This window comes from Lytechinus variegatus, chromosome 3 (genome assembly GCF_018143015.1).
Source record: "Lytechinus variegatus isolate NC3 chromosome 3, Lvar_3.0, whole genome shotgun sequence".
In the NCBI taxonomy this organism is placed as follows: domain Eukaryota; kingdom Metazoa; phylum Echinodermata; class Echinoidea; order Temnopleuroida; family Toxopneustidae; genus Lytechinus; species Lytechinus variegatus.
Window position 1 is genome coordinate 44,902,955 of NC_054742.1, and position 143,962 is coordinate 45,046,916.

At 36.9% G+C, this 143,962-nt stretch overlaps 3 protein-coding genes and 1 non-coding gene across 5 annotated transcripts; 2 read left to right on the plus strand and 2 right to left on the minus strand.

Annotated features, from left to right (window-relative positions):
- Nucleotides 1–879: 879 nt before the first annotated feature.
- LOC121411136 (histone-lysine N-methyltransferase 2C-like) lies at nt 880–83,230 on the minus strand. Its single transcript, XM_041603668.1, is given in 53 exon segments — nt 880–1,549; nt 1,927–2,229; nt 3,039–3,207; nt 3,778–3,908; nt 4,657–4,793; nt 5,260–5,422; nt 5,782–5,902; nt 6,588–6,700; nt 7,093–7,336; nt 7,831–7,940; nt 8,245–8,346; nt 8,813–9,495; nt 10,859–11,062; nt 11,771–11,944; nt 15,260–15,448; nt 27,879–32,015; nt 32,655–35,465; nt 36,655–36,880; nt 38,838–38,888; nt 41,260–41,333; nt 42,061–42,275; nt 44,052–44,229; nt 45,144–45,245; nt 45,577–45,723; nt 46,020–46,143; nt 46,810–47,010; nt 47,572–47,684; nt 48,289–48,417; nt 49,447–49,590; nt 50,094–50,315; nt 50,752–50,930; nt 51,448–51,612; nt 52,276–52,457; nt 53,159–53,263; nt 53,942–54,076; nt 54,930–55,052; nt 55,425–55,574; nt 56,066–56,241; nt 56,759–56,779; nt 56,782–56,918; nt 57,309–57,502; nt 58,096–58,210; nt 58,786–58,966; nt 59,559–59,616; nt 60,304–60,408; nt 60,877–60,986; nt 61,194–61,324; nt 61,835–62,068; nt 62,286–62,657; nt 63,902–63,996; nt 66,403–66,440; nt 70,250–70,396; nt 83,086–83,230. Coding segments are annotated over 52 exon segments (14,823 nt in total). The 5' UTR covers nt 70,257–70,396; nt 83,086–83,230; the 3' UTR covers nt 880–1,456.
- A 13,192-nt stretch (nt 83,231–96,422) lies between these two features.
- On the plus strand, nt 96,423–96,495 carry TRNAK-CUU. Its single transcript has one exon. It is a non-coding gene; the product is annotated as a tRNA-Lys (tRNA).
- Nucleotides 96,496–100,015: 3,520 nt separating this feature from the next.
- Nucleotides 100,016–124,238, minus strand: LOC121411137 (ras-related protein Rab-11B-like). The gene is made up of 5 exons (XM_041603669.1): nt 123,880–124,238; nt 120,606–120,801; nt 107,670–107,863; nt 103,561–103,641; nt 100,016–102,120 (listed from the first exon to the last, which is right to left on the minus strand). Exons 1-5 carry the CDS (start codon nt 123,917–123,919, stop codon nt 101,978–101,980), a joined length of 654 nt encoding a protein of 217 aa, XP_041459603.1. The 5' UTR covers nt 123,920–124,238; the 3' UTR covers nt 100,016–101,977.
- Nucleotides 124,239–132,773: 8,535 nt separating this feature from the next.
- Nucleotides 132,774–141,441, plus strand: LOC121411138 (ras-related protein Rab5-like). 2 transcript variants are annotated; one of them, XM_041603670.1, is made up of 7 exons: nt 132,774–133,050; nt 134,306–134,715; nt 135,390–135,486; nt 136,722–136,885; nt 137,557–137,586; nt 139,855–139,980; nt 140,940–141,441. In XM_041603670.1, exons 2-7 carry the CDS (start codon nt 134,673–134,675, stop codon nt 141,182–141,184), a joined length of 705 nt encoding a protein of 234 aa, XP_041459604.1. In that variant the 5' UTR covers nt 132,774–133,050; nt 134,306–134,672; the 3' UTR covers nt 141,185–141,441. The 2 variants fall into 2 exon arrangements, with proteins under 2 accessions (XP_041459604.1, XP_041459605.1); XM_041603671.1 differs by having other exon boundaries at nt 132,774–134,715.
- The last annotated feature ends 2,521 nt before the right edge of the window (nt 141,442–143,962 follow it).

Genomic DNA, 143,962 nt, shown 5'->3' on the forward strand with positions numbered 1-143,962 from the left:
ATTTTTTTTCCCAAATATAGATGTATCTATCACCCATGATTTCTATCACAATTACAAGAACAAAAACATGATTACCTCAGTCCATTTGAGCATTTAGTTCCAGAGGTCTGAACGACACTTTGAATCAATCTCAAAGCCAGAAAAACACTCAGCATGATTCATCATGTAAACCACATTAAGGATTGGATGGCATGATTACAAATAGTCAATTCTTTGTTTGCATTCTAGTATGGATACAATCTGTCTTAGCTTCGAAATGTTAAGGGATATTGTCATCGAGTTAAAAACTGAAGATGGATTTTTTTTTATCATGATTTCCTTGTATGCATGATACAAAAGGGTGCCAATTCCAAGAAGTCTAACTTAGCTTGGTCAGTAATGCAATTAAAGTCCTGGTGATTTTATCATTCATAAATTCAAAACAAGAATTGGCGAGTGCCAATGAAGGCTGCCAATAAAATCTCCAAATTAGTCATTTCAAATGAATGATGTAATTCCCTAGTTTTACATTTCATTAATCAACATTATTATTTTCCTTATAAAATTATCAGTAGTGTAGTAGGTTTCACGGTACACCATGTATCTTTCTTGTGGCAAGTGTTGGCCCAAGAAAGATACATGGTGTACTACACTATTCTTCTTCGCCATGGAAACCTTCAGAAGTTACAAAATTATCAATATAACTTGTACTTGTAGTTTGAATTAATGTCTAATGAGTTGCATGATTACAGGCTTTATGACAATCACATGATAACTGACTAAATAAATCATTTTATAGACAATGTTTATTAATTTAATCTGTTGTATGTCCATGATTCAATGTTGAACAATATCTTGATGGCAATGAAACCACTCGCAGCTTTATTCTAGCTCATATGATCATGATTTTAGATATTGGAAGAAATAGTCTAAAAGTGACTCACATGTACTGCATACAAAAAGCATGGATAGGATATACACAAATTCTTGGCGGGGCCATTTCAGCCGTTATTCTACCAAACTGTGGATATGAGAGGTTTTGAAGGGGAATCGTTCAGAATATTTTTTAACATCTTAATACAAGAACAATATGATAGCTCACAATGATCATTTCCATCTTTTCCACAATTCTTTTCAATTTACTATCATGTGAGATGTGACAATGTTAGGGTCTTCTCAATATCACATCATAGAGAATGGTTTGTTTTACATCTTGTGTTTGATTACTCATTACTTATATGTCGTCATGCAGATATTATCATCACCTATACCTTTTCTTTATTCATTCAGATTGTTTTTGGCTGACTAAAAACAGATATTTCTTGCCCTCAAACTGTATCTTGCATCAGCATTACAGGAACTGAATGCTTGGTTGAGATCTAGAGCCAGGACTTCTTCCTCTTCAGCAACAGAGAGTCTATGGTTAGGGAAGTCCTTGGGTGTGTCCTTCGGCATGTCCAGTAATTAGTGTGTCAGTTCAGTTCATCCACTTACGGCAGTTGGGTGCCTTGCACAGGCAAGGAATCTTGTTCTGGTCATTCTCAATCTCAAACTTGTAGTCATAGGTCAGCTAAGAAGAAAAAAAAATCAAGGTTTTAGGATGCTACTATTACAACTTAAATGTAGGATAATAAATTTCTGATATGGATGAACTCCTAAAACTAGTGCAAAAACAAGAGGAAATAATTGTAACTCATACATACTTAGGTTGGAGTGAAATGTCCTTTTAAAAAGGGGACAATTATTAAATCATTTAAATGACTACAAGGTCAATCATTCTAAAATGTGACATTACCACATGACAAAAAATATTTTGGACGTCTGCTAGGGATTTCAGAAGACCTGAAATAAGAGCCAATGAATGTCATCCTGAAAATCAATGTTAGCTACACATAAGTTTCACATATCTAACAACTTCTTTCCCTTAAGTTTGCGAGATAAACCTACCTCTTCACCCTTCTGCAGTCTTCGGCTAGAGATGATGATGATCTTCTTCTGGTCTTTGTCAAAGTTCACCACCTCTGCCACACAGTTGGGGTTGCAGGAGTGGTTGATGTAGCGGGCGGGGTTACCGCTCCTTGTGGCATCCACTACAGTGTAGTCATCGATTCGGAACATGTAGACACCACGGTTGGCAGCTTCATAGTCGCGTTCCCACTTGTTGGCGACCTCGTTACGGATGAGAGTGCCGATGTACTCGATGACCATGGTGTGCTTCTCGATGTCATGGGCAGCATACAACCCCAAGCCCTATTATAACAAGAGAGATGAGCAAAGGAGGATGATAATACAAAGTGTGATACAATGATTACTAAAAAAGTTCTTCAACATGTTCCTCATCCTCAGCCATCCCCTTCAAAAGAAAAGAGGGAAAAAGGTTACATAATAGCATTCACTGGAGACGGTACCATTGGACATTTCAGGAACAATTTCCATGGCTTTTATTATACATGTTTATAAGCAGGATCTTTAACTCATACTGCAATGCCAATATAGCCATGGGCGAGTCACGCTAAAGACATGTCATGTCATGATATGTCATGCTAATGAAAACTTACTTCCATAACTCTCAACAGAAATCTGATTTTCTGTGATTTACAAGACTGTCATTTCTCATAATATGACTGAGGTAGTTTGATCTAATATCAAAGTGCCATTGGCATACTGCAAGGTTCCCACTACCAATCAGTCTGTATCAAGCAATTTCAGGGCTAGGTCCGTCTACCTCAAGGCAAGGTTATCAGGTTCAGTCTCCCATGATCTGCAGCAGTCTACCTTAATTGACATTGTTTTCTATACCAACACAAATACTTTGGACATGCCCAAAACAATTGTATAGACACCCTGATCATGTAGGATCAACCCAGATATCCTTCCCAAACGAGACTGCCCATGGCCAAATTTGGCTACTTTGGGTCTGATCATGTCATTTCAGTTGACAAACTGGCAGAGGGCATCTCGGACAAGCATCACTATTAGTACTACTAAAGTATTTGGAATACCAAAACAGACACTGAGGACTCCTACCATTGGATACTTCATTGATATATTCTTCTCACCTGGATCTGTGATCTTGCAAGGTATACATTGGTCTTCCACTCTGTCTTCAACCTCTTGTACTGCGATGACTTGGAGTGTACAAACTGCTTGTTGTATGGAGATGCCACTTCTCCGGCTAGAGTGGTGTGGAAGCCTCGGGATGTCTTGTTGCTTGTTAGTGTATGCGGTCTAAAGACAAACAGATGGGAAGATAAAGAAAGTGATGTTCAGGATCTAGGTGATAATTATTTCACATTTGCAGAATGTTCACACACATGAATGTAACTGGGTATAAAAAATGGGTATTGAACCATGATACTGATCAAAGAAACTATATTCAAATAACAAATCAATTCATTAGGTGTAAATACCCCCCCCCCAAGCATCATTGTGTTTGATATTCTATGAAGTAGGCAATTCAATCTACCTACTACACTAACTAAATTTATAACATACTTTTTATACCATCATAAAAATCAGATTGGTCAAATATCAAAAACTAGGCCAAGTTGATCTCTGAACTATCTGGATTTTCATTGTAGCATTTTTGTCCTTTGTTTTTCAACATTATCCATGAGGCACGATGGGGTTAATTTGTAGGTATACCTTGTGTTTCATTCAAATAGCATTGTTCAGAGCTGTAAAATTTTGAATATCATAGATTCTGGATCCAAAAAGCGGTCATCACAAGTATCATGATGGATATTGGGTTATCAAGTCTGCTGGGTTACATAATGAAAGGTGCCTAATGCCACTTACCTCTTGAGATGTGTTTGTCTTCTTGGTTCAGCCCTGGCACATCCAGTTGGATTAACAGCCAGGGGTAGGTCAATCAGAGGTGATCGTCCAAATCGGAAAGTATAGTGCTGGATGAGGTCGACTCCAGGAAGCTGTATGAAGAATGGAAAATAAAAGGCTGAGTCTAAATTTCTAGAAATATTTTTGTCATTTTACTCTTTAAAATAGAGGCAATTTTCAGACAGTCAGAAGGGTAAGTATGTGATGGATATGTCATAAGTGTTCAAAGTTCCTTACTACTTCATTACGTAACAATAATTACAATCTTGTTCCATTAGGAGTTGAAAAAGTTACAGATTTGTCTATGAGCCAACAGAAAAGCAAGATTTCACAACATAATGCAAACAAGAGGATATATAACAACTGCAAAAGATTTAATGGGGAAACCTGGTAACTTTTCATTAATCCTTTAACTTCATCCCTTATCAAATCTGTAACAAAGGAAGATTATGTTGCTTATAACCATGTAAGAGATATATACTCTTGTAACTCAGCTTTATGCATTGGTGCTCCCATTACTTTAAGAGTTGACAATTTAGTCAAACAATTTTACAAATTACCATGCCCGAGCAAAATACTAAAAATTCAGGAGTTGTCACAAAATAACTAATTATAAAACTGTGATAAAATACTATTGTCATGGACTAATATGACCTTCACATTGGATCAAACATAATCTTAAGTTGTGTGGAAGTGGTTATGAAAAATTTGAAGAAAAAATGGAGAATGTACATGACCTGAAGATACATCTGGCTGTAGGAATACCACAAAGAAGCATTTATAAGCCAGTAACTCTCTCCCCATAAAAGATTTCAATAGAACATTGTATAGAATACTTACCGATTCAGTGATCCTCTGGATTGCTGCTTCAGTAAGGCCAAAAAGATCTTCACCAGTCAGGAAGGTTGGAAAGACTTTGAGCATGTCTGCATCTCGTCTTAGCTTGGCAATCGGCTCTAACACCTTGTACCATACATCTGATAGTGAAATTTGAAAATCACATATATTTAATCACTCTTTACAGGTTACAGCACATTGATAAAAGCAGAACACTGGAACTGACAATCTGCTCGGGGTACCGTCTTACAGAGTTGTGATTGATCCAATCAACCTCAACTTCACAGAAAACACCCCTGAAGATAAAGTCTTCAAACCGCTGAGAAATGTAACTATTTATCAATATACTTTGCTTGTTTATGATAAGTTCCATGTATTCCTGTTTCAATCCTGAATAGTTTACATTAACATTTGTTTGTTACAAGCTACTAAAATCCTTGCATTTGATTGGCTATGGGAGTTATTTCTTTCTACTCACTCCTTGGATTATCAGCCCTGAAGATGAGGTATTCAAACCACTGACTGGTTTACACTGATACTTGTTTGTTATAAGCTACTAAAATCCCTGCATTTGATTGGCAAGTGGACTTATTGTTTTCTACTCACTCCTTGGAGTATCTGCCCTGAAGATGATGTCCTCATGACCTTGCTCCATAATGCGGATGCTGAACTCTGGCCTCCCACCCTGATCCTGGATGGTGCAGGAGTAACTGCATCGCTTGTTGGTGTAACGCATGCTCCAGTACAGACGGATGGATTCATAACCAACCTATAAAAATGGTTCCAGAAAAGAAGAATTGCAATAAGTTCAACATTGTTTTAAAGTTATGCAGTAGTATTTTCTTAAAAGCCATCAAGAGAGAGCAATAAATAAAATGTACGTCTGAGGTGCAGATAGACATTTGAGGATGCAAGCACCTACAAAGTGCTGATAATATTGCAGCAGTAATGTTTTAAAAGTCTTCAGGAGGGAGCAATTTTGAACCACTATGAATCAATGAAAAATATACGAGGTGCAAATGGACATTTGAGGATGCAAACAGCTACAAAATGCTGCTAATATTGCAGCGGGGGTGCAAAATGTCGACCTTATTCTTGGTGTCTATTGGTTGATGATTAGTTACTTACAGGATAGATGGAAGTGAGGGAATGGAACAGGTGCATCTGATGAGGTAGAAGTTGTCCCAGAGACTTGAAGATAAGACTACCAACTCGTACTGTGAACCTGCGATCTGTCATCGTCATGATGCTAAATAGTAGAAAGTGAAGCAGGAGAAAGTTAATAGCGGCTGAATCATAGAGAGTGAATTGGTCTACCTCAATCCCATAAGTAGCAAAATAGCAAAATTAACCCTTTTGAATTTCAAAGTAATATTAGAAAGTGAAACGGGTTGTATTTCATTTCACAAGCCCTGTCAATTTCTTCTCGGTACTGATTTTCATTCTATTAAACGAAATGCATATATAATACTTTACGGTTCCCTTAAATGCGGTAAACACTTAACCACTCCAAAAGTACTGGATGACTTTGTGGGATGGGTGAATCCAAGTCAATAGCATATTGAAGTTTTTCTTGCTCCTCAAGTTTATAAGGACTACTTAACTTCTTGAAGTATCTATAAGTTAAAAAAACAAAATAATGTAATGGAGGGGGATACTACTAAGCTCTGTGCATGAGTCACAGGTACACAAATCTGGCCTGGAAGCTTTGAGTGAGGGGAACATGAATATTAATGCTTGACAATCAAAAACAGTTTTTCAAGGAAATAATTGTATGACATTCAGTATTGTTTATATTTAAGCTTTCTCAAAACATTGACTTTTAAATTTAAATCAATGAAATTCAATTACGGAAGTGGGAATGCCATGTTGTATTTCCTTTAAAAGGTAATGTTAAACCAAGCAAACAATGACAATGTGTGATATGGACTTACTTTGCTACTTGTTTATGTTCATCTCTATTGATGTAAACCCTTCTGAAAACAACATGTGATTGCAGGGTGCTCTCAGTAGGTCTAGATGGAGCATGGAGTGGACACATCATTGTCTGAAAGAAAAAAATAACAACAGTTTGATTATTAACAGTGCATCCTCGAAAAGGGAAATCTGTTTTGATTTCAAACATGACACTGCTATAAATATTCATCTCTTCTTGAATACAATAAAAATGCTAAATAAACTGTTCAGGCATGGCAGATTGCAACAGGAAATAATCGAAGCCTGTCAAATATGCCAAGCCCTGCACAAAATTGTGAGGGGTCTGGGTAAGCAAAGAAGTAGTTAAATTCATTAATATAACACTTATTCAATTATCTTTGGCTTTTTTTTTCAAAATATATATATATAGATTATTTCATCTAGATTATGAGGTGGGCCAAAGAAGTCACAATAAGTCTCGATGAAAAAAAAATTTAAAAAAGGAAAGAGAGGAAAACCTACCTTATCCTTGAAAAACATACAGTGGTCCTGCATGGCACAGGAAAAGTGGTAGACATTGCAGCAACGTTGCTTGTTGCAGGAGATGGTGGCTCCAAGCTTGCTGCAATAGCAGCAGGTGCAGGTGCGCCCTCGTTTGATGGCCGTCTCAACATTCATCAGTGAGCCGTTGAGGGTCTCATACACCTCATCGGACCACAGAGCACAGTTGAGATGAATCCATGAATCTACATTCAGGTTCAGCAACCTAGTAAGAATTAGGGTAGGAGAGGGTATAGCAAATATCAAAATATTACTGTCTACTCTCAAGGTCTTTAACTTGTGTTACTTATCCAACATGGATGGTGTGTCATCAATCCATTCTTTAGATGCTGATGACTTTATGCACGAATGGCGACACTTAATTATGCTAACAAAGGTTCTTAATAATTTTGTGATTCTGTTAGAGAGTTGACATCCTATCTTTTAAGCAAAAATTTCTTTCTATAGTGGTCATAAAACAAAATCCTGTTCGTTCTACATATATGCAAAATAATGAACAAATCTGACAGTGAAGTACACAATTTCCTTATTTTTTTCTTACATAATTTTGCAGATTCTGAAATTAAAAATTAGCAATCTGTGTAAGAATGGTACAACGATGGTGTGAATGTGGAACAGAAATACAGAAAGATCTCTCTTGAGTGCCAGGATAGCACAGTTTTTAAGTTCGAGATATATCAACAAGCAAGACACACTCACCTAGCAGGGCCATTGGTCTCTCCATCTCCTAATCCATTACAGAGCACACAACACCTGGCATCTCGCAGTGATTCACTTGGTCTCAGTGAAGTACCTAATTTCTTGATTAACTGTAAAGAACAATGATTCACAATTTTTAGTACTTTTTTTTGGTGTGTAAAGACTATCAAAAGCAGATCTAAAAGGAATACTAGAGTCAGGGCCTAGTAATTCCTATCCCCTTCCCCATTATACACATTTCATAAATGTGACCTATTTATATTGTGCCCTCCACCAGCCCCACCTCCCCTCCCCTGATATCAAAATACAAACATTTTTCATAAAACTGGAGTGTTATACCCAACTGCCAATGCTATTGTAGGAGGATAATGTAGTTATTGGGACAGGCAGTAAGGAAAGGAAACCATTTCTTACCTGGCCTATATCCTGATCACTAGGTGGTCTGTATTTCTTGCCACCAGAAAATGAACCATGCCAGCGACGCCACTTGATGTTCTTCCATTTCTTTATCAAAGGCTGCACAAAGAAAGAAAAGGAATAAATGTCATTTTCATAATGTTCAATCAAAATGGCTGTGTACAACATCACAAAATACAAAGGGAACTTTACGAATTTATGAACTATGGTCAAGCCATAGCAAAGTCCTTGATGTATATAGGCTATATATGAACTATATACAAAATTCACGCCATGTAAAAATAAACTGGAATAATGATTAACACTTGTGGGAGAATTACTAAAACTTATTAGATAAGAGAGGTGTTACAGCTGGACTTTCCTTTTTTTTGGGGGGGGGTTGTAAGTTTCCACTAATAATAATTCCTCCCATTTTAAATGCGATTATGGTAACTACCATAGAAAAACTTTTATTGAGAGAGAGAAAGAGGCTCCTGAGCCCTGATACCATGGTAGTTACCAAGAAAATAATGATACTTAAATATACTGCATAAAACTTGAACATGTAAAACAATGCAATAATTACCATTTCATCTCCAATTGCAGGTCTCCTCCTTGTTCCAGTCTTGAGAGTGAGTCTCAATTCCTCCCTGCCACCCTCACTAATCTTTGACTCGCTAATAGTAACTTTCAATTCATCTGCATCAGTTATCATCTTCTCTTCCCTGGCTGGTGAAACCTCTTGATTAGATGATGGAGTTGCAGTTGTTCCCTCTGAGGAGGTGTGCGCAGGTTGAGCAGCCACAGGCGAGGAGACTACAGGCTGTGCAGGCTGAGAACGAGGCGAGATCGGCGTTGACTTGGACTGAGGTGGTGTCTTTGGAATGGTACAGGGGGACGTTGGCAAGGAAATGCTGGCTTTGGGTGACAAGACATCCATCGGACTGGCCTGAGGGTCGGAGCTCCGGTGATTGACTACCCGTCCTGCATTGACTTCGGTGCGTGCAACCTGTGACCGCAAAGAGATAGTATGCTGGAGATAGCATGCACCGCTGCAGAAGACTACATTCTTGTCAGTAGGTGTTGCAGATTTACGAACACCCTCTCCTACGACCAGGACATCACAGTGCCTGCAGAAGTGTAGCTTCGGGTCGTCCAATGAGCCACTAAGCACAGATGACTTGGAGGTAATCTTGATGGGCTTCACTGAAGGTGGGAGAGGGGAAGGCGAGACAGAAGATTTCTCTGGAGATATCTTCAATGCTACATCTGGGAAGATACAAATCAGAGACAACAGAAATGAGAGATGATTTGTAATTGTAAACTTATAAAATCACTTGATACAAAAAAAACAAATATCATAAAGATAGCCATAAAAGAACTACTCTTTTAGGGACAGGTATGGTGCAATGCTTTACATGAAAATAGGTACTGGAGTAACAAAGTTTGTTGAAAATGATCTTGGACTTCATTTAAGGGCAAGTCCAAGAAAAGGTCACCCTGAAAGGCAAAATTTCATTTTTAATTTAAGAAGTTATCTTTGGTGGGGTAAGAAAGCCCAAATGTTGAATTTTAAAATTTCATTAAGAAAAATTTGATAATATGCATATTCATGCTACTTTGGGGCACCTAATTTGCATAATCAGTAAAATGGGCGTTACGTATGGGACAATTAGAAAAACTCATAGAAAATGAAAACAAAACTTCTGAGTTTTAGTCATAGGTGGGACATGGACCCCCTTACATCTTATTACTTTTGGCAGAAAAAAGTGGTGTCATCTAATTAATTATGCAAATTAGGTCTTGTCCAAGGATGGAATGTCCCATACGTAACATTTTGAGGATGTTTTTTAAAGTTATTTCTCATAATACAATACTTGTATTGTTGCATCTCTGGGAAGTTCTAATTTATTAAGTATGAAAATGTTATACCACAAAAAGTTTCAAAAATGGAGTTTACTTTTTAATTAAAAGTTAATTAAAAAATTGTTACGTATGGGACAACATGTTACGTATGGGACATTTACACACAATGTCAATGGGGAGATTTGTGTACGTTCTCTATGGGGACAAAATGTCCCATACGTAACTGTCCCATACGTAACATGTCATTAATTTGTTTAATTAGAGTCTGTAATTAGAGGGATTTGGCTTATGACATGAAACTTGCCATAAATATACTATAGTATTGAGACTTCTATCACACTAAGTTTCAAGTTGTCAAGTGAAATACTTTCAGAGAATTCTCAACTTGAAACAAATGTATTAAAAATTGTCTTTTCTCTGCGTCCCATACGTAACGGCGCATCTTTTCGCTCTAAAAGGTCAAGATCAAGGTCATATGTCACAATTTTTTGCATGATTATTCTTCTCCTAGATGTTTACCATCATGAGGGTATTCAATCTAATCAAAGTCATTTAACACTATTTTTCAGGTCATTAAAGCCTCTGAAATGTCCCATACGTAACGCGCGCGAATTCTTGGACTTGCCCTTAACTATTAAATGTCCTGGACTGTGGAACATCTTTAAATGCTACAGAGGGCTAGCAAAATAGGCATGCATACTCTAAAAGGGAGTATTGTCCATGTGGAAAAGCCTGCATGCAACTCATTTACTGCAAAACAATTTACCTGCAATAGGACTTGTACTTTGTGACCACTTCCCTCTCCTCTCTTTCTGCCCTGCCTCATTGACTACTTCAAAGTTAGATGGTTCCTTGATCCCTAGGAGCTTGGAGAAGGCAGCAAGGACTCCCTCCACATTGTGTGTTACTTCCGGCATCAGCTTCAAGGTTACCTGTACAGTGTTGCCTTTCCCCAAAGACCCTGCTTCAGCTGCAAGTAACAATTAGAATGGTTAATATTATAAGATTTTCAAGCATGCCTTTTACATTGGTTGCCCATTCAGGTGTGAAAGGATACAAAAAAGGAACATGGAATGTAAATTTTTGATGTATGATAAAACGAAACTGTTGTCAAACCAAAACTAGATGATTCTATGAACTTTGCATTTTGTGAAATGGAAGGAATGGTATTCCGGAGGACAGGAGCAATCCAAGGTGATTTGGTAAATTCATTTCACAAGAAACTCTGATATTAATCTACAACATATTCCAGTGTAATTGGCAGAAATTAAATCCATGAAATACTAAAGGCTCATCCAGGATAATAATTAAAACAAGTTACATGTAGGTTCTGACTTCTGACAATAGCCTCTACCACAACAAATTGACATTTTGTTCTTTGGCTCAATAGTTTTTCATTCAAAGTCCAACATACATTAAAAATTCAAATGAGCCTGCCTTCAAATGTATTGTATCAGTAGGACCCTAAATTATTTTTCATTGAACTTAAATGTTGAATTCCTTAAATTTGCATGCAATGGAAACTTAAAATGGTATTTACAATGCCTAACGTACAAAGACATTCTATATTCATTTTTTATAAAGAAAAATATGATACAACAAAAGTACCAATGTTCCCATCAAAAGGCTGATCAAATACAGGCTATATATGACCTATTGTTTAGAAGTTCGGCCATACCTTTCCTTGGAGTTGGCTTGATGATGGGAATGGTAGGTGATCCCGACCGCTTCTGACTGGCCAGGACCTGTTCTACATCCTGGGTAAAGAGACGTAGTCCTTTCATCTTACTTGGCTCCTGAGCTTCACTCTCCTCGCATTCCGGTGATGATGATATCACTATATCCCCTGCTACTGAGAGAAACAAGTCAAATTCAATGAAGCATATATCGAATATGAGTACATGTAATCACTGTAACAGCTCATGTCAGCCAGTAATTTGATACCATGAGTGTTTCAGAAAGCTCTTTTTCCATTACCCGTGACTTTTTGTTCAAACAAAATTAAACAGTTGGTATGTGATTATTTCCATCATGTCTACAGGTGGGTAATGAGTACACTACTTTAACTTTATCGTAAAATGTTTAACTTTTGAGCTAAAATTGACAAATGCACAGATGATGCTATTATAGTGCAAACATAATTTCTTAATGATTGTAAAATTTTCACAATTCAATTTAGAGTAGAGATCCAGTCGAATATGATCAGGAAACACCTCCGAGTATCTAAAATTGGTGGGCTAAATTTGAAAGGGGTCCAAATAATTCCCACCTATCGCAAAGTGCTATTCACACTCCTTGCAATGGTTTGAGCATTATTCTTAGTTCCTAGTTTTTAATTAGTCCATTATTTATGTACATTAATTTTACATACATAGTGCACATTCTTTCGAAAATTATGAAGCAGGTGTCAATTTCAGTGCAGTGGTATAAACAATTGAGAATCCATTCTTTTTGTTCTTTTTGTGTGACTCAAAAATATCTGACATGACACACCCCCTAACTTGGAAATAAACAAGATCACATACAAACTGCTTTGGTGCACAATACTCTGTCTCTTTAAATCTCAGAGAGGGAATAGCAAGCTGTGATGAAATGTAAAGAAATGATACTTGTTTGTTGGGCACACAGCTAGTTTTTAGGCAGAAGTTGTCTTTCCACAGCAAATTCAGAAGAATGGAATTAGGCTTCATTATGCAAAATAAGTTTTTAAGATATCTTGATGCTTGTTTTACTTGGGTGATATAATTAATCATTAAGAGTAAATCAAATGAATATACCGTACATGTAATAAAGAACAACTTTAAAGCCATTCTGGCACTTCCATTCTTTAAGGATCCCTGACATGTTGTTTTTAATTATCATTTTATTAACATAATTCAAAATCTTCATAAACCTTAACCCTTATTTTAATTTGTCATGTTAGTGACAATTTTAAGCCTTGATAAGTGTGAGGTATTACAATCAAAAGCATGCCACATGATCTAACATCTACTCAATAGTACAAACAATTATACTGAGAACTGGCTTAAACTTGGTTATTTACTTTTTAAAAAGTATGTTGTTTCATGATGACATCAAAGCTATGCATATCATGCAAAGACAATTGTGTTATAACTATTGGTACATTGAGAGCATATAAGGAAAATATAGTACAACCATTACTCAGTCATGGAAAAAAAGGTAAAATCAACTGTCCATGATTTTTCTTCTCAATCATATTATTCCAACTATAATGCCTCCATAAACCACTTATTTACAAACATGAATCAGATTTGGCTGGCAATGTTACAGCTTCTTCTGAAATACTGCAACATTGTTTAAAGGCTACCTCCTTATCTTGTAAATCCTTTGTAAATATTGAAATTTTTATGATTTATGTGTACTTTGATAAAAACTTAGATAAAAATAATTTGTAGATTACCAAATTCATCTTTCTTTTTTGTTGTTGCTAATCTATGCTAATATCAACATACTGTAGTAAATATCCACAATTTCCATGTGGTGTTACTGTATTGATTAAAATAGCATTATTATAGCATGGTTTAATATACTGGCATGCAGAATTGCAGATGATTAACATGATGCAGATTGTGATTGAATACATACAAAAAATAAATGCTAAAAAAATGCTCTGATGCAGGAACAACGTACAGTGGAGATGAAGGTCTGGATTGTAATGTTCACTAGATGCATTTTTCTTTCATATCAATTTGGAAAGTAATAGCCATTTCCCATTTGTTTTCAATTCGTTTCTGTTTCAGTATATATTACTGTACTTTTAAACATGTTATCCTACAAAAATGTCCTGAATACAAGCTAATGTTTCTCAATACATGTATCTGTGATACAATCAGAAGTGAGATAAGTGATTATCAAAATAAAAGAAAAGTCCAAGTTGCAACTAATACACTTAGAACATGCATATATATTTACATCTATTCATTCTGCATGCTTATCCCTTTATTTACACAATATTCACCAGGAGTATAGAAAAGTAGTGAAAAGTCACAATATTCCATCAATATTCACAAACAGAAAAACAACTGTCAAACTAAAATGTCAAATAACCAATTGAATACTGAGCACAAAGTAGCAGCTGCAATCAAAAGACGCCTTGCCATGTATCTTCAATTGAAATTCCTGAATGATTTTTTTTTATTACGATTACATGGGTCACAAATGCAATCAAGATGAATCAAGCAGTATTCAAGAGATTATGTAAAGAGGTATATGGTAAGGAAGGATTACTTGGCAAGTGATATGTGAAAGTTTACACAAGAAGAGGAAGAGGCATGAATTTCAGTAGATATGATGTTGTTGTAGAAAGTAGAAGAGACAGTATGAAGTAGTAAGTACTGGTAGGTAAAAGTAGTAAGTAGTAGTGGTGGTAGTAGTAGCAGCAGTAGTAGGAGCGTTGTGGCCCGAATTAGTCTCTGGACTTTGAAACAGAGGGTCGTGGGTTCAAATCCCAGCCATGGCGTAGTTTCCTTCAGCAAGAAATTAATCCACATTGTGCTGCACTAAACCCAGGTGAGGTGAATGGGTACCGGGCAGGAAATTATTACTTGAAATGCCGAGCGCATGAAAGCTGCTTGAGCTACAGCCAGGGTAATAATATCCAAGTCCTTTGGAAGTGCATTGAGACGTTATTCGTATGTTATTCGCTATACTTTCAAGTGTTATACTATTATTATTATCATAGTAGTAGTAGTAATGGTAGTAGCAGCCGCAGTAGTAGTAGTAGTAGCAGCAGCCGCAGAAGTTGTAGTAGTATAGTAGTAGTAGTAATAGTAGTAGCAGTAGTAGTATAGTAGTAGTACTAATAGTAGTAGTAGTAGTAGTAGTAGTAGTAGTAGTATCAGTATGAGTACTACTGTTCGAGTAGTAGTTGTGATTACCATTGGCATGGTTGTAGCTCATAGTAGTAGTAGTAGCCATAGTGGTCACAGTAATTGTAGTCATCATGGTAGAACAACCAAATAAGTAGTAGTAGTAGCAATAGTGATGGCAACGGTACAGCAAGGAATGAAGATATATATTTATATATGAAGATTGATAGCATACAACCAAACACAACAACTTGACTATAGGACACTAGGCTGAATTCTGGTTTAAGAGCACAAGCGGGCACAACTTTTTTTTCTCAATCTTTTGACTGCAGCCTCACCTTGTGAGAGAGAGGGTGACGGGGCGACCAGTTGGGTGGGTGCCCCTCCCCCGCTGAACGCATGATTCATGGTGCGGGTTATTGTGCGCTGATGTGACTGCATCTCTCGCATGACTTCGTCACCTGTCAGGACAGTGACCTCTGAACTTTGAACTGTGTTGGTGATGGTGGTGGTGGTGGTGGTATTGGCTGAGGAAAGGGGGTTCAAGAGGAGGCATGCACCACTCAGAGCACATCACTATTTTTTTTTTACTTTATCTTTTGTAAGTCAATGCTTTGAAGCTAAAGCAGTTGTGCATACTTAACAACTTCAATATTGCAGATGATAACCCTATGTGTACATCAAAAGCTAGTGTCCATTTAAAAAGTGAAGCTACTTAAAAATATCTTTGCACCTAAATTATGCCATGATCATTACTAGAGCCAGGTTTATTGAACATCAATACAGGTCGACAGGCCAAGCAAAATTATATCTCTATGCAAATTTACAATAAACCTGTAGTTCCTGTATAACGTATTACTACCTTTATTTAATCTAGCTCCCTGTAACTGACTACTTTTCCTTCTACTTTTTGCTGAATATATCTTTAAACTACAGATAACATAGATGATAATAAATAAATCACTATCTTGAGAGCATGAAAGAATAGCATTGGTAGCCCCCACAGAAAGAAGTGGTATAGTATTTATTGTAAAATTTGCTTCCTTTTTTCGCGTAGCCTATTATTAGTCAGTGATAACGGTTCAGCAAATAAGTGTTCTGATAAATCAATTTAGTATATGGAGAAATAATTTTGTGCATGTGGAGCAGTCAATCACAAAGTAAACATGTCTCATGAATAATTTGATTCCCTTACGAAAAAAAATGAATAAATAAAATGAACAAAAATCAACAATAAACCAGTAATTGATACAGAACATTACTGCTAATACCACCTCAAAATACTCTTATTCTTGTCAGCAGGCTTTTTCAAATCAATGAAAAGCTCAATATTTGCAATCCTGATTAAGCAGTATTGAGTGGTCACTTTTCCCAGCGATCCTAAATGAATCCCATTTTAGTGGAATTTTTTTTTTAATTTAATAGACAATAATTATCTTCCAAGCTCAGATTGGATTTTACAAATTAGATGATCAGACTGCAGTTAACATCAATCAATCAGAGGTGCATGAGTAGTCCCTCCACAAGTCAATCAGGTTCACTGATCTGTATTGAAATCATCTAACTATGTACTGAACAATGATTATGGTCCGCCTCTACAGAAGGGAGATTACAGGAATGTCCTCTGTTGTGAAGTGTGCAAAACAATGGTGACATCTGCAGAGAAAAGACTTTGCACTCACCAAACTTGGACAAGGAAATAAAGAATACAACATGCTCATCCCATTCCCAATTTCCAGTTTCTTTGATCTAGGACATGGAAATCAATGTCCAATTTGTCTATCACACAGAAAGAGTTTGAACTTTGAATCTTTACCTTCATTATTAGTTCCCCCCCCCCCTATCTTGAACTGTTCCTAGCCCTGTGTGTCTGAATATCAGCCTGAACTAGTGAATCCTTCAACCAACGTGGTATGAGTATGCGATTGTTAGCTTAGTTGAATCAAATACCTGGCTCCGATGCCCAAGCCTAGTATACACTCTTGCAAAATTTTAAGTATTAAGTTCTTTATGAAATGAAACACACAAGTAACATCAACAAAATTGTATGAAATTCATTTACACATGAAGAGATATGGTCGTTTTAGACAATATAATTTTCATACCTTTCTTTGATCAATCAGGAACCGTTTGTAAACATCTAATAATCATGACTTGACCATTCAAATCTTCTTTACATACAATATGATATCCTTTCATTCATATTACAACTGATTGAATTCATTTTGACAGGGATTGAAAGTGAATGAAAATGAATCTTCTGGACAACCTGTGAAAACTGCAATGGAGGTAATTTCACTTGAATTTTAATTGCCAAATCAAGTTAAAAAATTAGTAATAACAATTACAATGCTAGCACGAAAAATTGTATGTCAAATTTAGGCATGGCCTCAATCAAAACCTAAACGAACAAGCCGGGATCATCAGAGAATTACAGGTTATGCCTTAGTGATCACAGGCATGTATGAAAATGACATAAATTTGCTTTATCTGCAATATCCTTTTTTCCTTTTTTTCCCCTTTAATCCCAAAAGGACTGGGAATACCGGCCATAATGCCCCCTCGACGCTTTGCATGACTTTTCTGTAATACACAATGATAGCACCGCAAACTTTTGACTAATTTTTTAAGTGTCCTGCAATATTTGAGACTAAATTAGTGATGTACAGGGATAGCATCGCAATGCCAGAGGTTGTTGTCTTGAATTTGGTAGTAATTGAGTTGATGTTACACATGTGTTTTATACAGAGCCTTTAAAGTGCCATCGACTTAACGAGATACTTCATCTTGCCATGTCGACATAACAAGGCAAAAGCAATTTTGTGTCTCGCCCACTTATGAAAATAACAAGAAATATCGTGACTTGCGAGGGCATGCAAGAGAATGATATTGAAAGTTCATTGTGAAATGACTGGGATGGAATAACACTTGTCATAAGAGCCTTGCACGTAAACTTTAATGTTGACCTGAAAATGACCTCTGACCTTACCATGTGACCTCAGACTGCAGCATTACATGCAGGTCCCCCAAGTCCATCTACCATCAAAGTTTGGTTGAAAAGTGACTTATGGTTGCGGAGATGGGTGTCATAAGAGTGTCTAGCATGTAAACTTTAACGTTGACCTGAAATAACCTTTAACCTTACCATATGACCTAAGACTGCATCATAATACTAGTATGCAGGTCCCCCACATCCATCTACCATCCAAGTTTGGTTGAAAAGCGACTTAAGGTTGTGGAGTTAGGTGTCATAAGAGAGTCTTGCATGTAAACTTTCACGTTGACCTGAAAATGACCTTTGACCTCACCATGTGACCTCAGACTGCAGCATAACATGCAGTTCCCCCAAGTCCATCTACATGTACCATCCAAGTTTGGTTGAAAAACGACTTACGGTTGTGGAGTTGTGTCATTACAGGTTTGTGACGGGCGGATGACATTTGGATCCCTAAGTCTCGCCTTCACCTCTGGTGGGCGAGACAATAACATTATGTCAACATGGCAAGATGAATTACTTGCCAAGTTGACTTATAAAAAGTTATATGTCAACATGGCGAGATGTTTTATCTTGACAAGTTGACTTATAAAAAGTTATATGTCAACTCGGCGAGATATTTGGACTCTCGCTGGGCCTCGGACACTACATATCTCGCCATGTCGGCATATAACTTTTTACATGTCGACTTGGCAAGATAAGATACCTCACCATGTTGGCATTTAACGTTTTTTAAGTCAACTTGGCAAGAAATGTATCTCTCCATGTCGACATGGCAAGATAAAGTATTTCGTCAAGTCAATAGTACTTTCAAGGCTCCATAGTTCTATGCAATAAAGAACTATAATTTTAAACGTTGCAATAACACATACTTACTCAAGAGGGTTAAAGGACAAGTCCACCCCAACAAAAACTTGATTTGAATAAAAAGAGCAAAATTCAACAAGCATAACACTGAAAATTTCATCAAAATCGGATGTAAAATAAGTTATGGCATTTTAATGTTTCGCTTCATTTCACAAAACAGTTATATGCACATCTCGGTCGGTATGCAAATGAGAAACTGATGACATCACTCACTATTTCTTTTGTATTTTATTATATGAAATATTTTCTCGTCATTGTCATGTGAAATGAAGTTTCATTCCTCCCTGAACACGTGGAATTCCATTATTTTAACATTTTGTGCTTCAGGCAAGGAGGTCCTAATCGTCAAATTCGTAAAAAATTGAATATTGCTTAATTCAAACAATAAAAAGCAAAAGAAATAGTGAGTGAGTGACATCATCAACTCTCTCATTTGGACGTAACTGGCTCGTTCATATTACTATTTTGTTAAAAATAAGCGAAACTTTGAAATGTCATAACTTTCTTATTTACAGTTATTTACAGTTGACGTCGTAGGTGGCGCTCTGTGTGTTTATATACACACAGAGCGCCACCTACGACGTCAACCCGCCGTGACCGCCGGCCTAGAGCTTTCCCCCACGTCCGCACGCACGCCATAAGTACCGCCGCACGCCGAGCGAACACTCACTCCTGAAGACGGACAGTCAACCTGTCCGAAACGTCGAGTCTCTCTACTACTCATCATCTCTACTCGCCGACGCAAGCCAGCATCTCCTCATCAGCTCTACTACTCAAGCTGTTCTCACTCAACATTCCTTCTGGTTTACAGTCCTTTTCAGGACTATTCTCAAGAAAGAATACTCTATTCTCAAATCTCCACTTTCTCGCCTATCCACTTCCTCTCTTCTTCTATCCACTGCTTCTATAACACTCCACATGGTGTACCGTAAACCACATCAGCAATTGTACATGCCACCATGCAAACCTTCAAACAACATCTGACTCAGCTCTACGGGGAGCCTACTCAACGCACCGCCAGGCAACTTCAGCGCGACTTAGTCAAATCAGCCAAGCTTACCAACCACCTCACCTTCCTCAAACGCTGCCGCGACTCCGACATCATACCGCCAGGACTCCAACTCAAATCTTCCGTCGACACCCCGAAAGCCAAACGCATCCTGCACCAAGCCAGCTTAGACCTCACTCGCGAACGCATCGCACGCACCCGACACCAACTCCACGATCTAAACTCAAGCATCACTTCTACCCAAACTCAACTTAGCCGACGACTCAAACCAGACGATCTAGATAAAGTTCAGGCATTCAACGACTACACATCTCGCAAAACCTTCCAGTCCACCAAGCTCAAGCAAATCACCAAGTTCGACCGACTCTACTCCCGCAAGCCTACCCAAGCCAACCAACAACCTTCGACCGAAGCAACCAAAGATACCGTAATCAACCTTAGCCGACACCAACTTACCCAAGCCGAACACAAAGTACTCTCTCTCGGACTCAACTTCGCCGTAGCTCCTAAGAAGATCCCTTTCTCCGACATCGTACAGCAAGTCGAACCCAAGCTCCGCTTTCTCTCCAAAGAGGCCACCAACGCAATTAGACTCAAGGTAACCAATGCCCTCTCCGACGCCAAGCCACCTAAACAGAACCTATCCAAAGACGAACGCTCTGCTATCCAGGACCTCCGACGTAACCAAGCCATTCACATCCTTCAGGCTGACAAGGGCAACGCCACCATTATCATGGACCAAGACGCATACGATGACAAGATCGAAGAGATTCTCCAAGACAAGGACACCTACTCCAAACTCAACAGAGACCCAACTCAGGCCAACGAAAGGAAAATCAACCAACAACTGCTGACCCTACACCGATCCAATGCACTACCCAAGGCACTCTACTTCCAACTCAGATCGTCTTCAGCCAAGTCACCTATCTTATTCGGACAACCCAAGATACACAAGCCTAACACTCCTCTCCGCCCTATCATCTCCACTCGTGGGTCACCCTGCTACAACACAGCACGCTATCTGGCCAACATCCTCCAACCACTCGTAGGCCAGACCCAGCACCATGTCACCAACTCCAAGCACTTCATAGACGTTGTCTCCAAAACCAAGATCCGGCCCTCCGACACACTCGTCAGCTTTGATGTCGTCTCCCTCTTCACCAGCGTACCTGTAGACCAAGCATGTGACATCATCAAGCAACGCCTGATCACCGACTCAGACCTAGCATCCAGAACCAATCTCACACCAGACCAGATCCACGACCTCCTCCTCACCTGTCTCAACTCCAACTCCTTCAAATGGCGCAACAACTACTACAAACAACTACAAGGAGCAGCCATGGGGTCACCTCTCTCACCAATCATCGCTAACATCTTCATGGAACACTTTGAGCACCAAGCACTCAAGACTGCGGACAAACCTCCTTCACTCTGGCTCCGCTACGTCGACGACACCTTTGTCATCTGGCCGCACAGCACACCCAACCTTCACCAGTTCCTCAACCACCTCAACAACCAGCACCCCAGCATCAAGTTCACCATGGAGACCCAACGCGACAACTCAATTCCATTTCTAGACGTTCTCATCACTAAGACACCGTCTGGATTCCCATCTCACCAGGTGTACCGGAAACCTACCCACACAGACCGCTACCTCAACTTCCGCTCACACCACCACCCGTCCATCCACCAATCAGTCGCCAACACTCTCATCAGACGAGCCCACCAACTCAGCGACAAGGCACACTTACATCAAGAACTCAAGCACGTGACCAATGCACTCACCACCATCAACCACTACCCCAGAAGAAGGATCAAGACTCAACCACCCAACCATCAACCCAGCACCGACAGCACCGAAAACCCATCCGAAACCAAGCCCGTCGCCACCATAGTACTACCCTACATCGGCAAGACCTCACACCGACTACAACGCATCCTTCACTCTGCCAACATCCTCGTCAGACACCAATCCTCTCGAAAACTACACTCCATCCTTCACTCTCATAAGGACAAGCACCCATCCAACAAACAACCAGGCGTCTACAAGATCCCCTGCGACTGCGGTAAAGTCTACATTGGGGAAACCGGCCGAGACTTCGACACCAGACTCAAGGAACACAAGACCCACCACCGACGCAGCGACTGGGACCGATCCGCCATCGTCAAGCACGCACAACAAGAGAATCACCGCATAGAATGGGAAAGGAGCCACCTAATCACCAACATCCGGCACTGGAATACCAGAAGGGTCAGGGAAGCCATTGAGATACATCAACACAACACTGTGCCTCAAGACCCTGGCCTCCACATCAACAGCATCTGGCACCCAATCCTACGTCACCACCAAACTTCTAACCAATCCACAAACAACCAGCCGTCCACCGTCACTCCACCGAGCCCTCCTACCCAACACAGCAGTCTGATTGCATCACCTACTCAACCAGGGACTCCGCCGACACACACACCACCGCCACCGACACCTCGCTACAACCTCCGCCGACGACCCAACACCTCATCCGTACACCAGGCCACCCACTCACTCCCGCCGAAGCTCACCCGACGAGTCCGCCGACCAACACGCACAGAACGCCACCATTGATGTACACACCGCCGACACACACACACGCCGCCGTAACTCACGCCGCCGTCTACTCACCACGTCCGCATACGACGCCCACTCGTTTCCCGCCAAAACCGCCGACCCACACACAGAGCGCCACCTACGACGTCAACCCGCCGTGACCGCCGGCCTAGAGCTTTCCCCCACGTCCGCACGCACGCCATAAGTACCGCCGCACGCCGAGCGAACACTCACTCCTGAAGACGGACAGTCAACCTGTCCGAAACGTCGAGTCTCTCTACTACTCATCATCTCTACTCGCCGACGCAAGCCAGCATCTCCTCATCAGCTCTACTACTCAAGCTGTTCTCACTCAACATTCCTTCTGGTTTACAGTCCTTTTCAGGACTATTCTCAAGAAAGAATACTCTATTCTCAAATCTCCACTTTCTCGCCTATCCACTTCCTCTCTTCTTCTATCCACTGCTTCTATAACACTCCACATGGTGTACCGTAAACCACATCAGCAATTGTACATGCCACCATGCAAACCTTCAAACAACATCTGACTCAGCTCTACGGGGAGCCTACTCAACGCACCGCCAGGCAACTTCAGCGCGACTTAGTCAAATCAGCCAAGCTTACCAACCACCTCACCTTCCTCAAACGCTGCCGCGACTCCGACATCATACCGCCAGGACTCCAACTCAAATCTTCCGTCGACACCCCGAAAGCCAAACGCATCCTGCACCAAGCCAGCTTAGACCTCACTCGCGAACGCATCGCACGCACCCGACACCAACTCCACGATCTAAACTCAAGCATCACTTCTACCCAAACTCAACTTAGCCGACGACTCAAACCAGACGATCTAGATAAAGTTCAGGCATTCAACGACTACACATCTCGCAAAACCTTCCAGTCCACCAAGCTCAAGCAAATCACCAAGTTCGACCGACTCTACTCCCGCAAGCCTACGCAAGCCAACCAACAACCTTCGACCAAAGCAACCAAAGATACCGTAATCAACCTTAGCCGACACCAACTTACCCAAGCCGAACACAAAGTACTCTCTCTCGGACTCAACTTCGCCGTAGCTCCTAAGAAGATCCCTTTCTCCGACATCGTACAGCAAGTCGAACCCAAGCTCCGCTTTCTCTCCAAAGAGGCCACCAACGCAATTAGACTCAAGGTAACCAATGCCCTCTCCGACGCCAAGCCACCTAAACAGAACCTATCCAAAGACGAACGCTCTGCTATCCAGGACCTCCGACGTAACCAAGCCATTCACATCCTTCAGGCTGACAAGGGCAACGCCACCATTATCATGGACCAAGACGCATACGATGACAAGATCGAAGAGATTCTCCAAGACAAGGACACCTACTCCAAACTCAACAGAGACCCAACTCAGGCCAACGAAAGGAAAATCAACCAACAACTGCTGACCCTACACCGATCCAATGCACTACCCAAGGCACTCTACTTCCAACTCAGATCGTCTTCAGCCAAGTCACCTATCTTATTCGGACAACCCAAGATACACAAGCCTAACACTCCTCTCCGCCCTATCATCTCCACTCGTGGGTCACCCTGCTACAACACAGCACGCTATCTGGCCAACATCCTCCAACCACTCGTAGGCCAGACCCAGCACCATGTCACCAACTCCAAGCACTTCATAGACGTTGTCTCCAAAACCAAGATCCGGCCCTCCGACACACTCGTCAGCTTTGATGTCGTCTCCCTCTTCACCAGCGTACCTGTAGACCAAGCATGTGACATCATCAAGCAACGCCTGATCACCGACTCAGACCTAGCATCCAGAACCAATCTCACACCAGACCAGATCCACGACCTCCTCCTCACCTGTCTCAACTCCAACTCCTTCAAATGGCGCAACAACTACTACAAACAACTACAAGGAGCAGCCATGGGGTCACCTCTCTCACCAATCATCGCTAACATCTTCATGGAACACTTTGAGCACCAAGCACTCAAGACTGCGGACAAACCTCCTTCACTCTGGCTCCGCTACGTCGACGACACCTTTGTCATCTGGCCGCACAGCACACCCAACCTTCACCAGTTCCTCAACCACCTCAACAACCAGCACCCCAGCATCAAGTTCACCATGGAGACCCAACGCGACAACTCAATTCCATTTCTAGACGTTCTCATCACTAAGACACCGTCTGGATTCCCATCTCACCAGGTGTACCGGAAACCTACCCACACAGACCGCTACCTCAACTTCCGCTCACACCACCACCCGTCCATCCACCAATCAGTCGCCAACACTCTCATCAGACGAGCCCACCAACTCAGCGACAAGGCACACTTACATCAAGAACTCAAGCACGTGACCAATGCACTCACCACCATCAACCACTACCCCAGAAGAAGGATCAAGACTCAACCACCCAACCATCAACCCAGCACCGACAGCACCGAAAACCCATCCGAAACCAAGCCCGTCGCCACCATAGTACTACCCTACATCGGCAAGACCTCACACCGACTACAACGCATCCTTCACTCTGCCAACATCCTCGTCAGACACCAATCCTCTCGAAAACTACACTCCATCCTTCACTCTCATAAGGACAAGCACCCATCCAACAAACAACCAGGCGTCTACAAGATCCCCTGCGACTGCGGTAAAGTCTACATTGGGGAAACCGGCCGAGACTTCGACACCAGACTCAAGGAACACAAGACCCACCACCGACGCAGCGACTGGGACCGATCCGCCATCGTCAAGCACGCACAACAAGAGAATCACCGCATAGAATGGGAAAGGAGCCACCTAATCACCAACATCCGGCACTGGAATACCAGAAGGGTCAGGGAAGCCATTGAGATACATCAACACAACACTGTGCCTCAAGACCCTGGCCTCCACATCAACAGCATCTGGCACCCAATCCTACGTCACCACCAAACTTCTAACCAATCCACAAACAACCAGCCGTCCACCGTCACTCCACCGAGCCCTCCTACCCAACACAGCAGTCTGATTGCATCACCTACTCAACCAGGGACTCCGCCGACACACACACCACCGCCACCTCGCTACAACCTCCGCCGACGACCCAACACCTCATCCGTACACCAGGCCACCCACTCACTCCCGCCGAAGCTCACCCGACGAGTCCGCCGACCAACACGCACAGAACGCCACCATTGATGTACACACCGCCGACACACACACACGCCGCCGTAACTCACGCCGCCGTCTACTCACCACGTCCGCATACGACGCCCACTCGTTTCCCGCCAAAACCGCCGACCCACACACAGAGCGCCACCTACGACGTCAACCCGCCGTGACCGCCGGCCTAGAGCTTTCCCCCACGTCCGCACGCACGCCATAAGTACCGCCGCACGCCGAGCGAACACTCACTCCTGAAGACGGACAGTCAACCTGTCCGAAACGTCGAGTCTCTCTACTACTCATCATCTCTACTCGCCGACGCAAGCCAGCATCTCCTCATCAGCTCTACTACTCAAGCTGTTCTCACTCAACATTCCTTCTGGTTTACAGTCCTTTTCAGGACTATTCTCAAGAAAGAATACTCTATTCTCAAATCTCCACTTTCTCGCCTATCCACTTCCTCTCTTCTTCTATCCACTGCTTCTATAACACTCCACATGGTGTACCGTAAACCACATCAGCAATTGTACATGCCACCATGCAAACCTTCAAACAACATCTTTCTTATTTTACATCCGATTTTGATGAAATTTTCAGCATTGTGCTTGTCTGATTTTTCTCTATTGATTCAAATCAACATTTTTCTGTGGTGGACTTGACCTTTAAATAATTCTGCATGTGACTGCAAAGTCAATCTTCTTTGATCCACTGACTAAGTGTGATTGTAAGCGCAGATAGTGACAAACCCTACAAAGAAGTGCTCTATTTCATGCACATTATGCTCCTCCACCTTCCCTCCGTGCAGACAAACAAAAATACTCAACAGTGGCTATTTCAAGTGAGCGGATCGGTTTCCACAAGTTTTTAGCTTTCAAGGACATGACGAAGCAAGCATGGCGATCAAAGGGTAATACAGCAATACATAACAGTTTTCCAGGGGAGGGTTATGCAACAGGCAAAGTGAGTGGGACATGCTACTTGCATCCAAAATTACTTTCTTCACATCAAATGTACCATATCTGAAATCCCTACATGGCGCCAAATGCACATTTAAATACAGTATCTTGTCTGATAAGACCTAATACCTATTGCGTTTTTTAACCGTTAGGCATTACTTTATAGTGAATCACGCACATGAACATCAGGCCAAAAGCTCATCTCTTGATGTTTATCATTATTTGTTTTCATAAAAATTTGTTTCCTATAATGCCTGTTCTCTATCTTCATCATGTTAGTTACCTTGGTTTATTTGATACCAAAAAAGTATTGGTCTTTTCCCCCACAGAATATTCTATTGCTATTTCAAATCATTAACAGAACTTGAAATGTTTGAGTCCAGACATTTTGTTGAATCACCACTTGAGAGAAAAACCTCAATATTTCATTTTTCAGTGTTTTTTTTTTTTTGGAGGGGGGGGGTGTGGGGTAAATGTTTTTATCTAATTTCAAAATTAACATAATTTTCTGAACATTTTCATTTTTAAATGTGTTGCATCCCAGCTTTTCTCCAGTTTTCTGGTGTTAAGTGCCATAAATATCATGCTTCAGCAGTTTCAAGATTACTTTTAGCCCAAACATGTGCAAAATCCTGATCGACATTGCAAGATACAGTGATGTATGGAATTCTGAAAAAATCTCCACAAAATTTCTCTGTCAGAATATTCCTACAATCATTGACCCACTTTTGCATAAATATGAAATCGACCTTTTGGGTAATGCATAAATAAGCTGCAATCATGGATAAAACTTTAAATTTTCAAGTCAAGACTATAATTTATTTTTCTGGTGAAAATCTAAAAGTTGTAGTGTTTTGCCATTCATTGCAATTTTGACAAAAATTGTTATGCTCCAAATATTTTTATTTAGGACGAACCTACTGTAAGTGTTATGCTTAGAGTATATAGGATATGGGTGTATGTGAATAGTTAAAGAGTTGATAAATTTATCAGGTTACAATAATGAAGACATTTTTAGATGCATCTTCCCTTACACCTAAGTATTGAATATTAATCCCTATTGGCTAACAAAACTTTGACATTTCAGACCTTCTAACATAACTACTACAGTAATTCACAGACCATTTCACATGATTGTACATAAGCCCTTGATACAGGGTTCAGCATTCTCAGTTTAAATGTAGAACTTTCTCTTTATATACACTACATGTATATAAATAATAATGATGTATTATGTCGGACACATTTTTCCTATTTGTTTATTTAGTTAATCATGGACAGTAAAGCTCTTCTAAAAGTGAGATAAAAACATTTTATCATCAACTGTAGATTTTTTTTTAGGGGGGGTATACATTATTCTTAAAAAATATCTCTTAAACAAAACAGCAATGATGTGGTAAGTGTACTAACCTTGTCCTTTGGTTCCAATTTCCTTGAGTGAAGTGGGACCATTCACCACTCCAAGGGGTAGCTTGAGTTTGGTGTCCGATGTAGAGCCCGACAGAAGATGATCGTAAAAGTCTGGAACCCCATCCAAGATGGCATGTCCAAAGGCACCTCGTAGCCGGGTTCCTCCGTTCACCGTTCCACTTCCAAAGAGCGGGCAGAGGGAAAAGTTAACACCAACCTCTGGTTCAGTTAACTGCAGCATAGGCATCTGCTTCAGGGCAGCCATCAGTTCCTCCACTGATGAAAACCTACTTTCCTTGTTCTTTTTGGACTTTTTCTCTTTGTGCTTTTTCTTTTCCTTGTGTTTGTGCTGTTTGACTGTGGGTTGGGGTGATGGTGGAACTACAGGGGGTGCAGGGGGCTTTTCTTTGGTCTCTTGTGGAGGGGGATAGTCAATCTTCCCTTGTCTGTGGATTTCAAGTAAAATTTGCAAATCATTTTCAGCAGGCTTTCCATCTTTCTTAACATAAGGTAATTGCTCAATTATTTCCAGTTGCTTTTGCTGCTCTGATGTCAGTTTTATCGGACCTTCTTCATCTTGCATATCCACAGCTAAATCAAATTCTTGTCGCATTTGTGTATTCTCTGAATTGCTAGTCTCTCCTGTGACTTTGTCTAACTGATTCTGTACACCAGGCTTGCTGGGTATTGATTTCACAATTCCAGATGCACAAATTGAAGGTCCTTGCAATAGCTGTTTCAGAAGTTGATTTTGATTGTTTTTCAAAAGCCCATCCTTGGCAGCTTTGGCATTGATGTCTCCAATCATCAACATTGCTTGACTCTGTTGAAGTTTGGCAAGGTCCACATTGGCATGTGGATCATTAGCCATAATGGCCTGCAAAGCTTGATGTGTAGCACTTCCAGGTGAAGTATTCTGAAGGATATTTTGTACACTCATTACCATACCTCCTTTATCTTGAGAATGACCTATCGCAGCCAAAACGGCACTCTCATCAAGGACTCCTACTGGGCTTTGAGGTACTGGAGTTGGATTTGGGCTGAAAGGATCACCTGTTTTCTTCTTTGCTCGCTTCTTCTTTGGCTTTTGTACTTTGGTCTGCATTCCTGGGTAACTTGGTGGCATTGGAAATCCTTCTGTAGTTGGTGTTGAACTTTGAGATGATATCATCCCAGGTTGTAGGGGCTCCCTCGGGAACGGTGATTGGACAGGTGACTGTAGAGGGGCTTGTGGAGATGGAAATGGAGGACGTATGCCTACAGAACTGCTATGAACTGGAGGAACTTGGCTAGGAGACACCATGCCTGGGTTAGGCATTTGATTGAATTGGCCAATACTGCCTTGCTGCTGTGCTTGGTGTGGACTAGGAAGCCTATGTGGATTGAACATATGAGAACTATGGAGTTGTTGCTGCTGTTGTTGTTGTTCATATCTCTGCATAGCTCTCACATGCTCTAGTTCCTGGGCAAGCTGCAATCTTTGTCTCTCATGCTGCTCACGTAACCGCTCCATTCTCTCCCTCTGTTGGAATGTTTCACTAAATGGATTGTTGTCTTGTCCAATATTGATCTGCATGCGCTTTTCAATTGGAGGCTGTTGTGGTAACGATTTGGTAGATATTGGCGATTGGATAGGGGATTGCATTGGTGTTCCAGCTTGCCTTTGTTGAAGCTGACTGCTAACAGAAGCACCTTGATTTGCTGATGATGCTACTGGTGACTGCTGTCCAGGATGAGTCATCATAGGTGAAGGTGGTGGCATCATAGGAGAAGGGTGACTGCTGTTTAGACCTGATGATTGACCCTGAGAAACTAGAGGAGACTGTTGATCAGCTAGAACCATGGGGGATTGTTGACCAGCTTGCTTCAATGGTGACTGACCTCCAAGGGGCATCATAGGGGATTGGGCTCCAGGGGGCACCATGGGGGATGGAACACCTGGTGTCACTGCTGGTGATTGGCGACTACCAGCGGTGATAGGTGACTGCTCGCTATTTTGAACGGCGGGAGAATTCTGTTGGCTTTGGGGGACCATCATTGGAGACTGTTGTTGCCCAGAAGAGACAACAGGTGACTGCTGTCCTGGATGAACCATGGGTGATTGGGGGACCATGGGCGACTGGGGAACCATGGGTGACTGGGGAACCATGGGTGATTGAGGAACCATAGGTGACTGAGGAACCATCGGAGAATGAGGCACCATTGGGGATTGGGGAACCATTGGTGATTGTGCTGCCATGGGAGACTGCTGCTGTGAAGAAGCACCAATGCTACCCTGATGAGATGCATGTGACATTGGCGATTGCTGGGAAGGTTGTACAGGAATCTGTTGTGAATTTGTACCCCGTTGTAAGCTAATTCCACCAGGTAACATGTTTGTTTGATTGTTCCCTGGCATACCTTGGGCCTGTGGGCTGTTAATAGGAATCATTGGAGTTGAAGGTTTGCTGCCAGGCATCATGGGTGTCTGTGGATTACTGCCAGGCATCATGGGTGTCTGTGGATTACTGCCAGGCATCATTGGTGTCTGTGGATTACTGCCAGGCATGAGAGGAGATGGTTGCCTGCTATTTGTCATCATTGGACCCTGGCTAATTTGGTTTCCACCTTGAATCATTGAACTTGAAACCATTGGACTAGTCTGTCCTGGCATGACCATCATTCCTCCATTTCCAGATTGCATGATTTGATTTCCATGCATCATTGGAGACTGCTGACCTGATCGAACAACAAATGGAGGTCTCTCCCCAGACATTGGTGATCGCATGGGATGCGGAACTTGCTGTGAAACATGGCCCATCATCTGACCTTGGGGTATCATTCCAGACTGAGGCACCTGCATCATTGAGGCAGATGGAGACTGCATTCCCTGATTGATCAGCATTTGCTGAGGTATATTTGGTGATGTCCCACCTGGAGCTATTAGAGAATGTTGTCCACCCATCATGGGACTGTGCATGCCAGGGTTAGGTCCTTGCCCTTGCATCATCATTCCTTGTGGTGACATCATTCCTGGCATCATTGGATTATGATGACCCAAGGGTGAATGATTCGATGACAGTTTCTGTTGTTGCTTCATCCGAAATTCTTGCAGGAGAATAGCATGCTGCCTTTGCTGCTTACGTACATTTTCCAAATATTTCTGCTGCTTAGAATGTCTCTGCTGCACTGCTTCGAGTTCAAGTCTGTCATTTTCAGAAAACACTTTGTTGTTTTTGCGGCAGGCTCGCTGTCTAGATGTCAGAGCCTTCTTCTTCTTTCTCTCTTTACCAACCTCATTTTCAAAGAATTTCAACCTAAGTTGTAGTTTACGATCTTTGTTAAATATCCATTCTTCATACTCAGGAGTACTGGTATCTTCAGGAGCTTTTTCTTCTGTGGTGTCATATGGATCAAAGTTCATCATTGCATGTGACATTCCATCCATGCCCACACCAAAGAATGGAGATGGCATCCGTTGCATGTTCTGAGACATGAATCTACCAGGAAATCTGAAGTTAGAAACCTGTGGGCCAGGCATTCTGTTAATAACTGGCATTCCCATTCTCTGCCCAGGCCCAGGAAGCCGTTGCATGCCATGCATCGGCACCGACATCTGATCACTTTGCATGTGCATGCCTGATCCTGGCATTGGTGGGCGTCCCCCGATTCCAGCATTCTGTACAACCATGGGACCCCGAGGCCTCATTCCAAAGTGATTCTGAGTCATTGGTGACATCGGTGAGACAGGTCCTGGACTAGGATGTGTCGGGATGTTTTCATGGGTAGAGAACCTTGGACCAGGTGGGAAATTAGGCATTTGTGGGTGGCCAGGAGAAAATGGTCCTACTTCTTGTCCATGAGCATTTACATGTGACACTCCTTGCAGTCCTTGAGGAACAGTCTGTCCTTGCTTGAACAAGTCTGTGCTGTTGCTTCTTATCGGATCCTTTACAGAATCAACACTGCTGAATTCTACACTCTGAGGGGTTCTAGGTGGTCGCAACCCTGGAGAAGCAGGGGGAATCAGTGGCACGTTGGTTCCAGATTGTTGATCTGTTAAATGGCGTTGCTGCATTTGCACCTGGTATTGGCGATTCATGGCAAGAAGAAGCTGTGCATGTGGCCCAGGTGGTTTGATGGTAAAATCTTCAGTTTCTATATAGGAAATATAAGAAAAAGAAGAAGAAATTTAATGACAGTTTCCTACAAAGTGCCTGACACCATGTGATTATAAACAAGCTATGATATGTACTCAATGCTATTCAATTCATCTTCATACACAATCACATTATATCATCCCCTATTACTAATATATTTAAATCCAAAATTGTTAAACTGTAGTACATGGACTCACTCACCCTATCCCTAAAGATAACACTCCCCTTTGTTTTTATATTTAATTTTTCATGTTTCCTATTCCTTTTTGTAATTACATTGTAATGATGTGAAAATTTGTTTACAATTTGATTATTCAATTCTTGATTTAAGATTGTAAACATATTTCTCAATGTTAATGTTTTGTTCTTGTTAAGCCATAGGAAGACCAGGATGACTGTGTCAGTTAAGCTGATTTTACGCAATCCACCGCATTTTAGAACATATATAAATGTTTCATGAACATATTTAATACAAAAAATAATAACTATATACAAATACTCCTACAAGGATCAAATTTTAACATATGACATCCAGCTATTCATTTTTAATACATCCTACAATCCATCCAGGCTCGATCGTAATTTTATTGACAAACACAAATTTGAAAAGATTTTTGTAAACTATACAGATAAATACCTTTAGCAATCATCTTTGCTTCAGCCTGTAATCTTTCAAGATCAAGATTATCCAGAAATGGATCAGAGCCTTGGGCCTTGGCTTTTGGATCTACTTTTCCAGAGACGGCTGCTTCTATATTCCCAGACTGTTGTTGCAGCTTCTGTTGCTCTTTCTTCTCTTTCTCAAGTAGATCTTGGAGAAGAAGAGGTTGTTCATGGAGCAGAGGTGGTCTTCTCTGAGGATTAGTAGAAACAAGTGAAGGTGCATTCACAACACTCGTTACAAGAGTTTGACTTGTTTGTAATTGAGTGCCATCGCTATTTGTAGGCTGGGAAGATACCACTGTCTGAGAGCCAACTGAAGCAACTGGCAGTTGAGAAGTACTGTTTGGCTGAATGCTTGACACAGGACCAGAAATGTTGGCAGCAATCTGGTCAATTGTTGGGACATCTCCTCTTGGCACACTGACAGAAGAGTTCTGTGTTTTTTGCGCTTCCCCTGATGACGAGCTTGGACAATTACCTGAAGGTCCCTGGGTATTGGACTGTTGTTTCTCTAAGACTTGAGATCCACTTGATGTGTTTATCATCTCATCAGAAATGGCAGTTGAAATTTCATTATTTTCACAGTTTGTTTGAGGATTGTCCACTGGTTCTATTTTTATTGTTGTTCCACCCAAAGAAGTTGTGGATATAGTGGGCGCCTCACTTGAACTTGAAGAGACTGGAACTACGGTACTTGTTTGTAACACAGAGGCTGATGCTGACAAAGAAACAGTAGGAACAGATTCCGAAGTACTTACACTGTCAATATGAAGACCAGTTTTCTCTTTTGAAACTGCATCAGAAGGATCACTTCCTTTTGATTGTGGCGATGGCTTGTCATTGTGACTCATCAAATCTTTAGAAGACTCTTCAGAAGTGTGACTACTTGCAGTAGCAATGTCTCTTCCAATTTCAGGTACACTGCTTGTTTCTGAGCTTTTGGTTTCTTCCACTTTAGTTTGATCCGAAGATACACCCGAGCTTTCAGACTGTTTTAGATCATTAGAAACAGACTTGTCTTCTAACACTTTATCAGTTTCTTTTTCTGAACTAGTTGGCTCCATGGAGGTAGACTGTTCATGACTTTTCTCTGTAGCAGCTGGAAGTATGCCATTTTCCACCTTCAAAGAATTTGAATCCTTAGGAGTGTTACTTGTGGAAGCTGTTTCATCAAGTGCCTCATCACTCAAACCAAAATCTTTGAAAAGTTGTTGGTTTTCAGCAGAATGTTTGTTAGTGTCCAAATCAGTTCCTGCAAAGTCAATTAGATCAAGCTCACCAGACAACAGATCTTCCAATTGCGCATCATGGTCATCTGGCTGAGGTGTGATTGTTGGATCCTGACTGGGTGGCAAATGAAGGTCACTCTGCAATGATACTGGTTGCTGAGCAGGTATTGTATTATGAATTCTGGGTTGGTGATTCTGAATTGCATTTGTGCTAGGACCTTGGAAAGGAGGAGTTGGTTGTTGGAATGGCAAATGAGGTTGTTGGGCAGGATGATCTCCCATTGGAGACATCATAGGTGACCTGCCATGAAAGTTTGGATGAGTCATTAGTTGCCGGGGTGTAGGTGTCCTATTATTGGCTTGTTGCCTCACCATATGATCATAGGGATCTAATGGGTTTGACCCCACCAGGGCAGTTCTTTGTTGCAAAGCTCTTTGATGGAGCTTCTCCTGGAGTAGGGCAATGTTTCGTGGTCTTGGTGACAATGATGGCCCCGACACTGGCATTCTTGCTCCTTGCTCTATTCTCCTCAATTCAATAAATTGTCCGGGCCCAGGCATGCGGCTTCCCCCATCACTAGCTCTTCGTTGAAGACCAGGAGTAAACTGTCCTGGCCTCCATGCTTCATCTGTCTGTTCTGGGGTTAAATTGAACTGTTCCTGGGACCTTTGAGTTACGAATGTCGGAGGAGCTTCTGGCCTTGGCGTGTTAGGTGTTCCAGGGAAGGAGTTCATTTGCTCACTATTAGTAGCAGGAGATATCTGATCTGATGAAGCATTAGCTGGATAGGGAGGTGGAGGACGCTGATGTGATTCCCCACTCCAATTCTGATTCTGCATTTGCTGCTGTTCTCGACGCATACGTCGTTTCTCCTGCTGTCTCACTAATAACTGTCTTATGTGCTGTTTTTGTGCATGTTTGTTGCCATCGTTCAAACCTACTCTATCAGCAGGGGTAGAAGCAGCTGCAGGTGACAGACTCTGGTTGCTGGCACCATCTTGAAATACTTGGTTTTTCATGAACGGAGCCTGCTGAGGTGAATGAATAGGCATATCAACTGGCATTGCGTGAGCTGGTGACCCCACTGACATTGCATGTGCTGGAGATCCCACTGACATTGCATGAGCTGGAGACATGTTTCCCATACCAGGAGGCACTTGTGATGCAGAACCATGAGGCATTCCTGGAGACTGTAACCTATCAATGATGGACTGGTTGTTTGATACAGGCAAGTGGTTGCTGGATGATGTAGGAGTAACACCTTGTCCTGCAATCAAGGATGCCAAGTGCTGCTGATGAGTGTTAACACCACCAACAACACCATGGCTTATCTCTTCTGAATGATGAGGAGATCTTCCTGCTAACACGCTGGGCGTTCCACTCCTTCCAGACTGAAGATGAATGTTAGATGGTTGTGCTACCATAGGAGATGGTGGCATGGAGTCAACATTCATGGCTCCTGGTGATTGGTTTGACAGTGGCATATGCACAGGAAGTCCAGAATGACCAGACAGGCTCTGGTTGTTTGCGTTCATTAAGTTGGAATGTGGCAATTCTGTTGAGATAAAAAAAAATTATCTAATTAATTTTGAATATAACTACAAGGTTGTTTAAATATTTTTTAAACATATGATAAAAGACGTTTCATAATAAAACAAAGAATACAATATAGATCTAAGCATGAATCATACCAATAACCCTCAATTTTTTGATACAGTCCAAAGGATATTGAAGTATATTATCTAGTTTTACACATTTTCCACCATCAACAAATTTAAGAGGATTGGTACAAGTTTGCTTTTATAACTCCCCCCCCCCTTATAATTTCTGAGTTCTATCTAATTAAACTTCCTGGAACGTAAAAGATTTAAGTGAATCTCAAGCCATTTCATAAGACTACCTACCAATGGTACATTACCAGCTACTGTTAAAAGCTACTAAAAAATGTTATTTTGATGCGCTGAGAGCAAGAACTCATCAACATTTTCGTTGATGGATTATGTGACATTAAAAAAAATGTTAAAGAAGAAAGACAGTTTTTCTTGCAATCTAATCCCCAAACTGGACTTTCGACTTCTCATAGTCAAATTATATTTATGCCACCCTATTTGCAAAATCAAGTATACATAATACACCTACATGTAAATTTTCAAATTTTTGAATCATTGACCTCTGTGACTTTGACAATGTGACCTCAAAATCTATCCAGATCATCTTCCCTCACATATGCACAATTGAGCAAAGCTTGAACTGGAAACCTCAAACAATGTTTCTGTTATCAACAGAGCAAGAATTTTTCTGGTAGATAACATCTGTGATCTTTGTCTTTCTACCTCATGAGAGCCAAAATTTAATGTCAATCCAATATACAAACAAGAGCCAAGTGGAACCCCTAAACAGTTCTTCATTTATCGCAAGAACATTTTCAGGTATTCAATGGCCTCTGTGCCCTTTGAACGTGTCACCATAAAACAACTAAGATCACTATAAGTAATATGTGGACACTTGAACAATCTTTATCATTGATCAGAAGAACTCAAATGGACAGCTAAAGAATACCACCATCGATGATCATAATGAACTCTTATCTGTGCAACATGAAGTGAATAATATGCCTTTATTACCATAAATCAAGGGATACACATTTCACCATGCCTGAAAATTGTTGCTGAGCTTTGACTCAACATATCTAAACAAAGGTCAATTGATAAAAAGTTTTAAGAAACATGTTTCAGTATTCTTACCATTGGCAGGAGACATGGGAGTTCCTGGTATAGGTGTTCCTGGCATAGGTGTACCTGGCAATGACTTTGGGCTCCGTTGCGCCTGAGGAACCATTGTCGATGGTTGCTGTCCTTGCTGCAATTGCTGCGGCTGCTGTCCTTGTTGGAGTGGTGCCCTGATGCCAGACCCATCCTGGCTCTCACCGACCATGGCGCCATCAAACTTCTGACGCTTCTGTTGATGGATCTATGAGTAGTTTTAAAGAGAAGACCAGCGGGGTGTGATATAAATGAGATACAATTTCAACTATGACTTTTTGAATATGGTTTGCCTTTTACGAACAGAATTACTATATTCAATAATCAATTGTTATTGCCCTATACACTAACAAAAGTAAACTCCTATTTAGAGTACACTCTTATTATTGTGATGACATGACACAATTCTTAAATCCACAACCAGGAAATAAATTTGTAGGCCATTTTCTTCAGATGCTACAGGCCTCATCTAGGGACTCATCAGACTTTTATTTTGAAAGAGTATGTTTTAACCAACGGTAACCATGGGAACTGCACTTCTCACCCAATCGATATCAAGGAAATTTATTAGATCCGACAATTTGTGGGATGAAAATGTTGATGAAATGCTAATGTCTGTTTCACTAGACCTGAATCGCACTGTGTCAGCATCTATAGACTAACAACTTAGGCCTCATGAAGCTACTAGTATCACAAAAGAAAACTTATTATAACTGGCTAATATTCCTAACTGTGAAAATATATTTTTAAAAATATATTTACATATCTATTCAAACTCTTTGGATACAGAGAAATACTTGATTGATTCACAAAATGGTCACAAGCCGAATTTCTTGGATTTCTAATAGAACAGAAATATGTGTTTTATAAAAATTAACACATATACTTGTCAAACCCAATTTATACTTCTGATATTCGAAAATGGGTCCAAAATGAACCAGATTCAAAACTTATGGGATTTGGAGAATCCAATATATAGCTGATCAAGTACCAACCTCCAATCAATTTCTTTTACTACTTACCAGGAAAATGTAATAAGGAATGTTGAAATAAAAATTTCTATTCCATATCTACAATGCCTTACACAAATATTGTAAATTACAAAAATATAATTGTTAAAATTTCTCAAACTAATCTTGACAGAGGATTGAAACATAAGAGAACAATAATAACACACATGCAAACAATTATAATGCAGCATACATGCTTAAATGAATCTTGCACATGAAAAAATTAGTTTCTGTTATACATTTGTTTTGAATTGGTAATCAGGGTGGATCGTTATTTCACTCTTGCCTTGTTAAGTCTTTCTATCGGTGATATTAAAAACAGATTTCAATTTTCAGCTATGAACTTAATTTTCTTTGTAAATTGAGAATATCATCCAAACATAAATTTTAAAAACCCAGACTTTAGCAAACGAGAACTCGCCATGTTCCCTTCAGTGCATTCATATAAAAGTTGGGTGTTTTTTATGAAAGCTCTCAAGAATCACTTTGGTAATCCTCCTTAATACTTGTAAATATCTCCTCAAAAGTTCATTCACTTCATCAGAGTGTCTATATGAGTTATGACAGGAAAGGGTAGAAGTAAAATAAATAGTGTGTGTTTATGATTGTGCAATGTGAAGATTCTTAATGTGATTTAAAATGCTGGAGGTTAAAAAAAATTAGGATCATGTTGGCAATTTCAAGAAGTGTTGGTAAGGCTCGTTCAGAAACAGTAGAACTAAACTCAGCAACATTCTTTTGAGTACTAAGTCAATGAGATGAATAATTAACAACAAAAAATGTCCTTTTTGTCACAAAATGAATTGAAACAAGTTACAATGATTCTTTCAAATAACTTGTCCAGAGTTATTCAGACAAACCCATGACATCTTCTTTCAACATGACTCATGACTTTTAATATTGCAATGAATAAATATGATATAACATAAGATGAGTTATGATAGCAAACTTCGTCCACACAACTTTCAATATGAGATAGGCAACTTGTCTCACATCTGAACGTTAAGGAAAATGTTGCTGGGTTTTATCTCACCATATCTGAATAAGGCTTTAACAGTGAGGGAACAATAAAAACAAATCATATGCAACATGATAGGAATGAGAAAGAGAGAAAGCAGCAGTATGGAAATGGATTTGACAGAGCTTTGAGCATACCTTCCGGGCTTCCTTAATGCGTTGTGCGGCACGATTCTCCCTCGCAAGTTGCTGCAAGAGTGGTAGGAGGAAAAAGTGGGGAGGCAAAAAGGGGCAACACATGCTGAAAACAATGGTTGCTGGTGATCATGCATGATATCATTTTTTTTTGTAATTCTTTCAAACACACAATTCAACACATGGCTTTGGATAAATATATACATGTATATATATATATAATATTGAAATGAATAAACAGTATGATTTCATCTCATCTGAAAGAACTGAGATTGATAAATGCAGAGATGGAACATATCAACTTGATTGCATGTTAATACAGAGGATAAAGCTGTTTGTAAGTTACAAACAGATACAACTGGATCAAGGAAAAACTGGCGTATTTCCTTGATCCAGATGAGAATATGAAATATCACATTTTTTTTCTCTGGTGTTCCAACAAGGCACAAGTGATTTACTATAACCCCAGTGAAATTACAAACACTGCATTCAGAGGCTTGCTTAACTATACAAATTTCAAGATGAGCAAATCGGATAAATTAAGATAGACAATCTGATTTAGAATCCAAGATGTGTAAGTTGTGCATAAAGCCATGAGAAACGTATGAATAGCTTGGTAAATCAACTTCAATGATTTGTTTTGACGGTAAAATTTCTTTTGTAAATGGTACTCAAAACAGCAAAGACCAATTTTAGAAGTTTATATATTTTGCAAGTCCTAATAAAAAATACAAACAAGTTATGGATATGCACCTGTCATCTTCTATTATTCTCTCTCATGGTAATTATCCTTTTTTTTTCTTGTAATAAATAAATGTTTAATGGGGGAAAGTCAAGATTTCTTTAAAAACAAATTTTCCTTTTTGGTGAGGGAAGGAACACATAAAAGCCTTGGTACATTTTCCAAGAATATTAAAGGGTGGTCCGGGCTGAAAATATTTATATCCTAATATACAGAGTAGAATTCACTGAGCAAAACGCTGAAAATTTCATCGAAATCGGATAACAAATAATGAAGTTATTGAAGTTTAAAGTTTAGCAATATTTTGGGAAAACAGTCGTCATGAATATTCATTAGGCGAGATGATGATGTCACATCTCCACTTTCCGTTTTCTTATGTTATTACATAAAATCATATTTTTTTCATTATTTCATACTTGTGTGAATAATATATCTCCCTTATAATGAAATAAGTTGCAGCAATAAATATCTAATGCACTAAATCAGTTGTCAATCCAATTTTTCTAGTTCTTGGAGGAAAAAATTTGAATAAACCTTATTTCATATAATAAAATACAAAAGAACAAGTGGAGATGTGACATCATCAGCCAACCTAATGAATATTCATGATGACTGTTTTACAACATACTGCCTAACTTTAAAATTTGATAACTTTGCTATTTGTTGTCCGATTTTGACGAAATTTTCGGCATTTTGCTAAGTGAATTCTACTCTATGTATTAAGTTATAAATACTTTCAGCCTGAACCACCCCTTTAATATGTGTGAAAGGATATACAACTGAAAAACAAGATACACACTGAACTGGGTATAGTCTCTCAACTACATAATTGTTTTGCTTCATGCATATGAATAATGACTTTTTCACTTCAATACAACTAACTAGGATTATCAGTATGGCTATATAGATAAAGCTACAGTATGGGTACAGTATACAATGACTTGTACAAAGTTCATAAACAATTTCTTGTCCATTAATCGGTTCTATCATATGGAGAATTTAAATAAGTATTCACTAAATTCCCCGCTATGAAAATCTGCACAATGGTGGTTTCAGCATGTAGTCCGAGGAAAATTAAAGCTGAATAGTACCAATTCATCATATAAGATGCAAAGTATGATAGAAACATAGGTATTAATCACTGTAGAAGTTTTCTTCTTTCCATGCAAGCACATGCTTTCAGTGTTAGACAGCTGCACATCAATCCAAATGAAGTGATTTTTTTACACTCATTGCATATTGCTTGCATTATTCTTTCTATTCCTATTTTCAATTCTTGTTACTTTATATGGCTTTTGAAAGGGGATTGGGACTGTTAATCAATTTGTGTCTCTTTTTTTGACATGCAGCGACATGAGGGAGTAAGTAATATATATATAGGCACTTGGAGTCTTCACTTATCTTGAAAGTTAAACCTATAATTAGTATGTAAACTAGATGCAATCAATAGTCCAGTCATGACCAAGTTCTTATTAACACCCAGACAAGGAATACAAAATCAAATAACTTGGGAAAATGGAGCAACTTAACTAGGTGACAAAAGGCATTTGAACACTCTTTGTTTTGGATGCATTTCATGATAACGGGTGATATTTTGCACTGGGGTGAAGTGAACAACATGAGGGAGGATGAAATACAGTACGTAAAGAATACAACTTGTAGAAGGGATTTCTTGTTACTCACCAGGAATGGTTTCTTGTTTCCAGAGCCTGCCTTTCTCCATAACTTGGCAATCTGTTTCGCTCTTGAAGGCCAATCTGTAAGTGATTAACATTGTATATGTATATTAACAAGTCTACAATCATGATATAAAAATCACAAAATCCAGTTATGATTTTAAATCAACAAATCTTCTGTCACAATTGTAAGCATCAGGTATATGAATGACAATTGTGACTGATGTACTCTAGAAGTTAAATCAACTTGATATTAGGGTAAAAAATAACAATTAGGGCAGAGTCAAACGGACTGGTCCACCATTGCAATTTCCTGCAGACCAGTGGTCTGATGAAATGCGTAAGAAATTCACGGAGGCAAAGACTGTAAGTAGGATTCTTCACTTCTCGGCCAAAAATGGCACTGCAACTCCAGCGATACTTGGAATAAATTTAACTAGAAAACATGCATAATAAATATGGCTGCCCCTTTAACATAATAATATCTTAACATTACAGACCAATGACTTCTAGCAAGAAAATTGAGAAATCCTGCTTCATAATCTTAATTCCATTGTTGTACTTGGTAAATCAAAGGTTTGAAATTTTATATCATGTGAAAGTTTTAATACATAGATGAGGAAATTTTGTTCTTCATCTGGTAAATTTTCAGTCCATGGTGATGCTAAATTCCTTCGATATTTCTTTATTTCACCGGTCTTTGCAGAAAAACCACTGGCAGGAACCGTTTAAAAATAACCTGTTGTAACTCAGGTTTAATAGCAATCCATTATACACTTCAGTTAATAAAGATTTCTTATTAACCAACCTGGAAAATCCTTCTTGAGATCTGGGTAGTTGATATTTGCATAGAGGACAGGTGAGATTGTTGCCTGGTGACCAAGAGGTTCATCCTTCTCCCACTTCTTGATATTGCGCTGGTTGTAAGACAGGGTTTCTCCATCAGCCTCTCCACCCCCACCTCCACCACCCCCTCCAGGCCATGGACTTGGTGGCTCAGCAAAGTCTGGGCTGAAAGCAGGGCTGTAAAGCAAGATGCAGGATATATGATTACCTCTAGGCAGCATTAACCTTGTGCTGCATTCAATCCAGATAAGAATGGATGTACAGTTGGATTAACTCCTTAAATGTATTGAGCGCTAAAACGACAGTCAGAGCTAAAGCTGGGGTGATAGTTAGAATAATGTGTGACTTGGAACAGACAGTTTCTATCAACAAGGTATATGTTGTATTTATTGACAGCACAAACTTTTCTTATTGCAGGCTATATTTAAAAAAGAAATCAGCAATAATAACAAGTGGAATGCCTCTGGCCGTCTCACCTGCATCACGCGGTTCAATATAGCAGCAGTGCTGACTTTGCATACTACTCTAACTCGCACAAGATGTTCAGTGATACATGGTTACTCTTATGTCCTCTTTTTATGAACTAGACCAATAAACTTTCAGAGATATGATGGTTATTCAACAAAAAACCCCAACATGGCCAAAGTTCATTGACCTTACATGACCTTTGACCTTGATCATGTGACCTGAAACTCGAACAGGATGTTCAGTGATACTTGATTACTCTTATGTACAAGTTTCATGAATCAGATCCATAAACCTTCAAAGTTATGATGGTAATTCAACAGATACACCCAATTCGGCTAAAGTTCATTGACCTTTGACCTTGGACATGTGACCTGAAACACGCACAGGATGTTCAGTGATACTTGATTACTCTAATGTCCAAGTTTAATGAACTAGACCAATAAACTGTCAAAGTTATGATGGTAATTCAACAGATACCCCCGATTCGGCCAAAGTTCATTGACCCTAAATGACCTTTGACCTTAATCATGAGACCTGAAACTTGCACAAAATGTTCAGTGATGCTTGATTACTATTATGTCCAAGTTTCATGAATCAGATCCATAAACTTTCAAAGTTATGATGGGAATTCAACAGATATCCCCAATTCGGCCAAAGTTCATTGACCCTAAATGACCTTTGACCTTGATCATGAGACCTGAAACTTGCACAAAATGTTCAGTGATGCTTGATTACTATTATGTCCAAGTTTCATGAATCAGATCCATAAACTTTCAAAGTTATGATGGGAATTCAACAGATATCCCCAATTCGGCCAAAGTTCATTGACCCTAAATGACCTTTGACCTTGGTCATGTGACGTGAAACTCATGCAGGATGTTCAGTGATACTTGATTAACCTTATGTCCAAGTTTCATGAACTAGGTCCATATATTTTCTAAGTTATGATGACATTTCAAAAACTTAACCTCAGGTTAAGATTTCGATGTTGATTCCTCCAACATGGTCTAAGTTCATTGACCCTAAATGACCTTTGACCTTGGTCATGTGACATGAAACTCTAGTAGGATGTTCAGTAATACTTGATTAACCTTATGGCCAAGTTTTATTAACTAGGTCCATATATTTTCTAAGTTATGATGTCATTTCAAAAACTTAACCTCAGGTTAAGATTTGATGTTGACGCCGCCGCCGCCGTCGGAAAAGCGGCGCCTATAGTCTCACTTTGCTTCGCAGGTGAGACAATAAAATTGCAATAACAGTTAAATGCTACTGAAATCCTTTAATTTGATTGGCTGTTATTATATTTTCTATAGAAATTGTGCATTTGATATTATAACAAAACTTTACGAAACAGGACCCAGGACTGTTTGTATCTGTGGAGATATTTGTAGGACTGATATACTACTATTGTATAAGATAATTAATGTACATGTAAGTCTTCATTGCATGTGCATTATTTGTACAAAATACATCTAGTGTTACCTTGCAACTGAATGTCCAATACTAGCAGCCTGTACAAGCTGCTGTGTAAGAGGAAGATGCGGTAGAGGTTGCTTCTGGAGTTGTTGTTGTTGCTGATGGTGATGATGATGTTGCTGCTGCTGTTGGGATGCTGTGCTTGCTGTCGTTGTGCTTGTTGAATGGGAATTGACATCAACTCCTGGATTCACAAGACAAAATCAAATATATAATAAACTGTAGTCACATTGAATTGACAATTATTCTACAATCATAGATCCTTAATTGAGCTCCATTTAGGGCAAACTGATTTATATCAGATGTCACCCTCTCATTCACATGGTCTATTTCACTTTTTCCATGAACCAGGTTTCCTAGAAGTACCAAATAATCTAAAATATGGAGGGAACAGCCAAAGAGGTTAGCAGACTTGCCAACATTTGAAATGCAGAAAACTGAACCAATTATTGTGAGGGAGAAGAGCAACCAAGGGGTAAGGGTGGACCCCCCCCCCACACCCAAGGTAGAGAGCTTTTGCATTTTTGGACTAACAACTGTGCAATCTGGTGCATACCTTGAGAGATAAAAACTCTTCTTATAGAGCCATACTGATAGCGGTTTCTACGTTGTGAGCGGATCCCGATATGGAATATAAAGCATATAATCACCTCTTGATTTCAAGGCAAATAATCACTTCCTCCGCAAGCTGGATGTAGCCACCTTTCCTCAGTTTCACTTCAGAAAGATGGCTACATCCAGTTCGCATTGTAATAGTTTGCCCAACACCTTCACCAACAGTGATTATTTTCTTAATATTACTGACAGAGAGTTTACTAAGTTTTTATTTTAAAACAGTTGTGTACTTGGTCTCGTGGAGGAATTTGTAATAACTCTTATTGCACGTTTCTGTAAAACTATTATTTGGTTTAGATGAACAATTGGCAAATTAAATATCTATGAGAAATTGTGTTCTAGGGTAATGTAAAATAAAGGGATGCAACTGATATTTACAACTGATTGTATTTTTCTTGTACATGTTTCGTCATAGATTTGAATAGTAAATCTTTAGCAATCTTTCATGCAAGAGGACCCAGAACACAGCCACGATAGTGTTACCTGATGTTGGTGTATTGGTGGAGCCAGCTTGATGATGACCCTCTGGACTGAGTACCCCTGAGAATAGATCCTCAACCTCTTTACTGTCTATGTGAGCCAAATCTGATGAGTACAACAAAGAATATCAAAGTAGAAAATAATGCATATCAACAAGGTATCAGCAAGAATTACCCCCCCCCATAAGGTTTCTTTGTGCCAGTTAACAAACCCAAAGCAATAGCTGAGGGTGTAAAGATTCTGTCACAGGTATCACTTGTAGGTAATTATTCTTCTGCCCAAACAAAATGATGAATCTTTCATTCATATATGTTTTGTTGCAAAAAAGTAAGTCATGGTTTTCCAAAGATTTTTTGCTGAGGGACATTTATTTCTTTCACTCATATTGCCTCCCTCTCCCCCCCCCCACCAACTGTGCAGAACTAAATATGCATACCTTCAGGAACAATGTGTAAATTATATGAAAGCAATGAATCCAGCTCATTCATGTGATCAGATGATGAACTGGCTTGAGTTGTGTGTGCGTTTGACTCTGCTGTACTAGACTGTGTAGCTTCGGCATCGATGCTGTCAATATCCAGGTCTGAAAAGCAATACAAATATTACACATATCCCTAAAGCTAGATTGTGTAAAGAAGACATTTGGTTAAATCGGAGCCCCAGAATAACAAAGTCAACAATCAATAACAAACAAGGCAATGGTCAATCTTGTTCAGTGTAGCATGTAAATTTGGTTCAAAAGATTACCAATGACCAATCAGAAGCTACAATACTCAGCTTTTAACACTGAAAATACGTCAATTTGCATATGTATATTGGTTTTTCATTGATCAATTTTCATTTGTCATTTCCGATAAATGCTTCTAAGTATTGACTCACTTTCACCATTCTTCCCGAGACCATCTCCTATCAGCATACCAAAGAGTTCATCCTGAGGCAAGAAGTTGAGGGGATCTTCACCAGAACCGAGTTCTCCCGCAGCACCGTCTACCGTTCCACCAGCCTGGTAAACAAGGGAGATTTCAAAATAAGCTCCAGTTGTGGGGGATGTTTCACAATGATTGTATTATAACTAAAAGTTACATTTAAATGTGGACCTATTTTCTGAAACATTCATCCTTAATATCAGGGGAAAAATGGAAGCTCACAACATTTTGTTCATCTTTTCACAAATAGAACATATGTTTTTTTTCAATTGTGTATTTAGTGTAAGGACAATCAAGTCAACAACAGAATCATTAACTTACTAAAAATATAATAATATAGACAAATGTTTAATACAAAATATCAGAAGATTTGAAGTAGGCAAAGTATTGTTGAACAAAATTGAAATCAATTCAGAAAGCAATCAGAAAAATCTGTATGGGGGGGGGGAGTTGAACGACATATTGAAAAAAATGAAGGGCACATTTCCAAATCTGATATGAATATAATCATGACTAAAATTGACCTTAATGTCACTATTTAATGTCTCAGTTCCAAATCTGAGTCCTCAATTCAATCAGTTTGAACATATCAATTATAGACTGTATATGGCTAATTTCCCTATAACAATATAAAAAATACAATAAATTTCAACTGATAGTCTATGGCAAACAGTGCACAAAAATTAAAATTAACCAAAAACATAAATTGCATCACATGATGCTACATGGCCTTGTTCATGTACCTCTGCTTGATTGGGTTGGGTCTGTTTAGACGAGCTTGCACTTAATGATGACTTCTGGTCTGCTGAGGGCAGTTTGATGATTTCAGTACCTTTACTTGGCTGAGATGGCTTTTTGCTCTCTTCGTCTGAGATATCCAACTTTGTGTTGAAGGTAGGCTGCTCTTTACTTGAATTAAGAAGCATCTTACCAAAGAATGCCTCCTATATGATTACCGGAAAGTGAAAGCAATGGTATTTCATTAACCCACTCTCATATTAAACTTATAGCTTCTACTTCTTAAATGCATGGAATGGGCTAAATATTTGTTAAAATCTTTTTTTTTGCAGCTCTATGATATGCGATCATCTATGTTCAAAGGGCTTTTCTAAAAGAAACATAAAAAGACTACCAAAAGGGGCAACTATATATTCAAAATGCGAAATTCAAAACTTCACAAGGAATCAATTGATGAAAAAGATTTATACTTTGTAAGATGGAAATTTCCAATTATACTCAAGTTATTGAAGTTTACTGAAGTTTTAGACCATTTTTAAGCGGCTGAACCTGTGGATTTGCTAACACAATGTTTGCTAAACACATCAACACACAGGTTTGGTTTAGATTTTCTGCAGATGTACAGAGAGTACAGTTACCTTTTACTGGACTTCAAAATTAAATCTTGCAAAGTCATATTTCCTGTGAAATTCAGTGAATTTTGTGTTCTTTGACAAAATTTTGTTTTCAATCTCAATGAAAACTGGGGATGGCTTATCAAGACATACCTGAAGATATGATGGAAACTGGTTCTCTAGCTGACTTCTCTTGTGGGCTTTTTTCCTCTTCTTTGATTTTTCATAGTAACCTTCTTCTCCTAGTGAATGAGTTCTCTGGAGAACTGATCAAATAGATATCAAAAATGCATTTCAAATAGGAGATCTGATAATCTTGTTGTTCAATAAACATCTGATGTGTAAACTAGTTCAATCTCGTTAGTAATTTGACCAGGTTATTATGTACTTTTTTTCTCTTTTTGGAATAACATGTGGATTATCAATATTGTTGAAAGGAATGTCTTTGACGTGCTGTGCAGTGCCTTTTTACAAAATAGTCATCATGCACAATTTCTTTTTTAATCATCTCTCCACTGTCACCTCACTTTGACATTGCACATGCATCTGAAGTATGCAACACACCATCCGAACTTAGATATGAAGAACTTGGTTTCTCAAGTAACTACACCCATTTCGTTACAATAAAAACTGAGTTATATATGTCACAATGTCATTCAGATAGGTACCTGTCTTCAAAAAAAAAAAAAAATTATTTCAACTGAAAGCAACAATTAGAAAATAAACTTTCTACTTTCATCTTTCCATGGACACCACTACCAATATCATCAAGATATGTATTATTCTCTGAAGAATCAGTAGTGGGCTTCTTTTTTTGACGAGGGTGTCCATGTCTGAAAAGCAGCATTTTGGAAGGAAGTTATCACTTACGTTCCGATTGATCCCGGTATGAATCCATGGTATCTGGAGCCCCTTCCGACATACTTCTACTCATAGCTGCCATCCGGTTCTCCTTGTGAGAGTGAAAGCCCCTGGGCTTGGCAATGAAACCTCCTACACCTGCAAGTCAAATGTATTTCATTAATGGTATTACTGTAGTAACTGTCTACCACACGAGCCCGCTACAATATAAACAACAATAAACAGAGAACCTTGATATACTGCTATTTTGTAAGATCAGCAAATTAAATATTATAAGCATTTGCTCACACAATACAAACAGAAGGAATGAACCAATGGCATATTTCTGCATTGCCTAATCCCCACCAAAAAAAGACATAGGTTTAATACCTTTCTTAAGATCATATTTACAACAAAGGATTTACACATTTACATGATATTAGAACCTTAGTTAACTACCAGATTTGGGGGCCATTTACTACAAAAAAAAGGCCGAGTACAATTCTAATACCTCCGAGGTTCCTTCAAGCAAAGGGACTGTATAACCCTGCTAGGTTATCATCTCTCCGTATACCAGAATGCAGCTAGGCTGGTCATAATATATCTGTAAAGCACTTTGTGCAATACAAGCTATTTGTATCAAGTGCTTGATTCTTCCAGGTGCTTTTTACAGAAAGTGTGAATAGACATCCTATTCATGAAGACACTGTGCCTCAATTTGGCTTTCAAGCTTAGTACAATACCAACTTTTCATAAACAATCAATGCTTCTACAATACTTCTAGAGGCCTTTCAAGAAAAGTAGTCATTTACATCCTGTTTGTGAAAGCTAGTGAACTTCTAGTTGGCTTGAAGCATGGTATAATACCAGCTACTTGTAAACAATCAATACTTCTAAAGTACTTTAGTGGCCTTTCAAGTAAGGTAGTCATTTACATCCTGTTCATGGAAACACTGACCTAAACTTGTTACACCAGCTTCTTGTAATAAATCAATATTTCTTTAGGGGCCATTCAAGGTAGATGGTCATTTACATCTGGTTTGTTAGTTGGCTTCAAGTTTTAGACAATACCAGCTTTTATCAGACACCAATACTTAAATTGGCCTTTCAAATGAAAAAGTAATTAATAAATGAATTAATACACTAATAAATTAATATTTTGCATAAATTATCTCACTGGATGCTTACCTGGCCTTAGTGATGATCTATGCTTTGATTTCTTCTTGTCATGATGGTGATGGTGGTGGTGGTGATGATGATGATGCTTTCCCTCGCCTCCACTGCTATCGTTCTTCTCACCATGACCTACTCCCCTCCATTTGTCTGGATCTACTTAGAACGAGAGAGAAAAAAATAAAGCATACTTAGAATTGTATATCTACATATGTATAAAGAAGTAATTCATCAATAGCCACTAATCTCATTATTCATAAATGTTATCTAAAGGTAGCAAGTCTTCATTTGTTTTCATTTGTTTTTCTTGAGGCTTGTTGCTTTTCCAATACCTTTTTTTTCAGCAAATTGATACTTTTTGGGATGTTCCAATGAAAAGGAGAGCTTATATGTGTATGAAAACCAAGCAACATTAATTGGCTGTCGAACTCAATACAATCAATGCATTTTGTGGTCAATCAATTAATTGAAGGGTTACAATTAATGGTAAGTTTTATTCAACAGTGTCATGGACTGATATTTTCAACAATCCTGGAATTGATGGCAATTTGCCTGACTGAACATATGTGCTCTATGATTATGTCTTACACTTTTTCTCACCTAACCCTTATAATAAGCAATATTACTGGAGAAAACATCGAACCACTCAATATTCTCCATACCTCTTCCAATACCTTCAGGGTCATATTCTTGATCAGCGATCTTGGAGATGTCCGAGTGTGGATCAGCCAAGCTACGGAGGATGGCCAGGCTACCCATCTTCAGACTGGATCTGACCTTCTTAGATTTCTTGTGAGTACGAGCCATTGCCATGCTACTGATCTGCTTGAAGCCTGTCTCTGTCAGTCTCACCCCTTCTACAGAGAACTCTTTATTATGAAGTTCTGCATGAAGAAATCAAACAAATGAATCATGGATGTTTGTACAATGAACATTTCGCATATTAGCTGTTTGACTTTAGGAAAGACTGGAATATGAAATGCAAAAACATGAGCTCAAATTTTTCATGACAATGAACAAATGATGACTTCATTTCAAATAAATTCACTTATATGAAGGCAAAAAACAAAATTGACTAAAAAAAGTTTAAATAGTAGAATTGTTAATCTATTTCTGCATATTCTAACCAAAGTTAATGTGATTGAGACTCACTATCCTCAGCACGAAAGTTCCCAGTTCTGATGATCAGTACATTCCAAACAGTGAGTTGTATTAATATTCAAAGTCCTTCAATTTCACATTGAACACCAAGTAATCTTAAACAGAATTTCAATAAACTGGTGTAAAAATGAATCATGGATATGTTTAAAATAAAAATACCTGGTTCTTTTATTGCTAGTTTTGGTATTCTAGGAGGTGGTTCCTCTGTACTGGGTTCTGGAAGCTGAGGTTCCGGTTCAGGAAGTAAGGGTCTGCATAGGATACAGATAAAGCCTTTATCCATGGCCCTCTCTGTTTCATCTTCAGTGTATAAGCCGTTACAAAGTGAATGCTGCCACCTGGGAGAAATAAGGGGGAAACATCATCGCATTTTAAAATTATTGTTCACTAATTTTTCGATACCTGAAAATGGTAAAGCCTAGGAGATGTGATATAAGATATATTGATCTTGATATTGAATAATGAATCACACATGAAGTATTTTTGATTAGTGATAATGTCACAAAACAATTCGGTCTTAAAATTGTAGTTTTGTAACATTTTCTTAAAATAAAGACTGTGAAAGCAGTAGTTATCACTTATGTAGAACAATCTAAATAACTCAAATTGCAATACACATGTAAGGTAGTCTTAAATTGTGAAAAACTAATATGATATTCAACAATCCATTCTCCTGCTTGTAACATATTTAATGTGTTTTATCACACTAAAATAAAATAACCCTTTTTTTTTAAAGCATTAATTTAGAACTTAATTGGGAGTGATGTGTTAATGTTTAATTTCTATTAAGTTGAGTCTAAGTCTCAACATTTCATACAATAATCTCTTTTCCTGGTAAAAAGGAAAAATATGTACCTTTGACAGTGAGAGCACAGACAGAGGAGTTCATTGTCCCTGTAGATTCTGAGGCAGTATGCACAATGTGTCATGCTGGCACAGGGGCCACACTGAGTGTAGTTATTCATCCAGTCAGAATTCACCCCAGGCGTCACTGACCCGCAGTGAGTGCAGCAGACACACCTAAAACAACAAGAAATTCAACAAGTATGTCAACTGGGCTGTTTTGATTCTAACCTGGGGCTCTCTTGACTTTTCAATTCTTGAATTGAAAATTGGGGATTAAAAAAAAGAAAGAAGAGTAAACGGACAGGCAAAAGTTAGGTAAGATTGTCATGGACAACTATGATAAATGTTCAAAGTCTAACCTCCCTCCATATTCACCCCAAATAATGCTCTTTAAAAAATAGTAGATAAGGAAGGACAACACAAATGCTACAAAATTAAAAATATGAAAGGCTTTACAAGTCAATATCAATATAAAATATATTTGTAATACTCGCACAGTAAATATACAGACATGAGAGTGTGGAAATCTATGACCTGGGGAATGTTTGTGAATAGTGCTTTCAATGTATACTGACCAATTTACCCTAAGTTGATAATTGTCATAATTTGCAATAGTTTATAACGCATGTCAGTGAAAAATCACTGAAAGCTTTTCGCAAAATGCTCCCATGGTGTACATTCACGCATTTTCAACTAAGAAACTGCTGCTTTTCAAAATCATCACCATTTTTGATGAAATGTTTTCTTTGTCACATACATATCCTAATGTGAAACATGATTTAACTCTGAAATTAAATGAAATTGATTTTAATCAAAAAGGTTACTGGAATGTCTTACCATTTGCATTTCCATCCACCTTTCGGCACAGTCTGCAGCGGTGGATCCAAGCAGTACGTGTGATAGCTGATATCACAGTCATCACACAGTAATAACCTAGCTTCATCGCTTGACTTGCCACATCCTTCACACACAGTACAGTCTAAACACCTCCAGCCCTTCGATAATACAACCTTCGTGATCTGAAACACAATCAAGGTATCATGCTAAAACACATTCATAGAGGTTCACGACCCCGCCTTACGAAGTGCTACGATAGATCTGATCAACCTCATCTGTATGGAAATCCATCGATGTCATTTTTTTCTACACAGGAAATTTTTTAGCAATGTCCTTTATTAAAAAAGAGAAGCACACTGAATTTTCAAGAAAACGATGAATGTATAAAATATGCATCGTTACCTAGAAAATATTTTGAACAATCATCCAGTTTAGATGATGATATTGCTGGCTTTCCATAGTTATGGTCAATCGGATCAATTGTAACTCTTTGTGAGACGGGGCCCTGGTGTCCGAGCCTACTACTTCTTTTAATGGACTTTCTCTTGAGTGATGCTACAATAACGTCAGCGAAACCAACTCCAGACCGACAAATGCAAGAATGTTGTAACCAATAACTGACCATTGGTATGCTTGAAGTTGGTTTTACTGGTCTGACTGTAGCATGAAGTATTGTACTCTCTTTGTTGTCATCTGGGATTTCAGTGTCACTAGTCGAGATGGACTGCAGGTTCTCTTGGCAGGTGTACCTGCTCGATATAAGTCTTGTACTCATAGAGCCGATGAAATAGGTTTCCAAATTTTATGCAAGTGTTAAAAAATGCTAATACTGTCTTACATAGTATAGATTATACAATGAATTAAGGGGAGGATAAAGATATACCTTTATGTTGACACAGTATGGATGATAACATTGGCCGCATTGTGAACATGTTATTAATCTTCCTTCAGATCCAAGGCCAAAGCTACCACAGCTCAAACACATGTCCTAGAAATCAGAAAAAGGCAATTGTTAACATGCAAAAAAGAACATGTCAAATGTAGAACATAGATTAGGATATGGAAAAAAATCCTCCAAATAGGCAGAGTATTGTAGCAATGTATTGTACACTCAAGTTAACTTATTACATATCAACAATAATTCCATTAAAAAAACTGTATTAGAACTAGACCTCCAAGTCTAAGCAATGGCTGCAAAAAATGCATTCCTTCTTTTGCCTGCATTTTACTATCCTTCTTCTCTGTATGTCTGTTCTCACCAAGAGTGGTTCAGAAATGTCAACACTTTTGCACATTTAGCAAAGCCCCATTAAGTTAAAAGCAATATCAATTGGTACCCTTAAGAAGTTGGCTTAATTAGTTGTTATTGGCTTTAATGAAACTCAAAAGCCTGGAAATTGTAGAGCATATCATATGTGACAAGCAAGCCTATGTTTGCTATGACTGCATGGTCAATGCCTGAGATGAGGAAGCCACACCCCCCCCCCCCCCCCACTTCAAACCCTCCAAAAGTACACTAAGGAAGCCCACTTCAAAATGAAATATCACCCTTCAACACCAACTAAATTTGCATTGATCTTACATCATCACACATTACTCTCATTCAGTTTTTAATATGAACAAGAATAACCAACTTTCCATAAGTGTTGTTAGCCTGGTGATTTACCTGAGTAGCAGTGAACTTGTCATCCACTGAGAAGAGGACCACTGTACTATGCATGGAGGTATCTTCATCATCCTTCTCCTTAGCTGAAGGTTTCTCTACCACCACTGGCTCCAACACTTCCAACTCACTTGATGGCTGTGAAAGCAGGACATTTTACACATGAATTCAATTGACATTAATCATTTTCCTACATTCAACCATATTGAAGCAATATCAGCATCAAAGTTTTTAATACTTTTTAAATATAATGCAAAACCCCTAAGGAAGATTATAATATAATACAAGGTAAAATTTGGCAGTGGATTTATTTTTGCTAGTTAAAAAAAATCACTAAAATTTCCTTGTGATTGTATAGCCATTTCTGCACTTGCAAAAAAAAAAAAACAATCAGTGAATATATTTACTTGTGAATACGTCATATCAGTACTAATCACAATATATTTTATGCTAAAATACCGTTTTTTACATAAATACATGTTTAATGAAATAAACAAGCTATTTAAGATAGTGTCAAAGTATCTCTCTTATCTCACTTTTTCTTGTTGCTCGCTATACTGTGATAACATGCACTGGTCTGAAAATGGGTGACCAAGATTCAAAATAAAGTTGTACTAGCAGCGTTAGGTAAACCATTTATAAAATTACATGGTTTCTACGCAGTAGGGTGATTACAAGGGGTCATTTAGGTCTTTTGAAAGGTCCTATCATTTTCTAAAAAACATTACAAACTATCATAACTTGTTAGAATTACTGATTACACATGAACATGAATCAATTATCAATTGGCGGCATTTCAAGAACGGCACAAGCAGTGATTAAATTGTCAGCTAATGACCAATTCAGTGAAATCCTTGGTATTGATTGGCTGAGAAACACCGGTCTCTGAACTGTTACTACAGTAACTGTCAGAGAATGACAACCTGTCAATGCAAATTAACTTCATGAAATGATGCCCTGTATAAACTTCACTAACATCAGTTGGACTTACCGGTGGTGATGCAGGAGGTAGGGCAGCGATCTTGATCTTGGGTTTGGGACCTCTCCTCCCACCAACGTTACTCCCTTGCCTTCTCCTCCTTCCTACAGCTGCATAGCTACTACTGCCTCTTCCCTGCAACGATAATCACAATATTTCACTTTTCAAATATGACTAGTAGTTTTGGTCGAAGGGGAAAAGATTTCAACCATGGTTTGTACTTATGTAATTGTTCTGCAAGAAATGAATAGGAAATTATGGTGCGATATCAGAAAATTTATCCACTGCAACATGCAGCTTTAGATTTACTGCTGTGACAAGATTATTTGAAAATGACTGGTGTGACTCATATGTACATAACAAGCCCTCTTACATCCCTTCATTTCTCACAACAGTTCTGGGCCAATTTACCATCCTCTAAAATCAAATGATGATTTATCATCTTAAACTGTGCATCCGGGACAGTTTTTTTTAATAATTTTTTCAAGAGTATAATGGAAAGCTTACCCTTGGCCTTCCACTAAATCTTCTTCTTCCCATCCTCTCCAGCTGACTGAGTCTATCCAGTGGTTTACCTCCTCCATGATGTCTGGTGACAGAGGCAAAAGTCATTGACAAACTCCCACTAGATCCTGATAATGATGCTGAAAACTCCTGCTACAAATTACAAAACATCAATATCAGTTATATGCTCCAATCATTCAACATGTCTATGAATGAAATACACTACATGGTGATGACAATATCTGTCCATATCTCTAAAGTGTCTTGTATTTGTATTAATCTTTCTGTTTTGGTGATAGAAATTGACACAAATATGGATAAGGAATGACAATTGAATTCACAGAGGTCTTCTGAAGCCAAGTGAGCATAAAATATGACAGGAAATTTGTCCTGTATCAAAATCCTATTAAGTGAATTCCACCTGATTTACTGATTTTACAGGATTTGACTTCTGAAGACTGGCACAGAGATACAAACATTAATATACCCCTTTTCATGCACTAAGATTGGGAAGCTCTCTATCGATTGGGCAGGGCTCAACGGCAATAATGAAGGAAAAGGGAACAGTTTAACATCTTCATATTTCAAGGAGTTTTCCTGGACAATCAGAAGGGCTTGACCATTCTGGTGAGGGCTCAACATACCTGTAACTCTGGCTTCTTATCGTCTGATGTCATGGTGTAATCTGTGTCGATACTACTTAGACTAAGACTATCCTCCTGAACACTGGATGCACTCAGTGACATGTCCTGAGAGGTGTCATCAGGAATCGGAAGATGAGGAGGTGTTCTTGAGCTAGAGGCAAAAGGACTTCTTGCCCCTGTGATGGGAGAAAGAGAGGTGGGTTAAATAATGGGTTAAAGAAATCTTCAAAACCAAAATTATATAAGTTTGAGATTGAGAATAGAGTCAATTTTCAACATTCTCCCACTGAAATTTCATGGGGAAAAGGTTCATTGGATGAAAAGCACTGGTTTGAAGGCAACATAAAAATGAGAAAAGAAACATGTTTCTCTCCACACTAAACTGAATTCTTGACAAAAAAGATGCATCAGTGAAAGACAAAAAAATCACCATTTGTTTTACATGAAGAGCTATTATTAATAGCACAAAAATTCAATCACTGAATATAAAAACCCATATAAAATATTGAGATATTAATCTCCCATGGTGTTAAAGTCCCTTCTACATTTCTCCCCATTAATTTTATCCTACAGTACTTATTTTTTTCAAGCACAGAATGTATCTCTTATAAATACTGTTAAAATGTATTTTGGAATGTTGCATCATGGCCACATATTCATCTAAGAATTTGACTTGATATTCTTATTACTCACCATCCTCAAACGGGCTTGCGATCTTCTCCTCTCTAATTCTAGTCCCCTGTTTGGTCTATGACGACAGTCTGGACACTTGTACGGTGTGGGCTGGCCTGCAGCCTTGCTCTGTTGATACTTGCTTATAACCGTCCTGTCATCGCATTCAGCATGAACATACCTAGCAGTGCACAAACATGTATATTACCTTGAAAGTAAGCATTTCTCACCATACTTGGTATTCAGCTATCGTTCACTATTTTAGACAGTTGGCTTGCTACGACAGAACTTACTACCTAGATCTTTTACGATATAATAATTCAGCTTGATTTTAACCTCCTGGGGAGGGTTTCATAAAAATTCCTGTTTGAAAAGTTGTCAGATCTGACAACTTTTCTTGATTTGGATAAGCACTACTAAGCCTATGATAACTAGAGATAAGATCAATAGAAAGTGTGTATTATAACGAATCTGAATCTTGTTAAACAGGTGAAGTTCTCCCAAAATGACTGTTCAAAGCAATGACAGTACTTCAGCTTCAAGTTTAGCCAACAACACTATCCATTCCTACCTATTGCATAGATGACATTGGACCATGACTTTGTGCGTAGTGTGATGCCTGTATGCCTTGCCACAAATGGGGCAACAGTAGCCCTTGTTGCGTTGTTGATAGCAGCTATCACAGACTGTGTAGTTATGATGCCACCTTGAGCTGGGACCGTTACCTGGTGTCCTTGAACCACAATCAGTGCATACCCTACAGGTCTGGAAATGCGAAAAAAAAAACAATAAAGATAAATTGACAAGTTCAATCAAGAAAAAGAATCAAATAGGGATATATTGTATTTTTTTATGAAAAATAAAGTTAGGATTGTTTCAATGATATACAATTTTTCTCACAATTCATGTAAAAAGCTCTCAACATAGTTCAAGGGACTACTTAAGTGTATTTCCAAGTTACTGGTTTCAAACTGTATATAAGTCTTTACTTATTACACTACTGTATACTGTATGTTCTACAAATATTACACTGGTATCAGCCCTTGAAAATGTAGGTTTATTGAACAAAGCATTACGCATGACTAAAATACCATGAGCAAAACTGATAATGTTCAGCACATTGTATTCAAAGAGTGGCAGCAAATAACATACTTTTTACAGGAAGAATATTAATTAGAAAGTCAGTCAATAACTCAGTTTTAATTCAATTCATTTCAAATCAATTTAAGCTAAATAGGGCTGATCCAGAAGCCCATTGCAGTTTCCCATGTTCCAGTCATATATTCATTAGTTCATGCATAACTTTGCGAACAGCTTTTTTTATGAAACAGCCCAGAGGCAGGGTTAAGATGACTTACCTTGCATTTCCAGCCATTCTTTGGAATGGTGATCATAGCTGGTTTCAGGCAGAATGTGTGATAGCCCTTATCACATGTATCACACACAAGCATCTTGTTATCATCCCCAGGTTGCCTGAAACAGAAATAAAGATCATTCATTGTCACCTATCTTTGATCCAGTGATTGGAAGACATCAAGCACCACAAGGGACATGTTCGACACAACCACTAAAATGGACAAAATTCAACGTTGGCAAGGGACCTCAAGTACTTTATAACTTTTTTACAGCAAAGTCCACTGGCTAACAACATACATTACAGTGAATATATTATACTGCAGTATCTTTATTAAACATCTATATTAGCTAACGCTACACACTAAAAATCTGCTCTGTTTTAATATTTGTTACAACTCTGAATTCGATTTCTCTTCAAAGTGTCCAATATACAATGATGATATGAACTTGGTAAGTGTAAGAACTACATTGATTCTATGGTCCTGCACAATGCAACATCACAATTAATACAGCAAAAGAAGATTTCTTAAATTCAGTTTGAAGCTTTTTAATGACAGGCTTGCCATATTTGAAACATAAATCTCAAAAGGAAATAATTTGTCTGAGAGCTGAATTTGCATCAATGCTGGGTTATTTGCAAAGTAAGTGTATAAACACGAATTCAGATCATCTTTCTTGTATTCTCCACTAACCTGCAGGTTTGGCATATCTTGCAGTTCGGGCATTGCCATCCTGCCCTGACTACAGGATCGATGGAGACGGGTGGGTCTAGGCAAGAGCCATGGTAGTGCTGTCCACAACTAGTGCAGAATAAAGACTCAGAGAGGTTGCCAGGCGTGTCACAGATGGCACATTCTAACTCCTCCATTTCAACTGAAAGAATAAGATGAGTAGATATAAAGTTATACAAATATTAAGACTCAATGATAAATCACAATAGCACATTCTGGTAAATCACTGAGAGAGCATTCTAACTTCTCTGTTTTAACTGAAAGAATAAGATGAAATGTAGAAATTATACACAAAAACTGCTTGGCAGATCATACATCATAACTTCTCCACTTCAAATGAAAAAATATAATGGAATGTACTAATAGACATTTAAATACAACTATTATTCACAACTCTTATATTCTATGTAACTATGGTGAATGATACAGTGTGGAATGGCACCTTGCCCCTCCTTGCAACAAAATCTCAATTTATTACTTTTGATTTTCAATGCCCTTAATAAGGATTGGACAAATCTTTTTCTAATACTGTGGCTTTCTAGTATTTCTTGAACCTTTGCTACACAAACTAATCAAGCCCAAGATAACAAATATATTACAAACACCATAGCTATTTCCAAGCAATCCGGTTTCTTTAGTATTTTTCTCTGAATGACAGCTTTTGTCTTGCCATCGATAATAATTCTCTCTTGTACTGATATGGATGTGGCACATAAATTTATCATCGAACTTACCCCTATCCTCTGCTAAATCCAGATGTTCAGGACACAGCAGAATTAGAGACTTGATACCCTAAATATTGGAAAACACAAAAACAGATAAAATTATAATTGTATAGAAATCTCAAGAAGACAACACCTTCAGTGCAATTTTAAAAAGTCTTGAAACATCTTAATTATCTCCACAATAATAGCACACAAAACAAATATGAATGTTGATAAAAAAAATTTTTGAAGAAATGCACATACAATTTCATTGATTTTGTATTCACAAATATCCAGGAATTAAAAGGAGATCATAGAAAACAAAATGTGTACTATTAAAAAATAAATCTAGACTTTAAAAACAAAACCAGAATGTATCTGCATGTAAAAGGATCTTTAAAAGCCCAAAGTAAAACTTCATCAAACCACTACTTTCAGCAAACTTTAGTTCTTGCATTAAACTTAATATGAAAAGAGCATTCCATAGCAATCGTCTTACATATACACCATAAGTTAACCAACTAATTCATAAATTCGTAATACTTAACAATTAAAAATGCTGAAAATCACTTTTGCGAGGAAATGAAACGAAAAAGATAAATCAAAATAAAGTGAACCCAGATGAATTCCATGCTACATTTATCTCTTTAATGTAAATGAAGCACAGCACTTGCGATAAGAATTTGCGTCTAGTCAGGACACGGACCCTGGGTTAAGTAACAAATGAGAATGACACCCTTTGGTCTTGTAACAAGGCAAATGGGTTGAGGATTACCTGAAAGGAACCACTGCTTGCAGCACATGGGTAGTGATACACCCTGTTACAGCCTTGCTCCACACAGAAAATAGTGGCTCCAAACCTGTGACAGTAACTGCAGCGCTGTGATGGAAAAGAAGGACATCATAATCACAATGAAGGTAATCACAATGGCCCCTATTCTGAACTTGAGTTTAAATTAAACCCTGGTTTAAAAGTTGTGGTTTAACTATGGAGTGCCAATTGGAGCACAAATCCCTTACAGTACACGTTAAATTTATTAACTCATTTGACATCCAAATTGTTCATAATTGCCTGGGAATGGTAACTGAAGTAGTTTTCTTTGTTATGAAAAGCAAAATGAAACAAAACAGTAAACATAAGCAATATACAATATAAACAGAATTTTTGGCTCCCAATAATTTTAGCACAGAGTTAAACCTGAATTCAGGATACGGGCCAATGAGTTTAATTAATTCAGATCACAACAAGACTTGTTTAAACAGAAAACACTTCTATTTACTGATATATTACCAATGTAAAATAAACTTAAGATACACAATGAAGACCTGAATTGGAATGAATACATACCTGAGTGATACCTGAGAATACAGCCTTATCTACGTTGAGGAGTTGAAAGTTCTCATTTTGGCAAACACCATCTGACCAGGCAGCACAGCAATGATGTGCTGTTGTGTGACCTTTGAGGGAAATATCATATGATAAAGAGAGAAATCATACAATTAAGGTCATATACATTAATATTATTGAAAAACTTGTTCTATTTAATCCTAGGAAATAAGACCAAGCAAGGAAAAGTACACTTTGCAATTGCTTCTGCATGATCTAAAACATTTGCCCACATTTTAAAAATTGGAAGAACTCTCCAAAACTGTTTCATTCCTCACCTGTTGATTCAAAGAGAGTATGGAGATCGGGTTCTTCAGCATGGCCTACATGACTCAATTCATCCACACCCTCTAACGCAGGGTCCTTCATTGCATCTGGATTACTCCTACGAGGTGATTTACTTCTATCCCTGGAATAAATAAAATACAGAAAGTCTTTGGTGTCATAAACATACAAGCAAACATCATTCCCCCACTTTTTGAATATTGACAATTGTAATAGTCAAATTATGGGAGAGGGTAGGCACAGGGTCCTGTTTAATTGTTAACTTCCATGAAAATACTGAATTAGTTTGACTGTTAAAAAATGTCAGTACAGAAATTTCACTGTGCTTGTTATCGAGATGGCAATTTCATGACAGTTGATTAAGTTGAAAACACTTATGAATGGTCATCAACGAACAGTTATCAAGAAAATTAGTGAAACCAAGAATTTCTTGTGACTTCCTAACTTGGTAGTGTTGAAAACCTATATGAAACAGAGATGTGCCAGTCTATGTGAATTAAGTCAATTAACCCATCATTTCTGCATAGCAGAAATGCACAAAAATATTGGATGGAGATCAAAAACCATGCAAAACACACAGTAACAACATGTGATCTAATGCTGGCAATTTATCTGAATAAAAGAAACATCTTACCCCTGTCCATGTTTATGAGTCTTGGGGGGTCCCCGAGCTCGTCTCCATGTAAGATGCTTCTGGCTCCTCTCATGGGGATTATAAGGAGCATCTTCCTCATAAGTCCGTCTTGACCTGGGTAAGGGTTTCCTAAAAGGGTTGAATCCTGGGGTGGGTTCAAACCGCAGTAGGTCACCCTGCCCTAGCAAGCTACGCTCACCACAGCAGCAGAGGGAACAGATTGGATCAGTGCTACTGGAAGGAATCAATCAAAACAAAATACAGCAATGAGCAAAACAATATTATTAAATAGATACCAGACAAACAGATAAAAATATATAAATAAAAGACAGTTTGTCACAGTATATTTCAGTTAATTTGGTGCAATGGTTAAAAAAAAAATCAATTCGAGTACCAGTGGAAATGGTTGGGACATGGTGTGTAAAGTTTGTTTCAACAATTTTGTACTTACCCATTATTACAATCCATTGCATCATCCTCATACTGGGTTTCATCCATTATACCAATCCCATAACCTCCCATATGCCCCGGACTGACCCCTCTGTGGCTCAGCTCAGGAGATGTTACACCACTGTCCGTTGCAGCACTGTAAGAATCCAAAGACTTGACCAGTGACTGGTCGCTACAAGTTCTTTCCACTAATTGCTCTGAATTGTCTATCATATGGGACATGTCACCGGGGTCATCGTCCTCTGGGTCATCCTCCAGTGATTCATTGTCCAAGGTTAGTTTGTTAGAAGGGTCTATGACCTCCAAGTTACTGAGAGTTGTATCCATAGTTATTGCAAGATCCGTGGGTTCCTCCTCACCTCCATCTTCCATTCTGCAATTTAATTATACAGAACAAAGTTTCAAAGTCAAAGCGTTATACCAATTAGCCATCTGTCTCGAGAAGCCCATTAGGCAATGTGCCGCATGGACAGGGGAAAAGAAGTTGGCAGTCAAATGGTTTATACTTGAGACAAACCTTTATTCACATGGAATAATTTTACTTCTGATATTGGATTAGCATTTCTGGTTGTTAGATAAAAGCTTTCAACTATGTTCTAAAAATGTTTTTAAATTCCTTTATGTAGCAGCTATAACAGAATGTGGAGCAAATTGCTATGCAATACCAGAAAAATTATTTTGATTCCTGTTTAAAAGAATTTAATCTGATATGAACTTCTTACCCTTGACCTTTTTCTACATGAATTTAGGCCTGTGTGCTTAGTGATAATTAGTAGGTATTTTAATATGGCAAAGCATCATGAAATAAAGTGTTTTTTTCAATACTTATGCTGAAAATAATTTTAAACTTCACAAGGGTTCTCCAGGGTGGAACGAAGTATCACTTGATAAGAGTAAAAATCACCTTTTTCTTTAAACACTGATTTTTTTTTTTACATCAAATAAGTATAAGGAATATATATTTTTTAAAGCTAGCATTATTTTGGAAAAAAATGTTGTATGCACAATGTTTTGAGCTTACAGTGGGTGATCTGATCCCTGCTTTCCCTTTCTCATTTTGTACAATCTTTCACTATTCATTTTTTCACATACATGTCTAAAAATATTTTGCTTTTAACAAATAAGTTAATAGGACAATGGAAATCTATGCAATGAATTAGTAATCAATTCTATTTTCACAATCTTTGAACAAAAAAATCTGAATGACAGTAACTTCATGTTATACAATACCAATGAAAAAACAGAAAGATGACACCTACTTACTAACTGAATATTCAATATAAAAATGCATAACATTGCTTCACTAACATACATATAATGGCATGAAGAATTATTTGGCTGATTTTTGTGAAATTTTCTGTATTTTACTTATTTCATTTGACTCCATGTAAATTAGATATTTTCCCCATGAAGTACCCTTTTCCTTTAGGTTAAGATTTATATTGAGGTCGATTGCTGCACAATGTCTAGCTTATAACATATGCAGGCACTTCTGGAGATTTGAGCAGCCAAACTGTTGTTCATGGAGGGTTTACATGTACATGTACAATGTATACATATTGAAAAGTGGGACATTGCTTATTTCCACCCAGGTACAGTATGAGTTCCTTCACATACCTGAGGCCTCTTCTCCTTTCATTGACATTGAATGTTTCACGTTTTGGCCTACCTCGCCCTCTCCTCTGCGGAATGTTTTCAACATCCATCGAGACCTACAGTATTCAATCAAAACATCAAAAATCTTTGTTCATGTAAACCAATTAGAAACCTACTTACTTCTATACACATAAATGTTGTAAGAGTAACATATTCAATCAAATCTAATAATGTCACAAAAAAAGTAAATGCTCATATCCACTCAGCAGAGTGCTCTTGAAACATGGTTGATTCATATGTTCAAGTACACATTCACTTTTTTTCACTTGAACAGAAGACTTGTTCTTGCCCTACTTTACATGTTCCTTTGATGTACATAATGGACCTATTCTTTCTCATTGACAAAATAAGTATAGATCTGAGACATTATGGCCCATATTCTGAAGTCAGGTTTAACTTAAACCATGGTCTTTACTCTCTGCTGAAATTATGGGAAGCCATAAGTGTCAAAATGTTTATGAAGTTGTATGTTTCTTATGTTTACTGTGCTCTTTCCTGATTCAACGGTGAAGAAAATCATTTATTTATACTTCCTAGACTATTATGAATGATTTGAGAGCCAAATGGGCTGAAATATGATATTTCCAACCATTAGTGATTTATGTAACAATTGGCTATCCATACTTAAACCACAACTTTCAACCTCAGTTTAAGTTAAACCCGACTTCAGAATACGGGCCTATGGGTTTTTTTAAAACTAAATGTTAAACATAAATAAATTGGCGCTTAAGTTTGACCTTTGTGCATAAGATTAAGAAAAGCAAAATTTGAAAGCAAGTGGGTTGTGTGGTCAAGTGGTTACTGTAGAGCATTGGACTCATAATCGCAAGGTTGTGAGTTCGAATCCCCACTCTGCCATTGTCTCCACTTTAATGAAAAGGCCCAAGAGTAATATCTGTTGTCTATAAAGTCAGCCACTATGACTGATTAACCAAGCATAAAATGTTTCCTAGGTAATTGGTTATATACCAGCTTGGCATTTACCAGCAAAATTGCTGTCTTGCAGAGTTTCTACGGGAGTTACCATAAACAGAAACAGAAATCATTTTTAAAAAAACCCTTAAACTGCCAAAATATTCCCAAAATCACAACTCAATGCTTTAAAGTAGATTCTTAATTTTAGACAGGGTAAACAATTAAAATGAAATCTTATTTCTGCAAATACAGCTTTCTGAATCGTTGACTATCTCAGATCGAGTTTTATTTACACAGATAAAAAATTTGATTTTTATTGTTATATTCCATCTTAAATTACAAGTTTATTGACCTTGGTCATGCGACCTGAAACTTATGCAGGATGTTCACTGATGCTTGATTACTCTTATGATTAAGTTTCATGAACAAGATCCATTTACTTTTAGAGAAGTTTATGACATTTAAAAAACTTAACCTTGGTTGAGATTTTTGTTTGAATTGTACAATTTGACGATTAGGACCTTCTTGCCTGAAGCACAAAATGTTAAAATAATGGAATTCCACGTGTTCAGGGAGGAATGAAACTTCATTTCACATGACAATGACGAGAAAATCAAAATATTTCACATTTCATATAATAAAATACAAAAGAAATAGTGAGTGATGTCATCAACTCTCTCATTTGGATGTAACTGGCTCGTTCATATAACTATTTTGTTGAAAATAAGTTAAACTTTAAAATGCCAAAACTTTCTTATTTTACATCCGATTTTGATGAAATTTACAGTGTTATGCTTGTTGAATTTTTCTCTTTTTATTCAAATCAAGTTTTTGTTGGGGTGTACTTGTCCTTTAATTTCAAGTGGTGCTATAACTTCTATTTTCTTGGAAGGATGTAGTATGTCGATAAAGCCATCAAAACCATGTGCCTTTGTCCCCTCATGCTCAAATTGGTGCATTTTGTACATGTAGATGTACTGTACATGTAGATATAAGTAGACTTGAAAAGGCAATATTCTGTCTTTTTGGAAATTAAAATGTGATAAAATGTAGTTTCGCGCTTCATTTTCTAAAAAAAATTCAAAGCTGTATATTGGTAATATGAATTTAGGGAATGTTTAGTAAATTTTGAGGTATTTTTTGTCACTTCTTGATATATAGATTATATGTTTAACAAAATTTGTAAACATTTTTTGTGTTAACAATTCCCCCGGTATTCATATGCTGGTCACCACCAAAATTTTAAAGTGCAGCACTGGTTAAAGCATTTTAACTTTTATTTGTCACTTTGAGACAAGTTCTCCAACTTCTTCCACATTTCAACCCAATGCCAAAACTACATTTCAAACATTCTTTTAATTTTATCCCCCCCCACACACACAAGTGGAGCCTGGTTTCAGTACATCAGACCACTATTGATCTTTTATAACAAAGGTAATGTATCTATATAATATTAACGTTCTTGCTAAACAGCATAAAAAATGAATGAAAACATTGAGAGGTTTCGGGGAATTTATCATGAAATGTTGTCATAGAATTCAACTCACCTCTGGTTCTGGCTTTTGGCCGAGTCTTTTCCTGCGTCCTGTATGGGGAGAAAGTGGTTTTCATTATTGTCATTTTTCTTTGAAATATATAATACAAAGTGAGAACAAAATAAAGCTGATCGTGTATAAAAATCCATGCCAAGAGAGGTTGCATTATTTATGATGATGGATTTCATGGTGTTCCATACATTTACTGAAAGAAAAGTACTGTACATTGTACAATATGTGTGCTTTCATTAAGGGCAATAGGACTTCAAAGCTGTATTTAGGGGGAAAATCACTTCCAAGGTTTGTTTCATTTGCTCATGATAAGAGCTAATTACCCAGTCAAAGTATGGATATTTTCTAAACTAATTTTTCCTTTTTTAAATTCATATTTCAGAATTTTCATGCTTGTGGACTATAGTATTATTTTCATGTATAGTGTAGTGTATACATATAATAAAATAATCATTAAATTATCACTATCATACAAGTTTTTTTATCTGAACAATTAAAACTACATGTAAAGCACAAGAAAAAAATTGCCAGATAGACCAGTAGTCACCAGCTGTACAATATGAAAACAGAGACAAATTTATCCATCACACCTCTGAAATGATTCATAAAGCATTTCTCTTTATTTTGTTTCTTCTGTCGTTTGCTCTCAATTTTTTTATTTTATATTTTCAAATATGGATACACATTTTATTTTTAGGGCTTCCTTGCTTTGGTTTGATGCACAGTGATTTTCTAGCTAACAGTACATGTACACACATTTGTAAAAATACCCAAAATAGGAAAAAAAATGGTAATAAAAAATTGCTGATATACTTTTTTTAAAGGGAATGGCATTTTCAGAGAAATGAACTTCAGTACAGGTGTACATGCACATTAAAGTACATGTAGACCTACAGTATAACATACACAGAGTAAATTCTCATTTAAGAAGACACTAAATTTGACATTTTTATGACAAGTTTGATAACATGACAATACATAAAGCAATGTCTTGTTAACAAAAATTAAATACAAATCAAGGATACTTTGGTGTAAATTAGATTCTGAACAAATTTCACTGATTCTTCTGTATATTTCATATATGTACTGTGCATGTACATGTACTTCTACATCAGTAGTAGGGCCTTTAGTATACTGTGCATATTCTTCCACTCATACATGTACATGTACAAAAGGCATTTGGTCATTATTGCAAATCTATATCATATATTGTACTTGTTCAAAATACATGGATCTTACCTAGCATACATGTACATGCATCATGTACATGTACAGTACATTGTGTCCTTGAAAATTGCAGCAAATTTAAAACAAAACTGTGTTTATGTACATATTAGAAGTAAAAAAAAAATCAGCTCATCAAACTGTTTTCGATGCATTAACAGATGGACACTGCATTTTTTCTAAGGTTTTCACTATTTACAATGTTATATCATCGAAGAACAAGGAGTTGGAATTGATTAGAAAATGGGAAACTGAGATGTAATGTACATGTACATGTAGGTTCATCAGTTCATGTTGAATTAAAAATAACAATCATTTTAATACAAACTTGGTATTACAGTTAGGATTAATGCTTACAATTTGGTACATGTACCTGAAGTGGCACATTTACTCCTGGGTGACAATATTGCCTTTATATAAGAAATTCAATGAGCAAAACACTGAAATCTTTATCAAAATCAAAATCTGATTAAAGAAAATGTAGTTATTGAATTAAGTTAGAAATATTTAATGAAAAGTCAGTTGTTCAGGAATATGCATTGGGTTTGCTGATCATATATGTATCATGTCCCCATTTTCCCTTTTCTCATTTTTATCAAATATATGAAATTATTTAAAACAGGTACAGTCCGACCTCTCTTATCCAGACACGTTGGGACCAGCACCAATCGGATAATGGATTTATCCGGATCTGGGAGACCCAATATTAAATACATGCAGCTGCACTGCCGGCTGCCTCCCCAGGTCAACGGTGGTACATTGTAGCTACACTATTGTAGAGGGCGTACAGACAGAATTCACTGCATTGTCAGTGCAAATTATAGGCAGTGTTTTTACGGAAATGAAATCTATCGATGGCCAAAAATCTTCGATAATTTACCTGCTAAACTGACTGAGGTATAAATCGAGCATACCTTGAAAGAAAGAGAATGACGCAATGAAACCAAGTTTTACAATTAGATCATCGCGGCGGGTATCACAGCTTCGCAATGTCAACCATTGTTACACTGACTGTAGGCTCAAACATGATAGATGGCGCTGTCCGTATTGAGGCCTAACATTAGCTAGCAACACATGTGTTGTTTAAAACGTGATGAAATGTTTGCGCTGCACCCTGATTTACTGGAAATTATCATGCCTAAGTTCTTTTGGTAATTTGGGTGAGATATTTTCATGAAAAATAATTCTGTTGTAGGTTGACTATATTGGGAAATATATGTAATATATAAAAGTGAGTTAACGTATAGGATTGAGTTTAGATTGAAATTTCATTTCCTCACGTACTAGATTGGATAAAAAAAAAATCTCGGCAAGTGTGCGTCCGGATAATAGAGAGATCCGGATAAGGGGAGGCCAGATAAGAGAGGTCGGACTGTACACGTATGTATTTTCATACATTTGTGTAAAACAGGTTTCCCTTGTAAAAAAAAAAAAAATCCACCAAAAAATTCACCTTACATACCGGGTATTATACACTTTGTAAATCATATCTCAAAGGATTAACTGAAAGATGCAAAATTTTGAAATGTCTATTAAGCTTTATTTTTCATCCAATTTTTATGATTTTTGCAGTGTTTCTGTTCAATTTTCAGCGTTGAATTATGTAGGTCGATATGATAATGATCTACATGTACATGTACTTGTGAAGTGGAATAATAAGTGAACAGAAAGTCAGAAAGCTGCAATCTTATGATTATCTCCCATGGAATTTTTTCCCTGCTGTTCAACAGTTTATGATTATGTCCTACATGTATTTGTCAATTTTTGTTTTCATGGTAATACACCTTAATGTAGGGCAAGGTCACATACATGTAGGGAATCGCTACAGCGATTTGAATAAGAAGTATGTTTAAATTACATGTAGGGCTAAATCAAAACGTCATTCAAAAGACCGTTAGTAGAAGCATTAATGTTTAAATATTTTGACAACCGTTTAGGGCCTAGGGGAAAAACTTCCCGAATAGTTGCTAATATTTCACATTTTACATCTTTCTATTCTTGAATGGCCATCTATTTTGCTTGAGATTGTTCTAGTTGGAAACTACTAAAAGAAGAAATTTTCACCTCTTTCTTGACTCTGAAAGATTGTTTTATATACACTCAGTAAATACCATAGTCTCACATGTAGACTTTCATGGTGTGCAGCATCATAAAACAATTTTCAGAGTCTAGAGAGGTGAATATTCTGTACTTTGTTTGATTTAGTTGGACTGAAGTTAGCGACCGTAAGCTCTTCCTGTGGCAGCTCACCAGTTAGTCTCCTGCATGTTTGCATGATTTGGGCTGCTAAGTTCAGTTCAGTCCACATCAAAATTACAGTGAAGCCAAACTAAAGCGAAGCAATGTCTCCATGAGAATTGAACGTGGTACCAAGGGTACTATGATACCCTGGGGTAATCTGTGGTGCATTATATTGTATACATGTATACAAAAATACATGTACACTAATAAATACTTCATCTTGTATAATTTCCATCAGCTCTTCAAGTTTGTGATTTTCATTCATCCTCTTATTTCTCAGCATTTATTGCAACTTTTACAGTCAAATTTGATGTGGAATATGAAAAAAATCTGAACTTGAATTCAAAGGACACAAAGTTTTGTACACACAACACAATCTCACCTGACATAATATTATCAGCTCCAGTATATGGTTAGTGGACCAGTAGAGAGAGCTTAAATATTTAGTAGAGCAGCATGGTAATGGCAGAGTAGGTGTGATGCGAGAGGGCGGTGGAAAGGGCTTGGATAGAGGCCGATGAGACAATATCTATTATTGATAATATACGAGCAGAGGAAATTGAGAATAAATCACAATGAAAAAGAGGATTTCTTTATATATAATATCAGCATATTAAGCACATTGATTTAGCATAAACATGTTTAAATTCCAAACATATGTACCAATAAGTGAGCATGTACATTTAAGAAGTTTAGAAAAGCAGAAGATACAGTACAAAATGAGATTAAGAAAGAAAGGTCAAGCAATAATAGCAATGTTAGAATATTTCTGCACCAATTTATTATATCAAACAAGTGGTAAAGTGATGATGAATTGATGATGATGATGCACAGCATTTATATATTTGTATAGCGCCATATATCTGTCAAAGACATTCAAAGGTGCATTTTTGGAGGAGCCAGCCAATCTGGGTCGCCTATGAGGGCGCGCACACAGAACTGTGACCCGCAGGTCTCTCCTCCCAATATACATTGTACATGTACATGTAACTGGTTGGGGGAATGCAGGTGGACCACTACACCGGGGTTTCCCCCTACTGCTATTCGAATAATACAGTGGGTTCTTAACGTGCAAAGGTGGTGACACTCCTCTACACAGGGCCTCCATTTAACGTCCTGTCCGAGGGATGGAGAATTTTGCACTGTAACATAGCCTGCATGTATGAAACAGGGGAGAGATGTTTGCACACAATGCACTGGCTTCAGTCATCCGTCCGGGGTGGACTCAAACCCACGATCTTAGGTTCGACGGACAAACACTTTACCGACTGAGCAACTTCGCTTTCATGATTACTGGTAATACTGTACAAATAATATTTTCGTTAAAAAATTCATTTCAGAAGATTCCCCCAACATGGTCTAAGTTCATTGACTCTAAATGGCCTTTGACCTTTGTCATGCGACCTGAAACTCATTTAAGATGTTCAGTAATACTTGATTAACCTTATGTCCAAGTTTCACGAACTAGGTCCACACACTTTTGAAGTTAAGCTACATGTATCATTTCAAAAACTTAACCTTCGGTTAAGATTTGATGTTAGCGCCTCTGTCGGAAAAGCGGCCCCTTATACATGTAGTCTCACTCTGCTACATGTACATACTGTAAGTAAGACCCTTCAGGATGATCCCAATCATGACAAACCATTAAAACAAAATCAACTGTTAGCCTACATGTACATTGTATGTGCACGTAATCAATGCAAATTTAGGGAAATCCCCCAAATTCAAAGGGAAATCCAAAATAAATAGCTGTGAGAAATTACATTAATTATACATGGGCTATGGAATGAATATTAAAGTATGGGAGCTGAATATGCATATTCTGTACATATGTTTAGTGAAGACCTGAAATCACAAGGATGTACGAAATGATTCCAAGGGGAGTTCAAATGCACTACTTTCCTATATACATGTAATATCAATGAAATTCTTAATGTCATACACTACATGTACATGTAATACTCGATTTCTTATCTTAAAAAATCAAATTTACCCTCTTCTTTTACATTTTTCTTATACAGAGTATACAAATTTCTGATATCTTATGATCAAAGTGCAACAGAAATCATAAAAAAATAAAGTAAATAGTTCAAAAGACTAATAAAACAACCAACATTTGAAAGTACTCTCTAGTAGGCCTACATGTACTACATGTAGGCATACAGTACAGTAATGTGTACCCTTATTGGTGATGTACATGTACCTACATTTACATCACTAGATATTAGTGCATGGGGCTACTAATCATTATACATGTACATGTAGGTCATGTCCATGAAAAAAATTAATAAATAAAGAAAAGTAAAATTATTTTAGAAAATCCATTTAAAAAATCAGAATGAAATGTAAAATAAGAGAGATGCAGGTATGGCATATAACTTTGCTATTTTATAGATTAGGTCCAGAAAGACAATATCGGAAATGGACAGGCAATAAACTACATAATACCAAGTCTGTTTCATAAAATATGCTTTAAAAATAGCAAATTACCCTACTCACTGGCCCAAATTCTCCAATGTCATGTTGATAGAGAACATGTATACAAATGCGATAGATATGTACATGTATAGGGGTGATATTCACTCTTGAAAAAAAAAATAGACATACTTACTTAAGCGAGGAAGCATAGCAACCAAGCCCAAGGGAGCGAAGCGACGGGGGGGGGGGGGGGGGTGTGGAAGGAGTTTATCTCCCATGGTAGGGACTTTTTGCATTTTGGGACTTTAAAGGGTGCAATTGTTGTGCATACCTAGAGTTTTAACCACATGTATTGTACATGTAAACAAGAACACTACACAATGTGAATTTTTACCTGATACCTCTACTTTCGCCTTAACCTGCTAATCATAGTTTGATGCCTGCAACTGCCCAAATTCCTCTTGAAAGAAAACTCACAAGATTACCAATCGACCATATTCGTACTGCGACCCACGAACGAACGAGAGCCCGGCCGCCGCGGCCCAGGTAGCTGGCATGCATGCAGCGAGCTCAAGGGTACGGTCTGAATTACTGGGGTGCTGAACTTACCAATTATTAGAGCTACACGGTGCAATACTGTATGTATGGTAGCACTAAAAATACCAAATCAGAAAAAAAATCGGAAAAAAGCTTGGATTTTCAAAATTGGGCAAAAATGAAGGAAAAACTTGTATGCCTTGCTGGGAAAAAAAAATTGGAAATTGGATTTAAATTGGAGGAAATTCACCCCTGTACATGTATGTAGGAAACTAGAAATGTTTCATTATTTCTTGTTTCCCAGAATACTAAAAAACAATCATTATTTCAAAATAATATTAACATCAGACAGAAACCCATAGATATGTTGACTATATTTCTGTGATTTCTTTTATTGCCCATTATTTGGCCATTGCTGCTTTATCGTGTGAAGCTGTTAGTATATAGGCCTATACATGTATGTATATGATCTGAAGTGAAACAAGCCCATACCTCAAAAAAAAAGCAAAATACCAATTACCAGTACCAATATTAAAGCACTGAAAATGCATGCAACTTGTTTTACACTTCTTTTTATAGATATTCAATTAATTATAAATGGAAAACTAGAATTTAATTCGTCATGCGGACGAATTAGGTGGTCTGTCATGATTTTTCATTCAGAGTCGGCTAATGTATAAAATGAATAATTTAGATATGATTGATAATCTTGATTCTAGACATCCTAAGAATAAATTTTGACCATTGCTCAATGTGATTATTAATGTTTCCCATAGACTTTACACGTAAGCAATTTTGAGAATTACAATTCCAATATTGCAAGTGAAAAACGGGCATGATCCCGGCATCTGATCAAAAAGTGGAGGGCACATTACCGAAAGCCCAGAATCTCAGCTATAACATATTAAAAGCTCCGGCAAAACTGACAAAAAGAAATGGAGATATGGCTCACGAAATAGAGGAATGTCGAATCTAGTTTTGAGAAAAAGTCATGTCCCATAGAGATTACACACAAAATACATGTGATATGAAAAAAACAATTATAATCTGTTTTATCTTGCTAAATTTTAACTTTCATACCTTTTAATTATCATAAAGGATCATGTAAGAGGTGGCAAAAAGAAAAAAAAATGAAAAAAAAATCATCTTTTCTACCCCAGGAATCGAACCTCCGCCCTCGAGAAAGCAAGTCAAATGCGTTATCCATTGAGCCACGATATTCCCCATAGAGATTACACGTAAGCAATTTTAAAAATTACAATTCCAATTTTGCAAGTGAAATACGGGCATGATCCCGGCATCTGATAAAAAAATGGAGGGCACACTTCCGATAGCCCAGAATCTCAGCTACAACATGTGAAAAGCTCAAGGAAAGCTGACAAGAAAAAATGGAGATATGGCTCACGAAATAGAGGAATGTCGAATCTAGTTTTGGGAAAAAGTCATGTCCCATAGAGATTACACGCAAAATGAGGAAAAATGACATGCCTCTTTTCATCGCTGTTTTACGCAATGATGCGTTTCTCAAAACGAATATTCATGTTAACTAAGGAGAAAGAGTACATTATAAACTACAACATATTGAAATCTGGGCGAAAAATGATCTATATTCGAGAAGTTACAGCCAAATTTGCATAAATTTGATGACGTACAATATAATTTAGGGACAATGGTGACATGAAATCAAATTTACAATTAATACTCTATCGATATATGAAAAAAAAATTGGGGGTCAACGGACTTTTTAAAGAGCTACAGTGAATTTACAATAGGCATGTTTTTGCCCATATATGGCCTATAGTGAGAGCTCGCGCGCACACGTGCTGCAAAGTTTAACGGGTGTTAATTTCGTTATTAATGGTTGTAGAAGGTTGATCAAGGTATCAAATTGCTCAGAATTTTATTAGCAATGCAATGATATTAAAGAAACGGTTTTTCTGCGTTGCGTTAAGGTGTAACGCGCGGAAACGCGCGCGCATATGTGCGCGCGCGCAAATTTTTGAAATGCTTAAAATGACCTGAAACGTACCCAAAAAAATTTATAGGTCATTTGGACGATTTTTTTAATTGACGCGCGCGTACGCGCGCGTCATGACCTCTACATGACCTTTGATGACATTGACCTTTGACACTTGACATGAAGTTAATGTCATGTAAATATTGTTAATTTTTGACAATTGATAATGAAGATATGATCAAATGAAGAATTTTACAAAATGGCGCGTAGATGACGTCATCATGACCATATGACCTTGAAAAGCTTATTTTGCCGTCTCTATGATAGATTCTATATATGACGAAAAAATCAGCAAAATTGATTCAGCCAATTTCGAGAAAAGTTGGCGACAAAAAATAGGTACCATGAATAAAGAAATAAATAAAGAAAGAAAATTCTGACGAAATCAATAGGTGATCTGTCGTAGACAGACCACCTAATTAGACCTACAGTACATGTACATTCAAGCTAGATCTACATGTCTTATGTACACTTTCAGGGGCATCATAATAGTTTATCATCAATTTTTTTTCTGTAGATACAATGAATATGTGACTGCCCAGTTGAAAACTTTATCACTGGTAAGTCAGCAAACATGAATTTCAACTTTTTCTGTCTTTAGAAAAAATGACAATATTCTTGTATTCTTTTAAATTTGTAACATTTTTATTTAGACCTTTAAGGTTTTAACTTGCACAGATCTACTTTTACTACATGACATGACCAAATATTGAAAAAGTTCAAGATCAACTGCTTGAATTCATTGAGAAGATGAACTTTACAAACGTTAGACCTGTATAGAATGCAATATCATTATCAATAAATTTTGGATGTACAGTGAGGTTCCCCATTTTAAGTTCACAAACTGAAAATGGTAACATTAACATTGATGGAGCGTTCATACACTCAATCTGTATTACAAACATGACGAAAAACGATCAAACTTCAAAGAAAGAACCTGACCATGTAAGCTTGTCATAAAAATTCAGTATTTTCATTTCATTTATTTTTCCATTTCCAACAATCATTTACATTTACAATAGTTTTGTTACATACATCTTGATATAATTATAATCAATAAAACAAAGAAACTTATTATGTATAATAATCAAGATAACAGGTAGGAAACGGAGGAAGCTGCTAAAAAGCGAAGCTTGTAGGATGCAGCCTCCTATAACATATTCCTATGATCAATGGTCTCCAGATTCTTGACCCAACACTCACAAGCACAGCTAATATTACGGATCAACATAGGAAAACAAAAAATATCATATTTCTAGGGACAGTGATTTTCCGTTTCTAAAAATTGCCTTTTCCGTTTCAGAAAATCTCAAATTCCGTTTCAGCATGTCTGTATAGATAAAATATAATGTATGAGTGGTGAAGAGTTAAATAAACTAACGAGTATCTTGGAGAAACTTTTTCAACTTAAATTTTAAAGAATTTAGGCTTGGGTAATCTTTGATAGTATTATTAAGAGTGCCCCAAAGTCGAGGGCCTTCGAAAGTGAAGATAGATTTGGCGAGAATTGTCAGGGGTAAAGGAAAATGAAATTCGTCGGATTGACGCGTATGGTATTTATGGATAGTTTTGTTTTTGTTAAATGAAGAATCAAAGATTAATGGTAGCATATTATTTAATTGATACATAAATTTACCCAAGTTATACTGATATAATGTTTTTACTTTTAAGATTTTATTGTCAATAAACAATTGGTCTGTGTGGGATCTCCAGGACATATTAAAAATAACGCGCAATGCCTTTTTTCTGTAAAAGTAATATTTGTTCTAGATATGATATATGTGTATTTCCCCAGACAATTATCCCGCATTTTATAGGGTAAAATTAATGTTGAATAAAGCATTTTTAGGGAAGAAGTTGGAAGAAAAAACTTGACCTTATTTATACCACCAATATTGTGTGAAATTGTACGGCATATAAAATAAATGTGTTTTCCAAGATAAATTGTTGTCTACTATCAGACCTAAAAATTTTGTTGTAGCGACCACTTCAATGTCAGCGTTGTCCAATTTAATATCGTACTGTATGGTATCATATATATGGTATCGTATTTCCCAGCATATATTACGGAAAGGTGGTAAGCTGAATGAGTAATAAATATTCATTATTTTGTTTTCATTCTTGCACCCTTTTTCACCCATCAAAAGGAAAAATCAAACAGTAATCAAGGAGAATGCACTAGCTCATGATTTTCTCCATAGACAAACCCCAACTATTACAAGCCATATGGCAGACATTAGTCTACTGACGGAGGGGATACCGCGGAAAGTCTCAGCCGAGCATACATACAGTGTATATCCCTGACAGAGAGACAGGTCTAATTTTACAACTGCAATACAACGAGACAGATATTCATTAAAAAATCTGATTCAAAATAGTGGAAATTTGAAATGCAGCCTTTCTTATTAAAATCCCTGTACAGTGAATGGGTGCGCAGACATGCATCACTTATTGTTCAATCTTGAAATGATTGGCCAAGGTTTTTTTCCAAGAAATTCATATAACCATATTTCTCTCAAATTTTCTTTTTTTACACTCACTAATAAAAATATAAGGAACACTATCAACTGAATTTTTGTGGACTAAAAAGGAAAACATGTTTAATCTGAAGTTAAAATTTTAAGTGCTCAGACATGGCCTATGGAGACCCCCTGAATTGTAGATGATTGACTCTCCAGCATACTGTATCTGCAAATTTGACCTGAAATTGAAGTACTTTAGACCTTGCCTTGTCATATATGCAGGCTTGCTAGCCCCACCAACTTTCTTGAAAAACAGGTACATGTAATATAAATATGAAGAGGGGCCCCATGTCTGCACACCTGAATTATTTAACTTATGATAATGTGAATTTTCATCATTTCATTTAAGTTGATAATGTCCCTTTATATACATGTAGGATACTTAAATGAATAAGTGTACTCTGCAAAAAATCTCATACAAACTTGAAAGAAATGAATTTTTGGAAAGAAAAACCTCTGCCAGTCATTTTCAGATTTAACAAAATATTGGTGCCCATGTCTGCGCACCCATTCACTTTACACATGATTCAGGGACTTTGATGGGAATGGCGGCAGCTGCATTTTGAGGTCGCCACATAAAATGCCAGAAATTCATTATTTTTCCACCATTTAGAGTCACATCTTTTAATGAACATCTTTCTATGTATGTAAAGTTTGTGGTCATCGTGCATCTTCTTTAGTTTACTAGAATTGCGCAGATTTAGGAGTGCCCAGACAACTGACAAGGGGCACTGTGCTTTCTTAGGGGACCTTACCATCAGGGGGCTCAATTACAAGGTAATTGATCAATTATGTAATTAATTACATTTTTTGAGTAATTGTAATTTTGTAATTGAAATTTTGAAAGGGAAAGTATTTTTTTTCTTTTTTAAAAGTAATTGACATCAATTATGGTACTTTTAATCACATTCAATTTACTTTACAATAAACTTACTTAATTTATGATCTAATTTCTTGACGTTTTTCATGTCAAGTGCTTCAGCATCAAGAGTGTTGAGATTCTACATGTAATAGGCAAAATCTGTGCTCTTTACATCATACATATATTACCTGCATCTTGTCAGTTTCTCAACTTTCTCTGTAACTTAGAATTATGTTGAAACAGGTGGTGCTAGTACTGTCTGCTAGTTCATACAGAAACCATTCTGTATATCATTTATGACTTTATAGAAAGTAATTGAAATCGTAATTGACAAAATGGTAGGCCTAACTGTAATTGGAAAAAAAGTAAATTCATTGAAAAGTAAATTGCAATTGAACATTTCTTCAATTACAATTAAGTAATTGAAGAAACCCTGCTTACCATACTACTATTTGCCCTTTTAAGTGATTTTTTATTTTGAAGGACTCCAGAGTCCTGTGAATTCATTAATTCAAGCATGTTGAAATAAAATATTAGATTTAGATCTAGAACTAGGCTAGATAGATTAGAGTCTAGATCAGCATGTGAAAAGGGTTGATCGTCATGTTCTATTAGCTGGACACGTTCTCATATTGGTCTTGTCTGTCTTGTCTTTCCGTTAATGCCCACAATCATTATATTGACTATTATGGCAGATAAACATCAAGATAGACTTGATATGAATTTTGCCAGGACCAGCAGGTGCAATACACCAGGTGAACACCTAACCCAAGGAGCTCCCTGGAGCCCAGGAGTCTACCGTGCATTTAGACAGACACGGGACTAGGGTAGATTGTGGTCTCAATAACTTGGAAAGAAAATTGTGAAAACAGATATTATGCACTTACCCAAGGCTCGACATTAGCGGTGGCCCGGTGGCCCGGGGCCACCAAAAATTCATCTCGGGCAACCATTATTGAAAAATGTTAAGTTTTGGTGGCCCGAATCGGGCAACCAATAATTTTCAAAGTAGCGCAATTTTTCTCCCGATTTTGCATGCATTTATCAACTTTCTACAGCAAATTGCAAGTCAATTCGTAATGCGCCTTTTTTGTTAATCTACACACAAATACACACACACATACATATTGCACAGTCATGACAGTATGTAGGCCTACTGTATGCTATTCGGCCGACCGTGCCGGCTGTCTGCTGGCTGAGCTTTGCATGCGTGAAACCACTGCAGCTGGCTGTGCACTAGCAGACTATTCAGACCAGACTCAGGGAGCTGCGATGCGAAATGTTACTGCTAAGAAATCTTCCCCAGAACTTTGAAAATCTACGTCAAAGTCACATTTTACACCAATGAAATGCCCTTCTACTGTCCATATTACTGAAACCTGATAATTTGCAAGCATTAAAAGGAGGAATTATGACTTCTCTTTTGACTCAAAAAGACCGATTTCCAAATGCATAAATACACATAGGTGAGTACATCACAGTCCCACATGTGCATTTGTATGTATGTTGATATTTGGTTATTTTCAAAGCTTCTTTCTTTCTTGTTTATAAATGACTTCTTAAACCACTCTTAAGGAAGTAAATACTTTGGGAAGGCATTTTATTGATATGAAATGTGAATTTTTTCCATCATTTTGTCAAATATAGGGAAGGAATATTCTCACTGTTTTTTCCAGATAACTTGCCTTTTCTTATTTTTTTTCTGTCATTTTTTTACAGTGATTAAACCATTTATACCCCTTCCCATTGAATATGCCTGATTAAAGAACATGTTTCTACTGAATAATGATAATTTTCCCCATTTTTTCTGATAATTTTGTCTTATTCATTTTTCTTACATTTTCTTTTTTTTCTCAATTTTTTTCCTGTTCTTTGTTTCTTCTTCATTTTTTTGGTCTTATTTCACTTATTCATTTTTACAATTTTTGCTTTTTTTTCAATATACTATTCTAAAAATTATTTTTGTTTATTTCCCCCTTTTATACATTGTTCTAATTCTGCAGCATATTTTCTGTGATTTTCTCCTGCTATAATATGCTGGAAAAGAGAAAATAAACTGGATTTGGGGCCTGCATTTAGGTTTTACGATCAAAAAGGAAGGAAAAATCATTGTTTTGTAAATCAATCTGAGTTTGCTATATGCACTATTTATTTACTTTACCATTATGAGTGTGTGTCTATACGGAGATTAAAAGTCCACACAACCTGGGAGCAACACAATTCTTTTATTCTCTTTCAATCATTTCATATTCACAATGATACATTGTAGAACAATTTATATATTACCACAAAATAAGCAAAGTAAAATAACAGCAAGCACGATTTATATACAAGATGTACAAAGAATAGTGGTACGTGGTAGTGACTGCAGAATATTTCAGTTTGTTTTATTCATTTTTAATTAATGTTTTTCTTTATATTTTTCGGGCCACCAAACTTTACTAATGGGCCACCAAAAAAAATTATTTGAAGGTTTTGGTGGCCCGAACGGGCCACCACCAAAAAAAGTTAATGTGGAGCCTTGACTTACCCACTCATTCAATGAACAAGGTTATAATATAACCTTGTTCTCAGTTATATCTCCATGTGTGACAAAATAAGGGTGGCAATGTTTGGCTTATTTTCTCTTTTTCTTTGGGGCAAATGCTTGATTTTTTTACACTGACAGTTTCCATTAGACCTGTTAATTCATACTGCTTGGCTCTTATTTAAATTTGATACTTTATATCATTTTTTCTTAATTAAAACTTTTCTTGCCACATTACTTTCCACCAATAGAGGGCGTACACAAAAATATGCCCAAAATTCAAGTTTTTGAGCGCTCTGGTGAATACAAAAATTATTCCCACATTACTAATGATAAATAAATTAAAACTGTATGAAAATTAGTAATTTTGGTCACAAAAGTGATATTTCAATGATTTTTTAGAGTGTGTGCTCTATACAGCATTGGCATACCATAGTCCTACCTGTAGATTCTCCACAGGCCAGATGGTAGCAGTGTAGCGTCAAGTGCACTTACCATGATTATATGGATGGTCTATTGTGTGGCAGTATCCTGACATCGAGGCACAGACAGGAACCTCAAAAAAACGAAAAGTTCTGTCGTGATACCTCTCCTAATTCTGTCGAAATTCATAACAAAATGGCTGGTCAAGACTGGGGTAGGAGAGAACTTTTCAGGTTCTTTGAGGTTCCAGTCTGTGCCTCATTGTCAGGATACTGCCACATGATAGACCTTCATCCATATAATCGTGTTAAGTGCATAATTTCTGTTTTCACAATTTTTTCCAAGTTATTGAGACCACAATCTACCCTCCCGTGTCTATGTCTAAATGCACGATGGACTCCCGGGCTCCGGCCAGCGAAAAGCGGGCTGGAGCTCCATGGGTTAGTGAACACCCTGGGTTAGTGAACTCCCTGGGTTAGTGAACACCCTACCGTATGGGCACTAGTATTCAACCAGGCATAATTCAAAGATTTTGACATATTCCCGAAAATTATCTAGAAATAGGGAATTTATCTTAATTTCATGGCTTTGTTATTTCCAGGGTAATCTGTTGCCAGTATTTTCTTTATCAATCTGTCGACTGTATGCGTGGAGGATCAAATTTATGCGGCGATGGCTTTTTGCACTGAATGGCACAAGTATTCAACCTAGTGAGGATACATAGCAAATCTCAAAAGGGTTTAGATTGCTAAATTAGATCTATGTCAGTCTCTGGCTTTGATTAATTCCGTTTGGTCTCGTCTCAAATGGTCTAGTCCATAGTCAGAAGGGACAAGGGCAGATTGAGAGACAGGGCCATCTTTCATCGCTAGATTGAATACTAGTGCCAACGGATTGACTACTAGTGCCAAAAACCATCGCCATATAATTAAATCGCCCGCGCACACAGTTGACTGGTTGAAGAAAAAAATAACGGAAAAAGAATAACCAGCATTTGCTCTTGGAAATAAGATGGGTCTAAAATTCAGGTAAATTCTATATTTGAGGAAACTCTCCAAACGGGTTGAATACTAGTGCCCTTACGGTACTCTTTGAAGAATAGTGTACTAGAGGTCTATTGGTTTTACCATGCATAGATCTTGATGAACCTAGATCTAGGTCGTGACTCTACTATACTAGCTACCCAAGACCAACATTTGCATCCTTTCCGATGAACCGTGTGTTTTCCAACAGCATTCATACCTGCACTCAATACAGTGGTGAGGCACGCTAGTATCACACAATGCTATAGTAATACCGTAGCATCAGATTTTTTGGTTAGAGGGACTAGGCCTACTCAAACCCTCGATCGATCACGCACGTTGAGATCTACAATCTATAAAACATGCACTCTCAGTCTCACCAACTGAGCTACATCATGTACTCTGCCTCCATCCACTTCAATTTCAGCTCAAATATGCATATTATTATTATCTGTAAAATCTCAGCCCAATTCTTCATTATTTTGCATTTCAAATCCAAACTAAAGCCACTGCCAAGAATGTTATTGTATTTGTATTGTAGGTTAAGTCTGTTCATTATTCCATTTCCAAATGTAATCTGGTATTTGGTAATTGCATTCTCAAGTCATGTAGGCCTAGGCCTAATATAAAATAGAATTATTTAGTATGCCTGCTTTCCGAATTCTAAATCATATCCACCCAATCCAGAATTCCAGGTTAGTGAGTTGAGGTTAAAACAATGAATGCCAAGCTGAAAAACTGTCTGCACGCTCAAACTCAAACTAAAGCCCGGCCAAGCGGACGTGTAATTTGTTAATTAAAACGATGGAATTTACCTGCATGAACATGCAAAACGAACAATATATTAAAAATATTTTCAACAAATTCTTAAACAAAATCAAAGAACTTACAGTGGTGGCACTTTTGCAGGTGGATATCAGGCGGGGTTTGATGCCCATTAATAGAAACAAAGGGTTTGAATATTTTCATCACGATTACTTGTCTACTGATGATGCCGCCATATTGAATGCCTTTTCACTCTATGTGACCTCCAAAACAGGGAGATTTAAATGATAAAATGTAGATCCCCAATCTTTATGGAAATTTTTCTACTGAATAGAAATAGGCATAAATATGCTTTTAATGAGTCATTTATTTAAAATATATACAGGAAAGGATGTATATATCATATATTTCATATCTATTAGCTCTATTTCATATTTCTGCTCTTCCGCGGATGAATCTTATGTAGTAAACGGAGCGACCCTTTCTACTATATGTTCATAATACTACATTTGGAGAAATTTTCTCAAATTGGTATAACGCCGCATCATATTCGGGAATCTTCCTTTCTATTTATCTTTTCATCGACTGTTCTGAACATGGTTTTGTCGTTATTTGAGGAAAATTTTGTCTATTTATATATCCATAGGATTGGTTTTCGGTGCATTGACAAGGGTATTTTCTGGTGAAATATACGACGAGTATTCGCTGTGTGTACTGAGGCCTAGACGTTCACAGCAGAAGCGACCACGCATGCTGTCTATACAGTACATAGGGCCCCACCCCCACATTCAAAACACGGGCGGTATCGACTATTGAGCAAGGCTAGAACTGTCATTTGTAATATATGGAGATAAAATGAAGAAAGCCTATTATATGCGAGATGGTATTACCACAGTAAGGCCAAAATGGTATGAGACCAAAGAGTTACTCCCGATTTGTGTTCAATTGCTTCTTGATATATACAGATGGAGGTTTTATGTATAGTCAGGGGGTCGAGATAGCTAGACCTGAGAACTCCGGCTGGAAGTCAACTTGGCTCAAATATTGCCATATTGTACTGGGTTTATAAAGCAGGCGCGGTTCTAGAATGGGGGCTTTGGAGACTAACCCCCCCCCCCAAAAAAAAAAAAACCGACCACAAATAAAGAAAAACTAGATAATGTTGGCTCTGAATAATGCAGAATTCCATATACATGTGGTCGAGTGCTCTAAAATCACGTTGTACAATTCAAATTCGAAAATTTTCTTGCTCCGACGCTATACACTGATCGCGTCCTCTCAAAATAATGTCTAATACACAATAGCTAATCAACTCCCCTGCAATACAGCAACCCCACCCCCTACGGCTTCATCCATCACCACGAATATCACTAAAAATTGATTCAAAATGTGTCTACTTTTTTTGAAATAAGTAACAATTTAGAATGAGCAAAATTTTCATTACCGTTAAATAAAATGCCCAAAAAGATTAGTTGCGGATATGGACACGTAATATATTTAACTATTTATTTAATAATCTATTAACAATGCCCAATCAACCTGAAATGCATGGCCCTCCCTTGGGGTAGTGCATATTAAAAAAAACAATCAAAATATATCTTATTATACACAGTAAAATTAACATGAGAAAAATATACATACATATCATGATAGAATAGTTGAAGTGAGATATAAACAAAAATATAATTAACTGCGCACATCATTAGAAAGAAGGGAGTATACAATAGACCATAATAATTGAAATTGACATCGGAGACATTTGATATTGGAGAATCAAGCTGAAATCGCACTTAAAGGTTATCTTTTAAATATTTCTTAAAAACTGAGAGGGAGTTTATTTTTTGAGGCTTAGGTTGACTATTCCGATGTTTGAATGATTCAATATTACATTTTGGGAAATGGTTTAGTTTGAGAGGAATTTATTGTGCAGTATATATTATGAATGGATTTCTTTCCTAAAAGTGGTTCACATGACGTGGCTTAGGCTTGATTTTTCGCTTTGTTTATCACTGCCAAACTGGGAAAAGTGGGAATTAGTTTTACAGGAAACATGAAATGTGGTCCCAAAACTTCGTTAAAGAATGCTGGAGGTGCCGAGTCTGAAATAAACACTCAGACATAAGTCCTCAGATCCAGCTGGCGCAAAAAAGGGTAAAGGTTGTGTGTACCTCGGCTTACAGTGTTAATTTCCATGGCAAAGTTGTTACAAAATGTTTAAATGTATCTGTTTTATTTGAATTTGCTAAAATGCAAAAGAAATGCATGAAAAATGTACTAGTGCACAGTCAGTTTGTTTTTGCTCTTTTCCCCTGACACATCTTGAAAATGAGCATTTATGCATGCGCAAATCGATTTCGGCGAGCTTTACAAAAGTGGACAGTACTCAGTCCAGGGTAATATTCAGTCAAAGATTTTACTTTCATTATTTCAATAGATTAGACCAAAACCCCAAAATATATGTGAAAAAAATTATCCCCATGTTGGATTTTTTCAATTCCCAGGACTATTCCAAAGTGTAAACTTTTTATTGATACTCACTGTAACAAACAAGATCTGTTTCTATACGTCCCAAACTTATCATGTCTTTTTTTTTCAAACTGTGTTAACATGTTTTTTGTTTGATTGATTTAGATAAACTTGAAAACTTTTCAGCCCAATGTATGAATGACGATAAATAACTTCGTTCCTTGTTATCAGATTTTGATGAAATTTTCAGCGTTTTACTCGGTAAAGTTTACTCTTTTTATTTAGATATAATAATTTTCAGCCCTAAGTACCCCGTTAATGATCTGCCGTATACGGGAGAGCCGGCAATTTTGGTTGGCTAAAACAAGAAGAAACAAAAAACGGAGATGGAGGATAGAAAGAAGACATGAGAAAGGGAAAATATTTTAAACATCTTTTTAGCAAATTCATAACATGCAGGATCTCAAAATTTGATCAAGATTTATGCTCCCATCCCACGAGATTTAGGCCCATGAGAATAGGTATTATAAGTTGGCACGAATATTCATCCCTGGGTAAAGTCATGCAAGATTTATTTTCTGAATGTGTTGGAAACTGTATTACCATAGTAATAGGACATGTATTAATCCTTTTCTGCGTCTTTATTCCGCTTTTCTTTTTCTCTTCGTATTCAACATTAAATTTGTCTGGAAATTAATTTAGTGTGTTTTGCAAGCCATACATGTATATATATCACCTATCATTATTTTTTTCCAAGAGCCATAATCCATTTTATTACGAAACAATTTATATCACTAAGGGTGTTAACAAAAAACACGCTCATTCCTCCTGCTTGATATCTGCATCGTCCGTCCATCGTTTGATTTTTTTTTTATCAACTTGGCAATTATGCGGAGTCATTGTTTGTTAATCTGTTTTTCTGGCAGTCGCCCTCTTCGTCAAATATTAGGTGAAACATTATGGGTACACGGCACTGATCTCTATAAAAAAATCTTATAGAGATCAGTGGTACACGGAAATACCCGCCTTTCAGAATTCTAATGATGAAAAATTTCAACATCATTATGTGCGGATGTGACAATTCAGATGTGAACGGACAGACCAACAATAACATATAACAATTATCCCAAGTTTATTAATTCCTCATCTAATTTCACCATGTAGATGAATTTATATCATGTATACACTGTACCAAGTGTTAGGGTATTAAAGGCCTAGCAAAGCTGAAATATTTGGTAATAGGTAATCTGTCGGTTCACATATAAAAATGTCACATCCGCACATAATTTGTCAATGTATATATACTCAACTACATCAAAGGGGAGACATTTACCACCCTAATTATGCAATGACTAGAGTCGTAATTATCATATCATTAATGTATAAAAGGCATTGATATACACATGATATAAAAATTTGCTCTGATCGTTACAGTGGAATTTCTATGTTGTATGTGTGTATTTGTGTGTGAGTTTTGTCAGACGTGTATCAATCAGATATGATTATTTACGTCTGGGACCGACCTTTAACGTCACCATCCGAAAGACGTGACCAGGGCTCAAACCTCTGCATCAATTTGTAACTTCCCCATGCACATAGCTTAGATTACAGGCGCACGCCACAACGCCCAGTATTTATTATGAAAAGAAAATTTTAATTATTAAAGAAAAGCAAAATAAAAAGACCTAAAAAAAGATCAGACAATGTGTAAAAGATGTATCATTTCCAAGTACAAACATCTTTTTTGTCAAAAATGACAAGTTATCCAAACTATTTCAAAATGTTTATCATATTGTCCGTTCACATCTAAATATGTCACATCCGCACAAGCATTCAAGCTTTTTGAAATATTTTAAAGAATAAAGAAAAACTGCAATCTTTGTATGAGTTTTATTCACAAACCAACCCCAGAGGCTGAAACATATCAAAATTCCAAGTGAATCAGCCGTAAGTTTGCAGAGATACAAACCATATATAGGCCTAATCTGTTTCTGGGAAAACGGGTGTGCGGATATGACAGGTGTGAACGGACACCACAAATCGCAACATTAAATAAAAACTTTTGAATGTCATGCGGAATGGTTTTGCATTTTATTACATCTCACATGGACTCATCAATGTATGACCAAAGAACACATGCACAATAAACAAAATGTAGCAGTCTGAAATGTCTGCGGATGTGGCAAAATTGTGAACGGACATTTCAAATTACACATTTAGATTGCAACAACTTCATCAGATGAGAATTTTGCTCAGACAAACTTTTTACACAAGTTGTGACTGACCTAAACTTTGATCAGATGAGATTTTTTTTACAACTAGCTTTGAATTTCTTTTTTTACACCCCTCAGAAACAGACCCTTAAATGTGAACGGACAATGTCACATCCGCACGACAAATTTGCATGGCTTTGAAAAAAATGTACTAACGAATAATCAGATTTTTTTCAAAGTCTTATGATTTATTTCCACTACCCATTATGTAAGAACTGCTCTATTCATTTGGCCAAATATCTAGATTAGTTAAGATATGGCAAAGTTGAGCGAAAGCCATGTTTGCTAGGTTGACATCACATAAAGAAAGTCCATATAGGTCTACCTCCCATAGCATAACAATGGAGCTATTAATGATGGCATAACGAAAGTCCAACGCTATAAAGTGTGCGTGCAAGATGTGTCCAAATTTGAGACCTAGCTGATGTCACATCAGCTAGGTCCAATTTGGACACATCTTGCACTATACTGTGCACACACACTTTAGCGTTGGACTTTCGTTATGCTGAGGTAGACCCTATATGGGTCTATCATGTACATACCAAAACATTTCATCTAGCTTCTGATATTTTGTACAGTGGACAAAAACCTGAAAAAATTGAAAAGTGGCGCTTAACCGTGAAAACCGGGACAAAAAGTTTTCAGCTACCAAAATTTTGAAATGGTAGAATAATATAAACTTTCCAAGTCTAGTATAACTTCAGATACAGCATTTTGGAATATGCGGTTAATGTTTAACCAATTGTGTTGTACCTCTGTGCCATGAATTAAATTTTAATCATATTGTAAATTATAACAGTGCAAAGATTACCAATGTGGTTTATTGAGTAAGAAATCACACTTAATAATGTTATCTTTTTTTGCTATCTCTTATGGGAGGGTGATAGAAAACTAAAATGCACAGTATCAAAATTTCATATGTTAAACCTAATGGCAAACTTTCCGATTGCCATAAATAACTATTGTACACAAAATAATAGTTTTGTTATGCTTAAATGCAATCAAATGTTTCTCATAAAAATGTATATTTTTAAACAAGTATTTGCAAAGAAAGAAATAGATTTCAAATTCTTTTCTTTTTCAAGCTTTTTAATTGTAATTAGACAAGTAATGTCATTTTTATATACAATAATCATTTTCCTTAAAAATTGAAATGGTTTATGCGTGAAACCTAACCCCTTTCACTTGACACAAATTAAAGATGTTCATTATCGGGGCTGTAGTTGTATAATCTTGTGGTGAGCCCCAGTAACTGCAAGTTCTGCATCCGAATGACATCAGTTGAGTTCCATTGCATATTGCATGTATGTAAAGAGTACTGGGGCCCGTTGCAGAAAGAGTTGTGCAAGCAATCAACCAATCAACAGCGCGCATTTGGAACTTGCGATTTATATTTTGACTTGCGTTTAAACACAACGGACCCCTGTACCTTTTTATTCAGTGCATAAATCGCAGAAAATATTTGGGGGTCACATGCCCCCCCCCCCCCGTTGGATAAGGGTTTAATAATTGGTATAGAAGATAAGCTATTAATTCTTTTCCCTATTGTTAAATGTGAAGTTTATTTTGTCTTTTTTTCTGTATGTTCCTCTTCGATTGTGAAGCTGGTTGGAATTTTTTTTTTCGTAATGTGATTTTATAATTTCTACTGAATTATGAAATTGATAAAATTATATATATAAGAAATAGAAAAAAAATATTGTTGATGTTCATTCATATTTTGATTGATGTAAGACAGAAAGTGTTCAGAGACCGTCGGAGAGACTGACAGAGAGAAAAAGAAGAGCAGTAGAATATAGGGCAATTCTTTAAGTTTTTAACTATTTGATAAAATGTAATAAGACTTTTGATTTAAGCAATAATTAAACAAAAATGAACTTCAGCCTGTTTACAAATTTATAATTGCTATTGAATTATGAAATTGAGAAAATTAAATATATAAGAAATAGAAAAAATATTGATGTTCATTCATATTTTAAAAGGACATATAATGGACGCGGGCGCGAAAGGACGCGCTTTGTAGCTCCTCCAGGAATTTCCTGTTGTGCTCAATATTTTGGAAAAATGTAACCTTTTGCACTTTGGACCATACTATATGGAATAATCCACATCAGTCTACGAATACTGCTGACTACGCTGGACCCTTTGGAGCAAGGTATGTCTATCTCATTATACTGATTTTATTGTTTCAAATTAACGTCTTCTGATCGAGAAACTCACAATGAAAAGCAAATCAGCTGCGAAGGGATACAACGAGGTTGCTGCTACAAAAGGCCCGAGCGGCCCGGGGCGAAACCATGACGCCAAGCCTGCCGGAGCTATGCAAGCCTCGCCAACGCGCAAGCATCATGAGCAAAGATCTAGTGCGCGTTCCCGATCCCCGACGAGGTCAACAAACTCTCGATTCAGTGATGACGTCGGAGGCGAAGAAGGGTCTGCTGCGTATGAGGTACCAGGCGTAGAAGGGTTGGAGGTGGCTATCAAAAAAGCTCTGCAAGTTATTCTTCTAGAAGAATCGTTCGTAAAGAACCTAGTCAGCTCCATAAAATCTGTTCTTGTGAAAGAAATTGAATCGCAGCAGTTTCTGATCATGTTGAGTCCATCTTATTCGAGAATGCAAATCTTCAGGAGGAAGTTGGTCGTCTAAAAAACAGAGTCGAGTCGCTAGAAGCTGCAGCTGATGAGGCGGAGCAGTATTCACGCCGCAATTGCCTGATTTTCAGTGGTATTGCTGAATCTGCAAACGAAGATACTGATGCCAAGATCATAGAGGTGTGCCAGAGGAATCTGGGTGTTACAGTGAAACAAGAGGACATCGATCGTTCTCACCGCCTTTCCAGCCATGCTGCGCTTGAGAACAAGCAGAAGGAGCCACGTAAGCCCCGGAATATCATCATCAAATTTTCCAACTACAGGGCAAGAGAGGCTGTATATGCATCTAGGGCTAAGCTGAAAGGCCTTTCAATTTACATCAATGAAAATCTAACACGAAAGCGATCTCAGCTGTTCTGGCAAGTGAAGAAGGGAAACCTCCCGCAAGTCCACAAAGTCTGGACTCAAGACGGAAGGATAACAGCGATAAATAAGAGTGGGAAAAGAGTTGCTCTTTCAAGTGTAAAGGACCTCGGAAAACTTGATCAATTGAAAGAATGAGACAACAATCTCAATCAAATTCACTTAACTGTAAAACTTGGTCTGCTTGAGCACACAGGCGTTCCTGTTTACCATTTGCTTTTAAATTGCACTATTAAATGTACGATTTGTTTTTAATAAGGTTATTTACTAGTACCTGATTATTATTCTATTGTATATTTGTATAAAATTACATTCATAACTTACGCGTAATACTTTTCACTTGTTTTGAAATGTGTCAATTTACATTTTATTGTTATTGTTGCTGTTGCTATTTTGCACATATTCGTTTTGCTATATATTTGATTATTAAAATGTTAAATGTATATAAATTGCTTAGAGTGGTGGAAGTAAAATATGTACCTAATTTCAACATAAGTTTTAATGATTAAATATCCATGTTCAATTTGTAATAAATCTGTAAAAATAAATCAAAAGGCTTTGTTATGCACTGTATGTTCACAGTGGGTGCATATAGTTTGTGGCGGGGTCTCAAGAGAGACCTATGATTCAGACGAACTGTTTGAAAATTGGCAGTGCCCGAAATGCATTCTGCAAAGTGTATTACCTTTTTGGAATGATCCTGATGTATCTACTGAAGTCATGTATAACTGTAATAATATTTCTGTCGACGCAAATGATGATATGTCAACCGAAACTAATGATTTTGCTCTAAAAGGTATTAAAGGTATTAAATTAGCTCATCTTAATGTCAGAAGCATTGTTAATAAAGTTGCTGATTTACAATGTTTGCTGAATAATAACCCTTATGATCTACTAGGAGTGTCAGAAACATGGTTAACAAAAGAACATTCTGATAGCTTGATTTCTGTTAAAGGTTATAAGTTTGAGAGGAGGGATAGATGTACTCATGGAGGTGGAGTGGGATGTTTTATATCAGAAAATTTATCATATATAAGAAGATTGGATCTTGAATCTGTTGCCTTAGAAATAATTTGGTTGGAGTTGCAACGTAGAAATAGTAGCTCATTATTTATTGGTATATTGTATAGAAAACCCGATAATCATTTAGATTTTTTTGACAGTCTTGAAAGTAATCTCGAGAAATTGTATACAGTTACAAACAATGTCATCCTTCTTGGTGATTTTAATTGTAATATGCAAACCGTAAATAATCTTTCTAGAAAAGTTTCCAGTCTCCTTACTACAATGCAAATGACACAGGTTATATCTGAACCCACTAGAATTTCACCACATAGCCAGTCAGTAATCGATTTGGTATGTATTTCTGATTCACTTGTTGACAATATTATTAAATCAGGAGTGCAGTCAGCTGGACTTAGTGATCACTCTGTGATTTTTACTGCAATTAAAGGGAAACATCAACCCCTTTCTCCCAAAATAACTAAATGTCGTTCTTTCAAGTACTTTGACAGTGAGAAATTTAAAGATGATGTAAGGAAAGTTGATTGGCATGAGTTTTATTCCTGTGGGACTGATGTTGAAAAATTGTGGCACTCCTTTAAAAACGCACTCCTAGACATTTGTGACTGGCATGCCCCCGTGATATCAGTGCGGCAAAAACAAAGAGGGGTACCTTGGATAAATGATGATTATTTGGTGTTAGCACGCGAAAGGGATTATTATCGAAAGCAATTTAGAAAAACAAGATTAATTCATTGGTGGAATAAATTTCAGTCTTCCCGTAACAGAGCTAATAACTTGATTAAAAATTTGAAAAAGAAGTATTATCAGGACAAATTTAAGGACTGCGGAAATGACATAAAAAAGAACTGGAACATTTTATCGAAGCTTCTACCTAAGAAAAATAAAACCACGAGTCATGATGTTAAGTTAACAATTGATGATGGTCAAATACCTAACAATGAAATAGCTCACGTTCTGAACAAAGCCTTTAATGAAGTCGGCTCAAGGTTGCAAGCCCCTTCGAATAATTTCTCGAAAGATTTATTAAACAATTTACAAACTCTTTTTATTCCAGATTGTGAATTTAAATTTTGTGCAATCAAAAAGGAGTATGTTTTGAAAGAGCTATTACATATTGATTGTTCGAAAGCGGTCGGAGTAGATGGTATTTACCCTAAGTTTCTTAAGCTGGCAGCAGAGAGTATAGCTGGACCTTTAACCCATTTATTTAATGCAACTTTGCAAACTAGTGTTATTCCAGAAGATTTTAAGACAGCAAGAATTACTCCTGTACATAAGGGAGGATCTTTTGATATTGACAATTATAGACCAATATCTGTGCTTCCAGTCCTGTCCAAAATACTAGAGAGAGCAGTACATGATCAATTGTATAAGTACTTAAATGTAAATGATCTACTTGCAAATTGTCAGTCTGGCTTCAGACCGTCTTATTCCACTGCCACTTGTCTAACTGAGATTACAGACTTTTTGTATGATAAAATGGACCGAAAGCATGTTACTGGTGGTATTTTCTTGGACCTACGCAAAGCTTTTGATGTTATTCCTCACAATTTTATACTTGCAAAACTTAAGTACTATGGTATTACTGGCAATGAATACAACTGGATGGAATCGTATTTAACAGACAGAAGGCAATTTGTAATGATTAACAATTGTCGCAGTGAATTTTTAAAGATAAAATCAGGTGTTCCACAAGGATCTATATTGGGTCCATTGATATTTTGTATTTTTATTAATGACATGTGTAATTTGAAATTGCATGTACATTCTAAAATGTCTCTTTATGCTGATGATACCGCCATTTTTAATCACGGTGAATCAATTAAGGAGGTACAAAAGTATTTGCAAGATGATTTTGATTCAATATGTAAATGGTTAGACTTAAATAATATGCATTTACACCCGCAAAAAACAAAAGCCATGGTATTTGGTCAAAAGAAAAAGTTGAGGGGTGCTCATTTGCCAGTGAAATTCAGGAACATACAATTAGAAAATGTAAAAAAGATTAAATACTTAGGTGTCATGCTCGATCCGGGCTTGACTTGGTGTGAACATATTACTAATATCGTTTGTAAAATATCTCGAGCAATAGGTTGTATAAGGCGGATTAAGCATTTACTGTCCTTTGATATCATGAAGAAGCTGTACTTTTCTATGATTTTACCTTACATTGATTACTGTAGTACATCTTGGGGAAGCAGTGCAAAAATACATTTAGATAAGATACAAAAACTTCAAAATAAATATGCCAGGATGCTTTTGAAAAAAGATTATAATACATCACAAATATCTCTGTTGCAGTCACTGAAGTGGCAATCAGTAGATCAGCGTATAAAATATCAGTATTGTGTTTTTGTATATAAAATAATGAACAATTTAGTTCCAAATTATTTAAAACCTTTAGTATGTAAACGGCCCGTGAAATACAGGACACGGTTTTCTTTGCGATGCCCCCTTCAGCTTCCCAAAGCTAGAACTGAATATAAAAGAAAATCTTTCGCATATTTCGGACCCAAATTATTTAATGCACTTCCTTCAAATTTACAAGCCTGTACGTGTACCTCCTTGTTAGTTTTTAAAAAATTATGCAAAGCCTTTCATACGAATTGATGAAGAGCGAAATAATATTCCATTGATTTACAATGCTATGTACTTGTATGTTTAGATTGTCACTTCCCACTCTTAATTGTTTTATGTTAATTGTTTCTGATGTTAAATAGTTTGTATTTTGTATTTTTGACGTTGAATGTTTTTTGATGATATATTTTATATTTATCTTGACATGTATTTTAAACTGCAGGGCGCCTTTGTAAAGCAGTTTTAAGAACTGAACAGGCCTACCCTGCAGTATAAAATAAATAAAACAAAATAAATAAATAAATAAATAAATATATATATGTAAGAAAGAAATGTTAAGAGACCGTCATTCTACTGCTCTTCTTTTTCTCTCTGTCAGTCTCTCAGGCTGAGAGACTGACAGAGAGAAAAAGAAGAGCAGTAGAATAAAGGGCAATTCTATAAATTTTTAACTATTTGATAAAATGCAATAAGACTTGTGTGATTTAAGCAATAATTAAAAAAATGAACTTCAGCCTGTGTACAAATTTATTATTGCTATTGAATTATGAAATTGAGAAAATCAAATATATAAGAAATAGAAAAAAAATTATTGGATGTTCATTCATATTTTAATTGATGTAAGACAGAAATGTTAAGAGACAGGGAGACTGACAGAGTTAGAGAAAGAGAAGAGCAGAGAGAGATGGGGGGGGGGGTGGTAAAATATAAATAAAGGGCAATTCTATAAGTTTTTAACTATTATTTTGATAAAATGTAATAAGACTTTTGATTTAAGCAATAATAAAAAATGAACTTAAACCTGTTTACAAATTATTTTCTGATGTGTCATACAAGATCTAATCAAATACAAGAAATAGGCCTATGTATAAAAGAATCAAATAAAGAAAAAATAATATAAAAAAAAGTCCACTAACAAATCCTCAACCTCCGAGCTACACAAACGGGAGAAAAGGGTGGAAGAAAAAAGGGATAAGAAGGGGAAATATTTTAATAATTGATATAGTACAACGATAATTCTGCTATCATGGCCGTGCACCAGTAGTCGAAGGCATCAATTAAAAAAATAAATTAACAATTTTTCCCCAGATTATGACCCAAATAACTCAATTTTCATTTTGAACATACAAAAATATTCACTTGCCCAGCCGGCCCCCCCCCCCCCAGAAAAAAAACTAAAATTTCTGTCCATGACATGTTCTCGACTCAGGCACGCAGAGTGGTGCAGGGGGTGTCTACGATCCCTTATTGCCAGCAGGGTCCACTAAAAAAATAATGGTTTTTTTCTAGCCTATATGCATGCAGGCCTAATAAAAAAAAAAACGGGGGGGTACCCCTAGCTGGTCCTGGTTACAGGCCTGAACTATCTAAAGGGTCCACTTTGTCCAAATTTGCACCAACCCAACTAGATATTCGGATAATTTAATTTCCGAGATTTTTTAATATAATTATTTTCTGTATTGATCATCATCCAACTAGTAGACCTACGCAAAATCCATGGGTTAGTAGGCCCTACTCACATACTCGGCCATTCATGTCCTCGAGGATATTCAGGAATCCTGTTTATTTATTTCAAAAACTAGATCTACCCCATACCCTCATCATGAATGACACACAGCTACAGGCACTGATGAGATTTTACTACTCTACCACATAGAGATATTATACATCTCTATGCTCTACCACCAGTGCACACAGACCATTCACGTTATTCAGTGAATTGCATTTATATATTGCGGTTGATATTTCGATAGAATCCTGTCGCGCTCATTGGTTAATTTGCGATATTTCGATAGAATTTGATGGCACTGATTGGCCGAGTTCTATCGAAATACATGTAAAGAAGTCCGCAGTAGCAAAACGCATGCACAAATCTCGATATAATTAATAATTATTTCGGTCAAAGCGTAACTTTACACCTTTACACCACTGATCTCTCTCTATAAGGGAGAGATTTTTTACACCAACAGCGTGCCATAGATCTCCCAAACGTGTTATCGAAAATTGACCAATCAAACGACAGAATTCTATCGAATTATAGCACAAGCCAACCAGCTGACACAGATATCGATATAAAGCATGTTGAACCCCGCAATGGCAAGCCAGCCCGGTTAGCTCAGTCGGTAGAGCATGAGACTCTTAATCTCAGGGTCGTGGGTTCGAGCCCCACATTGGGCGCACATTTTTTTTTCTCATGTTGATTTTAAATAATCTTCTGATTGGTTATGCAATTGTCACATAAAAATTCTAGATCCGTGTGTTTGATCAGTTATTGATGTCAAAATATATTTAGGCCTGCACTTGGTTTACACTGATCTTGTTCGTCGCCATTCAACCAGCATATCACAAAAAGTACTTGGCTGTATGGTCTTATTACCTTTTTGACATGTGCAGCAGGAGGGGGGGGGTGCTCGCCCCCCCCAAAAAAAACCCATTGGAAAAAAAGCCCTTTAAAAAATAAACAAGCTTTTCATCAAAATCAGATGTACATTTCAAAGGTTCAAAGGTCAAGTCCACCTCAGAGAAATGTTGATTTGAATCTATAGAGAAAAGTCAGACAAGCACAATGCTGAAAACTTCATCAAAATCGGATGTAAAATAAGAAAGTTATGACATTTCAAAGTTTCCCTTATTTTTATAACAAAACATTAATATGAACGAGCCAGTTACATCCAAATGAGAGAGTCGATGTCATCACTCACTATTTCTTTTGTTTTTTATTGTTTGAATTATACAATATTTCAATTTATACGAGTTTGACCATTAGGGCCTCCTTGCCTGAAGCACAAAATGTTAAAGTAATGGAATTCCACCGTGTTCAGGGAGGAATGAAACTTCATTTCACATGACAATGACGAGAAAATGAAAATATTTCATATTTCATATAATAGAATATAAAAGAAATAGTGATGTCATCAGTTCCTCATTTGCATACCGACTGAGATGTGCATATAACCGTTTTGTGAAATGAAGCGAAACTTAAAAATGTCATACCTTTCTTTTTTTACATCCGATTTTGATGAAATTTTCAGTGTTATGCTTATTGAATTTTTCTCTTTTTATTCAAGTCAAGTTTTTGTTGGGGTGGATTTGTCCTTTAATTTTTCTAAACAGTTGTATGCATAGCCTTATATTATGTAAAAAAAAAAAGAGATAGAGATCCATTGACGTCACCCTCTAACTGCTCTTAAAAAATGTACATTGAATGAGATATTTCAAAATTTTCCCTACTTATATTGTGAAACAATATTTGTTTCCTCCCTTAACATGTGGAATTACCATGTGTTGTAACTTCATGCAAATTAATGGTCTCCTTATCTGCAAAAATCGTAATACAGTATAATATCCCCAACATAAAAAAGTGATATCGATTCTCTCATTTGCATATTGAATATGTAATTCTTTTGAAAAACATGCAAAATCTTTTAAAAATGTCAGTTTACCGATTTTACCTGTTCTGATTCTATATTCATTCAAACCAACTTGACTTGCCCTTTAACTGCCAAAATAGGACCTGGTTCCCTACCAAGATTGTATTATCTATAAAATAGAAATATGTCCCCAATAGATTGAGGATATATTTGGGCCTAAACCCTATATTTGTTATTTTGTTTGAAATACCATGATGTATTAATCTGCTACCTATAATAATGAAATATTACAGTTTCCATGTTTAGACTTTCCTTTATTTTACTCAGATTATCAAAACCAAATTTATTCAGAAAAGAGCACTCATTAATATTTACTTGGAGTATACCTCCCCCCCCCCAATAAAAACAAACTGCGCTCAAATTAAAAATACTGCACTGAATCATAGAATAGACAGTACAATGAAAGATAACAAACCACAAAATAATTTATTTATCATTGTTTAATTTGTAACAGCCATGAAGCAATTTATTTTCAAATACTTAAAGAGCAAGGATACATTGACAAGACTTGTTTACATAAACAGGAATACAAATTTTCTCGACTATCCATCAGTTCCCTCTCCAAGGAATAACATGTGTTTAGGTGGTAACCAAAAAAGTTCAATATATATATAGCAACAATTCATTCCAATAATCATACTTGTACCAAATGCAATATATTTTCCTTTTTAAACACATGTTAACAAGAAAAGCAGATACAGACTCTATGATTAGACACACAAACCTGTTATGAAATAAAAATGATAATCTTTATGGATTGTTATGTGAAGCAATGAAAGAAACATGAACATAGAATCTTGGCACCTAAAACACATACACCTCAACATCTTCCTCTCACATCATTTATGCCAAAAAAAAACAATTGCATCTTTAAACATTTGAATCAGAATTGCTTCAATCAAAAATTTACAGTATAAATATAATATTGTAATTTCTCATACAAAAAGAAAAAATGTGGAGAGTGTAAATTACTAAAGTACAGAGGAACACCATTTTCTATTGCGGACCTTAGGGAGGAATTCTTCTCAATCTTAAAAATAGAAAATATGGGTGTTTGTTAAACTGCACAAGTCTTAACATTTTAGAGGATACTACCTTATAGGGGGGGGGGTGTCATGATTTAACATACACGCTGAAAATGAGGGTATACACAAAGTAGTTTTAACCACCCCTTCTGTGGAAACTTGCGTACACTGCACAGAGTATTTCATACATGTATTTCAAATGTACATATGATTTGCGTTGCATGCAGATCTGCATATGTAAATGAGTGCTTCTCAATTTTTACAAAAACATGTAGCTAGCATAACAATAAGTTGAAGTTTCCAGAGGAGGGGTGGGGGGGAGGGGGAGCTCAACATTCTTTGGTGGCTGATGTATTTTACAATTGTAAATAAATGTATTAAGTATTGTTAAATAAAATATGCTCATAAGTTTATCAAACAAAATAATATTTTTACAAGTTAACTCAGATGGGTTGCACACAATCTGAAATGGTCAATTAATTACCAAGAAGTCTCAAAATCTGTTGACCCAATTAGGTAGACTAGAACATGTATCAGTCTCATCCTCCCCCTGCCCTCACAAACAATTTTTGGCTCATGAAGTTAAATTAGCGAGCATCATGCATATGTTTATCCTGGACCTGGAGGCTGGAGCCACATAATAGACACAGGTGTGATGCAACCAGATATTATTGTACATTAATATGTACCATTCACATTTCACAATGTAGATGACTAGAATGGCATCTATGATCACATTTGCATTTAAAACGACACAAAATACCAAATGCAACCAAAAGGAAAAAAAGACACCAGAAATCAATCATGAGTTATCTCAATACATAGCATTCCTTTCTATGACTTTGCTACAATTGTTTTTCCAATTATTATTTCTTTTTGATTTCTTCTTTTTCTTTACAAGAAAGCTCATCATAATGCACTTTCTGAGGTATGACAAGATTGGGAAAGTATCCACACTAAATGGTTGCTCACATTTACATGTATCTTTGTTACATGAACGGCGCACAGATTCAAGCATTGCAACAATGAAAAAAATATATATAAACCACTCCTATGAAATAAGACATTACATCAATAAGTATCCCTGTAGACTTACTGCCTTTGACTTTTGAAAATAGAGGACACTTTCCTGTAATAAATGATGTGTGACCAGTATTAATTTTCTTACTAAACATTATTTTTGAAAGATATAGGATTGTATTATCAAATTCAAGGACTGCTGGAAAGTAGTTTTACACCCCCTGGGTAAAATTAGTTGTGGATCCTTTATTATCCCATATAAGAGGAACTTCATACCACAGATAGGGTTATTATGAGCTGAGTAAATTGATATCACTGAAGGTTCAGCACCAACAAACATTTCCTTGGATCATTACCTAAAAAAAATCAAAGTTTATTTCCATGAACGAGGAAACTGCTAATCTAAGACATACGTGTACCTTATCAACATAATCATGAGGTCATCACCTACAAGATGACATACATATCTAACGTACTCTGTGCATGCTAGCTCTTTTATGAAATCATTGTAATAGTTTATACATACTGTGAATAAGGCCTAATTGTAATAAAAGCATTTTGAACACTATTTTAATCATCTCATTTCCAAGAAATGATGATAATCAGATTACTCTGTACATGGCATGTACACATAGAGCAGATTTTCATCCAATCAACATAACAATTTGTAAGATTTGTACATGGCCCGGCCAAGGTACTGCATTTAAAGAAAAACAATCATGGCAGTATATACAAAGGCTCACAAACATATCAAATCATTTTTCAAATAATGAGAGCAGGAATAACATAAATAATTCTATAATCACTCTAGTATTATAAAATATCATACTCTGAAGAAAAAAAAAACATATGAGAAATAAAAGAACTTACAGCAGAAAAATATCCCATATTTTCACAAAGTATTCTTACACTAGAGCATGACCATATATGCTGTTTCAATTCAAATGGTCTGTCTAATTGAGTTTACTATGGTTGTGAATCTACATTGGTTTGATCCTGGAAGTATTTTTTTTTAAATGCATTTTATGAATTAATTTCAAGAGATTATCTAATTTATCCAAGATAATTAATTATAAAATGGCCACAAACCAGTTTCCACATATAGTCCACTGACCATGTATTAAACAATAACCTCCTCCTTCCCACCCACATAAAGCATAAAACATGCCAAATGTACAGTGCTTTTGGTATAAAGTGCTGGCTGACACATATACAGTTATGCCCTTTATCTACATTCTGAAAAATATCACTTACAACATAAACAACCCTTTCATTTCCCTTTTTTTATAGGAAATTTAACTTGTAAAATATGGGAACGTTCAATTCAACCCATCTCCCTCTTTGAAGGGAGTCTGAATTTGTAGGCTCTGGGATTTAATCTATCATACATGTAACTACTGCAGCACTAACAAATGAGCCAGGAGTTTAATAGTATTTCCTTGTACAGAGAGCAAGAGAGTGGGTATTCAATAGTGTTCATACAGACCCAGTTAAGATTTAATTAAAGACTATGGAGCCTACAGAATCCTATGGAATGCATTCACCTCTAATTAACCACACAAATCATTCATCTTTCTTTCAATTTAAAATTGCTACATTTTCTTTAATATCAAACAGGTTTTACAGCTACATTGCTCTGCAAATGACAAAGCTCTCTGGTGAGCATTTGCTCATTACCATCACAGTAATAGGAAGTTCCTAAAATGGTATATATGCATAGCACAGGAGTGTTATCATCAACATTGACTGTCTTTTCCTTTGTCATGGGGCATATTTGTATAGGAACCAGAGCAATGTAGCCACAAGTTTATCCACAGAGGCAAGACTTTCCATCATTTCTCATCTTCTGTACAATAGATTTTAATTCATTTTTTTTCTCAACCAGCAGTACTGACAGACAAGTTTTAGTTTCCCCGCCATCCTTACTGCAAAGTTTCACAGAATATCTCCGTAAATTACACACACACCAAATAGATTTGTACAAAAGATAGAGGGTCGAATCTGCCACAATATTCCTACGACTCGTACGGTATCAATCCCCAACCCATTCGGCCATAAACAGGATAACCAAGAGAGTTGGAGATAATATTACATAATATTTTCAATATCTATTTCCTTTCATTATCTTATTTTTTCTTAACATCTCCCTGTGTGCGAGCGATGAGCCAGTAAGAAGATTGGACCTTATGATTGACAGCATTTCCTCTTATTGGGTTCAGTGTAGCCATGTGTGGGTGGAATGGTTATGGGTTTCACATCTGAACTGGGCGAGTCCTCACCGTTACCACCATCTCGAATGTTCTTCTGTGACACTATCTTGTAAATTTCTGCACAAAAAAAAAAAATCTGGATTAGAACATTGGTCAATTTGATGACTAGACTCAAGAAGCTAAGGCTCAAATACGGGTAATCAACATTTGTCGTATGGTTCGCACCAATCCGAAACAATTTTAACAATAAACAAGATGGGTGTATGCAACTCTCCAGGAACTGAATCCTAAAACAAATTCTATGTGTTTATAAAGGACATGCATGTAGAATCATGGATCAGAGGACCTCACTCTTTATTGAAAACTATTACACTTTGTGAATGAGCTTGGTTTAGCAATTATCTGACACCAGAACTACATGTTAAGAATTTACCTTCAGATGTTGTAAAACAGGTCTCAAAAACCAAAGTTTATACATCCATATATACAAAATTATGTTATTTGTAGCAATATCCAACACGGTATCATTTGTGTGGGACTGCCATTTCATGTATGCCAGCTATCAGAAAAGCTACAAACTGAACAAGAATTAATATGTCTCCAGTTTTCTAATACATGTAGTTTGCTACAGAGGTATATTGAACTAAATTTGGCACAAAACAATTTGACCCATGTGGTTGAATTCAGGGTCACAATAAGGTCATAAGATCAATGTATTTGAACTATCTTTTGCCCTTTTTACACAGGATTTTCTTAACCCGGACTATCGCTAACTCCGTACTATCCTTAACCCCGTACTATTTTTTTTCCTTTTTACACATGCCAAATTGTTATTGCTAACCCCGGATAAGGAATGCTTGCTTTTCACACACGAAACTCGCTTACCCCGGACTAGTGGTTTATGTCGATCATTCGTAGTACAAGTACTTCACTCGTACACTTTTTACACACGCTACAATTTCCTTAACCCCGTACTATAGGTGGGGCCAAATAGTACGGGGTTAAGCTTAGCCCACTTTCGTTTTACACATGCGATCTTAACCCCGTACTATTGCTCTTAGCACCGCAATTGGTGGGATAACCCTGCTTTTTTGCAGGACCTAATAATCCCGTACTATAGGTGGGGTTAGCCCACTTTGCAAAAATGCTGTGTAAAAAGAAAGTGGGCTAAGCTTAACCCCGTACTATAGGTGGGGCTAAATTGCCATTTAGCCCCACCTATAGTACGGGGTTAAGGAAATTTTAGCCTGTGTAAAAAGGGTATAAAATACTCACTTTCTAATGATATCACATCAAACTTGGAACTCCCATTACCTTACAAGGGTTGACCAAAAATGCCAACAAAGGGTGTGCCATCATGCAAATTTTTTATTTTTCCGGCTTTTACAATGTCAATAATTACTAAATATATGCATTCGGCAAATTTGGAGTTGGTATGATTTAGCCCGTGGGTGAATTACATGAAGCATGGAATGACCTCCTTATTTATGAAATTCAGGATAAAAAGAAAAATAATGCTGAAAGGGGTGAAGGAAATGCAATGTATGGAAGACTCACCTGTCAAAATTTGAACAAAGGCTTGTTCTACATTTGTTGAATCCAAGGCTGAAGTTTCTATGAAGGATAGTGTATTTCTTTCTGTAAAAGAGATAAAGGGAAGAAGGAAAAGTTTTTTATATTCTATATTCCAGTATATTACAAGCGAATAAAAATGCTCAAGTTTGATTGTGTGTATACATGTACTTAAATCATAAGTTGGTACATGGCAGTGTACATGATGTATTTAAGTCAAATGTACTACATGTACATGTACATTAAAATGATTGCTACAATAAAGAGCAAAAATCTAAATACTTCTAAGTGCTTGACCAGACTGAGTACTGATTCTACTGAAACCAAAAAGTATTGTATAAACTCTTCCTGATAATACCCCAACAGTAAATTAGGAGAATTTCAATAAAAAAATATAAAAAAAGGTTGATTTGATAGAAACCTCTTTCTTTCTCAGTTTTATAGAAATGGTTGATTTTTCTTTGGAATCAGCTTACAGTGCATAAACATGAATTAAAGCACTTTTCATTGCACAATGAAAAGCATTATTTTCTGAGACACAACAGATACATGTATGGGCTCCACAATGCTTTGCATCTCAAGGGGTATACAAAAATATATACTTCTTGTATGAATTTGCATTCTTTCAATTTACTCCTCCCTCTCATGACAAAAAGACAGCAATGATGGGAATGGTGATCTATATCATTTTTTTCATTAAATATTTAGTTACCCTCAATAATTTTGCCAATACACAGTAGGTGATACATGTAAAAGGTGAGTAAAACTCCATTTATTTTAATACATCATGTCTTTTCATCACCACTTCTAGTGTATTTTGATGGTATTACAGGGTTGTCACCAGGGACTTTTTAGGACCCATACTTAATCCCTTTTAATTGCATCCGACTTAATAGTTTACATGTTTTATTTACCTGTATAATATAGTCTTCAGTCTTATACATTATCATTCATCTTTTCGATTATCACATGTATTTATATCATTGTTATTGTCTGAAGTTGTTACACGTAATTTTTTATTGATTTAAGAATAAAATGCAGAATCTCCCTGTCCTGAAGAAAAAAAAGTGATTCAGAGGGATAAACTACATGTGGTCGATTTCTTGTTTTCATAAATTTTCTATAACAGTTGAGAATTGATCCTGTGGCTCGTTGCAGAAAGAATTGTGCTTGAAATTAATATTCAACTAAATGTAAAGCAAAAAACATGGAAGTCTGAACAACAGAGACAAGTTTAAAAATGGCAACATTTATCATTATTTTATCATTCCTATGTCTACCTGCAGGGGATATTAAGGAGAACCAATATTATCGCCTTTACATAGAGCATTTTAGTCATACAGTACATTAAAAACACATTTTGGTCTGCATCAATTGCCTGTGCATTATCAGAGCAAATCCCTAAAATGACAGAAATCCAACAAATATCCCATAGGCTCCTGTAAAAAATTTACCGTTGAGTATGCGACCATATTCACCAGTCTAGTGCGCATGCGTGAAATATACAACGCGTACAACAATGAAAGCAATGCCCAGCATAGATCACAGTTACGCTCAATGACGTCATAATGAAGTACATGTACATGTAAGTCGCATGTCAATGACCAAAATTGATCCTAATGTGATAGTGATATGTCATGTTAAATCAAAAGTCTCATAGTATTCAGGATCTTGACTGTGCACAATAAAATAAAAGTATTTATCAGCCATTAAAGTTTGGAAATATTGTCACAATGAATAAAAAATAACCTGTGACGATTAACCTGGACCCAAAACTAATCTGATCATTGTCACATGCCCTACATGTACAGTGTAGATATTGTATGCATACAGCATACATGTATGTACTTGTACCAAATTTGATGTTGATTTGTCAAAAGGTTCTTCGGTAATCCAACAAAGAAATGGGATGCCGGATGGATAAACTGAATTATATTGCATGTACTATAATTGACATGATGGTCAAGTCCAACCCACGAAAATGCTTACTTGAATAAATAAGAGAAAAATCAAACTAGCATAGTGCTGAAAATTTCATCAAAATCGGGTGTAAAATAAGAAAGTTATGAAATTTTAAAGTTTCGGTTTTTTTTCAGAAAACTGTGAACTGCACAACTAGGTGAGTCAGTCGATGAAATCCATCACTCACTATTTCTTTGTTTTTTATCGTTTGAATTATACAATTCATTTTTTATAGATTTGACAAAGAGGACCAACTTGACTGAACCATGTAGTATCAAACAATGCCAATTCCACATGTTCAGGGAGGAATTAACCATTGTATCAATTGACAATGAGGAGAAAATAAGAATATTTCATGTAATAAAATAAAAAAGAAATAGTGAGTGGATGCCGTCATAGTCTCCTCATTTGCATACCAGCCAGGATATGCATATAACTGTTTTGTGAAGCGAAACTTTAAATGTCATAACTTTATTTTACATCCGATTTTGATGAAAGTTTCAGTGTTATGCTTGTTGGATTTTTCTCTTTTGATTCAAATCAACTTTTATGGGGGGGGGGTGGACTTGTCCTTTTTACATGTAATATTATGAACATGTCCAGACTCTTCAGATTATCCCAAGTCACTCATCTCGAAAGCTTGTATCTCCCTGTACTCCACTGCTTCATTCAATGTACTTGTTACAGTAAGCCTCCATTTATTGTATACATATGTACACATGTCATACTGTACATGTATAGTACAGTCTAGGGATTTCCCTGCATTGAGTAATAATGCATAGGTATTTTGAAATACAGCATGTCGCTAGACAGACGTGTTGTGTTCACTGTATTACTAATAAACCAAGTATTTTTATGAATCTTTCTCCCAAAGTGGCCAACCACATCAGGGTCACTGCCAATGAGTGAGTATGTGGTAGGGTTCATGGAGTGAGTAATCATAGTATACATATCATCGCATGCACCACAAACCATCCTCTCTGCGCACTTCAATGCGAAAGTTAGTTTTGCAGAAAATGCATTTAAAGAAAGCTTTTTGAAAACCAGCAATAAGTGCACCTACAAGGAGAGCCAATTATTTACCGGTGTCTTCGTTCAAAAGTTCAGGTTCTAAGGTTTTATCCCGTATCTTTATATTTTCTTGAAATTAATTATTTATGCCACAGTGGGCATCGGAACAGAGAGGACGGTTCGTGGAATAGATACAGTGCGCATCGCTCATCGAAGTGCGCAGAGAGGACGGTTCGTGGTGCGTGCGACAAATTATGTAGACTATAGTGAGATTATTCTCCTGGATGTGGCCAAGTGTATGTGTTGTACATTGTACATATAGTGTAATGATAGTCATGATAAAAGTTAAAACCCAAAGTTTTGCAATAGTGAAAAAAGAAACACTAATAACTTAGTCTTGGTGTTTTGTCATTTTTTTTAGGGGGGGGGGTGGGAAATACATGTAGGTTGGAGGTACATGTATCAATCATATGCTGTTTTTTTTGGTTTTTTCACATTTTTTTCAAAAATCCATGTAAACTCTGAACTTCATGATGTCCCTGTACAGGACCTACATTTGTAATGTAGAAAGACTTAAAACTGCACATTCAAAACTTGTACTCGAAGGACATCTTTGGACATAACATTTCACATTGAGGCACTGACATGTTCTCATATTACTTAAAGGTAAATGCTAGTTTTGGTAACGATATCAAAATGAGTTCGTACAGAATCCAATGAAATGACAACCAAAGTGTCTGTTTGTAATAAAACGCATGTGCCAAAGAATTCTGGAAGAAATTGTGTAATTGCTGAGAAATCAGCAAATAAGCACAGGAATCAGGTAGGGCGTCGGGCCCGACGCCCTAAGCAATAATTATACATTGTCCCACGTGCGCTTATCTGTGTTGGGGATTTTCGGTGTGAACATTTTTCAGCGTAGATTTTAAGATTTCACAAAGTTCAGTTAATGTAACTGTACCAGATCTACATCCTCGATGATATACTGACAATAAAGCCTTGTTTTACAGACTTTCTCATGAAATCAGTGTTTACTGCAACTACTGGAATTTCTCTTTAAGTTGGCAGTATACAACAAAGACTCGATATGTAACTGTACAAAAAGGAAGTTTTGATCTTACCTGCAAAGACTTTGGATTCGTCTGTTGGGACCGCCCTCAAATGCCTCAGATCACTCTTGTTGCCAACTAACATTATAACAATATTATTATCTGCATGGTCTCTAAGTTCTTTGAGCCACCGTTCTACATTTTCATACGTTAGATGCTTTGCAATGTCGTATACAAGCAACGCTCCTACTGCCCCTCTGTAATATCTGGAATGGAAATGGTGAAAATAAGAAGGATAATTCCACATATTATAATAGTTAATTTTCAGTAATAGAAGAATGTCAAAGAAAGCATGTTGGGTTATAAAGGTACATGTACGTAGGTATCGCTTCAAAAACAATCAAACAAGTATAATCTGCTTCTGTATACTTCATATAAGTTCATATATCAATTAATAATAATGTACATATCACATGGACTTTTACTGATTCATTATGATGATAATTCCTTTAAAAAATGGAGTACATGTACGCCTGTTAAAAGTGTATTTCAAGAAAGAACTCATTTTGATGACAAAATTTGAGGTTACACTGTATATTGTAGTCAAGTAGGTTTAGGTTGAGTACAGTGTACATGTAGGTGTACACATCAATAATCCCAGCTTTGACCTAAAAATTGAATGCAAAGTATTTAAAGGTCAAGTCCACCCCAGAAAAACGGTTGATTTAAATTAATAGATAAAAAAATCAAACATGAATAATGCTGAAAACTTCATCAAAATCGGATAAAAAAAAATTTTTTTAAAGTTTCGCTTATTTTTTTTTCAAAACATGCTCAAATCAGTTATTCAAGTGGGAGAGTCAATCATGTCACTCACTATTTCTTTTGTTTTTTATTGTTTAAATCATACAATATTTCAATTTTTACGAATTTGACAATAAGGACCTCCTTGCCTGAACCACAAAATGTTAAAATAATGTAATTCTACGTGTTCAGGGAGGAATGAAACTTTGTTTCACATGACAATGACAAAAAAATCAAAATATTTCATATTTCATAATAAAATACAAAAGAAATAGAGAGTGGGTGATGTCATCAATCCCTCATTTGCATACCGAACAGGATGTGCATATAAACTGTTTTGTGAATTTAAGCAAAACTTTAAAGTATTATAACTTTCTTGTTTTATATCCGATTTTGATGAAATTTTCAGTGTTATGCTAGAATTTTCTCTTTCTATTCAAATCAGCTTTTTGTTGGGGTGGCCTTGTCCTTTAAGAAATCATCATTAGAAAATGGACAAGTTTTTATTCCCTTCTTGATACAAAGAATATGTTAACGTGAATGATGTTGTATCCGGGAAGTCAGATGGATATTAGAACTGTGGACATTGGGGATAAAGGATGAGAATTATGTACATGTAGTTCATACCCTGTATGTACATGTAGTTCATACCCTGTATGTACATGTACTGTATAAAGCAAACAAAAAAGGACCATCATAAAGTGAAGAATTTACAATGCATAAATATTACACTCTATGAATCACTTTGTAAACAATAATACGGTAAGTGTTCCCTCAGACCCCACCTGTATGATGTCATCATGATCATGTAAAATATCAACCAAATACATGTACTGCCCTCTTCATACATTTGAAAAATGCTTACAGTACATGTACATACATATTGACTACAGTGTAAAGAGAAATTCAACATTTGGTCTGAAAATCACTTTGGCTTTTGACCCAACAAGTACATGTATGTGGGTTGTGGTAATATATGAAGACCACTAAAACTCCTCACTGAGAATAAAGGAAAAAGTAATAATTTCTATAAAATTTGGCTAAATTCACTCATACTGTCCCATAGAACAATTGTATGACAAAATAACCCCACAACTGTAGAAATTATTTATTCCATCAAAATACATGAACAGGTACAGGGTGTACATGTATTTCAATTACCCTCAGTGAACATGACAAAATTCTAATGAAATTCAAGCTTGCATTCATTGAATACAAATGCTTGTGTACATAAGGTAGGATGGGCATTATGCTGAGATTCAATTGTGTGCATTAGAAGAGGTATGCAATATACAATTTTCCTTAGCTCTCAGTCAGCATTGATAAATGTAAATTCACATGTTCAGTTGTGAGCACTCAAAAGTTTGTGAACCCCACAACAAAATGCACTCCTTCATCATGACTTCACAATTAAATATCTAAATGGCAAAACTTGAATACTTTAAATGTGTTAATTTTCTGGCAGGATTCACTAATTTTTTTAGCACCACTGAATACTACTTCCTTATGTTTGTAGCTCATAGTACTGGTGGATGTATGTATTGCATTATTTGCATAATGTGCAAAAATGTCTCAACATACATGTTCATGTATTTTACATACAGTACATTGTATACATGGTACAATGTAAGAATACATGTAGGACTAAGAATGAACAAAGGTTTGTTAGTGAAAAGTACATTTACAATGAAACCATACAGGTTTATAAACAACACATCACACCTTGCCAAGAAGCCAATCATATCGACAGACATTGAGACAAGGCCTACTTCTTCTGAAGACGACTATTGGTTACATCCCTGCCAGCGCACATACAGTGTACATGTACATGTATACGTATAGAGTTTCATAGTCATTTCAAGAACTGGTGTTACATGATGCACAAATATACCCTTCAGACCACTTTACAAGCACACAGAGTATTAATCAGTGACAGCATGAGAAATGGCCAGTATTCAATCATCATACCTGATGAATTGGATATGCAATTGTACATCTTTGATTGAGATTGACAGAAAATGACTGTACATAAAAATGTTTGTGGTCCTGACTGAAATCCAAGGAATTGTTAATGTTTCTTTTAACAGTGCATACTAAAAAAAAAAATTATAATAATATTTACAGGATGTAATGTAAAATGATGTGTGATTTCCTTTTCACTAGAAGAAATCAAACTGCATTTTTAAGATAACATGTACCATCGATGGTTAATCACATTATTGGGTACAGTTTAAAAAGGGTGTGTGCATAATTCCAGTTATGGGCAAGTCCAAGAAAAGGTCACCCTGGAAGGCAAAATTTCATCTTTAATTTAAGAAGTTATCTTTGGTGGGGTAAGAAAGCCCAAATGTTGAATTTTAAAATTTCATTAAGAAAAATTTGATAATATGCATATTTATGCTAATTTGGGGCACCTAATTTGCATAATCTGTAAAATGGGCGTTACGTATGGGACAATTATAAAAACTCATAGAATTTGAAAACAAAACTTCTGAGATTTAGTCATAGGTGGGACATGGACCCCCTAACATCTTATTACTTTTGGCAGAAAAAAGTGGTGTCATCTAATTAATTATGCAAATTAGGTCTTGTCCAAGGTTGGAATGTCCCATACGTAACATTTTGAGGATGTTTTTTTAAGTTATTTCTCATAATACAATACTTGTATTGTTGCATCTCTGGGAAGTTCTAATTTATTAAGTATGAAAATGTTATACCACAAAAAGTTTCAAAAATGGAGTTTACTTTTTAATTAAAAGTTAATTAAAAAATTGTTACGTATGGGACAACATGTTACGTATGGGACATTTACACACAATGTCAATGGGGAGATTTGTGTACAAAGTGAATGGAGAAAAACAAATTTCAAGAGTGCTCTAAAAAGTGATTATTTACCTTTTCTAATAGTTTTTAAAGACTGATTTGTTATGAATACTGATTAATGAATACAATCCAAGCAAAAAAAAAGGTGAAAATGGAAAAATATAAAAAAATAAAAACAATAGAAATACATAAGAAATTCATAAAACCATGAAAAACAAGGAATAAAAAGGTTGAAATGGCTAATTTCCCCTTCAGTCATATCAAATATGTCTCAGTAGAACATTTAAAAAGAAAGAAACTCTTTTGTTATTTCCATATTTTAATTTATTTCAATTTTTTGAATTATGGGGAAAATTGTGTACGTTCTCTATGGGGACAAAATGTCCCATACGTAACTGTCCCATACGTAACATGTCATTAATTTGTTTAATTAGAGTCTGTTATTAGAGGGATTTGGCTTATGACATGAAATTTGCCATGAATATACTATAGTATTGAGACTTTTATCACACTAAGTTTCAAGTTGTCAATTAAAATACTTTCAGAGAATTCTCAACTTGAAAAAAATGTATTAAAAATTGTCTTTTCTCTGCGTCCCATACGTAACGGCGCATCTTTACGCTCTAAAAGGTCAAGATCAAGGTCATAAGTCACAATTTTTTGCATGATTATTCTTCTCCTAGATGTCTACCATCATGAGGGTATTCAATCTAATCAAAGTCATTTAACACTATTTTTCAGGTCATTAAAGCCTCTGAAATGTCCCATACGTAACGCGCGCGAATTCTTGGACTTGCCCTTATGCATAATCATGCATGAAACAAGGAATAGTTTTTTTAATCCTAATAATATGCATGTAAAATGTAGAAGTAGTAGATGCTTCATACTGCAGCATACAAATGTATGCTGCAGTCAATTCTTTGACTACCTGTTTACCTATGGAACAAAAGCTGAAAATATCAAATCTTGTATCAAGTCTGAGTACCGGTACATGTAATTGAATTTTAAAGTTAAGCAATATGTTGTGATGAAATAGTTACATGTACATGTACATGTATATAGACATGTACATAGAAGGGCAGATGATGTCATGTCTCCTCTTTCCTTTTCTTAAACATCTAATTCTTAGGCCTACCCTGTATAATTTTTTTAGTTCATATACTGTATTATAATCGATATGTTTCCAACAAACTAAGTTGCAGCAATACAAGTATCAAATACAGTAATTAAATCGGCAGTCAATCATTTTTTATTCATTCTTGGAGGACAAAATTGAATTTTAGGGACAGTGATTTTCCGCGATCGCGGAAAACGGACGGAATTCACGGAATCGGCTGTTTGAAACGGAAAGTGACTTTTCAAACGGAAAATCACGGAAAACACGTTTTTTCTCAAAATGCACAAAAAAGCAACAGAAATTAATCCCAAATCCTCAACAAAATACTAATATCAACTGAAAAAACACGATCTCACTTTGCAACAACAATCATGACAATCAACACATCGTAACTACACTCGAGCCTCTCCATCACTCGATCGTATCCAAATTAGTTTACACTGACGTCCGCATACACGTAGAAGGCAGAATCCCGCCGTGTGTTGCTGCCCTCTGCGTTCGGTCATAATATAATGATCACGGTGATTCATCAAATCCAAAATGGCGGATATTCGGAAGTCGTCGACTGCTCAAAACGATGTCCGAAAAGTCCCCAAATCAGCGATAAAATCCCATTTAACAATAAAATAATGCTAATAATATGAAAGGTGAGAATATATTAATGTTGATTATGTTTCCCTAATTTCTTTTTTAGCTCGAATCTCTTCGATTAAAATGGATTTTAAAGCGATGTTAGTACATTGGAAGATGCAAATTTTGAGCAGCGCTAGCATTTTGACATCGCTACTCGTTGCGCATTGGTTTTCTACGTAAACGGAATTGTCAATTTTTCTTGTACACAAAGTCTATGGGGAAACGGAATTTCCGTTTCCAGACATGCTGAAACGGAATTTGAGATTTTCTGAAACGGAAAAGGCAATTTTTAGAAACGGAAAATCACTGTCCCTAGAATTTATAAGTAAATGTATAATTTACTTTACATAAAATACAAAAGACTATAAAGTGGGGATATAAACAGCATCAGCTTGCTCATTGCACATTCATACTATTTCACCAAAATAATACATAACTTTAAAATGTCATAATTAAATATTGCTTGTAAGATTTTGATTAAATTTAATTTTTACGTGTTTTATTTGTCTGATTTTACCGCATCTAGATAACTTTCAGCTTAGACTAGAGTACCCTTAAAAGTGCCATCTACATGTACATGATCTACTTGTCTCGATGGGGAGATACATGTATTCCATGTCGAATTACTAACTTAACATACATGTAATATGGCGAGATAAGTTAACTTGCCCAGTCAAAAGTACAGTGCTAACATGGCAAGATACCATATTTCGTCAAGTCGACTACAAGAAAGTAATATGTCAATAACGTCTGCATGTCCAGATACGTATATATAACTTGACTAACCAAGTATCACTTTCATGCTACAAAATAGTAGAAATCACATTTTCTGTTTTTATACACAAGCCTGAGTCATAATGATTATTTTGAAAACCGGTGTTCGACAGCTGTAATTCTATCGAACATCGACGCATCAAATTTTAAAGGCGGGGAAAATGAAGTCAATTTTTTTGGCTCCAGCCGTGGTACATGCACGCACTGCGGCGATGGTATGCGCTGGGAGGGTAAGCATTGTACAAGCAGGTGACAGAGCAAAAGTTATTTTCTATGATTACAAACACAAACAAGTGGAATGCCTCTGGCCGTCTCACCTGCATCACGCGGATCAATATACATGTAGCAGCAGTGCTGACTTTGAAAACTACTCTAACTCGCACAAGATGTTCAGTGATACATGGTAACTTTTATGTCCACTTTTTATGAACCAGACCAATAAACTTACAGAGATATGATGGTAATTCAACAAAAAAACCCAACATGGCCAAAGTTCATTGGCCTTTGACCTTGATCATGTGACTTGAAACTCACACAGGATGTTCAGTGATACTTGATTACTCTTACGGTGTATGTCCAAGATTCATGAATCAGATCCATAAACTTTCAAAGTTATGATGGTAATTCAACAGTTACACCCAATTCGGCCAAAGTTCATTGACCTTTGACCTTGGTCATGTGACCTAAAATGCGCACAGGATGTTCAGTGATACATTGTACTTGATTACTCTAATGTCCAAGTTTAACGAACTAGACCAATAAATTTTCAAAGTTATGATGGTAATTCAACAGATACCCCAAAATCGGGCAAAGTTCATTGACCCTTAATGACCTTTGACCTTAATCATGAGACCTGAAACTTGCACAAAATGTTCAGTGATGCTTGATTACTATTATGTCCATGTTTCATGAATCAGATCCATAAACTTTCAAAGTTATGATGGGAATTCAACAGATACCCCCAATTCGGCCAAAGTTCATTGACCCTAAATGACCTTTGACCTTGGTCATGTGACATAAAACTCACGTAGGATGTTCAGTGATAATTGATTAACCTTATGTCCAAGTTTCATGAACTAGGTCCATATATTTTCTAAGTTATGATGACATTTCAAAAACTTAACCTCAGGTTAAGATTTGATGTTGACGCCGCCGCCGTCGCAAAAGCGGCGCCTATAGTCTCACTCTGCTACGCAGGTGAGACAAAAAGGGACTAGATCAATAATATTTGCAGATGACAACAAATAAGTTTTAAATGAAACAATATTAAAGACATGAATTACGCAGAGTCGATCTGAGTTATTTTCTGTCAACTAGCATTCGCAGTCTGGACTCGCACACTGTACAGCCCCGTACACTCACTCTCCCGAATCGACAGGCATGCTTGCCGGCAAAAAAGTGCTCTACCAGTGGATAGCACGGTAACTCGCCCAAGATGTAGTTGGATCCAAAATGAGCTCCTCATTGATGGGAATAAATATCATACGTAATTTTCTCTGTATGGTCGTTTGAATTGGTATTCAATGGTGATATAACGTTCGTGAGGAAAGATTGTGGAATATGAGTTATGACGATGTCCGAGAATTACGGTAATCCTGATCCATTTTTTATTTTTGTCACAAGTGAAGAGCATGAGGGAATCAAAACTAATACAAATGTCTCGGATCGAGCTCTAAATTTATATAAATTATTATTGGATGCTAAATACATGTAATTACGATTTTATAAGATTCTACATGTACATGTATGGCCATACTAAAAATATTGACAATGTCCGCAAAGTATCTTATGTTGATATGGAAGTATAAAATTGTCATTATTTTTTACTTTTATTTCATCTCTGGAGCTCCGAGAAAAGAAGCACAATGTGCATGCACGTTCAATGATGTATGACATACTTTCCATTCATGGATTAAGAGCTCAAAGTTGGGCACAGAAGAGCTTCAAATTGATGGGAAAAAATATCAAACGTAATTTACTCTGTTTTGTCATGTAAAAAGTCATTACATATGGTGATATTACGATCGTGAAAAGACTTCATGCATATTGACAATGTTTGAGAATCAATCCTGACGTGATAATTTTTTTTCTTTAAAGACAAGTGCACTCACTCATGTCGATCATGTGATCATTAGAAATTTAAATGAAATACAAATCTTTCACATCAAGATCTAAATTCATATTAATTATCACATGCAAGTTTTTATTAAAATATTACGATTAAATGATGTTCTATGGTCATGATATCAATATTGTTCAAAGAAGTAAGGTTTATTTTTCGTTGATCGCGCCATTTTTCTGGTTTGATTAAAGCACAATCGATGGCAATGACTCAGATCAGCTCCATTCGTGAATTCATCGTGCATAAGTTATCTCAGCATGAGCAGACAAGTAAGACTCGAACTCTGATTGAAATAAACTTCAAATTAACGGTGAATAGGCATCATTTTCATTTAAGGGGAAAGTAAATCAAGTAAGTAAAAGTTCAGTGAGACATTACTGAACTATTTCGATTATTGAGTGAACCAAACGTAACAGCCGGCCGACGTTTGTTCTATTTTTTTTGGAAAAATCTGCACCGGTGCTCGATGACATCGATCGAACACCGATTTTAAAATCGATTTGACTCAAAAGCTATATTGACATTAAGAATTACTGTTCTATACAAGTATTTGTCAATATGGAAGGATTAGTGTGAACAGTGAACAATTTCAACAATTTTTCTACATGTATTTCTTTTTCAAAAATACCTTTTTTATAATACATGACAATGACATTGCCAAACTTATTTTTAGATCAATTAATAGCAAAGAAGAATGTTCTAGCTTTAATTTGATACCAAATTTGTAATTGCAAGTCGAGTTTCCACAAAATTATTAATTTTTAACCCCAAAAAGCACAAAATATTGAAAATCCCCATTGAATTTGTACAGGTACATGTAGCACCGCTTCAAGCAGCACCCCTGGTGCTCTGTCTTTAAAGATACATGTATGTCACTCAAGCTATATTTATCCTAGAGCTATGAAACTTTCTTCATAATTAGTCAATGAATTTAGACGGATACCAAGCATGATACCATAATGTACATCCCGTAAATAGGGCGTTTAAAAATTAATGTTGACTAAATTATCACCTTAAACATGTATCATACACATTGTATCTTCAAAAAATAAATGACTAACACCAGTTTGTTTTCTAAAAACCAGCACACACAATGGGATGTGATTGCACTAGGATCTGATTCGAAAAAGAATTACAATTGGGTTGAATCATTGCTCTTTACTGAACAGAAAGATAGGGTCGTGTTGTAACAGGAACCTTTTGCAGTACGAGATAACCTGCCAGGATGCCCCCAATTGCGGGTTGCGAGGAGAGCCGAATTAATTCTCTAACTCACAGACCAAAGAGCGTACATGCAGGGAGAACTTATGACACTTATAAAAACATTCAAAACACACAAATAAAAGAAGGTAAATAAATTGAGTTCAGATTACTCAGGATCATGTTTCTAACGTGGCAGATTCTTTTAGAGATGCTAATACATGTATTTCCTTTACAAGAAAGGTGCCTACCAGCACCACCACTGAAGTTATCGATTCATTTCCATCATAATATTTATTGTCAATTTGAGGAGCTTGTTCTTTCAGCACATTGTGTACAAACGTATAACACATCAATGATCACTGCTGCAATTAGTGATTTTTAAAATAACCCAGAGTTACTGCGCAATGCTTTGGAGTTTCGAGATCAGCACAAACCCTTTACAATGCCACCCCAGAACTCCAGAATACCTTGGTCACATTCGCTCTACGGCGGCCGTACGGCGAGTTGAAAACAGCCGTTTTAACATTTTTTGTACCAGCTGCATATCGGTGGTTTGAATTAAAATTAATAAAACGGCTGTTTTTTACTCGCCGTACGGCCGCCGTAGAGCAAATGTGACCAAGGTATAGTGGATTAAATTGGTGATATTAGAAGTGAACTTACTCTACATGTAAATGCACCTAGTGTCCTGATGTGAGCCTGTATAGTGTGGGGATATCAAATTATCAATCACGTCGTAATGAACACATTTGATTGAGTGAGTGCCCATGGTAGATCTAAATTATGTGATTCAAACTTGACAAGTCAGCAGGTCCCGCCTACAAATCATTGGATTATACGGGTCGGTACATAGACTGTGGGATGGTCGCTAAAATTGTGACTTTCCGTGGGGCGGCAAATACAACCACGGTTCTTGGACATGATAATTTGTAAAATATTATGAGCGAATACCTGCACAATGTTGCCATCGGTAAATTTTGCTCCTGACCTCAAAATTAAAATAATAATATGCAAAATCGTACCATTGATTCGACTGGAAATTCCGCCATTCACCCCGTGTGTTAAGGACTTCCGTGAACGGGCGCAAGCGTGCACAATGCATGTAACCTCGTTCGCGTTTTATTTTTTTTTATTCGCGCGCTGTACATGATATACGTTATAATACAGAATGTACGATGGCGGATAAGATGTCGTCGTCTTCGTCGTGTTTTGACAGCGAAAATGACGATTTATCACTAGCAAATATATGCTACATGCACGTCTTTCCCAAGGAAAGAGGGCCAGTAAATTCCTTTCAAGTAAAGAGCTAGAACAAATTTAAGCCTTTGCTGCATTCGTTGATGTAGACTACCTGGGACTTCAGAATAAAAATAGCTATTCGTGCAGCAGAGAAGTTTGCGATTGACTTGCATGCAGCCCGGCCCCGGGAGACCAGCCCGACGTCCGACCAGCTTTCAGCAAGATCCGAATGGATCAAAATAAATATAGATGTTCGATGTAGGCCTACCGCGTTTACATCTTGCCCAGAGCCAGGTCAAACATCTTTCGTATCACCAGCATTGAGCAATCAATCGATCGAAGGTATAATTTGTTTTCACTTTGTGCTCTTGCATTTCACTCTCTGCAAAAGTGAAGCGGTGCAAACTTTGATGATTTTTTTGTATAGGTCTACATCTAGATTTCTTAATTGAGTCGATGAATAATGTGACTCATGACTTACTTCGTCTTCTATTCATAGGCTTGTAAATGTGGCGGTTATTAAGTAAGTCATGACATGAGTCACATTATGTATCGATTCAATTAAGAAATCTAGACCTATACAAAAATCATCAAAGCTTGTACTGCTTCACTTTTGCACAGAATGAAATGCAAAAGCACAAAGTGAAACAATTTTGGCATGGACAAAGATCGCTATAACAAGGATCACCATCTCAAAATCATCCTCTGTATCTTTTTCACCTTCGATAGTTTGATTGCTGGAATGCTGGTGATACGAACGATGTTTGACCTGGCTCTGAGCAAGATGTAACGCGTTACATCTATAACGTTAGTTTGATCCATTCGGATCTTGCTGCAATGCTGGTCGGGCTGGGCAGGAGCGTAACGGGTCGGTGGCCATGCAGGAGGGGCAAGAGCAAAAAAATCTCCGGTCTTATCAGGGGCAGATCCATGATTTTCCAAAAGGGGGCTAATTTTTCAGAGGAAAGTTTCGACCAGCCCCCCCCAAAAAAAAAGTTTTTCAACCAATTGACAAGCAAAAAAAATGAAAAAGAAGGTTTTCACCCACAATGAAGTATATTTCGTACACGGAAAAAAGGGTCTTCAATTTCAAAAGAGGGGGCACAACTTTGTTTTAATGGCATATTTACATTACAAATTTTAGTATTTTGCTTCTCAAAGGGGGGAGGGGCAGGCAATGGCGTCATGAGGCAACATTTTGAGGGGCGATATGGTGTATCGGGAAAAAAAAAACAATGCGAGTGAGCAAAAAATTATACATTTTTATTATATACAAAAATCCAATTTCAGATTTTGACATAATGTTAAAGAAGATAACATATTTTTCACCCTTCTCTCTTTCCTTTTCCTTTTTTTTCTTGGTCTGTACGCCACGGTAAACAAGATTTTGTTTATGATTTTGCATGCATGCTTATTTAAAAAAAAATAAAATCACCTTTTCATGACAATCTATCTGTTCTTCTTTCTTTCCTTTTCCAGTTCCTCTTTTTCCCCTTTCCCTTTCATTCTCCCCCTTTTCTTTTTCCCCTTTAAGTTCCCGGTGAACTCCCCCAGGGGGATAGCTTGCCCCCCCTGCACTGTTAAGCCACTGCTCCCTGGGATGGACCGGGTTGCATGCAAGTCAATCGCAAACTTCTCTGCTGCACGAATAGCTATTTTTATTCTGAAGTCCCAGGTAGTCTACATCAATTAACAAATGCAGCAAAGGCTTAAATTTGTTCTAGCTCTTTACTTGAAAGGAATTTACTGGCCCTCTTTCCTTGGGTAAGACGTGCATGTAGCATATATTTGCTAGTGATAAATCGTCATTTTCGCTGTCAAAACACGACGAAGACGACGAAATCCATAGAGATGTATATGACGAAATCTTATCCGCCATCGTATTCTGTATCTAACGTATATCATGTACAGCGAATAAAAAAAAAAAAACGCGAACGAGGTTACATGCATTGTGCACGCTTGCGCGCGTTCACGGAAGTCCTTAACACACGGGGTGAATGGCGGAATTTCCAGTCGAGTCAATGGTACGTACGATTTTGCATATTATTATTTTAATTTTGAGGTCAGGAGCAGAATTTACCGATGGCAACATTATGCATGTATTCACTCATAATATTTTACATATTATCATGTCCAAGAACCGTGGTTGTATTTGCCGCCCCACGGAAATGAAAAACTAGAGACATTTTCCTTGTCCATCCCACAGTCTAACAGGTAAGATTTTCACTTGCGGGTTACAAGACAAAGATATATTCAAAGCCATTTTCTTCCTCTTATAATCCCTGATACTTACGCACTGGTAATTGCCCTATATCTTTCTTGACCTGCTGTGTCCCATATCTGTGCTTTTATCGTCTTGTTGTCAACTTGTATGCTTCTCGTTGCAAACTCCACACCAATTGTGCTTTTGCTTTCTAAGTTGAATTCATTCCTTGTAAATCTTGATAGCAGGTTACTCTTGCCCACACCAGAGTCTCCAATGAGAACAACTGTATAAAATGAAAAAAATATATCATTAATCTCACATTTAATGCAAAGACAATATACAAAATAAAAACATTATAGTGAACATTTCTTCAAAAGGAGAAAAACAATTATTATTGTGTAATCTACTGTACACGAATTTGCACTTTGTATCGAGCAAAGGATTCAGGAGATGAGCACATGTAAGAAAAATTCACAGCAACTGTCCCTACTAATAATTTCTCATCAATTGCCAATGTGAACGAATTGGGCAAGTGAACACATAATTTGCAATTTCATATCTACATGTATATGTATTTTAATGGCAAAAATGAAACAAGTGGAATGCCTCTGGCGGTCTCACCTGCATCATGCGATTCAATATAGCAGCAGTGCTGACTTTGAAATCTGCTATAAAATAATTATTCACAAATGTACAGGGGTATGATGGTAATTCAACAAATACCCCCAACATGGCCAAAGTTCATTGACCTTAAATGACCTTGATCATGTGACCTGAAACTTGGACGGGATGTTCAAGGATAGTTGTTTACTCGTATGCCCAAGTTACATGAATCAGATCCTTGACTTTCCAAGTTATGATGGTAATTCAGCAGATACAGTACCCCATTATGGACAAAGTTCATTGACCTTTGACGTACATGTAGGTCATGTGACCTGAAATGCGCACAGGATATTCAGTGATACTTGATTACTATTATATCCAATTTTCATGAATCAGATCCATTAACTTTCAAAGTTATGATGGTAATTCAACAGATACCCCCAATTTTGCCAAAGTTCATTGACCCTAAATGACCTTTGACCTTGGTCATGAAGTATGTCCAAGTTTCATGAACTAGGTCCACATACTTTCTAAGTTATGCTGTCAATTCAAAAATTTAATCTTCGGTTTAGATTTGGTGTTGACTGTTGACGCCGTCGCCGTCGGAAAAGCGGCGCCTATATGTATAGTCTCACTCTGCTATGCTGGTGAGACAAAAAGCACACAGAAAGGTGCATTATAAGAAAAATACTTCAAAATCGAAAATGGTTATGGTTGGATATCAAAATCAATGAGAATCCAATAGATGAACAGAAAATAGGCAACAATTATCAAAAACAATTTTACAATGAGCATGGAAGATCAGGAGGAAAAAAAAGTAAACTTGTTTAATAATTTGGATTAGTAAATTGAACAAGTAGAAATCAAGGAAATTTTCACTGATCTATATTATTGTAGGGCCAAGTCATGTCAGGAATTTTCTTTCCAGATTCCACTGGTGTCCGAAAAATGGGTGTATCAGAAACTTTGGTGAGACCAATCCTGGAATATGCCTCCCCTGAATGGGATCCCAAGGATACCAAGAAGATAAAAGCTTCAGAGAAGATTAAGAGAAAGGCAGCCGTTTCTGGAAGGGTAATGACTAATGATCCAGACCAGTAGCATCACGATCATGTTAATACAGCCTTACACTGGGACTCACTGGAAGATAGACAGAAACATATAGTTTAGTAGACTTTGCCTTTGTTCTGAATAATCAAAGATCTTATTGCCATTAAGCCTGACAACTTCATGTTCAAGAAACCAGCCAGCAAACTAGGGGAAAGTGAATCAAATTCTGATGTCAACTAGTCAAAAGGGAAGCTCATAAATACAGCTCCTTCTCTTGAACCACTAAGGATTGGAACAAACTGAACATGGATACAACTCTAATAAAGTCACTGAACTCCTTCAAAACAAAATTCACCAAAAGCCTATAACCTGCTTGCTCAGTGACATCATGTTTTCCAAGACAAGACAAGACTTTGTCATGAGGGAGTTTTTTTTTCAACTCTCTTCACACTGATAGATTTTCTAGTCTTCTCTCAGACTCTCAGCCTAATAGGATTCTGTAGTTTTTTTGAAATCTTACGAGCAATATGAACACAGCAACGCCAACGTTACCCGACGCACGCGTCTGTAACGTTGGCGAAGAACAATATGAAATAAGATGGCGGCGTAAACATCGGGCAAGTCTCTTCCGTCTTGTCATGATATTTTTCTCATTTTTTGTATGAATTCGTGTTTGAAAATAAAATCGATGGCGCAGAAATGTCAAAAATGAAGTTGCATCCCATGTACATGATTTAGGGCTAGATCTTTTAGAAGGAAAGTAGAAATCTTGAGGGCGAAAGTTTCAGGTTTTGGCGGCCTACACGCACGTCAATGGATAGGAATACCTGGCTTCATTGAGAGTAACCTTACGTCAGTAAATGATTTTTACTCTCTAGAAGCCGCCTGGCTACATGTAGGTCAAACCGATCACATGCAAAGTTTTGAAATAGGCCGTGAATAATATGTGTGAGGAAAAAGATACTGGCCCAAAATCACCAATTTTGAGGATAACCGGAGGATGGACACAGAGTGAAAAACGGGTGAAAGAAGAGTAAGAAATTATGCTATTTTACTTTCTTGTTAGGCCTGTATTTTTTTCTATAATTTTTACAATAAATAACATTTCCATCCCACCATTGTCACTCGGAATATCCGATCGAGTTCACCGTCCCGAAGTTCGGGTAGGTGGAGCGTAGTGTAGTGGTAGTGAAGTGGAGCGTGCACGAACTTCGCCCGAGCCGGCCCGAGGTAACTGAGTGATACTGTCTTTACTGAAATGATTTTTACTCTCGACTATTGTCTAAGTTACAACAAACTTCTGTTCCTCCGATAGCTAGACCTGGCTACTCATGATTGACATAATCATAAATCAGATATTTCAATCACATTCATGTTGCAGTCGTCACTTCAATGACGTGACTGCTCTCTTCTAGTCTACCGGCTTGCGGCTGATCATCGTTCACGAACGGTTCACGACTAAATTCAGCTCAGCTCAGCACAGCTGCAGCATTGCCCATTGACATCTGTACAGTGTACGTACGGACAGTACCGGTACGTTACGTTTAGTATCGTATACGGTTTATGTCGGCTAATCACTGGTGCAACAGCGTACAAAACCGGTCTTCATTACACACAATCATTTACCGTAATAATATGTACGCTAGACTTTTTGAAAGCTACAAAGTTACACTTTTAACACATACATACCATTTTACTAAAAACTCACCTTTAAATAAATAATCGTACTCATCATCTTTCGTACCCATCTTGTATCTCTTCGACTTCGTAAATTCTTTCAACCTGTTCGGTTACGCCCCTGAGAAGTGACTTCCGGATATGTCACCGGTAGGGATTCCCAAATAAACATAAAATGATGAGCAATAATCTGATCAATAAAAATCGAATCGTTTTGATTTGGTTATCAATTAGAATATCAAAATAATATTGGAGGGTAAACTTCACCGATGTCGTTAGATTTGGACGATTTCTCGAAGGTATTTGAGATAGACATTAGTCTTCGAATTCGGTGCAATGGCGGCTTCTAACGCCTACAGTAGTGTGACGTCACTTCACGATCCGAAATAATTGTAATATATAGTATGCACACATATATACGAATAGGTCTAAGAAACATTTAGGCATATTGGGGCAACTTATTTCTTCGCAATCATTGCAAAACTACGTATTGATAGAGTATAAGATATTGTGATACAATATGTATATTCCATACCATTATAAGGTCTATATAGGACACTGGCGTAAAATCCGAGCAGGGGGGGGGTGCATGATCGACGTACAGCAGCTAAAATTTTGGTGTACGGTCACCCCGACACCAAGGGCAGAGCCCTGTGAACGATTTTTTTTGACTGGAGGTTTTGATGGAAGTTATACAAGCATCACTACAAAATGAAGGTAATTTTTGTCCCAAACTATGTTTGACAAGCAAAAAAAGGGGGGGGGGCGAGGAAGACGGGTAAGATCATTTGGTTACATTTCTCCATCATTGACATAACGTGGCAGAATTCCTGACGGTACTGCCTATGGAAAATAATCCGGGAAAATAATGCACGCAGCACCCCCAAAGAAATTCTTGATCGTGAACCAGTACCCCCGCCCATGCAGGGCCGTGACCTTGCAATAAGGGCCTGTACATGTATAACTATATAGGGGTAACCGTGTACTTTATCTTCAGTGTCGATGGATATATTGGATTTGTTGTGATATCACATATGCGAGCGAGCAAATTTCAGTAGTTGGACTACAGATGGAATGGTGTCCAGAAACCTCTTTCACACGTCACGGGAAAATGTGTAAATCTTCCTGTTAAAGGCCTATCACGATAGTTTTCGATTGCTATTTTAATTGATTTGTTGGCCAAAGTAATTAGGCCTAGTTACAGTCAAACTGTACAGTTGATATCAATATGCAAGCGAGTGAGAAAATTTTCAATAATTGGAAGACAGAATTATTACAATAATCGTCTTTCAATGAGCTCGCAAGCCTTTGAAAAGTTGCTTCACTTCAGTAGTTTAAAATGATATGCATAAACAGTGGCGTACCGTGTGTCATTGCATTGGGGGGAGGGCACCAGCAAAAAACTTCGAGTCACTTAGGGAGCGCGCGAAGCGCGCTCAGTTGCTAGGTATACTGACCTAATAGAGACATTTTAAGGACATGCAGTGCCATTAAACGGATATGTAGATCACTCATTAAATAATGCGAGTGCGAAGCGCGAGCTGAAAATTTTTGATATTCAGACCTAAAAAGGGACATTATAAGCAATTTTTTTAATCATGATACGTACCTTTCTCGCTAGAGCGCGAAGCGCGAGCTGAAATTCTTGTTTATATCGACCCCAAACAGGTATATATTTTAGGAATCCATTAAGAGTATACATTTTCAGCATATTCATCTAATGCTAGTACCATCCTTTGAAGATTTTGTTAGAATTACATCTAAACACATTTAGCACTGTTTGTAGAAATGGTAATCATGATTATCATACGCATTTTACTAATCAAATATCGCGAGCGCGAAGCGCGAGCTGAAAATTTAGGAAATTTAGATCTGAAGAGGGGCATTTTATGGCTTTTTTGCAGGAATTCACTAGGATCGTATGTATTTCACTAACCAAATGATGAGAGCGCGAAGCGCGAGCTGAAAATTTTTTATATTGTGATCAGAAAAATTGACATTTTAAGGACTGATTTTAGGAATTCATTAAGAGCAGACATCTCACCAATCAACTAATGCGAACGTTAGCACGGACCGGAAATGTTTTATATAAAGACCTTAAATAGGGCAATCACTTTAAGTAGTCATGAAAAAGAAGCAAATGTCACTACATGAAATAATGATAACTCGAATTGCGAGAAAATATAATTATTTGGTGTACAGTATATTGATTTGAAAACGGGAGGTTTTAGTACAACAGGATTATCTCGTTAAACAGTCTATGCGAGCACCAGGAACAATAAAGACTTAGGCCCTCAGCAAATAATGTTTCATAAAGTTATGAAATATACTTCTTATGTAATATAAGATAATTATGATATAATATTTGAACATAATTTCGTCTTTCCCCACTACGTTTCTCTTCTTTTATCCCTCTTTTTCTCCTTTTCAGAGTTTTTTTTTGCCAGCCGATGGGGGGGGGGGGGCACGCGCCCCCATGGCCCCCCATAGTTACGCCACTGTGCATAAAAATACACGAGGATGATAAGGGTAGATTATCAATAAAGTATAGAAGAAAGGAGAAAAGAAATGTAGAGAGCAAATAATGTTGGTTGGTTTGTGTTGGGGTTAGGTTGGCGCTCTTCAATCTGGTCGATCATGATCTGCGCCAGGTCGTTTCCGACTATAATTCCCGCTTCAATGTCCTCGGCGTTAGACTATAGGGTGACCAGACGTCCCGTATTTCCCGGGATCGTCCCGTATTTTGCTCCTGTGTCCCGGGAAGGGTTTGTCGGGACAACGCGGCGTCCCAACAAACCCTTCCCGGGACACATGGACCTGGGAAGCGGGGTTGTTGGGGGTGCTGCGTGTATTATTTTCCATAAACAGCACCCCCCCTACTTTAGAATTTTCCGTCACAGTACTTGAAATAGTGTTTAAATTCTCCCTTTTTTAGATTGGAATATCAAGTATTTTCTGCTCGCGCTTCGCGCTCGCATTATTTATTTTTATTTATACAAAAATGTATTTAGAATGCCCAGATACTAGGTCTAAATCTATACACGCACATGCATGTTTATTGCATGAGATATAGATACGCAATATTCATATGAAATACATTTCATCAAAATACACAAATTTTATCAAAATCTGATATCAAATAGTTAAGTTATTTAATTTTAAAGTTTAGCAATTTTTTTGGAAAATGGTGATATGCATGTCTTCATGAATATTTAATAGGTGGGTTGATGATGTCACCTCCCCACTATCATTTTTCTTCTGTTATTACATGGAATAAAAATTGTTTCATTTTTTCATACTAGTGTGAATGATGTCTCCCTTATAATGAAATAAGTTGCAGCAATGAATATCTAATGGACTAAATCAGTGGTTAATTCCTATTTTGGTTCTTGAAGGGATATTGTTGAATAAACCTAATTTCATATAATAAAATACAAAAGATCAAGTGGGGATATGACATCATTGGTTTGCTAATTGAATATTAATGAAGGCATGCATAACACTGTTTCACCGGAATCATGCTAATCTTTAAAATGCAATAACTTTGATATTCCTTGTCTGATTTTGATCAAATCTTTATTCTTTTGTTCGTCTGACTTTTTTTATCTGGTCAAACCATATTACATTCAGTATGGAGTACCACTTCCTTTCACCCTTCTTTTATTCTAACTTTCTTTTATTCTTTTTTTTAATAATTTTTTCCCTTCATTTTCCCCTTCATTTTTTCTATCTTCTAAATTTATTTCTTTTCTTTCGTCATTTCTCTCTCTGTCATTATTTCGTTCACCCTCCCTTCCAATTCTTTATATTTTTTTCACAAGTCTATAACACTGTGTAGCTTTTTCTGAAGATAAATTGATTAATAAAAGCACACAAATATATTTGGTAAAGTCATATAGGCGTGCCGAGATCAAAGAGGTGGATAAATCAAGTCTTCTGTGGAAGAGCTTATTTCGACAGATATTTAAAAAACTTTACCATAGAGGGCGTGTAGCACCATTATTATAGGATGGGACCATGCGCTTGATTTCATAATTCATAAATTGTCGCAAAAGGAAAGCTTCTCCTACGATTAAATTTTGAGACCAAACCCATGAATGACGATCGGTTTTCTTGGTTAATGGGGGACGACTGACTGACACAAAATATTGTATTCTGTGAGGGATTTTTTAATTTTTTTTTTTTGGGGGGGGGGGCAGCCATGTCGTATAAACACTGTGCAAAAATTGTAAAAGCTGCGAGCGAGCAAGCAAAAATATTGACATTTCTAATACAAAAAATATATTTTATCCTGAATTCTTTTTTAATTCTCTTTTCTTTCTTTCCTCCTTCAGTCTGGTCATGAATTTTTTTTTCATCATCATAGTTGATTAACAGTTCTGAGCAACCATGCTTAAGTTATTGAAGATTAAATGTTAAAAATGTGGAAACTGATGAACAACTACTGTAAAGTTTGCATAGTAAACAACGTTGTATGGAATTTCATACAGCTTTTTTATGTTGTGCAAAGCTTGGGGGATATACTCCCATGTCCCAGGAAAACAGCTATAGACGTGCAGAGAATTTATAACTTAAACAAAAATGTCAGAGAGTCGCAATGCTGTATAGCGTTCTCTTTCTCCAATGGCCAAACAAAATGTCTATTCTCACCTACATCATGGACAATAAAGTTTTTATTCTAGTGTGGGAGAGGAGGGGCCCGAGATTATCAATATTTTTCTTACCATAACGACATCTTTCCTAAAAATCGATTGATTTTAGATTCGATATATTTTCAAATTTGCTTGAATATCTGATCTGTTGAATACACTTTTATGCGTGTGTGTGTGTATTTGAGTTTTGTCAGACGTGTATCAATCAGATATGATTATTTACGTCTGGGACCGACCTTTAACGTCACCATCCGAAAGACGTGACCAGGGCTCGAACCTCTGCATCAATTTGTAACTTCCCCACAGCTTGGATTACAGGCGCACGCCACAACGCCCAGTTAAAATGCATGCATGGCTATTTTCCTCTCGCCTTAAATAAGTCGTAGGTGTATATTATGGTCTGCTGGCACAAGCCCATTGGTGTGTGTCTTATACTCTACTAGAAATATAACATGTAATAATATGCCACACAAAACAGTTCAATCCAGTATAATTTGACTGCAATAATGCTTGTTCTTAATTGAAACGTACAACTTTTTTGTGCGTCTGCAGTGCACCTGAGAATTAGCGGGATAATTCGTAAGATAGCGCGCTATTTGGCAAATAAGGATTGCAATCTAGCGCGATATGTGTCTACATTACAAACAATCTCGAGAATTGTCAGAACAGGATAACTTGCCAGATAACTGAAAAAGTGCATTTTTTACACAAGAAAAATGCCCACTCACCATGCTCACGAACATGTATTGTGCCCATTTCATCGGAAGAGGACATGTTTTATGTGTTAGCAAGTGCCATATCTCGCATCAGTGCCAAATTTTACCAAAAAATTCCCCCTCACGAACGTTTTCTGTGCCTCTTTTATCTTTCATCTGAGAAGGGCCCTTTTTATGTCTGAGCAAGTGCTCCCTTGCCGTCTTGTAAGTGCCCATTCTCGAATCTGTAACCTTTTTTTACTTAAGAGAAGTGCCCCTCAAGAACATGTCCTATGCACCCTTTCACCTGAGAAGGATCCATTTTATACTGTTAGCAAGTGCCCATTTGCCATGTTATAGGTGCTCTTTCTCGGATCAGTGCCCCTGTTTTACCCAAGAAAAGTGCCCCTCAAGAACATGTCCTGTACCCCTTTCACCTGAGGAGGACCCGTTTTATGCCGTTAGCAAGTGCCAATTTTGCCTTCTTATAAGTTCCGTTTCTTGTATCAATGCCCCTTTTTACCTAGGAAAAGTGCCCTCTACGAACGTGTTCTGTCCCATTTCACATGAGCAGGACCTGTTATGTGTAAACGAGTGCCTCTTCGCTTTCTCATAGGGTGCCCGTTTCCCATATCAGATAAGTTGTCGTAAAAATAACGCTTTTCGTGCCCGATGAGCGGCCTTGTGCCCGTTGCAGAAAGAGTTGCGTTTAAACGCAAGCCCAAAAATCAATCGCAAGTCCCAAAATGCGCGCTGTTGATTGGTTGAAAATCAAGTTGCGCTTGATTTTTTTTTTAGTTGCGTTGATTGCAACTCTTTCTGCAACGGGTCCCTGGTGTCTTTATTTAGCGCCGTTCTGCTTCCTTCTGCAAGTGCGTAATGAATGAAAAAAAACTTGTAAAAATAGTCGTGCCTTAATTTTCATGAGTCATGTGAGTGGGGTAGATGAGTCATTTTTTCATATCATGACGTATGCAGCGGTGGGGGGGGGGATAGACCCCCCCCCGAAATTTTGAAACCTCACATTTTTGCTGCAGATTCTCACAAAATTTTTGCATAAAGCCATATTTAAGATAGTGTCCCTTTTCGACAGAAAATGTGCCCTTTTCCCCTGTGCCCCCGTCACTTTCAACTTCTCTCCGCCACTCCTGCTCCAATAGCTAGGCCCTCAATGATTTTTCGAATTCTGGTAATTAAAAAAAAAGACGATTTTGACAAGAGTCATGAAGATATTCGCCTTTGTTCTCTATGCTTAATATCCCGCCTTCAGAGAGAAAAAAAGAGCTTGTTATGAAATAAAGTAGAAATCACCGGATTGATTAATGCAATTTGGGATTTATGTGTAATACAGTTGTACCAAATTTAAACCCTTTTCAGCCCCCCCCCCCCCCCCGAGTAGGAAAAAACAGCTTCCACTCGACATTTTTTTACGATAAATCTGTAACGCAAAAAGATCGCACCGCGACGTTTTATCACTTTTTTCTTCAAGTCTCGTGCAACTTTTAAGACCAAATTCGCGAAGTAATGGCACGCGGTTTAGAAGTTACGTAACATTCTGTAAGTGCATGTTAGACCCAAAATTTCTTCAAAACGTGATTTTGTGTACAAATCCAATGTAAATTCTATATGTAGCCAAAATTCATAAATGTACCATTATTTTTATTTTTAAGTATTAAAGCATTTGATTTCATGTTATTTATAGCTAAAATAATGTTGCCAACGATTTCCATCAGTCGAAATAACAATGAAAAACATAATAAATTTTCAAAGCAATAAAATACATAAGAATAAATGATATTGCCATTTTGTAATGTATATTTGATAATAATCATAAGAAGAGTGTGAAAACCAAAATCTAGCATTTTTGGGCTACATTCAAAGAGCTACAGCCAAATTATTATTTTATGCATTAATTAGCATAACTAATTCATTACAAATAAATATGAATAATTTTGGTACAATAACAAGTGTGGCGATTACGTCATGAGTGACGCGCTTGCCAATTTTCGTCACGATCGCGCGATCAACGGCCGAGATCTGAGGGAAGCGGCTGTTTTTGCCCCCCCCCCCCCCTCTCCTCGGCTATGCAATTTCAAAATAGCCCGAGCCATTATGGTTAAACAAGTGCTCCAAGCTGAGAATTTTTATATCTAAATAAATATAATAAACTTCACAGAGCAAAATGCTGAAAATATCATGAAAATCTGATAACAAATAACGAAATATTATTATTGAATTTTAAAGTTTAGCAATATTTTGTGAAAACAGATATATGCACGAAGTGATGAATATTCATTAGGTGGGCTGATGATGTCACATCCCCACATTTCTTTTTCTTATGTTATTACATGAAATCAGAATTGTTTCATTTTTCATACATGTGTAAATTATGTGTCTCCATCATGATGGTATAAGCTGCAACAATGAATAACTAATGTACTTAATCATTTGTCAATCCAATTGTTTTAGTTCATGGTAGAAAAATTGTGAATAAACCTAATTTCATATAATAAAATACAAAAGAACAAGTGGGGATATGACATCATGAGCCTACATAACGAGTCCTGGGGGGGGGGGCGTTTCATGAAAGGACTTGTCGGACGTTTTATCTGACAAGTCCCATTTTATCCGACAGTTACCATAGGTACAGTGCCTCTCAGCCAATCAAAATCATGGAAAGATGTCAGATCTGACAACTTGTCGGATCAAAATATTGATGAAACGCTCCCCTGAATTCATGCCTAGAACTGTTTCACCGGAATATATTATGCAAATTTGTTAACCGATTTTGATCAAATTTTCGGCATTTTGCTTTGTAAATGTTATACTCTTTTTATTGAGTATAAATATCTTCAGCCTGGAGCATCCCTTTAAAGCGCAGGGGGGGGGGGCGTTTCATGAAAGGACTTGTCGGACGTTTTATCCGACAAGTCTCATTTTATCCGACAGTTACCATAGGAACAGTGCCTCACAGCCAATCAAATTCATGGAAAGATGTCAGATCTGACAACTTGTCGGATGAAAATATTGATGAAACGCTCCCCAGAAGTAAAAAAAAAAAAAAAAAAAACACGCGAGTTAAAATTCATTTAGTAGAATTGGTTTATCTGTCCTATGTACATATTCAAATTCTAATTTTGACCATGCAGTAAAGGTGAGTATACATGGTATAGTGAGGTCTATACCAACCTTCCAGGGCAACGCAGGTACGATGCCATACATGACGGGACAGGGTGGTTGCCTCCACGATTTCCAATTGATCAAAAAATGAAAACAAAAGGATAAAAAGGTTAGATGGGAGAAAGAATAAAAGGTATAATATAGAATATTGTGTGCTGGTTCTTGAAACTACATCTCTTTTTCTCACGGACGAAAAAAAAATTAGTCACGCAACCCCCCACCTCTATATACCTGCAATATTGCGTCTATTCTATCATCGCATTATCTACAGTAATTACAAGAGTCATCAATGTTTATTAGGTCATCGATAAAACATAGACTGACTACGACACGTTTTGTTGATCTTCTTGCGGATGAGGACTACGAAACGACGCGAGGTCGTTATTAAAATACTGACGATGATCTTGCGAGAACAAAGTCCACCATTACACTCATGAACTCTGGGATCATCGGTTTCTGTTCACTCTGATACTACTGCACTTGTTCTTAAAAAAAACGGTTCTTAACGGACTTAACTTGGAAAAATATCTCTTCTCTATCTCTTATTCAAATAATAAAACCTATATTTAGATAAAAAATTATGCTAACTAAAATAGTATGGAATTGTGATTGATGACTTGGACGAAGAAAGAAATCGGCCAATCTTTTATCTGACTATTCAGTTTAGTCCGGAGGGTAAGCAATACATTTTTTTGTTTTGATCAATTTTGATTGAGATTTGCTTAATAAACTCAGAAAATGATATTCCATTTCTCGACCTAAATCGCATGCAATTGATTATACAAGTTATGTAAGGAAAAGGGAAGTTATATCATACCTACATCAAAATTCACTGCCGGAGAGTTGTCTTTATTTCGGTGCATATACATGTATGGTAATAATATCGATAATATTCTTTTGAGTTTCCTCATAATTATAAATGTTATAAAATGTCATCACTTCCAAAAGATGACAGATTTCAGCATTCTTGGGGGGGGGGTTGGTGGGGGAAATTGTCAAATTGACTACAGTTTTTTTCTAAAGATATTTATTCTTAATATACATGCGGATGCAGGGTTTGTATAGAAAGCTTTTTATCGTTGTTTTTAGTCAAGATTTAAAATAATTATGATGAAGGTGCAAATTTTGCACCACATCTGTACGGCACCGAATATTTTATAGCTGTCTACCATAACATACTACTTTTGAAAGCTTTTAGGATATAGAGATAAACTGAAAATGTAAGACAATCTATTTATTTATACTTTCGTATATACACTCATAAAAACACTTAAATAAAAAAGAAGAAAAAATAAAGACAATAAAAGATGATGTTTTTAAGCAACATCATAGTAATGATGTTCTATTCAGAATATGCAAAGTGTTTTTTTGTGTTATACAATGTTTCTCAGCGCAGTATTACTCCTGCGCGCAAGCGGTCAACTAATCCTTCATCCTGGGTAACCCACCTGGGTGGACAGTGGCAAATGTAGATAAATGCCTAATAAGATATAACGAAACTAAGAAAAGAGAGGAATTAAAGAAAAAAGAGAAAAAACACGAGTTGCATCCATCTAATAGATAGTTTGTTTTAAGAGAGTAGGCCTATACACTATATGGTAAAATCACTAACCAGTAGATAAAACACGATTTTCTTGGAAGGTTACCCCTAAACTTGGTGTAACCAGCAAATATTGAATTAGGGGGTCCTCGACAGTGAAAAATCATTAAAATATACAGAACAAGACATAGGAGGAATAAAAATTCAAAAGAGTGGCGGTTGAGGTGGGTAACTGACGTTATAATATAAATTATTAATCATAATCGAAAGACCATAATACATGACTCGCATAAACAATTATCATTTATCTTTGAATGGTGTGAATAATCAATTAGCTTTTTTTATGAATTCTGCTTCATTATATTTAGTTTCGAATGATTCTATTTTCAGATACTCGGCTCGTTAAGTGGATAATCATGAGACTCCTCCACGAAAGCTAATACTTCTAAACACAAAACAATTTTTGCCAGGACAAACATCGGGGAATTACTTTGACAATCCAATATCATATTTCGAAATATCTGCACTTATAAAAAAGGTTCGTGTCGAAGTACAAGCAAAAATAGAACGTCAGAACCTTGTTGTGACAATAAATTCGGTATGAGGTCATTAGGCACAATCAGCTCATCAGTAGATATAGATATTCACTGTTCATGCTGTTGACTTTGGCGTCTTGTTTTGGTAATGATCAAGAACTACACGCCTTTATACCAGAAGGTTAATCCAAACATTTTGTGCTTCCAACAAAAGAGAGATCATGAAAGCTTTGGAAGCTAAAGTCGTCGTTTTGGGCAAAGAAGGTGAGTCGAAACTATCAACTGTTTGAATATGTTTGATTTCATTATCAGGATATATAAATGATGACAAAGTCCATTATAATATCAAATCAACCTGAATAGTGCTAAACCAATGCATAAGAGTGAAAAATCTCATTAAAACAGATTAGGCTGTATAAGGGCCTCTTTGGATAGTCGGGCATATTCACTAATTGCACATCTAGAAGGCGTTGTGCAATATGAGTGAGTGAACGATGTCACTCGCTCATGTTCCCATTACGTGTTTTTGTTCTCCCCCCCCCCCCACAAAAAAAATACGATTAGTGATTTCTTATTTTTCACTGTTAAACGTACTTTGATTTTAATTAAATCATCATGTTGTTTCAGTGGACTTGCACGGCCTTGATATTGTTCCATCATGATGGAAACATGACCTTTTAAAGATATTATCAAGTCTGCACTCAAATTATATTTCAACTACATGACTGTATGCAGTAAACTTTTAAGTGTAATGGTATCTGAAGATGATTTAGAAAACACATTATAATGGATCGGGAGAAAATATTGTTTCCTGCTGGCGTGGCATCACTGGACAAATTTGCACTGACACAAAGGCCTTTTTATTTTCCCCCACATACTAGTATTTCAATTATAAAAAATACCTGATAATCTTTCCCAACAATTTTGTTCCATCGTAGGTGTGGGTAAGACGAGCATTGTTGTGAGATATGTCGGGAAAATCTTCAGTTCTCAAGTTAGTCCGACCGTAGGGGCATCGTTCTTCACGTTCAAAATGTAAGCATCCACCATTGTTCAAAAATAACACAATTGTGCACCTGGCAATTTTGATGATGGGATTGGGATAGGGAAATAATAATAATGCCTCAACCTTGCACTTTATACTCTCTTTCTTTGCCATTCTTGCTCTACTCCCTTCACCTGAGTCCTTAAAAATATATTTGATTGTTTATATCCCCGTCTTAATTGCACAAATAAAAGCAGAAGTATAATCGTAAATGTCAAGTCTTTGATCATTTTGAACTGGTGAAGAGGTTTAAGGCCCTCCCATCTCCCTGCCTCCCGCGAAGGGGCCAAAGTAAAATTGTATTCTATCATTTCTGTATGTTGAATCGCTATCAAATCGAAAGATTCAAATTTGAACACCGCCAAATGGACCACGAATTTTTTTTTCTTGCTGATATAGGATGTTACGCCCATGGAGTTTTAGATGAATAAATAAATGAACGAATTAATAAGATAAATCAATTGTTTATTCATGTTAAAATCTGATTTTCAGTGCAACTGAAAACTTGAAAACGAGCTACTGCAACTTGCTCTATAATATCGGAAGTAAACAGTGAAATAATGTCAATAATTTTGACCCAGCTATCTGTTGCAATCAGATTTGCCTCTATGTTTACAGTGAAATGAAATTGCATGCATTACGTAACTGTAATATATTTTACAATATATAAAGAACAGCATCCTAAATGATAAAGAACGTGAACTAAAATCAGAGTGATAAAACTGTGAAAATCGATCTAAACCTAAATTCTAAATGATAAATCTAGACTACGTTGTATTCTACTGCCACCTATTTTGTTCTTGGACGATTAATTCTGGTTTTATGCTTTAGCAAAGGGTTCTCGATTTGAGATAATAAGTACATTTGAAAAAAGCGATAGATTAAAAGATGAATGAATTAAATGATCAATTAACATCTCAATTACTTTTCTTTATATTCCAGAAAATGAAAGTGAATGAATGATATAATGAATCGATAGAACGAAGAAAATGATGATTGATTATTGTTTGATTAATACATTAAGGATAAATGAATACATATATTTTTCTTATGAAGAAATGAATATAAATACTGGTCTGGTATATGTTTATTTATTTAGAAAATGAAAAAAAATATGAGTGTAAATGACTATGTCTATTGATGATTACATAAACACATGAATAAATATTTAGATATAGGTAAATAAACAAATAAATAAGTTTTTTCTTCTTCTTTGACTCTCAAGGAACGTCGATAACCATCGAGTCAAGCTCCAACTATGGGACACCGCTGGTCAAGAGAGATTTAAAGCAATGGCTCCAATGTACTATCGAAAAGCTAATGCGGCTTTCTTAGTCTATGATATCACAGACTCTAAAACATTTGAGAACATGAAGTTCTGGGCAGAAGGTAAATGATGCAGCGTACAGAGATATAATTCAGCATTCATATTCCATCCCTGTATTTATACTCATAATTCTATTTATTCATTCGCATGTTAATTATACAATAGTATATTCATTTACCCATCTACACGTATCTACCGATCGTAGTATCTATCTATCTATCTATCTACCTACCTAAAAGGGATTCGTTAATGCGAACATTTTTGGCGTTATTCCGAAGGTTCGTTAATCCGAAAACGAAATAAGGTTCGTTGTTCAGAAGGTTCGATAATCCGAAAAGGAAATAAGGTTCGCTGTTTCGAAGGTTCGTTAATCCGAAAACGAAAAACGAACCTTCGGAATTACGATCCTCATTTCGTTTTCGGATTAACGAACCTTCGGAATAACGAAGCTTCGGAATTACGAATGTATGCGCCATCCATCCATCCATCCATCCATCTATCTATCTATCTATTCTTATTAATTTACATGATCATTTGTTTGTTTTGGGCGTAATGAGATGCCCGTTTGCAACGTAAGAACTAATCGCAAGCACAGGCTGAATGGCCAAGTATGAATAAAATATATAAAATACAGTGCATTTTTTCAATAATTCGTCTATGTAGCATCAGTTCCTTTTATATCGGCACTGTCTTATCGTGGTATCTTACTGGTTCTTATTCTTTCTTTTTGCAGAACTCGAACAAAATATGGACGGTCCAATAGGTAATAATTATGTTTCATTTTAAGAAGTACTATGAATATTGTATTTTACATTTTTCTTAATGATTAGGGACGACCAAAACCCTGGGTCTAGGGACCGAAGGCTCCTTAAGTTCATCATTTAAAAAAAAATCTGGTATATATTGTTCAGCTAGAAATCTGAAAGTAAAACTAAAAGCACGACAAATATAAAACGATAGCAAAGTAAGTCGAATGAAAAGGAAATTATCATTTTCTGTTTGATTTCATATTTTTTTTGTAAGTGCGAACCTCATCCATCATGTCTATTCATCCTTAACAAAGAGGAATTAATTACTCTGCCTTAATTGAGATGGCCACCATGGTCACCAAAAGGCCTGCGCCCATTCACAAAATGCACAGAGATAAATCCGCAAAATTAATTACTTCTAATGTCTTTCGCAACTTTGAGGCCAAATTTGGGATGTATGGGTATATTTGTTGTGTCAACATGAGCTAATTTTCTTAATTTATGTACAATGGAAGATGAAATTCCCAAAAGGATGATTCGTTTAGATTCTCATCGGTCTGCTGAATTAATTTAGGGTTTATTCGGGGTGATATGCTCTGTGATGATTTTAGTGAAAAAAATCTGGGATTTGAAAATGAAGCATAGAACTTAAAAAAAGAGAAATACATAGGGGCAAATATGGCAATTTTGATGATGAAGGAATATTTGGAAAATTACAAAGATGACATCTGCATGAATAAGTATAAAGTGAAATCGGGTATTTTATGGGGGCCTATGCAAATAATGCTTTTTTGTGCGTCTAACAATTCGTGCCAAATTTCGGCATGGACGCACAGACGGTGGCCGTGATCAGCATGATCAGAAGGGAGGCATAATGAATGGCCACCAGTTCTCAACACCTCGGCCGAAGCATAACAACCCTCTGATTTAAAAAAGAAAGTCGATTTATTTTCTTACAGTATCATCATTACACCACAAAAAACCTCTTGCCTCACCTAGCAACAACACCAGTTTGTATATTTCCATTCTTCTCTTACCTGTGAAACAGGTTTTGGGAGGATAATGCACATACCTGACCTGGGGCCTGTTGCAGAAAGAGTTGCAATTAAACGCAAGTCAAAATATCAAGCGCAAGTCCCGAATGCGCACTGTTGATTGATTGAAAATCAAGTTGCGCATGATTTTTAGAGTTGCGTTTGATTGCAACTCTTTCTGCATTGGGCCCCTGGTGGGTGTTTCATAAAGCTGTTCGTAAGATAAGAACGACTTTAAGAACGACTGGTGATCCTTTCTTTTGGTAAATGGTATACACCATAGGCGATGGTTTAGCGCGTAAGAAAGGATCAGCAGTCGTTCTTAAAGTCACTCTTAACTTACGAACAGCTTTATGAATCGGGCCCCTGGAATATCAATATATTTTCATATATTTGCCGAGAAGAACAAGGAGTTTTCTTACCGCGACGGAGAACGAATTCAAGGACACAGTAAAACTATTGAAAATGCAAGTCAAATCGCAATGAGCAGCTGAGAGGTCTTTGTCGAAAAGTGGTGAACCGGGACAGCAGTTTCCGAGCTGACGAAAAAATGCAAACATGTCGTTCGTTCAGACTTCATGACGAAATTGCTGTTTTGATTCACAAATATTCGACAAATACTTCTTAGTTGGCTTTGCCATGCATGAAGAGCACTTGACAATACCTTTTCTATGTTCTTGAAAGCGTTCTGCATCGCCATGCGAAAACACCTTAATGTCATGGAATTGACGCGGGAAGAGTCATCGGTCGGCATCAACGGATAAATAAGATTAACTACCCGTTGATGCTCTTCTCTAAATGGTGCTGAGATCGACCTCCATTTTGACTCTAATTCCAAAGATTGTGGGTTCAAATCACTGCCCTTTTCTAAAGTTCTCTGGCAAGAAATAATTATAGTTTACTACGGCGTTTGGCCCTATCATACGAGGTGTATAACTGAGTATAATGAATGACAGCATGGGTTGGATACTCTAAGTATGCTTCGTAGAATGCTAAAGATTAAGAAGCTTCTGTGTTTATGGGAACGAAATGACAATGATGATAACAATAAAGCACAATCCTGTGCTGTATTACAAGAGAAATCTTATGCAAGGACACACAAGAAATAACTTATTCAGTCAATATTATTTGATTAGTATCATTGCCGCCATTGTATTCAATTATATTCTAAAGTAGTGTCTTCTGTTTCTTATAATTACATTTTTTTAGCTATATCTTCCTTAGCGCATATTTTCATTTATTTGACAGTAATGTGTGTTCTGGGAAACAAATCTGACTTGGCAGATCGGCGTCAGGTATCGTCTGATGAAGGGCTACAATATGCAGCCAGCATTGGGGCACTCTTCTTCGAAACATCAGCACTTAAAGATGAAGGTAAAGCATGTCCTTCCTAACCTTCCTTCTCCTCTTCTATTACTATTCCACTTATTATTTGACTCTTCTTCTTCGTCTACTCCTAAAGAACAAAGTTTTTCTTTTGCTGGTGCATTCATTTGAAACAATCCACCTTGAATTTCTTAAGAAATGCTCAATCCGAATCCTCATTTAGTCTTTTATTTTGGCGTTATAATAGTCTTAATTTATAAACTGGCCCTTTGTGTTGTTCTTTTCTTTACAGTTTGTTCGTTTCAACTTAACATTGTACACTTTTTATACCCATGTTTTTTATATGTTTGTATTTTTGTTGTAGGGCCTCCAAGGACAACAGTATATCAATTACTGATGGAGCCACCCTACTAAAAAAGACTTATAAATAAATAAAGAAAATCTTTATCACCACCAACATCATCATCATTATCCCTACCAGCATCACTACCACCACCACCATCACCATCATATCACCACCATAAACATGAAACCATTATCACCACCATCAACATCATCATCATCATCATAAACATCACCAGCACGGCAACACCACCACCACAGCCACCATCATCATCATCATCATCACCAAAATCCTCCTCCTCATCATCATCAATCACCACTATAAACATGACACCACCATCAACATCATCATATAAACATCACCAGCACGGCAACACCACCACACCACCACCACCATCATCATCATCACCACCACCACCACCACAATCCTCCTCCTCCTCATCATCACCACCACCACCACCACCACTACCATAATCATCATCATCATCATCTCAACGGCCATCGCCAACTATCTTTTCCCTGATTAGATGTCACTTTTTGTAATAATTTAAATTCTCCCATCTTCAAAAATTCTAATGACAGATAATTATATAAATCGCCTTAATAAAATCAAAGAACAGCATACGCATTTTCGCTAATATTCTACTATGTTGGATACGATATAGGAGTCTCCGAGGCCTTTCTTCGAGTTTCTTTGGCGCTCATCTCTTTGGCATCCAGCACAAGTACTTCCGGTATGACCCTCAAACCGTACGACACAAGCCGACGACAATCAGCCGACATTACAGCTTTCCCACCTCATCTACAACTCCTCCGGGATAAGATGATCGAAGGTGGACGCATTGATGAGGACGGTGAAGAAGATGACGAGGATAGAGATAGAAGCAGAAACAGCTGCTGTCCGACATGACGAAACATTATTTCGGCAAAGAGATATCGGAATTTTTAGAATAGGCCTACAGAGTTGGATTCGACAGGGTTATGTCAGAACGTTAATATCATGAATATGATTGAGACATAGACTGGTTTGAATTCCGAGATGGTGCATTTGTCTGTATGTGCAAATAATTTCTACAGTCAGGAGAGCGTTTGGTCAACATTTTCGTCCGACAAACTTTCCCTGATTTTGATTGGCCGAGAAACACTCTTACTATGGTAACTGTCGGATAAAACAGGACTCGGGGGGAAACGTCCGAAAATCCTTTAAACGCTCAGAGATTTTATACTTTCGTCTTGGGCCGAAAGGTGTGACATGGGTCGAACCTCGAATCTCAGAATCAATTCATAACTTCTCATCACATGTAGCTCGGATTATATACGCATGCCACAACGCCTTTCATGATTGAGACTCTTCATGTTCCGAAAAAAAATTGCAACCTCATTTTGGGGGAAGCATGCATGTGACTGTTAATAAGAAACCGCAACGCCACGGTTTTTAACAAAGGGTTCGGCTCGGTGATCTACATAATAGAAGTGACTTCAAATTATTCACACAGAAACATAAATAGAGTTATCAAGCCAGCGTATTTTATCCTTTCATTTATCATTTTGTATTTTTGTTTATTTCTTTTTTGATCCCTTGAAAAGCCAAAGTGGCTGTCACCACTTGCCCTGCATATATGACGCACTAGTTACTATGGTTACAGCAATAGCCAATTCGTATACCATGATGCGATCTGTAAAACGGACGGCAAATAATAAACACTTGTTTTAATGTTTCGATGACAAAAGTTTTTGATTATAGGACAAGTCCACACCAGCAAAAAGTTGAGTAAAAGAGAAAAATTCAATTAGCATAATACTGAGTATTTCATCAAAATCGGATGTAAAGTAAGAAAGTTATGACATTTTACATTGTTAACTTTCGCTTAATTTAACAAAACAGTTTTATAGACATCTTGTTCGGTACGCAAATGAGGTGACTGATGACGTCACCCACTTACTATTTCTTTTGAATTCTATTATGTGAAATATGAAATATCATAATTCTTTTCTCAATGTCCAGAGAAACAAAGATTTATTCCTTTCTGAACATGTGGAATAAGCATTGCTTAAATATCTTATGGTTCAATCAAGCTGGTCGTTATTGTTAAATTATTGTTAAACATATATATTGTATAATTCAAACAATAAAAAAAACAAAAGAAATAGTGAGTGATGTACATCATCGACTGTCCCATTTGCATGATACTGAGTTGTGCATAAATATAACTATTTTGAGGAAAAAGTGAGCCAAACTCCAAAATGTAATAATGTTCTTATTTTACATCAGATTTTGATGAAATTTTCAGCGTTATCATGGGTATGTTTGTTTGATTTTTCTATATTGATTCAAATCAACGTTTTTCTGGGATGGGCTTGACCTCTAATATCCCCTTTTTTGTTTCACTTGTTTCTACCTGAAATAATATCATACTGTACATTTCTAGATTACTGCAAGCAACAATTATTTAATATGCTAACATTGAAATATCGTTAATAACATTTCACAAATAATACCTTTATTTTTTGTATTCTCTCTAATCAAAATACACGTTCACATTCCATAAGCAAGTTGTAAAAATTATTTGAAACATGATTATAAATTACACAATAAATCCATAACAAGTATAATTATACAAATTATGGATCAAACCTCAAAGATACTGGAAATTAATACTAATGCGTTTCAGCAATTACAAAATGAAATATTAACAAGATGTATTAAATGATAAGAGAGAGAGAGAAAAAAAAAAGATTAAAATATTAATTATAATGATCAATGACAGTGGTTTGTGTTTCAGAAATCGGTCCATTAAGTATGAAGCACAGTCATGGCTACGCAAAAGTAGGAACACTGTAAAAACTGCGGTATTAAAAGTGACACCAATTGGTGTTAATAGAGGACCACACACTGAGGTGTTAAAATTACACCCTAGAGATTAAACATAACACCGAAGAGTGTAAATGTAACAACAAAAGGTGTTGTAATAACACCTATAGGTGTAAAACTAACACCACCAATTTAACACCGGTGTAAAATAACTGGTGTAGTCCTCTAAAACACCGGTTAACACCACAGTTTTTGCTGTGAATCTAAATACATTATAATAAGGGAATGGGGCACTGGTGATTTAGCCCCCGAAATGCTCAAAAGAGCCCTGGAAAATAAAAAAAAGGGGGGGGGGCTGGAAATCTCCTTTCATCACAATGTTAAAGCTCCAATGTTACAGATATAGGCAGTAAGTTGTGAAAAGCAGCCCCAAAAAATAATTTTGAAAATTGTGTGATATACACTCAATAATGATAAAAGAGATTTTGAACGGGCGGTGATGATGGGTGGGGAGGGGGGGGGATCAAACAATGGGCAAATAAATGCGCACTCCCCGTTTCAATGTGTCGATGCCAGGTTCAGTTGGACTTATAATTTGCTTGTGCTTACTTTTCCAAATCTTGTAGGAATCAAGACTCGAGCTACTTATAACTAGAATCTCATTCAGGGGCCCAGTGTCACAAAAACCTACAACTCTTGCAAATTTGCAACTTCCATGAAAATCTTAAAGATGATTGGCTGCTGAGCCCTGTTACCATCGGAGTTGCCATAATGGCAAAATTATGAATATGGGTAACTTTTTCATGAAGCGGGCCCCTGATGTATAGCATTGTATATGGTATAGTGAAAACAACTCCCACTTCCCTGGTGAACAGT

Coding starts and splice junctions, on each gene's coding strand:
- LOC121411138 (XM_041603671.1), top strand. CDS start 134,673: ATGAAAGCTTTGGAAGCTAAAGTCGTCGTTTTGGGCAAAGAAG. Junction 134,716..135,389: donor CGTCGTTTTGGGCAAAGAAG/GTGAGTCGAAAC, acceptor GTTCCATCGTAG/GTGTGGGTAAGACGAGCATT. Junction 135,487..136,721: donor TCGTTCTTCACGTTCAAAAT/GTAAGCATCCAC, acceptor TTGACTCTCAAG/GAACGTCGATAACCATCGAG.
- LOC121411137 (XM_041603669.1), bottom strand. CDS start 123,919: ATGGGTACGAAAGATGATGAGTACGATTATTTATTTAAAG. Junction 107,864..120,605: donor TATAGGGCAATTACCAGTGC/GTAAGTATCAGG, acceptor TTTCCATTCCAG/ATATTACAGAGGGGCAGTAG. Junction 103,642..107,669: donor CGAATCCAAAGTCTTTGCAG/GTAAGATCAAAA, acceptor TCTCTTTTACAG/AAAGAAATACACTATCCTTC.